Source organism: Scyliorhinus torazame, chromosome 25, assembly GCF_047496885.1.
Source record: "Scyliorhinus torazame isolate Kashiwa2021f chromosome 25, sScyTor2.1, whole genome shotgun sequence".
In the NCBI taxonomy this organism is placed as follows: domain Eukaryota; kingdom Metazoa; phylum Chordata; class Chondrichthyes; order Carcharhiniformes; family Scyliorhinidae; genus Scyliorhinus; species Scyliorhinus torazame.
Window position 1 is genome coordinate 16,669,399 of NC_092731.1, and position 143,280 is coordinate 16,812,678.

At 51.5% G+C, this 143,280-nt stretch overlaps 3 protein-coding genes and 1 pseudogene across 4 annotated transcripts; 2 read left to right on the top strand and 2 right to left on the bottom strand.

Moving 5' to 3' along the window:
* Positions 1-818: 818 nt before the first annotated feature.
* On the bottom strand, positions 819-15,004 carry LOC140402362 (sphingolipid delta(4)-desaturase/C4-monooxygenase DES2-like). Of its 2 annotated transcripts, none has more exons than XM_072490092.1 (3): positions 14,791-15,004; positions 3,863-4,605; positions 819-1,975 (listed from the first exon to the last, which is right to left on the bottom strand). In XM_072490092.1, the coding sequence occupies exons 1-3, from the start codon at positions 14,984-14,986 to the stop codon at positions 1,832-1,834; spliced, it is 1,083 nt and encodes a 360-aa protein (XP_072346193.1). In that variant the 5' UTR covers positions 14,987-15,004; the 3' UTR covers positions 819-1,831. The 2 variants fall into 2 exon arrangements, with proteins under 2 accessions (XP_072346193.1, XP_072346194.1); XM_072490093.1 differs by having other exon boundaries at positions 14,740-14,895.
* Positions 15,005-26,886: 11,882 nt separating this feature from the next.
* Positions 26,887-57,135, top strand: polr2i (RNA polymerase II subunit I). Its single transcript, XM_072490107.1, has 6 exons — positions 26,887-27,032; positions 32,851-32,905; positions 49,985-50,058; positions 53,503-53,577; positions 55,791-55,842; positions 56,882-57,135. Exons 1-6 carry the CDS (start codon positions 26,929-26,931, stop codon positions 56,942-56,944), a joined length of 423 nt encoding a protein of 140 aa, XP_072346208.1. The 5' UTR covers positions 26,887-26,928; the 3' UTR covers positions 56,945-57,135.
* Positions 57,136-57,281: 146 nt separating this feature from the next.
* Positions 57,282-62,604, bottom strand: LOC140402370 (putative transcription factor Ovo-like 1). Its single transcript, XM_072490106.1, has 3 exons — positions 62,241-62,604; positions 59,803-59,986; positions 57,282-58,849 (listed from the first exon to the last, which is right to left on the bottom strand). The coding sequence occupies exons 1-3, from the start codon at positions 62,343-62,345 to the stop codon at positions 58,557-58,559; spliced, it is 582 nt and encodes a 193-aa protein (XP_072346207.1). The 5' UTR covers positions 62,346-62,604; the 3' UTR covers positions 57,282-58,556.
* A 35,650-nt stretch (positions 62,605-98,254) lies between these two features.
* LOC140402521 (adenosine receptor A1 pseudogene) lies at positions 98,255-100,672 on the top strand (annotated as a pseudogene).
* The last annotated feature ends 42,608 nt before the right edge of the window (positions 100,673-143,280 follow it).

Here is a 143,280-nt window from a genome sequence, read left to right on the forward strand (position 1 = left end):
GGCATCGCCAGCTGTGCCAGCATTTATTGACCAGCCCAATGTCCCTCGAGGGAGCAGTTAAGAGTCAGCCACAGTGCTGTGGGTCTGGAGTCACGTGTAGGCCAGACCAGGTAAGGAAGACAGATTTCCTTCCCTAAAGGGGACATTAATGAACCAGATGGTTTTTTTTTTTTTTTTTTAAATTAAAACAACAATTGTTTCATGGTCACCATTAGACTTTTTCAATTCAATTCCACTATCTGCAGTGGTGGGGTTCGAACTGAGTCCCAAGAGCATTACTCTGGGTCTCTGGTTTACTAGTCCAGTCGTGTTAGGTACACTGGTCAAACACTGGCTGCAACTGAATGCAGCTTAGATCAGAAAGATACTCCAGACCTTGAACTTAGTTCAATCAGGTTTATTGAACTAATAGCACAGTTCTGAGTTCAACTCTCTGCTAACTTGTGTGGTTACTCTGTCTGACTAAACCAGACTAGCTCTTAGCCACGTGGTGGAGGTGTGAGATTGTAACAACACCCTTGACTGACTCTAGATGTTCATCAGTGGAAAGAAGCGGAGTGTGAGTGCCTCGTGTCTGATCCCAGCCCTGAATGTCCTGCCTGCTTATTGGTCATGTCCTGTTCTCTGTGTCCATTAGCTGCATGTCTGTATATTATTATGTGTGTATACACATCATGACAAGTCCAGTGACGATACCACTAGTAAGAAGGCAGAGGGGGAGTCCCAGTGATGAAGTGATTAAAGTCTCTGGACACAAGGATTGGAGGAACGCTGAAGTTCACGCACCCCAACACAGTCAATTGATTCATCTGGCAAAGTTATTCAAGAGTTCAATTTTTTATTACAAACATTACCACAGAAAAGTTGTGAAATTACTCACTTCATTGTTTATTCCTTCCCCCATCACATTCAAAACTTCAGTGGCGAGGGTTAGAATCCATCCCCGATCAGCCACAACACTGCACTAACAATCCACCTACTTGTTAAACAAAGGATAGACTGAAGTAGGGGGGGGGGAAATTAAGATAAAATTGTGATCACTTCCTTCACCCTGCCAAACCCAAGTCCTTCTGACAGCGCAGGAACAGCTCCCCCAGCCTGCACCAAAGGGGGCACAGATACAGGGTCCGTACGTGATTTGCCCCATGCCTAATTGATGGAAAGTGTATTTCAGTCTTCCACTTTAGCACATCACAAGTCGCTCGTCTCTCGCTGGACAGTGACTCACATTGTCCACAGTTGAAGGGATCCAGTCACACAACACCAGGAATTTACACAATTCTGATGCTCGTAAGCACTCTGGAGTGGCCTCGTAAACTTTGAACTGCTGATCTGAACCGCCTGTCCCTTTGAGGCCGTATTGTCCGTGGAGTCACGATTTGAGTGAGCAAATCCTGAGGGGCTACTCCCAAATGTCTCGACCATTCCTTCGCCTTGGGGCGAAGCTGCGGGTCTAAAGACTAGACACAAGTCAATGCAAGATGGAAGTATAGGAGCGCAAGTGTGACCCTCGACCTACCCCATCAACCCCCCTCAGGAACAGATCAGTCCTGTTCCCTCCCCCCCAGTGACAGACCCATCAATATGTTGCACACCTTAAAAAATACATTGTCCAGTTTGGAAGGGAGTCGAGAGCGAGTGTTCAAATGGTCAAAATATTCCACACCCACCATTATGCTGGACTAAAATGCAGGCGTCGACACCCACAAGAGAACGGAGCTCGGCATCAGGCATCAGTTCGTGGAAAGTAATCAAATAATTTACCAAAGCTATTTTCTTACAGGGGAAAAGAGCGTGGGAGCAAACGGCAAAAAGGTTAAGACTCCTGCGCTCACTGCTCCTTCACCAGTTTACAGACTCGCTTGACCCGAGAGAAGGGCCCGATGGAATCACAGAACACAAAATCCCAGAGGACCCGCACCCAGGAGCTGTGCTGAGGCAAATTGTCGTAAAACTCTGGTGCCATCTTCTTAACCTAAAAGCATTTAAAAAAAGGGAGAGAGCACAAGTTACAAATAGGAAAAACAATTATTTCCCACTCGTTGGATGTGGTACACATACATGGTCCGATTCAACGCCTTAACCGGCTGAATCACAGCCTGGCAGACTCTACCCACCTCACCCAGGCAATTTTTCCAATTCGCAGTAGAATCCAACTTTGCTCTGCCCATAGTTACCCTTCTTCCTGGGCGATACTGGTTTTGGCAGACTGGTTAACAATACCAGACGATCCTCACCCAAAATGTCAAAGGCGTTGATGCCACCCTCCCTTCCTGGGGTGGGGAGGAGAGCAGGGGGAACCAAGGTCTGTTGGACCACCCTTGGGTGGCGCACTGACCAAAATGCGCTAATTCAGCACCATCACAAATTTAATCATTGTTACAGCACAGGAGGAGGCCATTCGGCCCATCGTGTCTGCGCTAGTTCTCCAAACAAGCATCGCGACTTCCTGCCATTCCCCTGCCTTTTCTCCCTACACATTATCCAATGCCCTCTGGAACACCTCAACTGAACCTGCCTCTACCACACTTCCAGGCCGCACATTCCAGAGCCCAACCAGCACTCGCCAGGTGAAAATGTTCTTGCTCACATTTGCAAATCACAACTTGTGCCCCTTTTCGTTCTCAATCCTTGTACGAGCAGGAAATCTATCCCCACCCCCCATATCATAGGGGTCGGCAGCCCAGAAAAGGCCCTTTGGCCCATCGCATCTGCACTAGTCAAAAACAACCCAAGTGTTCTAATCCCATTTCCCAGTATTTGGCCCATTGCCTGGTCTACTTTGGCATCGCAGGTGCACATTTTAAAAAAAAAAAAAAGAGTATCCGATTATTGGTTTTCCAATTGAAAAATCACTTGTCAGAAGTAGGCTTCAAATGAAGTTACTGTGAAAAGCCCCTAGTCACCACATTCCGGCACCTGTTCAGGGAGGCTGGTACGGGAATTGAACCGTGCTGCTGGCCTGCCTTGGTCTGCTTTCAAAGCCAGCGATTTAGCCCCGTGCTAAACAGCCCCTGCTGTTAAGCAGCAATTTAGCGTGGCCAATCCACCTACCCTGCACATCTTTGGGTTGTGGGGGTGAAACCCACGCAGACACGGGGAGAATGTGCAAACTCCACACGGACAGTGACCCGGGGCCGGGATCGAACCGGAGACCTCGGCGCAGTGAGGCAGCAGTGCTAACCACTGCACCGCCGTGCCGCCCTGCAGGTGCACATCTTAAATGTTGTGAGGGTTCCCGCCTCCACCACCCTTTCAGGCAGCGAGTTGCAGACTCCCACCCCCCTCTGGGTGAAAGGGTTTTTCCTCACATCCCCTCTAAACCTCCTGCTCCTTACCGCAAATCTATGCCCCCTATTCACGGATCCCTCCGCCAAGGGGAAAGGTTTCTTCCTGTCTACTCTATCCCTGCCCCTCAGAATCTTATACATCTCAATCATGTGCCTGCGCCCCCCCCCCCCCCCCCCCCCCCACTTCAGTCTCCTCTGCTCCAAGGAAAACAACCCCAGGGCAACACGGTAGCACAGTGGTTAGCACAATTGCTTTACAGCTCCAGGGTCCCAGGTACGATTCCTGGCTGGATCACTGTCTCGGAGTCTGCACGTTCTCCCTGTGTGTGCATGGGTTTCCTCCGGGTGCTCCGGTTTCCTCCCACAGTCCAAGGATGAGGGTTAGGTGGATTGGCCGTGATAAATTGCTCCTTAGTGTCCAAAAGGTTAGGTGGGGTTACGGGGATAGGGCGGGGGAGTGGACCTAGCTAGGGGGCTCTTTCAGGGGGCCAGTGCGGACCCAACAGGCCGAATTACCTCTTGTGCACGGTGGGGATTCTATGGGAAAACATACTTGGGAAAGTGCCGGTTACCTGAGGTAGCTTGCTCCCCGGGATGCTGGGGAAGTCGTGATGTTCCATGTGATATCCCACGTTGAAGGTTAAACAGTTAAGGGGCCCGTAATAAGAGTAGGTTTCATAGCCCTTCAGAAACATGTAGTGTTCAGCAATGAAGTGTCCGGAGAATGGGTGAAGGCCCATACCCAACATGGAGCCGGCCAACATGTAGAAAACCGGCTTCAGGCCCCAGGCGTAGTAAATCAAGAGGTCATATCCCAACTGGATCACGGCATTGACCAACTCCATTTGCGTGATGGGTTTGGGGTTGACGTACAGCGGCCGCAGAACGTAGAAGAGCGGCTGCAGGAAGAGCCAGACGGTCTTGCGGACGGGTGTGCAGAAGAAGCGGCCTTCGAACTCGGTGGGCACGTCGACATCCAGGCCGTCGCCCCCCAGGTACCGGTGGTGGTCTATGTGGTACTTCTTGAAGGAGGCGGAGTAGGGCATCCCGATGGGCAGGTTGGCAAATACGGCAAACCAGCGGTTCCACTTGGCATTCTTATTGCCGAACGCCACGTTGTGAGAGATGTCATGGATGGCGAGAGTGAGGGAGTGATTGACGCAGCCGCCCAGAGCGTAGGCCCAGAAGACAAGCCACCCCCAGGACAGGTCCTTCACCAAGTAACAAGAGAGGAACTGGAAGAGAACCATCATGCTTACAATCCATTTTAAATGAGGATCTGGGGTCATGAGAGATTTAATCTCTGGATACTTCGCTGTAAGGGAGAGAAGGAGAGAAACAATTATTGTCAAGTCTAGAGTGTAAAAGCTTACATTTCTTTTTATTCATTCTTCCAGGGGATGTCAGGGCCAGCGTTTGTTACCCAGCCATAATTGCCCCTTGAACTGAGTGCCTTGCTCGGCCGTTTCAGAGGGGCAGTTAAGAGTCGAACCACATTGCCGTGGGTCTGGAGTCACATGTAGGCCAGACCAGGTAAGGGCGGCAGATTTCCTTCCCTAAAAAAGGAGCCAAGTGTCCAAAAAGGTCAAGTGAGGTTACGGGTGGAGGCTTGAGCTGGAGTAGGGTTCTCTTCCCAAGGGCCGGTGCAGACTCGATGGGCCGAATGGCCTCCTTCAGCACTGTAAATTCTACGATTCTATGATTAGTGAACCAGATGGGTTTTTACAACAATCGATGATAGCTGTCACGGTCGCCGTTAGGATAAGGAAAGGGGTGGCACGGTGGTTAGCACTGCTGCCTCACAGCGCCAGGGGCCCAGGTCCGATTCCAGCCTCGGGTGACTGCCTGTGCAGAGTTTGCACGTTCTCCCCATGTCTGCGTGGGTTTCCTCCCACAGTCCAAAGGTGTGGCGGTTATGTGGGATTACAGGGGTAGGGAGAGGGCCTGGGGAGGGCGCTCTTTCCGAGGGTCGGCGCAGCCTCTACGAGCCGAATGGCCACCTTCTGCACTGTAGGGATTCTATGATTCATTCTGTGGTTCTATGGCAGGAATCTCGAGTGAAGCATCGACGTGCACGTGGACTGGATGGGCCGAATGGCTGGCTCCTGTGGAACGAGGACAAAAAAAGGTTCTATTCAATAATAAATAATAAATTGTAGTAACAAAAAAGAAAATGCTGGAAAATTTCAGCAGGTCAGGCAGCATCTGTAGGGAGAGAAAGTGGGAGATCTTTATACTGTGGAGTGAGAATGAAAGAGGAGTCATAGCCACGGAAATCCGGGTGCTAATGGCCACTGAAACCAAGGGGAAAGAGTGCTAATGGCAGTCCCCAGAGAGAACAAAAAGGTGCGAGGCGCCAAACTGCAGAGAAACTGTCAGAGGGTAAACCGTGACAGATGCAAGATGCACCTCAGGTGCTTACTGGCCTCCAGCAGATATCAGGACAAGTTTTGGAGCCTCTCAAAGAGAAGGGAACGATTTAGGAGAGAGGGAGGAAATTCTAGAGCTTCGGGGCCCCAGCCAGCCTAAGGCACGGCCGCCATGCGCAGAGCGCTGTCGGCGGCCATCTTGTCAGCAGGGGGGGGGGGGGGGGGGGAAGAGACAGCGCATTAGTTGAGGGATGAGTATTAGCTGGGTCGACTGTGTGGTGGTGGGGGGGGGGGAGGGGGAAAAAGAGAGAAGAGACACTCCTGCTCTTGTCCCATGGGGTCTTTTACACCAAACTAAGTGCAGTGGGGCCTCAGTTTAATATCTCAACCAAAAAATGGCACCTTCTTGACCATGCAGCACACCTACCCCTATTTCTAGGTAGGAGGCCAGATGTGTGTGGGGGGGGGGGTTTGCAGGTTGTAGGGGCTGGAAGAGGAGGACAAATGGGGAACGGTAAGAGGCCAATGGGGTGGGGATGAGAATTGAAAAGGACGAGAATTTCACCTCAAACCAATAATCAGGAGGGAGGGCAACCGGGCAGCAAAATGACACTGTTTCAATATCTTTTGAGATGCCAGCATATCAGGAGGCACCCACACGCACGGACTTAGACCACATTCCTGGTTAGTGTGAGATCAGGAGTGGAGCCAGCCCTCTGTTCATACAATCTTGCTGGACAGGTTTGGCAACAAAAGCCCAGCATGAGTCACGTCCAGGGCAGAAACCTTTAACAGAATGGGAAGGTGCAATTTAACCCTTTCAGTACCAGTACAGGAACACCCGAGAGAGAGTGCACCACACAGACACGATCGCCTTGTTTTCATGATACATTCCAGCCATCTATTCTCTTCAGTCCCACCTTCAGGACTTGTAGGAATAGGGGTCAGGTGCAGGGCGTGGTCAGAGGCAGCATAGAACTGTTACTGTTCTAGGCAACATCTTTCAGATGCGAGAGGGGGCAATCTTTGCGATTCTGTGACAAGCGAGTTAAAATGGTGGTCCGCCCGCTGTGTTGCAACACAAAGTCATCCATATCCCTCATCGCGTGGCTTCTGAAGGGAATCGGACCCGGTGAAATCTCCCCTACCCAACGCGGGATCGGTGGGGAAGAATTACTGGGTGCGGCCTTCAGTCTCTTCACTGCCCCGCCCTTCTCTCCCCCTCCCCGCCAAACCCCTCCCTCACAAACTTTTAATCATTTTCATTGTACTCGCATCTCCCAAAATGACTTATAACCACACCAGGGAGTCACGGTCTGAGGATACGGAGTAGACCGTTTCGGAACAGCGATGAGGAGAAATTTCTTCACCCAGTGAGTGGTCGGCCTGTGGAATTAGTCACCACAGGAAGTAGTAGAGGCCAAAATATTGTAGGGTTTCAAGAAGGACTTAGATACAGCGCTTAGAGCGAAGGGAATCAAAGGATATGGGGGGGGGGGGGGGAAAGAGAAGATTTGGCTATGGAGTTGGATGATCAACCATGATCAACAATGCACGGTAGCACAGTGGTTAGCACAATTGCTTCACAGCTCCAGGGTCCCAGGTTCGATTCCCGGCTTGGGTCACTGTCTGTGCGGAGTCTGCACATCCTCCCAGTGTGTGCGTGGGTTTCCTCCGGGTGCCTCCCACGGTCCAAAGATGTGCAGATTAGGTGGATTGGCCATGATAAATTACCCTTAGTGTCCAAAATTGCCCTTCGTGTTGGGTGGGGTTACTGGGTTATGGGGATAGGGTGGACGTGTTGACCTTGGGTAGGGTGCTCTTTCCGAGAGCCGGTGCAGACTCGATGGGATGAATGACCTCCTTCTGCACTGTAAATTCTATGATAATGAATGGCGGAGCAGGTTAGAAGGGCCGAATGGCCTCCTCCTGCTCCTATTTTCTAAGTTATGAAAATAAATATATAAAATGAAAATAAATATATAAAATGCAACCAGATGGACACCCATCTGAACCAATTCAAACGGCTGGTCAGAAATCTCAAACAAGTCCACCCTTCCCGGGTCGTGTGGTGCCAAGCACTCCCAGCACCGCTTCCCTCTCCCACCCCCAGCCACATTTCCGATATTTCATCGTCTTTTCATTTTCAAGAATAAACCAACATGATGCCCCATTTTAATGGGGGTGGCAGTGGTGATGATGGGCAGAGTGGCCCCACTTGCTCTTTCTAGCCCTGTCCGATGGGGTTTGGGCGGAGATGCAGACAGAGGGCATTCAAAAAAAAAAAAAAAGTCATCAACATTTGGGTACGATACAGATCAAAGATTTTTCGGGTGGTTTCCAGGACAGTTCTAAGAACAATCTGGGTTTCACTGGTAGAACACAACAGCGCAGTACAGGCCCTTCGGCCCTCGATGTTGCGCCGACCTGTGAAACCACTCTAAAGCCCATCTACACTATTCCCTTATCGTCCATATGTCTATCCAATGACCATTTGAATACCCTTAGTGTTGGCGAGTCCACTACTGTTGCAGGCAGGGCATTCCACGCCCTTACTACTCTGAGTAAAGAACCTACCTCAGACATCTGTCCTATATCTATCTCCCTTCAATTTAAAGCTATGTCCCCTCGTGCTAGACATCACCATCCGATAAAAGAACTGGTCATTGTCCAGCACCCTTCACATGACCGACTCGAGGAGCTGAACGGCCTAATCCTGTACCCGACAGTGTTGCAAGTTCTGACCATTGACGGCAGCAAACACAAAATATAATATACAGCGGGGACCCGGCCTTGGGTCACTGTCTGTGCGGAGTCTGCACGTTCTCCCAGTGTCTGCGTGGGTTTCCTCCGGGTGCTCCGGTTTCCTCCCACAGTCCAAAGACGTGCAGGTTAGGTGGATTGACCGTGATCAATGCGCGGTGGGTTAAGGGGACTGGGCAGGAGGGTGGGCCTAGGTAGGATGCTCTTTCGGAGGGGCAGTGCAGGCTCGACGGGCCAAATGGCCTCCTTCCGCACTGTAGGGATTCTAAAGGTCTGACAGCATCGAGAAACAAGTTAACGGGGGCATGATTTACCGAGCCACCTGCCAACATCACTACTGCCCCATCGATTTGACTCCAAACATCAATTTGGGTTACTCTCTCCACAGAGGCTGCCAGACCTGTTGAGAATTCCCAGAATTTCATATTTACATTTCATAGAATTCACAGTGCAGAAGGAAGCCATTCGGCCCATCCGAGTCTGCACCAGCTCTTGGAAGGAGCAACCTACCCAAGGTCAACACCTCCACCCTATCCCCATAACCCAGTAACCCCACCCAACACTAAGGGCAATTTTGGACACTAAGGGCAATTTATCACGGCCAATCCACCTAACCTGCACATCTTTGGACTGTGGGAGGAAACCGGGAGCACCCGGAGGAAACCCACGCACACACGGGGAGGATGTGCAGACTCCGCACAGACAGTGACCCAAGCCAAAATCGAACCTGGGACCCTGGAGCTGTGAAACAATTGTGCTACCCACAATGCTATCGTGCTGCCCCAATTTCAGATTCGATATTTTGCTCACAACATGCAGTTGCCAAAAATCGGCAACGTCGTCGAGGACTGGTGACTGACCCAGTGCCAGAGGGCACAGGTTTTAACTCTTTTTGCAAACGAACCTAAACCAACGCGAAAATGCTCTCACAACAACGTGGATAGGGTTTGGAATCCGCAGCCCAAAAGGGATCGGATAGAAAACTTGGGAAGGATGGCCGGGACAAGGAGAAGGAGCGGGGGGGGGGGGGGGGGGGGGGGCGGAGGGGGGTGCAGCTGGGCATTGATTGCTCTTCGAGAGCCAGTTCGGACTCGATGGGTCGAATGGTCATTCCTGGTAGCACCTCCATCCTCGGAGAGGGTTTTGATGCTCGCAGGGGCTGGAAGAGGGGGGAGTACCTCGGGGAATGTGCGGAGAATATGGCGTTCCTGGAGGAAATCAAGGCCAAGTGGGAGGAGGGGCTTAGGGTGGCATTAGAGGGGTGGGGTATGGTGTGAGGCCTTGCGTAGGGGTGAACGCCACTTTTTTGTGCACAAGACAGGGGCTGATACAGATGAAGGTGGTACTCCGGGAACACTTAACTGGGGCTGAGTCGAGGGGGTGGAAGATAAAAGTGCGAGCGCTGTGGGGGGTGGAAATCATGTGCACATGTTCTGGGAATGTCCTGGATTCTGGGTCTCCTTCAGCACCATGTCGGTGATTTTACAGATGGATTTGGAGCCCAGTCTCCTGGCGGCCAGAGCTGGGATGTCAGTCCTGACGGAGGTGCAGACAGGAGCAGGGGGGGGGGGGGGGGGGGTGGTGTTGTCTCAGCCTTCGCCTCATTGATCGTTCGCAGGGGGGTGTGCTGCAGGAGCGGAGGCCTCATTCTCCACCCAGTGCATCGGTGCAGCTGGGGACATATAACAGGCCCTTCAGCCCACGATGTTGTGCCGACCATCTATCCTAATCCAAGATCAACGTCACCTACACCCCTCCAATTTACTGCTGGCCATGTGTCTAAGAGTCGCTTAAATGTCCCTAATGACTGACTCCACCACCTCTGCTGGCAGTGCATTCCACACACCCACCACTGTGTAAAGAACCGACCTCTGACATCTCCCCTATACCCTCCTCCAATCACACCTTAAAATTATGTCCCCTCGTGACCCTGGGGAAGAGTCTCTGGCTATCCACTCTATCCATGACTCTCATCACCTTGTACACCTCTATCAAGTCACCCCTCTGGACCTCATGGGAGTTTTCGCAACTTAAGTTAAATGCGCGTCAAGGGTCCGCAATCGAGGGGCCTTTAATCAGGTTCTTGAAGAGCTAGTCACCATCAGCTATTAAGGCGAGCCGGGGGGGGGGGGGGGGTTGATGTTGCTGTGTTTGGCTGTTGGGTTAGTTTTTTTTTTTTTGTAAATATAAAAGTGTTCAAAGGATAGCACAGTGGCACAGTCGCGCCGGGTTCGATCCCGACTCACTGTCCGTGTGGAGTTTGCACATTCTCCCCGGTGTCTGCGTGGGTTTCGCCCCCACAACCCAAAGTTGTACAGGTTAGGTGGATTGGCCATGCTAATTTCTTCCCTTTTTTTTTTTATAAAATAAATGAATTTAGAGTACCCAATTCATTATTTCCAATTAAGGGGCAATTTAGCGTGGCTAAATTTGGATTGAGGGGGCAAAACCCACAGACACTGGGAGAATGTGCAAACTCCCACGGACAGTGACCCAGAGCCGGGATCGAACCTGGGACCTTGGCGCCGTGAGGGGCAGCAGGGCTAACCACTGCGCCGCCGTGCTGCCCCTAAATTGTAAAAAAATTAATTTTGAATAGTAAATTTTTTTTAATTTTTTTTTATATAAAAGAGTGTTCAATAAAAATATATTTTTAAAAATATTTCCCATGTTTCTCCCTCTCGAGTGTGGAATTAATTGGATTCTGGCTGCTCCCAGCCGATGTGGCAACTAAAACGGCAGCACCTCGCGTTAGTAATTGTCTGAATCATCTTCAACTCTTCTCCCCCTCCCCACACATGACCCTAGATGACACGCGTTGGCAATGATGGAGAAACCAGAGCTATAGACTCCGATTTCCTCTTCATCATACACACCCTCCCAGACTTAATAACCGGCCCCCATCCCTTCAATCTTCTGAAAGCAAGCGCGCAGGAGGAGCAGCAGGCAGGCAGGAGCAGCAGGCAGGCAGGAGCAGCAGGCAGGCAGGAGCAGCAGGCAGGCAGGAGCAGCAGGCAGGCAGGAGCAGCAGGCAGGCAGGAGCAGCAGGCAGGCAGGAGCAGCAGGCAGGCAGGAGCAGCCAGGCAGGCAGGAAGGCAAATGGCACATTGACCTCCATTACAAGAGGACAGTAGCACGGGTGTCTGACTGCAGCTTTACAGGGCCCTTGGTGAGACCACACCTGGAGTATTGTGGACAGTTTTGGTCTCCTTACCCGAGAAAGGATATATTTCCCACACCACAGAGACAGTTCAGCGAAGGTTCACCAGACCGATTCCTGGGATGGCAGGATCTCGGGCGGGCCATTTAGGATTGAGGTGTGGAGAAACCGCTTCACTCAGAGGGTGGTCACCCTGTGGAATTCTCCACAACAGAAGGCTATGGAGGCCGAGTCACTGAATATTTTTGAGGAAAGAGACATTTCTAGACTAAAACCCGTTAATAAATGATATTTATTACCCGACCATTGGTATTCCAAGCTCTGAAACTCCCTCTCCCCTGCTTCAAGATGTCCTTCACTTTGACTATGATTTTGGTCACCCAGAATGATAGAATCCCGAGGGTCAGTCAGAAAGAGGCCATTCGGCCCAGCGAGTCTGTGCCGACCCTCTGAAAGAGCACTGGGGCCACTTCCCCACCCGGTGCCCGTAACCCCACCTAACCTGCACATCTCTGGGCTGTGGGAGGAAACCGGAGCACCCGGGGGGAAACCCACGCAGACACAGGGGAGAACGTGCAGACTCCGCACAGTCACCCGAGGCTGGAATTGAACCTGCGACCCTGCCGCTGAGAGGCAGCAGTGCTAACCACCATACACACCCCCCCCCACCACACTGCCATAATATTGTGTGACAGTGTCAAATCTTGTCTGATAATACGCTTAAGGCACCTTGGGATATTTGACTATGCAAATCAGCCTTCTTGTTGGGCAGCTTTCCAGAGCTGGGATTCTCGTCAGCTTTTCCCCCTCCTATATTTATCGAAACAGTCAGCTCGCACCCAACCCGGTTTAAAAATCAGCACCACCCAGAGTTTTTCATTGTGTTATCCACAGCGCTGTAACCAAATATCAGGATGACGACTGTTGACATGGTTGCAATGAGAAAGCATTTGCAAATGTGCTGACTAACGATCAGAATTACAAACCACAAAAATATGGCACAGAGGAGGCAGAACATTCAAATCCCACTCAACAGACTGGAGCACAAGATTGTTGGCTGAAGCTCCCAGCGTAGGATGGTTGGAGCTCCTGGGTCTGAAGGTCTAACCAGCAATGCCGGATGCAGCACTCCTATTTTCCCGTTTCAATCTGACGAATGAATGAATTTGAAAAGAGTAGAACTTGGGGAGAAAGGAGAGGTTAAGGAGAGGTTAATGGTCGCAAGAACGAGAAGGCAGACTTATCTGAATGGCCATAAATTAGGAGGGGGGAAATGAGCAATGAGACCTGGGTGTCCTTGTGCACCAGTCACTGAAGGCAAGCATGCAGGTGGTGAAGAAAGCAAATGGTATGTTGGCCTTCATAGCGAGAGGATTAGAGTACGGAGCAGGGATGTCTTGCTGCAATTATACAGGGTCTTGGTGAGGTCACACCTGGAATATGGAGTGCAGTTTGGCGTCCTTATCGGAGGAAGGATGTTCCTGTTATCAAAAGGTTTACCAGACTGATTCCTGGGATGGACATTGAGGAGAGATTGACTAAGTTAGGATTATATTTGCTGGAGTTAAGAAGAATGAGGAGGGGAGGAGGGGGGGGGGGGGGGGGGTGGTGGTGAGGAGATGGGGGGGGGGGGGGGGGAAAAGAGAGAGAGAATCTCATTGAAGCTTATAACATTCTATTAGGATTAGACAGGGTAGATGCAGGAGGATGCTGCCGATAGTGGGCATGTCCAGAACCAAGGGCCACAGTCTGAAGATACAGGGTAGACCATTTAGGACAGGAGGAGGAGAAATCTCTTACCCAGAGTGTGGTCGGCCTGTGAAATTCACAGGAACTAGTGGAGGCCAAATCATTGTAACAAGCAGTTAGATATAGCACTCAGGGCAGAGTTGGATGATCAGCCATGATTATAATGAAATGAAATGAAAAATCACTCATCACAAGTAGGCTTCAAATGAAGTTACTGTGAAAAGTCCCTCGTCGCCGCATTCCAGTACCTGTTCGGAGAGGCTGGTACGGGAATGAATGGTGGAGCAGGCTCGAAGGGCCGAATGGCCTCCTCCTGCTCTTATATTCTATGTTTCTAGAACAGGCAGACAGTAAATTTCCTATAGTATCTCGAGTGTAGGAGGCTATTTGGCCCATCGAGTCTTCACCGACCCTCCAAAACAGCACGCCCACCAAAGCAGGTGTCCATGGGCCCATCCACCTAACCTGCACGTCTTTGGACGGTGGGAGGAAACCGGAGCACCCGGAGGAAACCCACACAGACACGGGGGACAACGTGCAGACTCCTCACAGTCAGTTACCCAAGCCGGGATTCGAACCCAGGTCCCTGGCACGGTGAGGCAGCAGCGCTAACCACTGTGCTACCCCCTTGAAAAAAATCCCACAGCATTTTTGCAAGAGAGATCTGTGCTCACCAGGCAATCAACCATATACAAAAAAGGAGAAACTGATCATCCATTCGTATTGCTGTGTGTGATCTTGCTTTGCAATGGGATCTCATACTGAGGAAATTCCACAGGTCACACAATCCGGAGGTCTCTTAATATCGGCATGGAAAAAAAAAAGTTACATGGGGGGGGGGGAAGGCCAACTTTTTTACACCCAGAATCAACACATTTCTGAAACATGCACCCGACCCGACCTGATCCCAATAGTTCAACTAAAATACCTCCCATTAAACACTCGGTCTCGCCTCCCCATCCAGGTAATTTGCAAATTCCTCTAACAAATCTCACATTCGTCAGGTAGCTCAGTAGCAAACAGCCAAACCCATTAAAGGCACTTTTATCTGTCGGCCCAAGGGGCGAGGTTCACCTTTAAACACTTGTACCACCAGCATTTCGATTTAAACCCCCCACCCCCAATAAAATACACCCCCCCCGGGTGAGAACTTTAGTATATTTGTCCTGGGAGAACTCAAACACAAAGTCTTCATTAATGGCTGCAAATGATCCCAAATTCAGTTTTGTTCCTTCAAACACTTGCAAACTTTCAGGGCAGGTATCGCGCGGTGGGATAAGGTAGAAACATTTTTGTTCCCTGCCCCTTTGCTAAATGCATAACTGCAATAAACATTTCAACCTCTTTTCTGGAATTATGCATGGAAAAGTTTTAACAAGTTTAGCAAGAATGAACAATTTGTCCAAACCTTAAGAGGAAGAAAAGTTTGGAGAACTTTTTTGCAAGTCACTTTCTTTACCTAGGATTTGTTTCCTCCTGTCGGTGTGGGGCTGTTCTGTGTAGACCCACTCAAAATCCCCACTTGGAGCCTGATTACCCATCTTCTGTTGCCACTTCAGGGTCCTGAACGCTGTGAAACTTATTGCATTGCAGATTTCCTCCTTCACCTGTGAGCAACGCCCCCTAAACCTCTGCCTTCCCACTTTACGATCCATTTAGAGTAATTCTCGAGCTCCTCCTCCGTCCCTGAAACTTGTTAAAGCGGCTTGCAACTCCTCCAGGACTGCCCTGGAGCTCCTCCTCCCCCCCCCCCCCCCCCCCCCCGCCCAAAAAAACCCACCGCCAGCATTGATAATTCAACTCCAGCGAGAGGAAAGTCAACACTTTTATTTCATAGAATCATAGAATCCCTACAGTGCAGCAGGAGGCCATTCGGCCTATCGAATTTGTACCGACCCTCCAAAGAGCCCTATGTCCAGGTCCACTCCACACCCCCGCCCATCTCCGTAACCCATAACCTACACACCCCTGGACATCAAGTGGCAATTTAACGTGGCCAATCCACCTAACCCGCACATCTTTGGACTGCGGGAGGAAACCGGAGCACTCGGAGAAAACCCACGCAGACACGGGGGAGGACGTGCAGACTCCGCACAGACAGTCACCTGAGGCCGGAATCGAACCTCGAGCTGCGAAGCAACAGTGCTAACCACTGTGCCGCCCTTGCTGAAGGGGAAAAGACATGGGGGCGTTTAGAGGTGATTCATTGTGAGAGTATTCCAGGAATGCATCCCATTTTCTGTGTTTCTATCCACCGTTGAGATGGGGAACCACCTGTTATCTTGTTGAAGGATAGAGAAGGTTCGAAGGGCCGAATGGCCAATTCCTGCCCCTATTTTCTAATTTCTATACGGCATCCAACCAGAATTGGCAGCCCCCCTCCCCCGTTCTTGTTGGGAGCTGAAGGGAGCGAGACACACATTTGAATCAGTCTCTTCACTCTGCGGGCGTTTTGGGAAAGGGGGCTCTATGCCCCAGGCAAGAGGGGTCTATCAAGGGTGATGTTTATAGAGAAAAGACGTTCCACATCAAAGAGAACAGATGAACACTGAGCTGGAAAAGGCCATTCAGCCCCTCAAGCCTGTCCCATTATTTGATAAGATCACGGCTGATTTGATAGTAATCTCAAATCTGCACCCCCGAGAGCCTTTCACCCTTCTTGGTTACCAAGAATGTACGCGCCTTCGTGCGCGAGGCTCAGCCTCATACAGTTTAAGGTGCTGCACAGGGCACACATGACCGGGACAAGGATGAGCCGGTTCTTTGGGGGTGAGGACAGGTGTGTTAGGTGCTCAGGGAGCCCAGCAAATCACACCCATATGTTCTGGGCATGCCCAGCGCTGGAGGAATTTTGGAGGGGTATAGCGAGGACGGTGGCGAGGGTGGTAGGATCCAGGGTCAAACCGGGCTGGGGGCTCGCAATATTTGGGGTGGCAGAGGAGCCGGGAGTGCAGGAGGTGAAAGAGGCCGGAATTCTGGCCTTTGCGTCTCTGGTAGCCCGGCGAAGGATTCTCCTTCAGTGGAAAGATGCGAGGCCCCAAGCGTGGAATCCTGGATCAGCAATATGGCAGGGTTCATTAAATTGGAGAGGGTGAAATTTGCCTTGAGAGGGTCGGTACAAGGGTTCTTTAGGCGGTGGCAACCGTTCTTAGACTTTCTGGCAGAACGATAGACATTGGTCAATGGCAGCAGCAGCTCGGGGGGGGGGGGGTTTACTTTATTTTTGTTTATGTTATTTACACTGGAGGGTCTGAGGGGGTGTATACACCTGTTGTGTTAAGTCGGGGTGTTAATGTTAATTTATTATTTAGGTACGGGGGGGGGGGGGGGTTTGGGTGGCTTGCTTTTTTAGATTGTGGTTTGTACTTAACCCTGTTGGGTTCTTTTTTCTTTCTCATTTTGTTATTGATATTTTATGAAAACCTTTAATAAAAATTATTTTTCAAAAAAATAATGTATGCGCCTCTGCTTCCAACACCCACATCAGTATATAGATAGATCGGTTGGAGACTTGGGCGGAGAGGTGGCAGATGAAGTTTAATCCAGACAAATGTGGGGTAATTCATTTTGGAAGGTCCAATACAGGTGGGAAATGTACAGTAAATGACAGAACCCTTAAGAGTATTGACAGGCAGAGGGATCTGGGTGGACAGGTCCATAGGTCACTGAAAGCCTACTTGTGACAATAATAAAGATTATTATTATTATCAATAGCTGAGATGTCGAACTTGCAGCCTGCATCAGGGAGCCAGGGAACAGTGAGCACTGCTGCCTCACGGCGCCGAGGACCCGTGTTCGATCTCAGCCCCGGGTCACTATCCGTGTGGAGTTTGCACATTCTCCCCTGTCTGCGTGGGTCTCACCCCCACAACCCAAAGATGTGCAGGGTAGGCGGATTGGCCACACTAAATTGCCCCTTAATAAAAAAAATACTTTAAAAAAATAAATGGATGGACAATAATCCATCCATGGATGGTCTTGCCAGTGATACCCACATCGCCATGTTAGAATTTTCTAAAAAAACTCATGGTTTGGAGGAAGAAGTTCGAGCAACTAAATGACCACTTCTTGTTCCCTTTCAAACATGTATCCAATATACTTTAGTGGGCGTGATTCAAGAAAATTGCTGATTGCTCATCAAAACAAATGAAGTGTTGCCCAATAAATGAATACTTTGTTTCAACCCAAATCCAACCCACATTCCTGGCTGATTACTCTTGCTAATGTCAACTTGCACCAAACCAACATTTCCCTCCGAATGCACTGATGTGCCATGTGTGGTTTCGGGAGATGATATAGAGGAAAGGAATGCGAGGCACAGGGTCCCAGCCAAGAGCAGATAGACATAGACATAGAATTTACAGTGCAGAAGGAGACCATTCGGCCCATCGAGTCTGCACCAGCTCTTGGAAAGAGCACCCTACCTAAGCCCACACCCCCACCCTATCCCTGTAACCGGGTAACCCCACCCAACCCAACCGTTTTGGACACAAAGGGCAATTTAGCATGGCCAATCCACCTAACCTGCACATTTTTGGACTGTGGGAGGAAACCTTAGCACCCGGAGGAAACCCACGCACACACGGGGAGGACGTGCAGACTCCGCACAGACAGTGACCCAAGCCGGGAATCGAACCTGGGACCCTGGAGCTGTGAAGCAACAGTGCTAACCACTGCGCTACCGGCCCCTACGTACTAAAGCGGCGATGGCGTTGGCCACTCCCAATTGGCTGTTTTCTTCGAGATCGCATTGCATGATCTTCCCCGCTTGTGATGAATATAATAAATGATCCCATTTTATAATTCGTATTCATGTCAATCCAGGAAACGGAGAAGGCGGCTAAATAGGTTTATTTTGATAAAGTGCTCCCACGGCATACAACACAAATGACCCAGCCCGGGATTATCAGAATTCTCCCTCCCCCCACCCCCCCCCACCAATTCTGTCCTCTCTCTCTCTCCTCCTTCCCACCAACCCAAGTCAAGTTAATTTCCCCCCCCACCCCCCAGTCCCATGACAATGGGACCTCCTTCGCTTCTTGGCGCACGTCCCCGGGTCAACTATCAATGGAGCCGGATTGGGGGGGGGGTTGTTGGCATGACGCGGACAGGGGACTGTCGCTTCCTGACAAAGGTTCTACGGACCACCTCTTCGTCGCCGACCTCCGACTGAGGGTCAGTCATCTTGTTCTCCATTTCTGACCCCGTGTTTCTGTCCTCGAAGGGATTGACCCCCGAATTTCCTGTGGAATGAGTCTCCTGCCCGGAGGTGAGCGCAAAGGACGATGAGGGCGTCATCCTGTCCAGAGTGGTTTCAACGAGGGAGGTCTCCCTGCTCCTAAGATGGTCCACGTGGCTCCTTACCTCCTTCTCTTTAGTCTTGACCTTGTACGAAACGAGGCACGTCTTTTACACTACAACTCCTGAGATCCAAGGAGATCCGCCTCCATAGTTACGTACATCGGCTGTGTCTCCAGTCTTTACGGTCCTGTCGGGCTTTTGGGTATCAAAATTTCTTCCCTGGGCCTCTTGACTTGACTCCACTTTTCCCCCCTCGATTGGGAAACGCCCGGGAGTAAGGTCCAGAGTCCAAGACCCATGAGCAGCTCCACCAGCACGACTCCCGTTGCAGTGTGTGTCCTGGTCCTCTAACCGAAGAGGAACTGGGCCAATTTGGTGTCCAGAGAACCCGACATGTACGCCAAGGCGGTGCATGAAGGGCCAGATTGTCCCTTCATGTCCTTTTTAAACGTTTGGACCGCCCGTTCGGCCAGGCCGTTGGAGGATGGATGGTACGGCGCTGTTCGGATATGTTCTCTGTGGTCCTATTGGAAGTCGTGGAGGACATCCATGTATGTCCATCCATTTAGAATGGACCTCAACAAGGGGCGGCTCGGCGGCGCAGTGGTTAGCACTGCTGCCTCACGGTGCCGAGGACCCAGGTTCGATTCTGGCCCCAGATCACTGTCCGTGTGAAATTTGTACATTCTCCCCGTGCCACACCCCCACAACCCAAAGATGTGCAGGGTTAGGTGGATTGACCACGCTAAATTGCCCCCTTAATTGGAAAAAAAAAAAGGAATGGACACAACCAAGATTGAGAATATTGATCCCATAAATGGCCTGGTGAAGTCCGCATGTACCCGTACCCAAGCTCTCCCCGGCCATTCCCACGGGAGCAGCGAGGCTGAAGGTGGGAGATTCTGGTTCTCCAGACACAAGGGGTGCTGTTTCACTAAGTTCCCAATCTCAGCCTGGCCGCCAGACGTGGCTCCTTATGAGCATCTACATCTTGGAGACCCCTGGTTGTGTAGCCCCATCAAGATTGGACGCTGAACTGGGCGGGAGTCGACCACTCGGTCTCCCGATAGGATGATGCCATCTTCCACACACAACTCGTGCAGTAGGGTGGGAAAGGGCTTCATATCCTCTGTGGCGTGTCCTCGAACTCCGTTGCTGAGGATCGTGTGATACAGCTTTGCCAACGCGGGATCCTGGACGAGTTTCGGGGAGACAGGCGGAGTACCCAGGAAATTTAGTGTCATTATGACTTTTGTCACTTCTGGCGGAGGGGCCAACCTTGTGGGCAGCGGTAGGCATCTCAGGGCATCAGCGTTGGCGACGTGTGCACCAAGGCGGTGCTCAAAGGTGCACTCATAAGCCACCAACAATAGCCCAACCCGGGATCCAAGGCGATGGGAGGAGCACCTTGTCCCTCTCAACAAGGCCCAACAGGGGTCCGTGATTATTGGAAAGTGCCGGCTGTAGACGTAAGGATGGAATTTCTTTAGTCCGAGTATCACGGCCAATCCCTCTTTTCCACTTTGGCAAAGTGTCGTTCCCCCATCGTGATGAATATGCAATTGGTTGCTCGGTGTCATCACCCCAGCGATGGGCGAGGCCTGCCCCCGCTCCACACAGAGAGACATTGCACGTTAGTACCAGCTGCCTTGTGGGATCGAAGTGTGCCAAGATGTTGCACGATAGCAGCTGTTGCTTTATTTTCATGAATGCTTCGACCGGCGGTGCCAGCCACGGCCACTTCTGGTGCTTCATCAACAGTGCGCTTCGGGGTGCCAATCAAGTAGCCAAGTTGGGGATGAATTTCCTGTAATCTGAGGCCTAGGAACGACTAGCTGGGTCATGTTTTGTGGGGTCAGTGCTCCTTTTATGGCCTTCCCATGTCCTCTGCAGGGTGCAGGCTGGCTTGATCGATGTGGTACCCAAGGTATGTTACCTCGCCCACCTGAAACCTGGACCTTTCCCCCTTGAGACAGACGCCCACATTAGACAATTGTCAGAGGACCTCCTCCTCATTTGCTAGATGTTCTTTTTGGTGGCTCCTGTGCTTAACACATCATCCAGGCACACTGCCACTTTAGACAGCCCTTGAAGGATATTTTCCATATCCTGCTGGAAAATGGCGCATGCCGACCAGACTCCGAAAGGCAGGTGAGTGTATTCAGACAAGCCCTTTTGGGTATTGATAGTTACGGATTTTCTGGATGCCATATTGCGCTCTAGCTGGAGGTATGCATGGCTCATATCAAGCTTGGTAAAAGTGTGGCCTCCTGCCAGTTTTGCATAGAGGTTCTCGATGCGGGGCATGAGGTACCAATCTAGATGGGAGGCTCTGTTAACAGTTAGTTTATAATCCGCACAAAGACGGATCAACTTGTCAGGCTTGAGGACCGGAACTACTGGTGTAATCCATTCCGCAAATTGCACTAGGCGTATGATGCCAAGATTCTCCGATCGCTCGAGTTCAGTTTCTATCTTGGCAAGCAAGGCTTAGGGGACGTGCCCTGAAATACTTAGGTAGGGCATTGGGGGTCAACATAGATTCTTGCTCTTACTCCCTTGATTTTACCGAGGCCTTCCGGAAATGCCTCGAGGTATTTTCCGATGATCTTGTATAGGCTGACGGTTCCCATTTTCAAAATTTGATGCTGATTCATATGAATCCGTCGGAACCAGTCTCTGCCCAGGAGACTAGGCCCTGGTCCTCGTACAACTATCAGAGGAGGTTGGACCGTCTGCTACCCATGTGTAACCAAAGTCACGGTGATTCCTACAATCCGTAGAGGTTCCCCCCCCCCCGTATACATAGCCTATCTGGCCCTGGTGTCTCGCTGGCCCAGGGGCACGGTACCCGTTCAGAGGTGCCTGAAGGTCTGTTCTCGTTTTTGGGAGTGAATGTTGACCTGGAGTTTGATTTTAATCGGGGCAATCTTGGGTACAGTGATACAAGTTCAACGGTTCGGGCTGGTGGATTTGTAAGGCCGGGGCCTGAGGTGACTTTGGCATCCGGCCTGGGTGGCACGCGTAATGTCGATTCAGGAAGCCTTGCCTTGGGCTTGTCCTTCGACCACAGGTAAAGCAGGCTTGCGACTGTTACCTGAAGTCCCCTTGGGGAAACTTCCCTATTATTTCCGGGATTTCTCGGCCATCCATCCATATTCTTCAGTGCCGTGACTGAGTGGCAAGCAGGTGGTGGGTGGGACACATGAGTGTTCTTGACGGGGGAACTGGTCTTTCTATATGGGGGTCGCCCTGTCATGTGAGAGTACCTTTAGGAAATGGGTGTTTAGAAATGGGTGTGTATATAAGTATCTGTAGTGAGAGTACCTTAAGAAATGGGTGTTTATTACTGCAGTGATGTCAGAGAGTGGGTGGAGCTGAGCTATCTGTCGGCTTTTTACTTTCGCTTTAGGTTTTTTGCTGCAGGGTGGGTTTGGTTTCATTTTAGTTTGGAGAAGCTGCAATCACAGCAGGATGTGTGTGAATCTCTGCAAGCTTATGAATGTTCATTTGCTGATTTCAACGTGGTAACTGTTCTCAGTCGTGAATTTAAACCTGATGTCTTTCTGTAAAAAGGTGTTTTTAAGTCTTATGGAGGTTAAAAGGAAAGTAAGAATTACTTAGTGTTGTATTCTTTGGGGGTTGTATTTGAAATGATGGTTGCTAAGATGTTCACTGTATGTTTTAAAAAGGTTAACTTGAGTTCATAGAATAAACATTGTTTCGCTTTAAAAAAATACTTTTCAGGGCAGCACGGTGGCGCAGTGGGTTAGCACTGCGGCCTCACGGAGCTGAGGTCCCAGGTTCGATCCTGGCTCTGGGTCACTGTCTGTGTGGAGTTTGCACATTCTCCCCGTGTTTGCGTGGGTTTCGCCCCCACTACCCAAAGATGTGCAGGGTAGGTGGATTGGCCACGCTAAATTGCCCCTTAATTGGAGAAAATGAATTGGGTACTCTGAAATTAAAATAAATAAATAAAAATACTTTTCCATTTCTGCTGTACCACACCTGTAGAGTGGGCCGTGTGCTCCCCATACCACAATCTATTAAAAGTTGTGGGTCAGGTGAACTCCATGATACACTTTGGGGTTCTCTAAATCCTGGCCCATAACAGTCCCTACACTGAGCACACTATCCATCCATTAACCAATGCAGTTCCTGGGTCCCTTTCCTGACATTCTGACAGAATTAAATTAAACTAAAATATTGGTGTTTCTGTCCAATATTTGAGCCACTCTGGGGGTCTGGTCCGAGATTGTAACACATTTCCTCACAGTTATCCCAAATACAAATAGTTGGGGTCGGATCCAGGATCTTAACCAAAATTGGGGTTCTGTTCTGGACCCATAACACCGCCACCATTCCCTCCCCTACCCCCCCCCCCCCCACATGCCTCCCTCAGCACCTCTTGGACTGCCCCACCCGGTTGAACAGCCATCGTCCCTTCCCCCCATATCCAATAAACAGGAATATTTTCCGTGGATGTCCCGCATTCCTTCCTTTATTTCTCCACCCGGGTTTTGCCTGGGGTTTCCTAACAGGCAAGACCCCGGAAAGAATGAAGGAAGCAATTGCGCTGAAACAGCATCTTTGCATCGCAAATGCAGCTCAGAACCTGATCCTCGGGCTACTTTGTTCCAGTGTTTATGCTCGACCTTTGATGTTCTAATCTCTCTCACGTGTATCAGCCACCCCTTTAGCATTGATGCTATTTTGGCAACTTACTTCCTCAAGTAGCAAGCCCATCAATCTCACCATTCTTTGTGTAACGACACCTCTTACGAATTCCCTTATTTCTTGGCAACTATCTAAGGTTTGGCCTGTTCCCAAACCTTAATAAAGCAGCTTAATTTCCCAATTAAGGGGCAATTTAGCGTGGCCAATCCACCTACCCTGCACATCTTTGGGTTGTTGGGGGGTGAGACCCATGTAGACACAAGGAGAATGTGCAAACTCCACACGGACAGTGACCCGGGCTGGGATCGAACCCGGGTCCTCGGTGCCGTAACAAACGTGTGGGAGCTGGCAGGAGCTGTCCAACCACACCCCCTCACTGTAACACTCTGATATACCCCACACCCCTCACTGTAACTCTGGTACACCCCACACCCCTCACTGAAACACTGATATACCCCACACCCCCTCACTGTAACTCTGGTACACCCCACACTGTAACACTGATATACCCCACACCCCCTCACTGTAACACTCTGATATACCCCCCTCACTGTAACACTCTGATATACCCCACATCCCTCACTGTAACACTCTGATATACCCCACCCCCCCTCACTGTAACACTCTGATATACCCCACACCCCTCACTGTAACACTCTGATTTCCCCCACACCACCTCACTGTAACACTCTGATATACCCCACACCCCTCACTGTAACACACTGATATACCCCACACTCCCTCACTGTAACACTCTGATATACCCCACACCCCTCACTGTAACACTCTGATATACCCCACACCCCTCACTGTAACTCTGGTACACCCCACACCCCTCACTGAAACACTCTGATATACCCCACACCCCTCAGTGTAACACTCTGATATACCCCACACCCCCCTCACTGTAACACTGATATACCCCACACCCCTTCACTGTAACACTCTGATATGCCCCACACCCCCTCACTGTAACACTCTGATATACCCCACACCCCCTCACTGTAACACTCTGATATACCCCCCCTCACTGTAACACTCCGATATACCCCACCCCCCCCTCACTGTAACACTCTGATATACCCCACCCCCACTAACTGTAACACTCTGATTTCCCCCACATCCCCTCACTGTAACACTCTGATATACCCCACACCCCCTCACTGTAACACTCTGATATACCCCACACCCCCTCACTGTAACACTCTGATATACCCCACACCCCCTCACTGTAACACTCTGATATACCCCACACCCCCTCACTGTAACACTCTGATGTACCCCACACACCCTCACTGTAACACTGATATACCCCACACCCCCTCACTGTAACTCTGGTACACCCCACACCCCTCACTGTAACACTCTGATATACCAGCACACACCCTCACTGTAACACTGATATACCCCACACCCCTCACTGTAACACTCTGGTACACCCCACACCCCTCATTGTAACGCTCTGATATACACCACACCCCTCATTGTAACACTCTGATATAGCGCCCCCCTCACTGTAACACTCTGATATAGCCCCCCTCACTGTAACACTCTGATATACCTCCCCCCTCACTGTAACACTCTGATTTCCCCCACACCCCCTCACTGTAACACTTTGATATACCCCACAAGACCCCTCACTGTAACACTCTGATACACCCCACACCCCTCACTGTAACACTCTGATATATCCCACACCCCTCACTATAACACTCTGATATACCCCAAACCCCTCACTGTAACACTGATATACCCCACACCCCCTCACTGTAACTCTGATACACCCCACACCCCTCACTGAAACACTCTGATATACCATACACCCCTCAGTGTAACACAATGAAATATCCCACACACCCTCACTGTAACACTCTGATATACCCCACACCCCCTCACTGTAACACTGATATACCCCCACACCCTCACTGTAACACTGATATACCCACACCCCCTCACTGTAACACTCTGATATACCAGCACACACCCTCACTGTAACACTGATATACCCCACACCCCCTCACTGTAACACACTGGTACACCCCACACCCCTCACTGTAACGCTCTGATATACACCACACCCCTCACTGTAACACTCTGATATAGCGCCCCCTCACTGTAACACTCTGATATAGCCCCCCCTCACTGTAACACTCTGATATACCTTCCCCTCACTGTAACACTCTGATTTCCCCCACACCCCCTCACTGTAACACTTTGATATACCCCACACGACCCCTCACTGTAACACTCTGATACACCCCACACCCCTCACTGTAACACTCTGATGTATCCCACACCCCTCACTATAACACTCTGATATACCCCAAACCCCTCACTGTAACACTCTGATATACCCCCACACCCCTCACTGTAACACTCTGATATACACAACACCCCTCACCGTAACACTCTGATATACCCCACACCCCCTCACTGTAACTGTCTGATATACCCCACACCCCTCACTGTAACACTCTGATATACCCCACACCCCCTCACTGTAACTGTCTGATATACCCCACACCCCTCACTGTAACACTCTGATATACCCCACACCCCCTCACTGTAACACTCTGATATACCCCACGCCCCCTCACTGTAACACTCTGATACACCCCACACCCCTCACTGTAACACTCTGATATACCCCACACCCCCTCTCTGTAACACTCTGACATACCAGCACACACCCTCACTGTAACACTGATATACCCCACACCCCCTCACTGTAACACTCTGGTACACCCCCACACCCCTCACTGTAACGCTCTGATATACACCACACCCCTCACTGTAACACTCTGATATACCCCACACCCCTCACTGTAACACTCTGATATACCCCACACCCCTCACTGTAACACTCTGATATACCCCACACCCCTCATTGTAACACTCTGATATACCCCACACCCCTCACTGTAACACTCTGATATACCCCACACCCCTCACTGTAACACTCTGATATACCCCACACCCCTCACTGTAACATTCTGATATACCCCACACCCCTCATTGTAACACTCTGATATACCCCACACCACTCACTGTAACACTCTGATATACCCCACACCCCTCACTGTAACACTCTGATATACCCCACACCCCTCACTGTAACACTCTGATATACCCCACACCCCTCATTGTAACACTCTGATATACCCCACACCCCTCACTGTAACACTCTGATATACCCCACACCCCTCACTGTAACACTCTGATATACCCCACACCCCTCACTGTAACACTCTGATATACCCCACACCCCTCACTGTAACACTCTGATATACCCCACACCCCTCATTGTAACACTCTGATATACCCCACACCCCTCACTGTAACACTCTGATATACCTCACTGTAACACTCTGATATACCCCACACCCCTCACTGTAACACTCTGATATACCCCACACACCCTCACTGTAACACTCTGATATACCCCACACCCCTCACTGTAACACTCTGATATACCCCACACCCCCTCACTGTCACACTCTGATACACCCCACACTCTGGAGGCGTGGCTTTGTCCCTGGGGGCGGGGCACTTTCTGCCGGCGCGGCACTGGGGGCGTGGCTCCGTTGGCGCCTGCGCGTTCCACCCTCCCGAGCAGCGCATGCGCGGTGGTGCCGGGCCGTCGCTTTCTGGAAGGTTCCGAATGGATTTCGAGGCGGGAACCGGGGGCCCGGGATTCGTGGGCATCCGATTTTGTCAGGAATGGTGAGGAAATAAAATACCCCCCGGGGCGGGGGACCACCGTAACCCCTAGCCAATCCCCACCCCCAACTCCCTCCCCCCCCCCCCCCCAACTCCCCCCCCCCCCCCCCCCAACTCCCCCCCCCCCCCCCACTCCCTCCCCCCCACTCCCTCCCCCCCACTCCCTCCCCCCCCCCCAACTCCCTCCCCCCCCCCCCAACTCCCTCCCCCCCCCCCAACTCCCCCCCCCCCCCCCCCCAACTCCCTCCCCCCCCAACTCCCTCACCCCCCCCCAACTCCCTCACCCCCCCCCCCCCAACTCCCTCACCCCCCCCCCCAACTCCCTCACCCCCCCCCCCCAACTCCCTCACCCCCCCCACCCCAACTCCCTCACCCCCCCCCACCCCAACCCCCTCACCCCCCCCCACCCCTCCCCCCCCCAACTCCCTCCCCCCCCCCCCAACTCCCTCCCCCCCCCCCCCAACCCTCACCCCCCCCCCCCAACTCCCTCACCCCCCCCCCAACTCCCTCACCCCCCCCCCCCAACACCCTCACCCCCCCCCCACCTCCCTCACCCCCCCCCACCTCCCTCACCCCCCCCACCTCCCACCCCCCCCCCACCTCCCTCACCCCCCCCCCCACCTCCCTCACCCCCCCCCCCCACCTCCCTCACCCCCCCCCCCCACCCCAACTCCCTCACCCCCCCCACCCCAACTCCCTCACCCCCCCCACCCCAACTCCCCACCCCCCCCCACTCCCTCCCCCCCCCACTCCCTCCCCCCCCCACTCCCTCCCCCCCCCAACTCCCTCCCCCCCCCAACTCCCTCACCCCCCCCCCCCAACTCCCTCACCCCCCCCCCCCAACTCCCTCACCCCCCCCCCCAACTCCCTCACCCCCCCCCCCCAACCCCTCACCCCCCCCCCAACTCCCTCACCCCCCCCCCAACTCCCTCACCCCCCCCCCCAACTCCCTCACCCCCCCCCCCAACTCCCTCACCCCCCCCCCCAACTCCCTCACCCCCCCCCCCAACTCCCTCACCCCCCCCCCCCAACTCCCTCACCCCCCCCCCCTCACCCCCCAACTCCCCACCCCCCCCCCCCAACTCCCTCACCCCCCCCCCCAACTCCCTCACCCCCCCCCAACTCCCTCACCCCCCCCCAACTCCCTCACCCCCCCCAACTCCCTCACCCCCCCCAACTCCCTCACCCCCCCCCAACTCCCTCACCCCCCCCCAACTCCCTCACCCCCCCCAACTCCCTCACCCCCCCCCAACTCCCTCACCCCCCCCCCCCAACTCCTCACACCCCCCCCCAACTCCCTCACCCCCCCCCAACTCCCTCACCCCCCCCCCAACTCCCTCACCCCCCCCCCAACTCCCTCACCCCCCCCCAACTCCCTCACCCCCCCCCCAACACCCTCCCCCCCCCCAACATCCCTCACCCCCCCCAACTCCCTCACCCCCCCCCAACTCCCTCACCCCCCCCTCCCTCCCCCCCAACTCCCTCACCCCCCCCCAACTCCCTCACCCCCCCCAACTCCCTCACCCCCCCAACTCCCTCACCCCCCCCCAACTCCCTCACCCCCCCCCAACTCCCTCACCCCCCCCCAACTCCCTCACCCCCCCCCAACTCCCTCACCCCCCCCCAACTCCCTCACCCCCCCCAACTCCCTCACCCCCCCCCAACTCCCTCACCCCCCCCCAACTCCCTCAACCCCCCCCCAACTCCCTCACCCCCCCCCCAACTCCCTCAACCCCCCCCAACTCCCTCAACCCCCCCCAACTCCCTCAACCCCCCCCCCCACCCCAACTCCCTCACCCCCCCCACCCCAACTCCCTCACCCCCCCCCCACTCCCTCCCCCCCCCAACTCCCTCCCCCCCCCAACTCCCTCCCCCCCCCAACTCCCTCACCCCCCCCCCAACTCCCTCACCCCCCCCCAACTCCTCACCCCCCCCAACTCCCTCACAACTCCCTCACCCCCCCCTCCCTCCCCCCCCCCAACTCCCTCACCCCCCCCCAACTCCCTCACCCCCCCCCAACCTCCCTCACCCCCCCCAACTCCCTCACCCCCCCCCCAACTCCCTCACCCCCCCCCCAACTCCCTCACCCCCCCCCCAACTCCCTCACCCCCCCCCCAACTCCCTCACCCCCCCCCCCAACTCCCTCACCCCCCCCCAACTCCCTCACCCCCCCCCCCAACTCCCTCACCCCCCCCCCCAACTCCCTCACCCCCCCCCAACTCCCTCACCCCCCCCAACTCCCTCACCCCCCCCCCCCCAACTCCCTCACCCCCCCCAACTCCCTCACCCCCCCCTCCCTCCCCCCCCAACTCCCTCACCCCCCCAACTCCCTCACCCCCCCCTCCCTCCCCCCCCAACTCCCTCACCCCCCCCCCTCCCCCCCAACTCCCTCACCCCCCCCCCCCAACTCCCTCACCCCCCCCCAACTCCCTCACCCCCCCCCAACTCCCTCACCCCCCCCCAACTCCTCACCCCCCCCAACTCCCTCACCCCCCCCCAACTCCCTCAACCCCCCCCAACTCCCTCAACCCCCCCCAACTCCCTCAACCCCCCCCCAACTCCCTCAACCCCCCCCCCAACTCCCTCAACCCCCCCCCAACTCCCTCAACCCCCCCCAACTCCCTCAACCCCCCCCAACTCCTCAACCCCCCCCAACTCCCTCAACCCCCCCCCAACTCCCTCACCCCCCCCAACTCCCTCATCCCCCCCAACTCCCTCATCCCCCCCCCAACTCCCTCACCCCCCCCCCAACTCCCTCACCCCCCCCAACTCCCTCACCCCCCCCCAACTCCCTCACCCCCCCCCCAACTCCCTCACCCCCCCCAACTCCCTCACCCCCCCCCAACTCCCTCACCCCCCCCCCAACTCCCTCACCCCCCCCAACTCCCTCACCCCCCCCCAACTCCCTCACCCCCCCCAACTCCCTCACCCCCCCCCAACTCCCTCACCCCCCCCCAACTCCCTCAACCCCCCCCAACTCCCTCAACCCCCCCCCCCAACTCCCTCCCTCCCCCCCCCCCAACTCCCTCCCTCCCCCCCCCAACTCCCTCCCTCCCCCCCCCCCACTCCCTCACCCCCTCCCAACTCCCTCCCCCCCCCAACTCCCTCCCCCCCAACTCCCTCCAACCCCCCAACTCCCTCCAACCCCCCCAACTCCCTCCAACCCCCCCAACTCCCTCCACCCCCCCAACTCCCTCGCCCTCCCCCAACTCCCTCGCCCTCCCCCCCAACTCCCTCGCCCTCCCCCCAACTCCCTCGCCCTCCCCCCCAACTCCCTCGCCCTCCCCCCAACTCCCTCGCCCTCCCCCCCAACTCCCTCGCCCTCCCCCCCCAACTCCCTCGCCCTCCCCCCCCAACTCCCTCGCCCTCCCCCCCAACTCCCTCGCCCTCCCCCCAAATCCCTCGCCCTCCCCTCCAACTCCCTCGCCCTCCCCTCCAACTCCCTCGCCCTCCCTCCAACTCCCTCGCCCTCCCCTCCAACTCCCTCGCCCTCCCCTCCAACTCCCTCGCCCTCCCCTCCAACTCCCTCGCCCTCCCCTCCAACTCCCTCGCCCTCCCTCCAACTCCCTCGCCCTCCCCTCCAACTCCCTCGCCCTCCCCTCCAACTCCCTCGCCCTCCCCTCCAACTCCCTCGCCCTCCCCTCCAACTCCCTCGCCCTCCCCTCCAACTCCCTCGCCCTCCCCTCCAACTCCCTCGCCCTCCCCTCCAACTCCCTCGCCCTCCCCTCCAACTCCCTCGCCCTCCCCTCCAACTCCCTCGCCCTCCCCTCCAACTCCCTCGCCCTCCCCTCCAACTCCCTCGCCCTCCCCTCCAACTCCCTCGCCCTCCCCTCCAACTCCCTCGCCCTCCCCTCCAACTCCCTCGCCCTCCCCTCCAACTCCCTCGCCCTCCCCTCCAACTCCCTCGCCCTCCCCTCCAACTCCCTCGCCCTCCCCTCCAACTCCCTCGCCCTCCCCTCCAACTCCCTCGCCCTCCCCTCCAACTCCCTCGCCCTCCCCTCCAACTCCCTCGCCCTCCCCTCCAACTCCCTCGCCCTCCCCTCCAACTCCCTCGCCCTCCCCTCCAACTCCCTCGCCCTCCCCTCCAACTCCCTCGCCCTCCCCTCCAACTCCCTCGCCCTCCCCTCCAACTCCCTCGCCCTCCCCTCCAACTCCCTCGCCCTCCCCTCCAACTCCCTCGCCCTCCCCTCCAACTCCCTCGCCCTCCCCTCCAACTCCCTCGCCCTCCCCTCCAACTCCCTCGCCCTCCCCTCCAACTCCCTCGCCCTCCCCTCCAACTCCCTCGCCCTCCCCTCCAACTCCCTCGCCCTCCCCTCCAACTCCCTCGCCCTCCCCTCCAACTCCCTCGCCCTCCCCTCCAACTCCCTCGCCCTCCCCTCCAACTCCCTCGCCCTCCCCTCCAACTCCCTCGCCCTCCCCTCCAACTCCCTCGCCCTCCCCTCCAACTCCCTCGCCCTCCCCTCCAACTCCCTCGCCCTCCCCTCCAACTCCCTCGCCCTCCCCTCCAACCCCCTCGCCCTCCCCTCCAACCCCCTCGCCCTCCCCTCCAACCCCCTCGCCGCCCCCCCCTCCAGCCCCCTCGCCGCCCCCCCTCCAAACCCCCTCGCCGCCCCCCCCTCCAAACCCCCTCGCCGCCCCCCCCTCCAAACCCCCTCGCCGCCCCCCCCTCAAACCCCCTCGCCGCCCCCCCCTCAAACCCCCTCGCCGCCCCCCCCTCCAAACCCCCTCGCCGCCCCCCCCTCCAAACCCCCTCGCCGCCCCCCCCTCCAAACCCCCTCGCCGCCCCCCCCTCCAAACCCCCTCGCCGCCCCCCCCTCCAAACCCCCTCGCCGCCCCCCCCCTCCAAACCCCCTCGCCGCCCCCCCCCTCCAAACCCCCTCGCCGCCCCCCCCTCCAAACCCCCTCGCCGCCCCCCCCTCCAAACCCCCTCGCCGCCCCCCCCTCCAAACCCCCTCGCCGCCCCCCCCTCCAAACCCCCTCGCCGCCCCCCCCTCCAAACCCCCTCGCCGCCCCCCCTCCAAACCCCCTCGCCGCCCCCCCCTCCAAACCCCCTCGCCGCCCCCCCCTCCAAACCCCCTCGCCGCCCCCCCCTCCAAACCCCCTCGCCGCCCCCCCCTCCAAACCCCCTCGCCGCCCCCCCCTCCAAACCCCCTCGCCGCCCCCCCCCTCCAAACCCCCTCGCCGCCCCCCCCCTCCAAACCCCCTCGCCGCCCCCCCCCTCCAAACCCCCTCGCCGCCCCCCCTCCAAACCCCCTCGCCGCCCCCCCCTCCAACCCCCTCGCCGCCCCCCCCTCCAACCCCCTCGCCGCCCCCCCCTCCAACCCCCTCGCCGCCCCCCCTCCAACCCCCTCGCGCCCCCCCCTCCAACCCCCTCGCCGCCCCCCCCTCAAACCCCCTCGCCGCCCCCCCCCTCCAATCCCCTCGCCGCCCCCCCTCCAACCCCCTCGCCGCCCCTCCCCTCGCCGCCCCCCTTGCCAGCCGCCTCTTCCACTTCTGGCAACTCTTTCTTTCCACACAAACCCCCCCCCCCCCCCCCCCCCAACTTCTTATTCCTGCTTGAAAACAAGGGTGAGAATTTTTGCGATCCCGGCATTCTGTGGCTGGCCGCCATTGTAGGTCAGTGAGCCCAGGATTAATGGGAGAATGAGACATGCTGTGAGCTGGAACACAGGCACAGGTTTGGGATTGCAAAATACTTCAGATGCTGGAAATCACACCCAGCAGACAAGCAGTGTCCGCAGAGAAAGGAGGGGGGATAATGTTTATGGCTGTAACCCTTGTAATTTGAACATTATTGACACATTTTTATTCTTTGCGTCAGTAATAACATGCTGTACCCGAAGGAAGATAAAGAGAATCGGATCCTGCTTTATGCGGTGAGTTTAAGCATAATTTACGCAGGCTTTGGTGGATAGTGATGTGAGGCCAGTGAATGATCCTCCTTCATATGTTAGAACTGTCATCAACTTCAAATGGTAAAAACAAAATAAATATTTACACTTTGGACACAGAGGGAGCGCACGGCTCTCACAGTCAATGTGAGCAATCAGCTCGCCCCTCGCTTCACTCGCCCCTCGCTTTACGTGTGAATCACTTCAGCCATACCGGCAGGAAAAAAATGCAAATCAGCAGAATGTGAGAGCTGTATGTGGGCCACACTCTGAACCCTAATGGCCCGCATCCGCCGCCCCACCCCAATGGCCGCATGTTGCCCACCACTGGTCTGAAGAGTTACAATATTGGAGTCGAGGGGGTGAAAGTATTTACAGGATCTAGCCAGGTAACGGATATCTGACAGATTGAACAACAAAATGGATGATGGTGTAAGGCGAACGAGGGTGGTGCTGAAGGGGGGGGGGCGGGAGGTGAGTAGTTTAATCGCCACCATCCAAAAACAAATGAGGGCAGAGGCGATGATCTGAAATTGTTGAACTCGCTGCTGGGGAAGGTGAAGTCAGATGCTGTTCCTCGAGCGTAGGGGAGTAAGGGCAGAGGTTGGCAGGTGATGTACTCTGTGTTGTGTGCATTTCTTGAGTGGGGTAATGCAGAGGTAAAGGTGGCCTCTTCTGGGTTCCCGGTTCTTCCGACACTCCGAAAATCGCCACCTCTGGACTCGGTGCCACCCTTGTTTTTAACACCATGGACATGACATCCTCAAACCCCTGCCAGAATCCCCTAAGCTTCGGGTATGCCCAGAACATATGAACATGGTTTGCTGGTTCTCCCGCGTACCTTCCACACCTGTCTTCTATCCCAAAGAACCTGCTCAGTGGCCCGATGAACGACCTTAAATTGAATCAGGCTCAGCCTGGCGCATGATGTGGAAGCGTTGTCTCGACTCAACGCATCCGCCCAGAGACCATCCTCTATCCCTCCTCCTAACTCCTCTTCCCATTTGTGTTTCAGCTCCTCGGTCTGCGTTTCCTCTGCCCCATGAGTTCTTCATAGATGTCCGAAACCCACCCCTCTCCCACCCATACTCTGGAAACTACCCTGTCCTGTATCCCCCTTGGTGGTAGGGGCGGGATGGTTGAGACCTGCCTGCGTAGGAAGTCCCGCGCCTGCAGGTACCTAAACTCATTCCCACCCGTCTATTCAAATTTCGCCTCCAACTCCCTCCGTCTGGGAAAGCTCCCCTCTCGGAACATCCTCTCGATCCCTGCACTATGCCATCTCTGAAACCCTCCATCCAGCCTCCCCGGGGCAAACCGATGATTATTTCAGATTGGAGTCCAAACCAATGCTCCCTCTGCTCCCACATGTTTCCTCCATTGCCCCCAGACTCTCAGGGCCGCCACCACCACGGGGCTGGTGGAGTACTGTGCTGGCTGGAACGGCAGAGGTGCCGTTACCAATGCCCCCAAATGCGTGCCCTTACATGATGCCGCCTCTACTCGCTCCCATACTGACACCACCCACTTCCTAATCATGGCTATATTTGCCGCCCAATAGTAATTGCTAAAGTTAGGCAGCGCCACCTGCCCTCCCCCGGCTACGCTCCAGCATCAACTTTTTTACTCGCCGTGTCTTGCCCGCCCATACAAAGCCCGAGATCACCTTGTTTACCTATTTAAAAAAGGCCCGTGGAATGAAAATGGGGAGGACTGAAAAACAAACAGGAATCTCGGGGGGACTGTCATTTTCACTGTCTGTACCCTCCCAGCCAATGATAGCGGGAGCACGTTCCACCTTCGGAAGTCTTCCTTCCTGTGGTCCACCGGTCGGGTCAAATTTAGCTTGTGTAGCCATTCCCGTGCCTGGATGGCTAAATACCGAAAGCTTCCCCCTATCAGAGCATTAGTAATTGGGGACTCGATAGACAGGGGCACAGATAGGAGATTTTGTGGGAGCGTGAGAGACTCACGTTTGGTATGTTGCCTCCCAGGTGCAAGGGTACGTGATGTCTCGGATCGTGTTTTCCGGGTCCTTAAGGGGGAGGGGGAGCAGCCCCAAGTCGTGGTCCACATTGGCACTAACGACATAGGTAGGAAAGGGGACAAGGATGTCAGGCAGGCTTTCAGGGAGCTAGGATGGAAGCTCAGAACTAGAACAAACAGAGTTGTTATCCCTGGGTTGTTGCCCGTGCCACGTGATAATGAGATGAGGAATAGGGAGAGAGAGCAATTAAACACGTGGCTACAGGGATAGTGCAGGCGGGAGGGATTCAGATTTCTGGATAACTGGGGCTCTTTCTGGGGAAGGTGGGACCTCTACAGACGGGATGGTCTACATCTGAACCTGAGGGGCACAAATATCCTGGGGGAGAGATTTGTTAGTGCTCTTTGGGGGGGGTTTAAACTAATGCAGCAGGGGCATGGGAACCTGGATTGTAGTTTTAGGGTACGGGAGAATGAGAGTATAGAGGTCAGGAGCACAGATTTGACGTCGCAGGAGGGGGCCAGTGTGCAGGTAGGTGGTTTGAAGTTTGTCTACTTCAATGCCAGGAGTATACGAAATAAGGTAGGGGAACTGGCAGCATGGGTTGGTACCTGGGACTTCGATGTTGTGGCCATTTCGGAGACATGGATAGAGCAGGGTCAGGAATGGATGTTGCAGGTTCCGGGGTTTAGGTGTTTTAATAAGCTCAGAGAAGGAGGCAAAAGAGGGGGAGGTGTGGCGCTGCTAGTCAAGAGCAGTATTACGGTGGCGGAGAGGATGCTAGATGGGGACTCATCATCCGAGGTAGTATGGGCTGAGGTTAGAAACAGGAAAGGAGAGGTCACCCTGTTGGGAGTTTTCTATAGGCCTCCAAATAGTTCTAGGGATGTAGAGGAAAGGATGGCGAGGATGATCCTGGATAAGAGCGAAAGTAACAGGGTAGTTATTATGGGAGACTTTAACTTTCCAAATATTGACTGGAAAAGATATAGTTCGAGTACATTAGATGGGTCGTTTTTTGTACAGTGTGTGCAGGAGGGTTTCCTGACACAATATGTTGACAGGCCAACAAGAGGCGAGGCCAAGTTGGATTTGGTTTTGGGTAATGAACCTGGCCAGGTGTTGGATTTGGAGGTAGGAGAGCACTTTGGGGACAGTGACCACAATTCGGTGACGTTTACGCTAGTGATGGAAAGGGATAAGTATACACCGCAGGGCAAGAGTTATAGCTGGGGGAAGGGCAATTATGATGCCATTAGACGTGACTTGGGGGGGGTGGGGGGATAGGTTGGAGACGTAGACTGCAAGTGTTGGGCACGCTGGATAAGTGGAGCTTGTTCAAGGATCAGCTACTGCGTGTTCTTGATAAGTACGTACCGGTCAGGCAGGGAGGAAGGCTTAGAGCGAGGGAACCGTGGTTTACCAAAGAAGTGGAATCTCTTGTTAAGAGGAAGAAGGAGGCCGATGTGAAGATGAGGTGTGAAGTTTCAGTTGGGGCGATGGATAGTTACAAGGTAGCGAGGAAGGATCTAAAGAGAGAGGTAAGACGAGCAAAGAGGGGACATGAGAAGTATTTGGCAGGTAGGATCAAGGAAAACCCAAAAGCTTTCTATAGGTATGTCAGGAATAAGCGAATGGCCAGGGTAAGAGTAGGACCAGTCAAGGACAGGGATGGGAAGTTGTGTGTGGAGTCTGAAGAGATAGGCGAGATACTAAATGAATATTTTTCGTCAGTATTCACTCAGGAAAAAGATAATGTTGTGGAGGAGAATGCTGAGACCCAGGCTATTAGGATAGATGGCATTGAGGTACGTAGGGAAGAGGTGTTGGCAATTCTGGACAGGCTGAAAATAGATAAGTCCCCGGGGCCTGATGGGATTTATCCTAGGATTCTCTGGGAGGCCAGGGAAGAGATTGCTGAGCCTTTGGCTTTGATTTTTATGTCATCATTGGCTACAGGAATAGTGCCAGAGGACTGGAGGATAGCAAATGTGGTCCCTTTGTTCAAAAAGGGGAGCAGAGACAACCCCGGCAACTATAGACCGGTGAGCCTCACGTCTGTAGTGGGTAAAGTCTTGGAGGGGATTATAAGAGACAAGATTTATAATCATCTAGATAGGAATAATATGATCTGGGATAGTCAGCATGGCTTTGTAAAGAGTAGGTCATGCCTCACAAACCTTATCGAGTTCTTTGAGAAGGTGACTGAACAGGTAGACGAGGGTAGAGCAGTTGATGTGTATATGGATTTCAGTAAAGCGTTTGATAAGGTTCCCCACGGTAGGCTATTGCAGAAAATATGGAGGCTGGGGATTGAGGGTGATTTAGAGATGTGGATCAGAAATTGGCTAGCTGAAAGAAGACAGAGGGTGGTGGTTGATGGGAAATGTTCAGAATGGAGTTCAGTTACAAGTGGCGTACCACAAGGATCTGTTCTGGGGCCGTTGCTGTTTGTCATTTTTATCAATGACCTAGAGGAAGGCGCAGAAGGGTGGGTGAGTAAATTTGCAGACGACACTAAAGTCGGTGGTGTTGTCGACAGTGAGGAAGGATGTAGCAGGTTACAGAGGGACATAGATAAGCTGCAGAGCTGGGCTGAGAGGTGGCAAATGGAGTTTAATGTAGAGAAGTGTGGTGATTCACTTTGGAAGGAATAACAGGAATGCAGAATATTTGGCTAATGGTAAAGTTCTTGGAAGTGTGGATGAGCAGAGGGATCTAGGTGTCCATGTACATAGATCCCTGAAAGTTGCCACCCAGGTTGATAGGGTTGTGAAGAAGGCCTATGGAGTGTTGGCCTTTATTGGTAGAGGGATTGAGTTCCGGAGTCAGGAGGTCATGTTGCAGCTGTACAAAACTCTGGTACGGCCACATTTGGAGTATTGCGTACAGTTCTGGTCACCGCATTATAGGAAGGACGTGGAGGCTTTGGAGCGGGTGCAGAGGAGATTTACCAGGATGTTGCCTGGTATGGAGGGAAAATCTTATGAGGAAAGGCTGATGGACTTGAGGTTGTTTTCGTTGGAGAGAAGAAGGTTAAGAGGAGACTTAATAGAGGCATACAAAATGATCAGGGGGTTAGATAGGGTGGACAGTGAGAGCCTTCTCCCGCGGATGGAAATGGCTGGCACGAGGGGACATAGGTTTAAACTGAGGGGTAATAGATATAGGACAGAGGTCAGAGGTAGGTTCTTTACGCAAAGAGTGGTGAGGCCGTGGAATGCCCAACCGGCAACAGTAGTGAACTCGCCAACATTGAGGGCATTTAAAAGTTTATTGGATAAGCATATGGATGATAATGGCATAGTGCAGGTTAGATGGCTTTTGTTTCGGTGCAACATCGTGGGCCGAAGGGCCTGTACTGCGCTGTATCGTTCTATGTTCTATCACTCTAAACGGCAACTCCCCCAGTAGCCTCTCCTGCCCCCTTGCCTGGATCGCGAACATCTCACTTCCCCCATGTTCAATTTATAACCCGAAAACCGGCCAAATTCTCCTAGAATCCTCATAATCTCTCCCATCCCCTCTAGTGGGTCAGAAATATATTGGAGCAGTTCATCTGCATATAGCGAGACTCTATATTTCACCCCCCCCCCCCCCCCCCCCCCCCCCCCCCCCCCCCCCGAACCAGCCCCTTCCAGCTCTTGAGGCTCTCAACGCAATTGCCAGCGGCGAACGGCAGTGGGGAGAGGGGGCATCCCTGTCTCGTTCCCCGGTGCAGCCTATAATAGCCCGATGTCAACCTGTTTGCCAGTACACTCGCCACAGGCGCCTGATACAGCAGCCTAACCCAGTCGATGAAGCCCCGTCGAAACCCAAACCTCCCCACCACCTCCCACAGATGGGTCCATTCCACCTGGTCCAAGGCCTTCTCTGTCCATTGCGACCACTACCTCGAAGTCCCTACCCTCTGAGGGCACCATGATCACATCCAACAGTCTTCTGATGTTGGCCGCCAACTGCCTGCCCTTAACAAATCCCTCCCCAATCACATCCGGAACGCAGTCTTTGATCCTTGAGGACAAGATTTTGGCCAGCAGTTTGGGGTCAACATTTAGTAAGGAGATCGACCTGTCGGACCCAGATAGCTTCGGGTCCTTCTCCCGCTTCAAATCAAAATCAGTGAGATGGTGGCCTGTGACATCGTTGGGGGAAGCACCCCTTGCTCCCTTGTCTCATTAAATGTCCTCGTCAGCAGCGACCTCAGCATCCCAGAGAACCTTTAATAAAAACTCCACTGGGTACCCGTCCGGTCCCGGGGCTTTACCCGACTGCATGGCCTTCAGCCCTTCCGCTATTTCTTCAATCCCTATCGGGGCCCCCAGCCCTTCTACCAATCCTTCGTCCACCTTTGGGAACTCCAGCCCTCCCAGAAATTGCCTCATTCCTTCCGGCCCAGCTGGGGGTTACAACTCATATAGCCTGCTATAAAACTCCTTGAACGCCCTGTTAACCACTGCTGAATCTCCGACCAAGTTCCCGTCTCTGTCCTTCACTTTCCCAATCTCCCTGGCTGCCTCCCTCTTTCTGAGCTGCTGCGCAAGCATTCTGCTGGCCTTCTCGCCATACTCATATATCGCCCCCCTCGCCTTCCTCAGCTGCTCCACCGCCTTCCCTGTAGTTAGCAAGCCAAACTCCGCCTGTAGCCTCTGTTGTTCCCTTAGAAGCCCTGCCGACCTGAAGTATTTCCCTTATCAGTCGATCCGTCTCTGCTCTATCTACCTTCTCCCTGTGGGCCCGTATCGAAATCAGCTCCCCTCTGACCACTGCCTTCAGCGCCTCCCAGACCATCGCTGCCGAGACTTCCCCGTGTCATTAACTTCCAGATTGTCCTGGATGCATTTCCTCACCCGCCCGCACACCACCTCATCTGCGAACAGTCTGACATCCAATCTCCAATGCGGATGCTGGCCACCCTCCTTGCTCACCTGTAAGTCCACCCTGTGCGGGGCATGATCCGAGACCGTGATCGCTGAGTACTGTGTCCACCAGTAAAGCCCTGTTCAAGATGAAAAAGTTGATCCGGGTGTACACTTTATGTATGTGTGAGTAGAAGGAGAACTCCTTCACTCTCGGTCGCCCAAACCTCCATGGGTCCACTCCCCTCATCTGCTCCATAAACCCCTTTAGCTCCTTTGCCATTGCTGGCACCCTGCCTGTCCTTGAGCTCGACTGGTCTAGCCTTGGGTCAATGACTGTTGAAGTCCTCCCCCCATGACCAGCTTATGCGAGTCCAGGTCCGGGATCTTCCCCAACATCTCCTTATAAACTCCACATCGTCCCAGTTTGGCGGGGAGACAGTCACAAGCACCACCAGCAGCCCTTCTAGTTTCCCACTAGCCATGATGTACCGACCACCCACATCCGCAATTATTCTTCCCGCCTCGAATGACACTCGCTTATTAATCAGGATCGGGATCCCTCTAGTCTTAGTCCAGCCCCGGGTGAAATACCTGCCCAACCCATCCCTTCGTCTAGTCTGATCGATTACCCTAAGATGCGTCTCCTGTAACATTGCCACGTCCGCCTTCAATCCTCAAATGAGTGAACATGCGTGTCCTCTTAACCGGCCCATTTAGCCCTCTAACGTTCCACATGAGCAGCCTGGTCTGGGGGCTTCTCTCTCTCTCTCTTCTCCTCCCCCCCCCCCCCCGCTGATCAACCATCACCATTCTCAGGCCCGCCCCCAGGCAGCCTCCGTCCCCGACCTCCCTTTTGTCTCCCAGCAACAGTCGGGCCCCCCGTCAGCAGAGCAATCCCCCCCCCCCACATCGAAAATTCACACCTCCATCCCCCACCAGTACAAATGGAAACTTATTTACAAAAATACGCGGCAGCTGCAATATAGTGCAAAAACAAAAGTATTTTTAATGTGAACACTGCAGCAAAGTTCAATCACCTCAGTCCCTTGCCAGCCCTTCTGGCAAAGTCCATCGCTTCCTCGGGCGACTCAAAATAGAAGTGGTGCTCCTTGTAGGTAACCCAAAGACGGGCCGGATATAGCAGTCCAAACTTCACCTTCTTCTTGAAGAAGGTCGACTTTACTTGGTTAAATCCCGCTCTTCTCCTGGCCACATCCGCGCTCAGGTCTTGGTAAATGCGCAGGTTGCTGTGATCCCACTTGCAGCTCCGTGTCTGCTTGTCCCATCGTAGAATACGCTCCTTAGCCAGGAACCTGTGTAGTCTCACCGCCATCGCCCTCAGGGGGCCGCCTACATGCGGCTTCTTCGCTCGTGTTCTGTGCGCCCTGTCCACCTCCAAAGGGCGAGTGAACGCCCATCCCCCATTAGCTTCTCGAGCATGTCCGCTATATATGCCCCTGCAGCCGCTCCTTTGGACCCCTCCGGGAGACCAACGATCCTCATGTTCTGCCGGCGGAACCTAATCTCTAGATCCTCCACCTTCTCCTGGAGCCTTTTCTGTTGGTCTCTCAGCATCCTCATCTCCACCTCCATTGTTTGGTGTTCCTCGTGCTCGGTCAGTGTCTTCTCCACTTTCTGGGTCGCCCGATCTTGAGCATCCAATCTCTGTTCCAGCCGAGCAATTGATTCCTTAATCAGTTCCAAGCATTCCTGTTTCTGCTTGGCGAAGCCCTTTTGGATAAACTTCATCAACTGCTCCGTCAACTGCTGGGTCGTCGAGCCAGAACTCCCGCTCGTCCGCCATGCTTTTCTCCGCTGCAGCTTCAACCCAGGCTTTCTCTGTTCGCCTATTTCTTCCTTTGCGAGCACTCCTGGTCCGCCTCTCCGTGCACTGGTGTGGGACTCCTCCTCACAGTCACGTCCACTATCGATTTTTCAAATAAGATCCGGGAACAATTCGGGGAAAAGGTCCAAAGGTCCATCCTGAGCGGGAGCCACCAAATGTGCGACCTACTTCTTCATGGCCGCCACTGGAAGTCCCAGGTCAATGCATTACATTAAAAATTCGACATCCTGACGGACAATCAGGACAATCACACGTTGGTGTGTTCTATTGAAGCGAGAGATCCTGCAAATTAAACCATGGAAAATCTGGACTGGTGTGTTAAATACTCTCTGATTTCTGTGTACATCCATCACTGTGACAAAGACTGTGATCCTGACCAGCTATCTCTCTGTCTCTTTCTTGATCAAATATACACCTGGGCAGTTTGATTTAGCTCAGTTGGCTGGACATCTGATTCGTGATGCAGAGCGAGGCCAACAGTGTGGGTTTGATTCTGTACCGGCTGAGGTTATTCTTGAAGGCCCTGCCTTCTGAACCTTGCCCCTCGCCTGTGGTGTGGTGACCCCCTGGTTAAATCACCACCAGTCAGCTCTCCTTCCCAAAGGGGAAAGCCGCCTGTAGTCATCTGGGACTATGGCGATTTTACTGTTTCTTTTTTAAAAAAAATATATTTTATTGAAATTTTTTTCCAAACAACAACTTTTTCCCTCTTACAAAGCAAACGTAACAGTAAAGAAATTTTTAACAATACACAAATAACTAAACCCCATAATCTTTTGACATAAACTAAACTAACCCCCCCCTCCCCCCTGGGTTGCTGCTGCTGGTCATCTGTCTTCCCTCTAACGTTCCCCTAGGTAGTCGAGAAATGGCTGCCACCGCCTGGTGAACCCTTGAGCCGATCCTCTCCGGGCAAACTTTATCTGCTCCAGTTTAATGAACCCCGCCATATCGTTTACCCAGGCCTCCAGTCCGGGGGGTTTCGCCTCCTTCCACATGAGTAGGATCCTGCGCCGGGCTACTAGGGACGCAAAGGCCACAACGTCGTCCTCTTTCGCCTCCTGCACTCCCGGCTCATCCGCAACTCCAAATAGAGCTAGCCCCCAGCCTGGTTTGACCCGGGCCTTCACCACCTTCGAAGTCACTCCCTTCCAATACCCTTCCAGTGCCGGGCACGCCCAAAACATATGTGCGTGGTTTGCCAGGCTCCCGCCGCACCTCCCACATTTGTCCTCCACTCCAAAGAACCTGCTCAATCTTGCTCCCGTTATGTGTGCTCTATGTAGCACCTTAAATTGAATCAGGCTAAGCCTGGCGCATGAGGAAGAGGAATTTACCCTGCTTAGGGCATCAGCCCACATACCCTCCTCTATCTCCTCCCCTAGTTCTTCTTCCCACTTTCCTTTTAGTTCGCCCACCAACTCCTCCCCCTCTTCCCTCATCTCTCGGTATATCTCTGACACCTTGCCCTCTCCGACCCATACCCCTGAAAGCACTCTGTCCTGAATCCCCTGTGTCGGGAGCAGTGGAAATTCCCTCACCTGTTGTCTGGTAAACGCCCTCACCTGCATATATCTCAGGAAGCTTCCCCGGGGCAACTTATACTTTCCCTCCAATGCTCCCAAGCTCGCAAAAGTCCCATCCATAAATAAATCTCCCACCCTCCTAATTCCCAACTGGTGCCAGCTCTGAAATCCTCCATCCATTCTTCCTGGGGCGAACCTATGGTTGTTCCTAATTGGGGACCCCACCAGGGCGCCCTGCACCCCTCTCTGTCGCCTCCACTGTCCCCAGATATTCTATGTTGCCGCCACCACCGGGTTCGTGGTAAACATTTTTGGCGAGAACAGTAGCGGCGCCGTCACCAGCGCCTCTAAACTCGTCCCTTTACAGGACTTTCTCTCCAGTCTTTTCCACGCCGCTCCCTCACCCTCCATCATCCATTTACGTATCATTGCCACATTGGCGGCCCAATAGTAATCGCCCAAGTTCGGTAGTGCCAGTCCACCTCTGTCCCTACTACGCTGAAGGAACCCCCTCCTTACTCTCGGAACTTTCCCTGCCCACACTAAGCTCGTGATGCTCCTGTCTATTTTATTGAAAAAGGTCTTGGTGATTAGTATAGGGAGACATTGAAATACAAATAAGAACCTCGGGAGGACCATCATCTTAATTGCCTGCACCCTGCCCGCCAGCGACAGAGGCTGCATGTCCCACCTCTTGAAGTCCTCCTCCATTTGTTCTACCAGCCGTGTCAGATTAAGTCTGTGCAAGGTTCCCCAGCTCCTAGCGATCTGAATCCCCAGGTATCGGAAGTTTCTTTCCACTTTCCTTAGAGGCAGGCCTTCTATCTCTCTACTCTGGTCCCCTGGATGTATCACAAATAATTCACTCTTCCCCATGTTTAGCCTATACCCCGAGAAATCCCCAAACTCCCTCAACATTCGCATAACCTCTATCATCCCCCCCCCGCTGGGTCCGACACGTATAACAATAGGTCATCCGCATATAACGAGACTCGATGTTCTTCTCCCCCTCAAATCACCCCTCTCCATTTCCTGGAGTCTCTCAACGCCATGGCCAGAGGTTCAATTGCCAACACGAACAACAATGGGGACAGCGGGCATCCCTGTCTTGTTCCCCTATATAGTCGGAAATACTCCGATCTTTGTCGACCCGTAACTACACTTGCCATTGGAGCCCCATACAGAAGTTTGACCCAGCTAATAAACCCGTTCCCGAACCCAAACCTCCTTAACACTTCCCATAAATACTCCCACTCCACCCTATCAAATGCCTTCTCTGCATCCATTGCCGCCACTATCTCTGCCTCCCCCTCCACTGGGGGCATCATTATCACCCCTAATAGTCGTCGCACGTTAACATTCAGTTGTCTCCCTTTTACGAACCCTGTCTGGTCTTCGTGCACTACCCCCGGGACACAGTCCTCTATCCTCGATGCCAGTACCTTTGCCAACAATTTGGCGTCCACGTTCAATAATGAAATAGGTCTATAGAACCCGCACTGCAACAGATCTTTATCCCTCTTCAAAATTAGCGATATCGTCGCCTCCGACATCGTCGGGGGTAAAGTCCCTCCTTCCCTGGCCTCATTGAACGTCCTCACCATCAACGGGGCCAACAAGTCCACATATTTTCTGTAATATTCCACCGGGAACCCGTCTGGTCCCGGAGCCTTCCCTGCTTGCATGCTTCCCAGTCCCTTAATAACCTCGTCCACCCCAATCGGTGCCCCCAGGCCTACCACCTCCTGCTCCTCCACTTTCGGGAACCTCAATTGATCCAGGAACTGCCGCATCCCCTCCTCTCCCTCTGGGGGTTGAGACCTATACAGTCCCTCATAGAAGGTCTTGAACACCTCATTTATCTTTCCTGCTCTTCGCACCGTGACTCCCTTTTCGTCTCTAATTCCTCCTATCTCCCTCGCTGCTGTCCTCTTTCGCAATTGATGAGCCAACAGGCGACTAGCCTTTTCCCCATATTCATACCTCCTCCCCTGTGCCTTCCTCCACAGCACCTCCGCCTTTCTGGTGGTCAGAAGGTCAAACTCCGTCTGGAGTCGTCTCCTCTCCCTGTACAGTCCCTCCTCCGGGGTCTCTGCAAATTCCCTATCCACCCTTAAAATCTCCCCCAGTAATCTTTCCCTTTCCTTGGCCTCTGTTTTCCTTTTGTGGGCCCCAACGGAGATCAGCTCTCCTCTGACCACCGCTTTTAGTGCTTCCCATACCACTCCCACAGGGACCTCGCCGTCGTCATTGACATCCAGGTATCTCTCAATACACCCTCGCACTCTTGCACACACTCCCTCATCCGCCATCAATCCCACATCTAATCGCCAGAGTGCTCTCTGCTCCCTTTCCTCTCCTAATTCCAGGTCCACCCAATGTGGGGCATGGTCCGAAACCGCTATGGCTGAATACTCAGCTTCTTCCACCCTAGACATCAACGACCTTCCCAAAACAAAAAAATCTATCCGGGAGTATACTTTATGGACATGGGAGAAGAAGGAGCACTCCCTGGCCCTAGGTCTAAGAAATCGCCATGGATCCACTCCCCCCATTTGGTCCATAAACCCCTTAAGCACCTTGGCCGCTGCCGGCCTTCTTCCGGTCCTTGAGCTGGATCTATCTAGCCCCGGGTCCAGCACAGTATTAAAGTCCCCTCCTAAAATCAAGTTTCCTACCTCCAGGTCCGGTATACAACCCCAGCATCCGTCTCATAAATCCCGCATCGTCCCAATTCGGGGCATACACATTAACCAACACGACCTCCATTCCCTCCAGCCTGCCACTCACCATTACATATCTACCTCCGCTATCTGCTACGATGTTCTTTGCTTCAAATGCTACCCGTTTCCCCACCAAAATGGCCACCCCTCTGTTCTTTGCGTCTAGTCCTGAGTGGAACACCTGTCCCACCCATCCTTTCCTTAACCTAACTTGATCCGCCACCTTTAGGTGCGTCTCTTGGAGCATAACCACGTCTGCCCTTAGTCCTTTCAAATGCGCGAGCACTCGGGCCCTTTTTATCGGTCCGTTCAGGCCTCTTTCTAGCGTGATTGCTCCCCCCATATTACTTCCGTAAGTCAGCTGACTTCAACTGACCCCGGCTACTCCTGCTCACTCCTCGACCCCCCCGTGTGGGGAACTCCCATCTGCCTTGCGCCTGTCTTCCCGCCATATTCTTTCTGGCGCGGGAACATTCCTTTACCTGACCCCCCTCTTGTGGCGCAGCTCCCTTTCCCCTCCCCCTCCCCTTCCTCATTCTCCATCTATGTCCCGTCTTTCCCCCCTCACCAGCGCCCACATTTCCCAATGTCTCCCCCCTTCCCAATTTACTTCTCAATTAACTTCAACCATAACATTAACAATAACATTTCCTGCAGCATCAGTCCCTCAGTTCCGATCCAATTTCTCCTCTTTGATAAAGGTCCATGCTTCCTCCGCCGTCTCAAAATAATGGTGTCTCTCCTGATACGTGACCCATAGTCTTGCCGGCTGCAGCATCCCGAACTTCACCTTTTTATGCAACACCTCCTTGGCTCGGTTAAAGCTCGCCCTCCTTCTCGCCACCTCTGCACTCCAATCCTGGTACACCCGTACCACTGCATTCTCCCATCTGCTACTCCGCACCTTTTTAGCCCATCTCAGGACCTCTTCTCTATCCTTAAGGCGGTGAAATCGCACGATTATCGCCCTGGGTGGTTCTCCCGCTTTTGGTCTTCTCGCCGGGATCCGATGTGCCCACTCCACCTCCAAGGGGCCCGTAGGGGCCTCAGCACCCATCAGTGAGCTCAGCATCGTACTTGCATAAGCTCCACAGTCCACTCCTTCCACATCCTCAGGGAGACCCAGTATCCGAAGGTTCTTCCTTCGCGCTCCGTTTTCTAGGGCCTCGATCCTTTCAGTACACTTTTTATGAAGTGCCTTGTGCGTTTGTGTCTTAACCGCCAGGCCCAGGATCTCGTCCTCATTATCCGTCACCTTATGCTCCACCACGCGGAGCTCTGTCTCCTGGGTCTTTTGTGTCTCCTTGAGCCCCTCAATTGCCTGTAGCATCGGGGTCAGCACCTCCCTCTTCAGCAGCTCCACGCACCGTCTCAAAAATTCATCCTGCTCGGGCCCCCATGTCGCCTGTGCTTTCTCCGCCGCCATCTTGTGCTTCTCCCTTTCTGACCCTTTGGTCGATGATTCCTCGCGCTGCAGCCGTCGCCGCCGGTTTTTTCCTCCTTCGTTGGGGGGGGACTCCCTTCTCACTCACCCCACACCGGGTTGCGTCGCCCAAAAATTTCCCGTTGGGGCTCTTAAAAGAGCCCGAAGGTCCGTCGGAGCTGGAGCCGCCGAAACGTGCGGCTAGCAAGGCATCACCGCAACCGGAAGTCGGTTTTACTGTTTCTAAAAGCAAAATACACACAGCTGAGGCAATTGGATCAGTCTGGAGTGTCCCGTCCAGAAAGGTTTCTATTCCACTTCTCATACATGCAGAGACTAGGCTTGCATTCCCCTTGAGTGTAGAAGATTATGGGGTGATTCAAGTGTTTGAGATGATTGGGCAGTACTGCTGTCTCACAGCGCCAGGGATCCAGGTTCAATCCCGGCGTCGGGTCACTGTCTGTGCGGAGTCTGCACGTTCTCCTCGTGTCTGCGTGGGTTTCCTCTGGGTGCTCCGGTTTCCTCCCACAATCCAAAGATGTGCAGGTTAGGTGGATTGGCTATGCTAAATTGCCCTTGTGTCCAAAAGGTTAGATGGGGTTACTGGGTTACGGGGATAAATTATATAGATGGCCTTAACATGTTTCCTGGTCCGGGCTTATTTCACAAGCAGTCTTGGCCGCTTCTAGCTCCCCGCAGCTGTGTTTTTATGTTGAGGAATGTAAAGCAGGAATGGGAGAGCTGAAGTTTACAACCCGAGATGTGAAATCACGCTGAGTGATACCATAGGCAAGGTTGTTGCTGTGAAACCGGTCTAACACCATCTTAAGGCTGTGCGTAGGGCGGTGTGAAAGTAGCAGAGCTGGTCACTTAAATCAAGAACAAGTTTGAAGAAAAGCTGAATGTTTTCGACAGAGAAAGAAACACGTCTTGATTGTAAGTGAAACAAAATAAGTGTTGAATGGTTTCCAATGTCTTGTGGCTCCCATTGGAATGGAGGCAAGCTTTTAAAAAATAAATTTAGACCACCTAATTGTTTTTCCAATTAAGGGGCAATTTAGTGTGGCCAATTCAATTACCCTGCACATCTTTGGGTGTGACCCACGTTTATATTGTTTCACTTACAATAGACACGTGTTTCTCTTTCGAAAACATTCAGCTTTTCTCCAGGCTTGTTCTTAATTTAAGTGAGCAGCACTGCTACTTTCACACACACCTAGGCACAGCCTCAGGATAGTGCTAGACAGGTTTCACAGGAATAACCTTATCTATGTTAGCACTCACAGGGAGAATGTGCAAACTCCACATGGATAGTGACCCGGGAACGGGATCCAACCCAGGCCCTCTGTGTCGCGAGGCAGCAACGCTAACCACTGCGTCACCCCAAGGAATGGAGACAAGCTGATTAAATCTAGCGACAGTCAAGTGTAATAAGAAATAGGAGCAGGAGTCGGCCATTCAGCCCCTCAAACCCACTCCAACATTCAATACTATCAACTCCACTTTCCTGCCCGTTCTCCAGAACCCTTCAACCCATTACCAGTTAAAACTCTGTCTATCACCTCAAATTTACTAATGTCCCAGTATCCACCGCATTCTGGGGTAGCGAATTCCACAGATTCACCACCCTTTAAGAGAAATAATTTCTCCTCGTCTCTGTTTTAAATCTGCTCCCCCTTATCCGAAAACTAGGACCTCGTTTTAGAATGCCCCACAAGAGGAAACATCCGTTCTACGTCTACTTTACCTTTTATCATCTTGTATATCTCAATTCGATGAACTCTCATTCTTCTAAACTCGAGAGTGGATAGGCCTAAACTGCTCAATCTCTCTTCATAAGACAAACGCCTCATTGTTAGCTACAATGCTGAATGAATGGATAAGATTGCTTTCAGTGTACTGCTGCAGTTTATGACACCATGGAGGCTAAAAACCTTTTGAGTTGGCAACGTTGCAGATGTTTCAAATTGCTGACTGAAATCGGATCGAGGGGCTCTATCCATTGATCCAGACGATAGCGACACTACCCAGTATAACGCTCGCCCACAAATTGCAGATCCTTTTGAGTTTAATTCCATAGCATGCTCTAGATTGTCTGATCTGCTTGGTGCTGCAATTGGCATCAGTGCCTCTACAGCCCTGACTCCCCAGTCTGTGAGAGTGCGAGCCCTCGGGAATGAAGGGGTAATTGAAGGGATAAAATTCACCAGCTGTTGCACTGCTAATTTGTCAGACCGCCCTCGTGCATTGTCTCCCAGGACAGCAAAACTGTAACTGCTTTTCCTTCTGTATATCCATCATCTACGCATTTAGAACTGATGTTCTCATCTAATCACTGCCTGAAAACACAAAATGCTGGACATATCCAGGAGGCTTGGCGGCATTTGTGGGGGAGAGTTACAGAGCTAATGTTTTGGGACGACAACCTTTTGTTAGAGCTGCTTGATCCATTTTATCATCATTATCACCATTTTTCAAGCCTGCTGGTGTCTGACCTGTCGCCCGACTCTTTCAATCCTAAAGATAATTTGTCCATTGCTGAGCTATTAGTAGATGGCTGCTGGATAGATTTGGAAGGAGGCCTGTTAATGTTTCCCAATCCACTCATACTTTCCACATGTTCCTGAGAAAAAAAGTTGAAGTTGTAACTTTGTGAACAGTCTTGTGTAATTCAAATACTTTATGTTTGCATTCTAGTGTCGAAACTGTGACTACCAACAAGAAGCCGACAATAGCTGTATCTATGTCAACAAAATCACACACGAAGTGGAGTAAGTAGCATTCATGTCCGCTATGTGCGGGTCATGTCCGCTGTGTGCGGGTTTAAGCAGAACACCAATGTAACTGCGGCTGGCAGTACATTGTAGCCACAACTCCCAGTGAGATTCCAGCTAAACCCCAAGATTCGTGCCGCGTGTGTGTGTGTGCGTGTAAGCGCACAATCGGGAGTCGGTCGATACCACCTGCTTCACTGTTTCTGACCTTTGGCCATGGCCGCACTGAGGCCTGTGAGCCCGTGTCCAAAGACAAATCTGTCGATCACTGTCTTGAAAGATTCACAAATCTCTGTGTAAAGACATTTCTCTCCATCAAAGTCACAGATTGCTGAGCCTTACCCTGAGACTATGCTCCTGACATCTAGACTCCCTCCCTCGCAGCCCCCAGGAAACAATCTTCATTGACTCCCCTCTTCAGACAACTATATCCTTCCTTGGGTCTGGAGATACAAACTGCGCGCAGTACCCGAGGTGTGGTCACAATAACATCTCTGTGCATCAGGTCAGGCTGGAATCGGTTGGCATGGTGATGGCACCCGATTTGGAAGCACTACAGCAAAGGCTCACTAAATTGGTGCCTGGAATGAGGGGTGCTGTCCTACGATGAGAGGCTGAGTAAACTGGGCTTCTCATCTCTGGAGTTTAGAAGAATGAGAGGCGATCTCATTGAAACACAGATGGGACTTGATAGGGCGGATACAGGGATTGTTTCCGCAGGTTTTTTTTGGGGGGGGGGCACAGTCTCTCGATAAGGGGGGCGAACATTTAATGCAAACATTTAGGACTAAGATGAGGAGGAATTTCTTCACTCAGAATTGTGAATATTTGGAATTCTCTGCCCCAGGTGCTGCACCGTTCAATACATTTGAGGCGGGGTTAGCCCGATTATTGTTCTCTGGGGGTAATGAAGGCATGTGAGGAAAGTGGAGTTGAAGCGTATTGAATGGCAGAGCAGGCTCAACGGGCCAAATGGTCTACTCCTGTTCTCTATGTGCGCCTGACGCAGCAGCACCGCCTGACGCAGCAGCACCGCCTGACGCAGCAGCACCGCCTGACGCAGCAGCACCGCCTGACGCAGCAGCACCGCCTGACGCAGCAGCACCGCCTGACGCAGCAGCACCGCCTGACGCAGCAGCACCGCCTGACGCAGCAGCACCGCCTGACGCAGCAGCACCGCCTGACGCAGCAGCACCGCCCTTACGATCCATACTTGCAAAGGGAGAAAGGCAACTTTTGGTGAGGTTCTGGAGGATTGGGAAGATCCGTATACCTGGGAACTCCACCTTGAGAGGAAATGGGGGTAAAAGGATGTTTCTCTGACTGAATCTGAACAATCCGTGGAATATTTTAAACTTGATTAGGCCATCAAAGGATTTGTGTTTGTAACAAGTGTTATTCCACCAGCTTCTCAAGGGGCAATTAGGGATGGGAAATAAATGCTGGCCCTGCCAGCGATGCGCATGTCCCATGAATGAATAAAAACAATTACACAATCTACACGGGATCAGGGGTGAACTGGCAAGGTGGATACAGAACTGGCTAGGCCATAGAAGGCAGAGGGTAGCAATGGAGGGATGCTTTTCTAATTGGAGGGCTGTGACCAGTGGTGTTCCACAGGGATCAGTGCTGGGACCTTTGCTCTTTGTAGTATATATAAATGATTTGGAGGAAAATGTAACTGGTCTGATTAGTAAGTTTGCAGACGACACAAAGGTTGGTGGAATTGCGGATAGCGATGAGGACTGTCTGAGGATACAGCAGGATTTAGATTGTCTGGAGACTTGGGCGGAGAGATGGCAGATGGAGTTTAACCTGGACAAATGTGAGGTAATGCATTTTGGAAGGGCTAATGCAGGTAGGGAATATACAGTGAATGGTAGAACCCTCAAGAGTATTGAAAGTCAAAGAGATCTAGGAGTACAGGTCCACAGATCACTGAAAGGGGCTACACAGGTGGAGAAGGTAGTCAAGAAGGCATACGGCATGCTTGCCTTCATTGGCCGGGGCATTGAGTATAAGAATTGGCAAGTCATGTTGCAGCTGTATAGAACCTTAGTTAGGCCACACTTGGAGTATAGTGTTCAATTCTGGTCGCCACACTACCAGAAGGATGTGGAGGCTTTAGAGAGGGTGCAGAAGAGATTTACCAGAATGTTGCCTGGTATGGAGGGCATAAGCTATGAGGAGCGATTGAATAAACTCGGTTTGTTCTCACTGGAACGAAGGAGGTTGAGGGGCGACCTGATAGAGGTATACAAAATTATGAGGGGCATAGACAGAGTGGATAGTCAGAGGCTTTTCCCCAGGGTAGAGGGGTCAATTACTAGGGGGCATAGGTTTAAGGTGAGAGGGGCAAAGTTTAGAGTAGATGTACGAGGCAAGTTTTTTACGCAGAGGGTAGTGGGTGCCTGGAACTCACTACCGGAGGAGGTAGTGGAGGCAGGGACGATAGGGACATTTAAGGGGCATCTTGACAAATATATGAATAGGATGGGAATAGAAGGATACGGACCCAGGAAGTGTAGAAGATTGTAGTTTAGTCGGGCAGTATGGTCGGCACGGGCTTGGAGGGCCGAAGGGCCTGTTCCTGTGCTGTACATTTCTTTGTTCTTTGTTCTTTGTACGCTCCCAGTACTTTTGCAGTGACCCATTCGGTAGAATATTGTAATGCTGTGTCTGTGTCATAAGGAGTCCTCGGTGAGCTGTGCTGAGTTGTTGGGCTGTATTCTGCAGGCTGCAGTGAAGAAATAGAACCTGCGGCTGACTTCAGAGGAAGCTGCCCACCACCTACCGAGGTGTTGTGTTCCCCTTTTCCCAAATGGCACTTTTAAGTCTGACGCCAAGTCAAGAGGATCTCCAGACATCCAGCATCAACGTAAAATTATCTTTTCGGGGCCAGTGGGGGTGTTTAGCAGTAATTAAAACTCAGCATGTCTATAAAATCCCAGTTAAACCTCAGTCAGCAGGCAGTGTTGCCCAGAGTTTGTAACACTTGAGATTGAGAGTGCAGGAGTGTAAATTCTCATCAGTTCAATGATTTCCAATTGATTGCAGTCTGGGAGAGCTTCAACAGTGCATCCTCTACAGGAGACCTCACTGGCAGCAGCAGCCGCCTCTCCATTACTCTGTTCATGTACAGACTGCAGGGGTGGCTGCCTGTCCAAGCGGAGTAGCGACAGAGAACGCTGACTGTCTTGCTGTCGTTACCGCCATAAAATCTGTGTCAGACACTCCGGTGCTATAAAACTGACCAGTTAATACTGACTCGACAGGCCCTGTATCCTTGGTGTTGATTTTAAATTTGGCGCTCAGCTGTGTCGAATATCTGGTGCTGGGCTTTGCGAGGTTGCACTTTGCAGTAATGGTTATTGCACTGTTTTGTCAAGAACATCTGCATGGTCTTCACAAAGGTGATTTTTTTTTTTCTCTCTGTAACAGTGAATTGACCCAAATCATAGCTGATGTGGCACAGGACCCAACACTGCCTCGAACAGAAGACCACCCGTGCCCAAAGTAAGTAGCACCGCTGCACTGTTTTAACAGCCTCATCCTTCTCAGATAGCCTAAATCTCGTGAAAATTCAATCTTGATGTACTGAGGGGTAGTGAATCTGTGGAATTAATTCTTTACTGCAGAGAGCTGTAGAGGCTGGGCTATTAAGTATGTGCCAGGCTGTGAGAGACCGATTTTTAATCAGTGAGGGAATCGAGGATTATGTGGATGAAGCGGGAAAGTGGAGTTGGAGATTATCACATCAGATCAGTCATAATTCCATTGAATGGCAGAGCAGACTCAATGGGCCGAATGGCCGATTTGTGCTCCTGCGTGTTATGGTGCTATGAAGGGAAGAAACGGGATGCGTGTAACTGTTGAAGTCTTTGGTATCTCTGAGTCACACCACACTGTTAAGCACGCCTGCTCTTATTTACCGATCATTGGCAACCTTAATCACCAATCTTGTAGAAGCTCGGGGATTTTCCTGGCTGCAATAGATTCTTGTCAGATGTCAGATTGCTATCTGACGTTATTGTGATGAAGCCTTTCTCCAACTCACTAAAGGCTTAGCTGTCCTATTGGATCCTGTCCCAAACAAACGAGTACTGTATCCCAAATCTTTACACTCTGCTGCAGCCCTCCCCATCCACACGCACCCTATGTGATGCTGCACCTATTCACAGCTCTCTTCGACACAGTCCCACTTTAAACCCCACAATACTCTCCATGGTGCCAACTACACGATGCAGATTGTCTTTTGCCTCCTGATCTTCTCCTGTCTTCCATCAGCGCGCTCGCCTAGTAGTGACGTTTATTTCCCAACCTATGTACGCTTGCTGTATTGTGGTTGCTGTTTTTCCTCTTCCAAGACACGCACATTCCAGCCAGAGAAGGTTGGATGTGATCCTGAGGCTTGGTGCAGAGGCGGCTCAGAGGATTGCAGAGTGGGCCTGCTGCCTGGAAGCACGTCAGCAGATGCGTCACCGAGCGAAAGAACTTGCGATGCTGCACTTTGAGGTGTTAGAGCCGGCAACGAGATTGGAGGCTGAAGGAGGGAATCTGCGGCCTTCAAGCAGTGAGCTGGGAAGGCTGGGGGTTGTGAAGTAGCGCAAACTAGAAATGTGGGGTGTTCTTACGCCCGGCTTTGGGGAGGTGGGGTGGGAAGGACATATAATTCCCACAAACTCATTTTAACATGGATACATATACCGGCTTTTTGTTAGAGTGTCCAATTAATCCCTCTCTTCGATTTGTTCCCGTAGCTCTCTATTCTCTTTCCCTTCAAGTAACCGTCCAGTCAACTGTTTAAAATTGCTGCTGAATCTACTTCACAGGCGGTGCATTCGGAACTTGTGCAGCATTCTCTTTCTCGTGTCACCCGTTGCCAATTGATTAAATCTTTGTCCCCTGCTTACTGACCCTTCTGCCACTGGAAACCCTTTCTCCTTAATTACCCCCATCAGAACCCTTTGGAGTTTTGAGCACCTGGGGTCACGTCTCCTCTTAAACCTCTCTATGCTCAGGAGAGCAACACCTCCAGTCTTGCTGCATGACTGAAGCCCCTCGCCCCTGGAGCCAATCTAGTCAATCCCTCTCCTCTAAGGCAGCACCAGCCTTCCTTACAGCGTGGTGCCTGGAATTGGGTGCTCTGCCCCCGCTGAGCAATAACACATGGTTTGTAAAGGTTTAGCATAACTTGCTTTGATGCTCTGTGCCTCTACGAATAAAGCTAAGGACCCTTCTGCTTTTTTAGCATCTTTCTCAACAGATCGAGCACCCCCCCCAGCAAAATGTATCACTTCATGTCAGGTGTGGCACGGTGGGCAGTGGTTAGCAATGCTGCCTCACAGCTCCAAGGACCTGGATTCAATTCCGGCCTTGGGTCACTGTCTGTGTGAAGTTGCACGTTCTCTCCGTGTCTGCGTGCGTTTCCTCCATGTGCTCCGGTTTCCTCCCAAATATGTGCAGGTTAGGTGGATTGGCCGTGCTAAAATTGTCCCTTACTGCTCAAACGTTAGATGGGGTGACGGGTTTACGGGGGAGTGAGCCTCTTTGCACCTCAAAGGTGCTCTTCCAGAGAGTCGGTGCAGACTCGATGGGCTGAATGGCCTCCTTCTGCACTGTAGGGATTCATATGTTGCTCTGTATTAAATTTTGTCTGCTAAACGCGTGCCTATTTCACCAGTCCGTGTCCTGTAACAGGTTACAGCTGTTTCTGAATGTTGTTGCAGGTGTGGCCACAAGGAAGCTGTCTTTTTCCAGTCACACAGTGCAAGAGCTGAGGTACAGTATTGGAACCCTTTGTCGAAACATGCAACAGTTAAAAGTATATATTCAAACCATTTACGCCAATGAGCATTATAAGTTAGGTGGATGTGAGTTGCTCCCTATTAGAGGCCAAGCAAGTTATTTTGTTTTCAGTATTTGTCCTTCTGTCAAGAAAGCTGAATGCAAATTTTCTCTTCCATTTTAAGACGGGAGAGGAGGGTGTGTTAAACTTTGAAAGTAGGCGCCGGCGCCGCTTGTTTGCTGCCGATATCGTTTTGCACGAATGATTTCTCACAGCACTCCCTGCCAACCCCACCATCGAGCCGTTCGCACAAGCCCAAACGGCCATTATAGCCACTGCTTAAACCCTCGGCTGCCTAGCCCAGGATGTGCACGTAGCTGTCGCTTTTCTCTTGCCTTTGTGACCGTTTCTGAGTCTGAATGTGCAGCCAGAGAGAATAGGAGAAATGAATATCACTCCGGGTGTAAATGTGTGTTTTGTTGTGTGTAAGCTGCGAGACTATGAAAGGTAGCCTGGGTGATGAAAAGCTTAAGCTTGACCCTTGGTTGCAGTGTAGTGGGAATCTGGCAACACGGCATATTGGTTACACGCTATCTGGAGAGCTTTAACTGTTGAAAAATTATTGTTCCAAGGATAACTAGGGTCTCACTGAGCAAAGGACAAAACATTGTGAGAATGTAGTAAAAAAATTTTCACAATTAGCTGTATATGGAAAGTAAATTGTTTACACATAACAAATGTTCTTCCATGGTTAGAAAGCAGAAAGTTTCTCTCTGAATTATAGACCGTGCAGCTGCCTTTGAGCACATGCCTATTAAGATCTAGATCAGGACTGTCTGACCTCATTTTGCGGACGCTGGGGTTTTTAATGGCCTTTAGCAAAGATTGTGGTTTTAAAAGGGGCCAGAAAAATGTTGGCATGTTTTCTTATGAGTGAACTGAATGGTCGTAGCGTTTGTGACCATCGTTGGCCACAAAGGATTTTGAGTTCAAAGTGTGTACTTAACGGAGTCGTCTCCCTCCCTGCTGCAGGATGCAATGAGGCTGTACTACGTGTGCACAGCGCCACACTGCGGCCATCGCTGGACTGAGTGAGGACACGTGGTGCTGTCCCTGGCTCTGTCGATGTCGGAGCCCCTGTCAGTGGGCATATCAGTTCAAAGATAATGTATAATTGAGACAAAGAAATCAACAGTGTGGTAATAATGTTTATTTTTTAAAGCCATGCTTGTACTAATCTTTTTCTAATTTTGTAAATAAACTAATAAAAATATTTTTTAAAAGAACAGTTGGAATAATATTCTGTGCATTGATTTAACTGACTTTTCACAACAGGAAATATTAACTCACAACAGGAAATATTAACTTCCACAAGAACCTCGACAGTTGGATGCCAGGATGTTGTTTCCTCTGGCTGGGGAGCATTTAGAACAGGGAACAGTCTACAGAACACAGGGTGGTGAACCTGTGGAATTCTCCACCACAGAAGGCTGTGGAGACCGAGTCACTGAATATATCTAAGAAGGAAATAGATTTTTAAACTCCCAACGGTGTCAAGAGGACTGGGGAGGAGCATGGGAGGTCTGGCGTTGAGATAGAGGATCAGCCATGACACATTGAATGGTGGAGCAGGCTCAAAGGGCCGAATGGCCTCCTACTGTTCCTGTTTTCTATGTTTCTCGGTAAGCTGGCTGGTATCTCAGGCGGATCACAGACCAGAACCCCAAAGACCCCGAGTCTTGCCATCGCGTACTCAACTGGAATACTGCGCCTCAGCGTGGCACCATCTGCCCACACGTAGAATAGAATTCCAACAGTGCAGAAGGAGGCCCATCGAGTCTGTGCCAACTCTGAAAGAGCGCCCAACCCCACCTAACCTGCACATCTTTGGACTGGGAGGAAACCAGAGTACCCGGAGGAAACCCATGCAGACAGGAGGGCAGAACGTGCAAACTCCGCACAGTCACCCGAGGCTGGAATTGAACCTGGGTCCCTGGTGCTGTGAGGCGGCAGCGCTGACCACTGTGCCGCCCACCAGGCATATTGATGTGCAACTCAACAACCTGCATCATCGCAGGATACCCTCCCACCAACTAATCTCCATGACTCCCAGTCCTCCGCAACATTGACCGCCCCACAACACCAGGCTACTTGCAACAGGCACGCCCGCCCTTCATCAATGACCTCTTTATAACCCACCACAAATGTACATCCCCTCGTGCCACAAGGTAGGGTTAAACCCACCGTGTCGAGGAATAACAACCGAGTTCCCCAAGGCAGGAGGAAAGAGGCAGCAGAGGTCGCTCTCTCACCGCAGACCCCATAGCTCTGTCCGCCTGGCTTTGGTCTCCCACAGCGACAATGGGCCGTTTTGAAGCGTTTCAGGACTGATCAAGGCCTTGCAGCTGCCTGAGATCATTGGGATCACCAAGACCACAGTGTTGAACAGTCCAAACGGTGATTCACATCGTCAAGGAGTGTCCGCTGACTAAAACTGAAGGTGGACTTGGAGGACCTCATCCAGGCACTGCCGAGGCTCCGACCATGAAGAGTAATAAACGAATATATCAAAATCCCATGTAGTCTCATGTAGGCCAGACTGGGTAAGGACGGCAGATTTCCTTCCCTAAAGTCAGCCAGATGGATTTTTTACAACAATCAATGAAAGGCATTTTTATGAATGCCAACTTTCTGTCTTAGCTAGTTGCTAGTCAAAGTGTGGGAAGAACAGCATGCTCAATCTGTTCTGAAATGATGCGCTTTGCTTCCGCAGGTACCTGCGTAGTAAGGGGCTGGTGGGGTGATGGCCCCTGAGGTGCAGGAAGTACGTCTCCCCCTGACTGGATGTAAAGCCGCAGTCCTCGCACACAAAAATCTTGGACCGCCGTTCCCTGTAGGCGTAGGTTTGGTGCACGCTGTGAATCTTCTTCAGGTGCGATTCCAAGGAGCAGCGCTGTGTGAATGCCTTCTCGCACCGGTCGCACTTGTAAGGGCGAATGCCTGCTCAAAACAAAGGCGGGGGTGATAAAGTGAGGATGTGCCGTGAAAAAAGACAAAGAACCGAGGAAAGAACTTGCATTTATATAGCGCCTTTCGCAACCTCTCGTGACCCAAGGCGACTTGAAGCCAATTAAATTGTTCCAATGCGTCCTCGCTGTTAATGTTGGAAACACAGCAGCCAATTTGTGCACCGCAAGCTCCCACTGATGGCCATGAAATAAATTGACCCGTTCGTCCATGTCAAGGGGATGTAAGAACAAAGAACAAAGAAAAGTACAGCACAGGAACAGGCCGTTTGGCCCTCCAAGCCTGTGCCGACCATGCTGCCCGACTAAACTAAAATCTACACTTCCGGGGTCGGTATCCCTCTATTCCCATCCTATTCATGTATTCAGTGATGGGCACTGGCAGAACTGCCCTGCCTCACTTTGGACCACTTTGAGTTCAACTAATTAAACTAAATTAAGCAAACTGGGGGATGAATTAAAAGTGCCCCTTAAAAGGGCACTGACCTGAAAAAAAACAACGGGCAAATGAAACTTAAATTCTTAAACCAAAAGGTGATCAAAAGGGTTGATAAAGCACTCCAGACCCTGCGGTGCCCACCGAGCATGCAAGGCTGCTTTAAATAACGCGGCGGGATCTTGGACATTCACCCGAGGGAACTCATTCAAAAGGCAGCACCTCTGACAGCGCAGTGTTCACTCAGTACCGTCAGTCCTGATAAAGCACTCTGGTCCCGGCCTCCGCAACGTTCTGACGCAGGCAACAGCGCTGACCGTGGGTTCAAATACCAGCCTGCTGATCCCAAGTCTAGGCTGACACTCCCAACGCGGTACTGAGGGCGGGCGGCACTGTCGGAGGTGCCATGTCGTGGATGAGACTTAACTGAATGTCGCCCATCTCTAACCCTGATGTAACTCTTCCCCCCCTCCCCGCCACCTCCCCCATACCTGTGTGCGTTCGCATGTGCCTCTTCAGATCAAAGGTGTCGTTGAAGCCTTTACTGCAGAACCTGCAGATGTGTTTCTTCAGTGAGCTGTGGCACTTGAGGTGCCGGGTCAGCATGCGCTGTAACGGGAAGACTTTGTTGCAGGAGTAACAGAGGAAATTACCCTGGGTGTCGGCCGATCTCACCTTCACAACAAAAGAAATTTGAAGATCAGAATTCATTCTCGCAAGAGAGAACTTTCTACATAGCACGTACTGCACAGGAACAGGCCCAACTAGCCTGTGAAGATGTCCCACTTGAACTTCCATGTGTCATCGTATCCCCTCATTTTGGTTTGCCGTGTGTGGCCGATTTTTTTTTTTAACCAGTCCCTGGACTCTTTAAAAACATTTTTGCAGCTGTGGTAACTTAAAGAGACCAACCTATACGTGGCCTCCATGAGAACCCATCTAGTCTACCCCAACCCTCTAAAAGAGCACCCTACCCAGGCCACCAACCTATCCCCGCAACCCCATCTAACCTGCACAACCCCGGACTCTTAAGGGGCAATTTATCATGGCCAATCCACCTAACCTGAACATCGTTGGACTGTGGGAGGAAACCGGAGCAAGTGCAGACGTACAGTCACCTGAGGTTGGAATTGAACTGGGTCCCTGGCGCTATGAGGGAGGCAGCAGTGCTAACGTCGACCAGATACTGAACTGGACCAACCATATAATTGCAGTGGCTACAAGAGTAGATCAGATGTTGGGAATTCTACGGCTTCTCCACTTGCCAAGATGAGTGCAGCTCCAAGAACACTCCAGGAACTCGACACCATCCAGGACAAAGCAGCCCCGCTTGATCAGCACCTCATCCACCACCTTAAACATTCACTCCCTCTACCACTGACACACTGGCAGCTGTGTGTACTATCTACACCAGTGTTCTTCAGACTTTTTTTCTGGGGACCCATTTCTACCAACCTTCGGGACCCACGCCGGCCGACCTTCGCGACCCACACCGGCCGACCTTCGCGACCTTCCGGTGTCGGATAGTATGGAGTCTCCATATGTCCAAAGTTCTGAATTTTTTTCCTGTAAAATTTTATCAGATAAACCCCCCCCCCCCCCCCCCCTGAACTTAGAGGACTCGCCAACACTAAGGGCATTCAAATGGTCATTGGATAGACATATGGATGATAAGGGAATAGTGTAGATGGGCTTTAGAGTGGTTTCACAGGTCAGCGCAACATCGAGGGCCGAAGGGCCTGTACTGTGCTGTAATGTTCTATGAGTGAAAAAAATGAATAAACCCCCCCCCCCGAACTTGTAAAAAAGAAAATGAATAAAATAAATGAAAAAAAAAATTAAAGGAATAAAAACCACTACCGAACTTGTAAAACAGAAAGCTGCAACCGTTTAAAAAAAAATAGCGGCGGCACGCTGATCACCGCATGCGCAATGCAGCCAAATTTGTTTTTTTTAACATTTTCGCGGCCGCTTGCAGCCGGTATTATGAAAAGCCAGCTGCTGCGTGGGCATTTGCGCAGCGGACAATGGCTCCACGACCCTCCCGACACCCGCCCGCGGGTTGCGCCCCCGACTTTGAAGAACACTGATCTACACGCTGCACTGCATGGGCAGCACTGTGGCACAATGGTTAGCATTGCTGCCTACAGCGCTGAGGACCCGGGTTCGAATCCCGGCCCCAGGTCACTATCCGTGTGGAGTTTGCACATTCTCCCCGTGTCTGCGTGGATCTCACCCCCACAGCCCAAAGATGTGCAGGGTAGCTGGATTGGCCACGTTAATTGCCCCTTAATTGGAAAAAATAATTGGGTACACTAAATTTTAAAAAAAAAAGATGCATTGCAGTAACTCGCCAAGGCCCCTTAGGCAGCACCTTCTAAACCCACAACCATCTAGAAGGCCAAGGGCAGCAGTCACGCGGGAACACCACCACCTGCAAATTCCCCTCCGGGCCACTCATCACCCGGACTTGGAAATATATCGGCCGTTTCTTCACCGTCATTAGATCAAAATCCTTCCCTAACTGCACTGTGGGTGTACTTACACCACAGGGACTGCGGCGGGTTCAAGAAGGCAGCTCACCACCACCTTCTCAAGAGGCAATTAGGGATGGGCAATAAATGCTGAGCCAATCCAGTGCCACCCACCTCGCATGAACAAAGTTTTTAAAATCCTCCAATGTACTCGGGTAAAGTGGCCGTTTGTCACGCCTGGGCCTCAACACTGAGGGTCCACCTGAGGGTAAGGGTTTCTCACAGTACAGCTCCACCTTGTCCAACATTCATCCCAGCCCTCTCAGTGGTAAGAGCCCCCGGCTGTGCTTCCTTTCCTTATATCTTTCAGGACGTGGAACTCTTGTAAAAACACTACGGCGGGGGTTGGTTGGGTGGGGGAGCGATGGCTGATCGTTGATGCAATAAAGACATACCTTAGCTTTGCCGAGCTCTGGCTGTTCTTCAGCGTGAGCTATTCCATACAATCCTTTAGCAAACGATTCCACCCAGGGGCTTTGCATTTTGTCCTTTCCACTCATCGGCGTATTTGGGTGAGGTAAAGGCTGATGCTTGTCCAGGGCACAGGTATCCAAGCATTCTGTGGATGGAATTAAAGGATATTCACGGCAGATCTAAAATAGGTGGGAAAGTCTTTTCCAATGAGGAAATAAGAACCTTACAAAGGGATATAGATAGGGTATGTGAGTGGGCCAAAATTGGGCAGCTGGGGTTTAATGACGTGTGAGGTCACCCATTTTGGTCGGGCAAAATGGAGAGACACTTATTCTCTAAATGGAGAGGAACATCAGAGTGCTCAAGTGCAGAGGGATCTGGGTGTCCTCGTGCATGAATTGTGGAAAACTAGCATGCGGGTGCAGCACGTAATAAGGAAAGCAAATGGAATTTTGGCATCTATGGCTAAAGAAAGGGTATAAAGGTGTTGCAGCAACTGTACAAGGTATTGGTGAGACCACATCTGGAGTATTGTGCAAAGTTTTGGTCCCCTTATTTGAGGAAAGATGTAGTGGCATTGGAGGCAGTTCAGAGGAGGGTCACTAGATCGATTCCAGAGATCAGGGGTTTGTCGTGTGAGGAGAGAATGAACAGTTTAGGCCGATACTCTCGCGAGTTTAGCAGAATGAGGGGAGATCAAATTGAGGTATACAAGATGATAAAGATATTGATAAAGTAGACGTGGAGTGGATGCTTCCTATTGTGGGGCATTCTAGAACGAGGGGTAATAGTTTTAGGAGGAGGGGGAGCAGATTTAAAACAGAGATGAGGAAAAATTACTTCTCCTAAAGGGTGGTGAATCTGTGGTATTCGCTGCCTCAGAGTGCGGGGGATGCTGGGGCAGCGAGTAAATTTAAGGAGGGGTTAGACAGATTTTTAATTGGTAATGGGCTGGAGGGTTACAGAGAACGGGCAGGACGGTGGAGTTGAGGTCGAGAGGAGATCAGCCATGATTGTATTGCCTGTGACCTGAGTGGCTCGTGAATTGCTGTTCCCTAAAGGGGCATTAGTGACAATCAACAATGATTCCATGGTCGTCCTTAGACTTTCTAACTCCAGATTTGTTGCAGCTGTACAAAACTCTAGTGCGGCCGCATTTGGAGTATTGCGTGCAGTTCTGGTCGCCACATTATAGGAAGGATGTGGAAGCATTGGAAAGGGTGCAGAAGAGATTTACCAGGATGTTGCCTGGTATGGAGAGAAGATCTTATGAGGAAAGGCTGAGGGACTTGAGGCAGTTTTCGTTAGAGAGAAGAAGGTTAAGAGGTGACTTAATTGAGGCATCCAAGATGATCAGAGGATTGGATAGGGTGGACAGTGAGAGCCTTTTCCCTCGGATGGTGATGTCTAGCACGAGGGGACATAGCTTTAAATTGAGGGGAGATAGATATAGGACAGATGTCAGAGGTAGGTTCTTTACTCAGAGAGTAGTAAGGGCGTGGAATGCCCTGCCTGCAACAGTAGTGGACTCGCCAACATTAGGGGCATTTAAATGGTCATTGGGTAAACATATGGATGACAATTGGAATAGTGTAGATGGGCTTTAGATTGGTTTCACAGGTCGGCGCAACATCGAGGGCTGAAGGGCCTGTATTGCTCCTATTCTATTGTATTGAATTTCAATTTTAATACCTGTCGCAGTGGGATTCGTACCCCGATCCCCAGAGGATTACTTTTCGTCTCAGGATTATGCGTCCAGTGAAAATACTACGAGGGAAAATGACACACGCTTTGCACACAGCAAGATCCCACGGATAGCAATGTCACAATGACTAGATCACTTCTCTCTTTTTGTCTTCGCAATTATGTTAGTTGAGGGATTGATATTGGCCCCAGGGAAAATGCTCCTGTTCTTTTTCCTTATATAAATTTAGAGTGCCCAATTTTTTCTCAATTAAGGGGCAATTTAGCATGGCCAATCCGCCTACCCAGCACATCTTTGGGTTGTGGGGGCGAAACCCACGCAAACACGGGAGAATGTGCAAACTCCTCACGGACAGTGACACAGGTCCGGGATCGAACCTGGGACCTCTGCGCCACATGCAACAATGCTAACCACTGCGCCACTGTGCTGCCATCTCCTATTCTTCTGCGAAGTAGAACAATGGGATCTTCTACATTCACCAAAGAGGCCAGGCGGAACCTGGGTTTAAAATCCCACCCAAAATATGTCACCTCAGTATTAGAGTTATCGTTCATACATTGGGGAATGGAAGATGCTGAAGCCAGTCTTTTCCGTATAATAATAATCTTTATTGTCACAAGTAGATTTACATTAACACTGCAATGAAGTTACTGTGCAAAGCCCCTAGTCGCTACTCCAGCACCTGATTGGGTACACGGAGGGAGAATTCAGAATGTCCAATTCACCTAACAAGCAAGTCTTTTGCTACTCGTGGGAGGAAACGCCAGAGCACCCGGAGGAAACCCACGCAGACACGGGGAGAACGTGCAGACTCCGCACAGACAGTGACCCAAGCCGGGAATCGAACCTGGGACCCTGGCGTGTGAAGCAACAGTGCTAACCACTGTGCTACTGTACCATCCATAATGAAACATTGGCGAGGATGGGATTCAAACCCACGCGCGCAGAGCACAATGGATTACTGGCCATTCGCCTTACCCACTCCGTCACCTTAATCCAGGTTTATTCCTGAGATTACAGAGTGAACTGGGTTTTATACACCTGTAATAATTCCCTGATCTTTCCACAATTTCCAGCAGCTTCTCCTCAATACAAATTTAAAGTAGGTGCTATATTACAGCAGAATTCCAAAATTAAGACTCGGGAAATGCCGTAATCTATTGATCCATCTCTTTCCATCTATCTCTCCCTTTACCTCTATCCCTAACTCTCTCTTTGTCTCCAGCTATCTTTCTCTATCCATCTCTCTTTCCAACTGCACACCAATCTATCATGCGCTCATCAGTAAGAAGGCTCCTCCTTAGGCAGCACCTCCCAAATCCATGACTGCCAGAAGGACCAGGGCAGCAGATGCACGGATATATCACCACCTGGAAGTTCTCCTCCAAGTCACTCACCATCCTGACTTGGAAGGTCTCGAGGGTTTTGGGTATGAGGAGAGGTTGAATAAATGAGGATTGTTTTCTCTGGAAACACAGAGGCTGAGGGGAGACCTGATAGTGGCTTTTTCCAAGAGTGGAAGTGCCAATTGCAAGGGGCCTCAGGTTCAAGGTGAGAGGTGGAATGTTTAAGGGAGATGTGCGGGGTAAGATTTTCACGCAGAGAGTGGTGGGTGCCTGGAACGCGCTGCCAGAGGATGTGGTGGAAGCAGGCACATTAGCAACATTTAAGAGGCATCTGGATGGGTACGTGAATAGGGAGGAAATAGAGGCATACGGACCGAGTCAGGGCAGAAGGTTTTTTTTTAGGTAGGGCATCATGATCGGCACAGGCTTGGAGGGCTGAAGGGCCTGCTCCTGTGCTGTAGTTTTCATATATCGGCTGTTCCTTCACTGTCGCTGGATCAAAATCCTGGAACTCCCTCCCTAACAGCACAGTGGGTGTACCTACACCCCATGGACTGCAGCGGCTCAAGAAGGCAGCTTACCCACCACCTTCACAAGGGGCAATTATTGATGGGCAACAAATGCTGGCCAAGCCAGCGACGCCCACATCCCATAAATTAATGAAAAAAATAAACTAATTAACAAATCTGGTATATATAAAGCTAGTCTCAGTGATAGTGACCATGACAACTATCATTGATTGTTGCAAAAGATCTGGTTTCCTTTAGGGAAGGAAATCTGCCGTCCTTACCCGGTCTGGCCTACACGTGACTCCAGACCCCACAGCGATGTGGTTGACTCTTAACTGTCCCTCTGGAATGGTCGAGCGAGACACTCAGTTCGAGGGGCAATTAGGGATGGGCGACAAATGCTGGGCCTGGCCCAGCGACGCCTACATCCCGTGGAAGAATTTTAAAAAATGTTTGTCGGGTTGTCACCAGGAATGCGGGACTTCAGTTCCGAGGCGGGTTTGGAAAGGTTGAGACTATTCTTCAATCGGAGATGGATGAGGAGGATTCTAAACTCTTGACAGAGATCGCCCAAGACAGCGAGCGATTCCGAGATAATAGATTCACTGCCAAAGATCTAGAAGAGAGACGAGAAATGTTTTCACTCTCGTGATTCTGGAATGTTCCACCTGAAAAGGTGGCGGAAACTGATTACAAAATCCTTTTAAAAGAGGGTTGGACAGATGGTCGAGGATGAGGAATTTACAGCTTACAATAAGGATGTGGGACTAAATGACTGCCATTGAAAGTCTCTGGGTTGGGGCTTAAAGTCATGACCTTCGAACTCGGAGGCAAGAGGGCCACACGCTCAGCCTCCCCATAATTGCCCCCGCTTTGCTTCTGAATTCGGTCATTACAGATCATCCTGTGAGGGGTCTACAACCCAGATACCAAACTGATCTGTGGGCACTCTTACAGATTGAGCTGATTTGAAGAGGGGGCATCATTGTGGGAATGAGGGGGGGGGTAAAACCTTCCTCAGCGACACTTGGCCAAGGATGGGATCAATAGGAACCAGCCTGGATTCCTACTCCTGATCGCAAGTTAGCCGGGGACCACAAATGTGTTGAATAAGAAGAAGTGCAGTACTCAATCTATCCATCCATACCCCTCCTTCTTTACCTCTTCCTCTGGCCATCTTTCCCTCCAGCTAGCTGTCTATCTCTCCATCCACCCTGCACCTCAATCTTTCTCTCCGTCTCTCACTCCAGCTCCCCTTCCATCCTGGGAAAGACGGGGGCTGTTTCGTGCAGGGAACCCACCTGGAATGTAGAAATCCCCTCGCTGATCATCCGATATGCTGCCCCAATGGCGCCTGTCGCACTTACGGTGACGTTTCTTGACCAGAAAGGACCGCGGCATCGCGGGGCAACTCGGACGCAGAAAAACAGCAGCAGAAATCCCCGGCACTGACTAACGGTCGACCTGGAATGTCGAACCCTTAACGCTAAACTCCATCCACCTGCCAAATGGTCAGCAATTCTCTCAAAATATAACATCATCTACACCGCTTAAATATACCTTGTGGAGCGTAATTTACCTAACCAACCTAACAAAACCAATGGAAATTGAAAACGCTTTGGATAAAATATATTTAAATTTCCATGAATCGTTTCAAAGGCTTCTTCCGTTTGTAAACAGACGGATCGTGTAATGAGTTTTGCAAATCTGATCAGCACCCGACGCTTCCGTCCTTTTTATGCAAATCATTTTGCTTCCGAGTGAATGCTATGGTTGCTCGGTTGGCAGCTATGTGGCCTCTGGGTCTTGACAGTTGTGGATTCAAATCCCACTCCAGGACCTGGACCAGAAGAGATGGCAGCTGACACTTCTGGTGCGGTACTGAGGGGGGCGCTGCACTGCCAGAGGCGCCGGCTTTCAGAAGAGCTCTTCACCTGAGGCTCCGTCTGTCATCTCGGGTGGATCTCTACCCCCTCCCCCATGGCACTCTTTCGAAGAAGGGCATGGGGAGGGGTGGAGGGGGGGGTGGGAGTTCGCCCCGGTGTCCTGGCCGATGTTCATCCCTCAGTCAACGTCACAAAAAACAGATTATCTGCTCGTGATCACGGTTGCTGCTTCTGGGATCTTGCTGTGTGCAGAGTGGCCGCCGCGTTTCCGACATTATAACAGCGCCTGTACTTCAAAAATTACTTTGCTGGGGCAGCACGGTGGCGCAGTGGGATAGCACTGCGGCCTCACGGTGCTGAGGTCCCAGGTTCGATCCCGGCTCTGGGCCACTGTCCGTGTGGAGTTTGCACATTCTCCCCGTGTCTGCGTGGGTTTCGCCCCCACGACCCAAAGATGTGCAGGGTAGGTGGATTGGCCACACTAAATTGCCCCTTAATTGGAAAAAAATGAATTGGGTACTCTAAATATATATTTTTTAAATGAAAGAAATTACTCCGCTGACTGTAAGGTGCATTGGTGGTGGTGGTGGTGGGTGGGTGGGTGGGTGGGGGGGGGGGGGGTCCTGCAGTCAGGCATAAGACCCCAGGCCCTGTTCATCCATTACCCACCCCCCCACACACACACACACCCCTTTTGTGCTCACTGGCCTACACTGGCTCCTGACTAAGCAATGCCTCATTCAAATTTATTTTCAGATCTCTCCACTGCCTCGCCCACTCCTTTTGGCCATGATCTCCACCAGATCCCACAAACCTCCGAGATCTTCCCAAACCCCGACCTCTGGCGCATCCCGCCCCCCGAGTTTAATGGCCCCGCCTCGGCGGCCGGGCCTTCAGCTGCCTGGGGCCTCGAGTTCTGGAATTCCCTCCCCGAAACCCCTCCCGACCTCGCTTTCCACCTCCAGGGCAGTCCTCAGAAACGACCCCGCTGCGCCCAGCATTGACTGCACATCGCTGATTGCCCTCGAGAAGGTGGCGGTGAGCCGCCTTCTTGAACCCCCCTCAAGAGCAATTAGGGCTGGGCAATAAACGGTGACCCTTGCCAGTGACACCCCCCCCCCCCCCCCCCCCCCCCCCCCCAAGGCGAATGAGCAAGAAAAAGGAAATGACCATTGCTCAATCCCCAGGAGAAGATGGTTGTCACAGCTTTGCAGGCACCAACTCAGCTCAGTGGCACACGCGAGGTATCAGCGGAGATATCAGTCTCCATGGTGACCACCAACACCATGTCAGCTGCAATGTGCAGTGTGTCATGTACACTGTAAATTCGGAATGGGAAATGTATTGGTGTTTTGTAATCAGATGATGATTGCTATTAATGATAAAATGCAGTCACAAAGGAGGAAGGATGCTTATGGGGACAGGCTGATTGCATTAATCATTGAGATGCCAGTGTTGGCAGAGGGCACAACAATCAAACTAACTCCTGGAGTCACCACAACCAGGCCTTGTTCAGCTAACACGACACAAGGGGGCAGCAGACTCCCTTTTCCAGCCAGCTAGAAAGACTCTTCAAGTCGCACCGAGCTCTCGCACGCCCGAGTTCCCAATACAATCACCAAACTCAAACCCACTTTGATTTCTGTCATCCCCTGTTTGCTTCCTGATCCTCAATTTTCTCCCGTCACTCATCTCTGATCAACGTGCTGTCCCGTGTGAGGTTACAGATCCAGGCGCTATCTAACCCCGTGTTGTACTTGTCCTGGGAGTGTTTGATGGGGACAGTGTAGAGGAAGCTTTACTCTGTATCTAACCCCGTGCTGTACCTGTCCTAGGAGTGTTTGATGGGGACAGTGTAGAGGGAGCTTTGCTCTGTATCTAACCCCGTGCTGTACCTGTCCTGGGAGTGTTTGATGGGGACAGTGTAGAGGGAGCTTCACTCTGTATCTAACCCCGTGCTGTACCTGTCCTGGGAGTGTTTGATGGGGACAGTGTAGAGGGAGCTTTGCTCTGTATCTAACCCCGTGCTGTACCTGTCCTGGGAGTGTTTGATGGGGACAGTGTAGAGGGAGCTTCACTCTGTATCTAACCCCGTGCTGTAACTGTCCTGGGAGTGTTTGATGGGGGCAGTGTAGAGGGAGCTTTACTCTGTATCTAACCCCGTGCTGTACCTGTCCTGGGAGTGTTTGATGGGGACAGTGTAGAGGGAGCTTTGCTCTGTATCTAACCTCGTGCTGTACCTGTCCTGGGAGTGTTTGATGGGGACAGTGGAGAGCAAGCTTTACTCTGTATCTAACCCTGTGCTGTACCTGTCCTGGGAGTGTTTGATGGGGACAGTGTAGAGGGAGCTTTACTCTGTATCTAACCCCGTGCTGTACCTGTCCTGGGAGTGTTTGATGGGGACAGTGTAGAGGGAGCTTCACTCTGTATCTAACCCCGTGCTGTAACTGTCCTGGGAGTGTTTGATGGGGACAGTGTAGAGGGAGCTTTACTCTGTATCTAACCCCGTGCTGTACCTGACCTGGGAGTGTTTGATGGGGACAGTGTAGAGGGAGCTTTACTCTGTATCTAACCCCGTGCTGTACCTGTCCTGGGAGTGTTTGATGGGGACAGTGCAGAGGGAGCTTTACTCTGTATCTAACCCCGTGCTGTACCTGTCCTGGGAGTGTTTGATGGGGACAGTGTAGAGCAAGCTTTACTCTGTATCTAACCCTGTGCTGTACCTGTCCTGGGAGTGTTTGATGGGGACAGTGTAGAGGGAGCTTTACTCTGTATCTAACCCCGTGCTGTACCTGTCCTGGGAGTGTTTGATGGGGCAGTGTAGAGGAAACTTTACTCTGTATCTAACCCCGAGCTGTACCTGTCCTGGGAGTGTTTGATGGGGACAGTGTAGAGGGAGCTTTACTCTGTATCTAACCCCATGCTGTACCTGTCCTGGGAGTGTTTGATGGGGACAGTGTAGAGGGAGCTTTACTTTGTATCTAACCCTGTGCTGTACCTGTCCTGGGAGTGTTTGATGGGGACAGTGTAGAGGGAGCTTTACTCTGTATCTAACCCCGTGCTGTACCTGTCCTGGGAGTGTTTGATGGGGACAGTGTAGAGGCAGCTTTACTCTGTATCTAACCCCGTGCTGTACCTGTCCTGGGACTGGATGGCCTGGTCCTGTATATATTCTTGGGGAGTCGTGGGAAAGATAATCCAATGGTCGATTTTATCTATTAATTATTTCATTTACATGTTGAAGATTTATAATTGGCCTCAAAGTTTTACAAATCTGTGGAGATTTGTTGTATTTAGTTCAACAGGTACCAATGGGAGCAGGTAATATTGTAATGACCTCCACAGGACCCCTGGGGATGACCCAATTGACCACCCCATGGTGGTTGTGGAGTACCAGCTCCCCCACTGAGGGGTGGAGGCCTAACAGCGGGATTCATTAAACCCCCCCCCCCCGACAAAAGCCGGCCATGATGGGGACCGGCATCTTCGGATGGTCCTGGCTGGGAGTAGGTGCAGTTACTTGTGCAATTACCAATCTGTTTGAATCCTTCTTGGGACTCCTGTGATTGTAATAGATGTGCAAATCCTGCAATCAATGAACCCCCCCCTCTTAGATTCAGTTGCCCAGCAACTATCCAGTCTAACTGCATTTAACCTAGATCACGTTTTGTTCTGGGTTGTGTACATCGCACTGGTTTGTAGTAATGGAGTACGCCCTCCGCATCTGGCTTTTGAGCCTGCCCGGAATGTCTCAATGCAGAGCCAGATCGGCCACCGTCTCGGAACCCAATTTCCATTGGGCCGTAACCCGTTCATCCTGACCGAGTGGCGGACACTATTCAGCAACCGTCCAAAGTTGAAAAGGAAAACCCAACCCTCGGCATCTTCCACTCAATCCAAACGAAGTTTGGGATCTTGGGCTTCAGGATCGTCACGGACCATCCCAAAAGTAACAGACTGGAACGCCGCATGGCCATCGTACTCGGGCAATGCGAACGTCAACATCGCTGCCCTTAGTAAGCTCATCCGGGAAGATGCCGAGCACATTGATAGACTTGGTCAGGAACGTGCAGAGGTGAGGTCGAGGCGCAGGGTACAAACCCCTCAAACACCCCCCCTCCCCCCCGGGCACCATCCTCCCCACTTGTGGCAGGGTCTGCGGGTTGTTCAACCATCACAGAGCCCACCGCACGGCAGTGCGAGTAAGTCATCCTGCATCCTGCATCCCCGCAGAACAAGAGAAGCTGCAATTTACCTGCCTGAAAGTGGCTTTTCATCCATTAAAAAAATATATATATATTTATTCAAATTTTTCAACAAACCCCCCCCCCCGCAACAAAAAGAAAGAAACAAGAACACAACAATCAGAAATTATCCAGAATACCGGCCTCTTTCGCTTCCTGCACTCCCAGCTCGTCCGATACCCCAAATAACGCTAATCCCCAGCTCGGCTTGACCCGGGCGTTCACCACCTTGGACATAGTCCTCGCAAAACCCCTCCAAAACCCATCCAGCGCCGGGCACGACCAGAACATATGGATGTGATTTGTCGAGCTCCCCGAGCACCTCCCACATCTGTCCTCCACCCCAAAGAACCTACTTAACCTCGCCCCTGTCATATGCGCTCTGTGAGTAACTTTGAACTGTATTAGGCTGAGCCTGGCGCAAGAGGAGGAAGAATTAACCCTACTCAGGGCATCAGCCCACAGACCCTCATCTATCTCCTCCCCAAGCTCTTCCTTCCACTTGCCCTTTAACTCCTCCACCGAGGCCTCCTCCTCTTCAGCTCCTGGTAAATCGGCAAAACCTTGCCTTCTCCAACCCATACACCTGAAACCATCCTGTCCTGAATCCCACGTGCCGGAAGCAGTGGGAATTCCCTCACCTGCCGCCTCACAAATGCCCTCACTTGCATGTACCTGAAAGCGTTTCCCGGGGGTAGCCCAAACTTCTCCTCCAGCGCCCCTAGGCTCGCAAATGTCCCATCGATGAACAGGTCCCCCAATCTTCTAATTCCTGCCTGATGCGAGCTCCAAAACCCCCCATCCATCCTTCCCAGGACGAACCGATGATTCTCCCGAATCGGGGAACAAACCGAGGCTCCCACCTCGCCCCTGTGTCGCCTCCACTGCCCCCAGATCTTCAACGTCGCCGCCACCACCGGACTCGTGGTGTACCTTGTCGGCGAGAGCGGCAGCAGTGCCGTCACCAGCGCCCTCAGGCTCGTGCCCACACAGGACGCCATCTCTAGCCTCTTCCACGCCACCCCCTCTCCCTCCATTACCCACTTCCGGATCATCGCCACATTGGCTGCCCAATAATAGCCACACAGATTTGGCACGCCAGCGCCCCCCTGTCCCTGCTACGATCCAGAAACACTCTCTTCACCCTCGGGGTCTTATTCACCCACACAAATCCCATGATGCTTCTGCTTACCCGTTTGAAAAAGGCCTTGGGGATCATAATGGGAAGGCACTGGAACACAACGAGAAACCTCGGGAGGACCGTCATTTTGACCGACTGCACCCTACCCGCTAGTGAGAGTGGCAGCATATCCCATCTTTTAAAATCCTCCTCCATCTGCTCCATCAACCGCGTCAAATTGAGCTTGTGCAGGGCCCCCAACTCCTAGCTACTTGGATCCCTTTCCGGCCTCTTCAGTGGTAGCTTGTCTATCCCCCTTCCCTGGTCCCCTGAATGCACCACAAGGAGCTCACTCTTCCCTATGTTGAGCTTATACCCCAAAAAGTCCCCAAACTCCCGAAGGATCCGCATGACCTCCGCCATCCCCTCCACTGGATCCGCCACACACAACAACGGGTTGTCGGCATACAACGACACCCGGTGTGTTCCCCCCCCCCCCCCGGACCAGTCCCCTCCATTTCCTGGATTCCCTCAGTGCCATGGCCAACGGCTCAATTGCAAGTGCAAACAACAAGGGGGATAAGGGGCACCCCTGCCTCGTCCCCCGGTACAGCCAAAAGTACTCCGACCTCCACTGGTTCGTAGCCTCACTCGCCACTGGGGCTCTATATAGCAGCCTGACCCAACTGATGAACCCGTCCCCGAACCCAAACCTCCGCAACACTTCCCAAAGATACTCCCACTCCACCCGATCAAAGGCCTTCTCCGCGTCCATAGCTGCCACTACCTCCGCTTCCCCCTTCACCGAGGGCATCATAATCACATTGAGGAGCCTCCGCACATTTGTGTTTAGCTGCCTACCCTTTACAAATCCCGTCTGGTCCTCATGAATCACCCCCGGGACACAGTCCTCAATTCTCATAGCCAGCAACTTAGCGTCAACATTGAGGAGCGAGATCGGTCAATACGACCCACATTGCAATGGACCCTTGTTCTGCTTCAAGATCAAAGAAAACAGCGCCCTGGACATTGTCGGGGGCAAGGTCCCCCACCTCCCTCGCCTTATTAAAAGTCCTCACTAGCAACGGGCCCAGCAGGTCCACGTATTTCCTGTAGAATTCAACCGGGAACCCATCCGGCCCCAGGGGCTTCCCCGCCTGCATGCTCCCCAATCCTTTAACCAGCTCCTCCAGCCCAATCGGCGCCCCCAAACCAGCCACGCTCCTCCACACTCGGGAACCTCAGCTGATCTAGGAATCGTTGCATCCCCTCCTCCCCGCTGGGGGCTCAGACCTGTACAGATCCCCATAGAAGTCCCTAAATACCTCATTTATTCTCACCGCACTCCGCACCGTATTCACCCCTCTATCCTTAACTCCACCAATCTCCCTCGCTGCCTCCCTCTTACGAAGCTGATGTGCCAGCATCCGACTTGCCTTCTCCCCATACTCATACGTCGCCCCCTGCGCTTTCCTCCACTGTGCCTCTGCTTTCCCCGTGGTCAACAGGTTGAATTCCGTCTGGAGGTTCCGTCGCTCCCTAAGTAGCCCCTCCTCGAGGGCCTCTGCATACCTCCTGTCTACCCTTAGAATCTCCCCCACCAACCTCTCCCTCTCCCTCCCCTCTCTCTTCTCCCTGTGGCCCTAATGGAGATAGCTCTCCCCTGACCACCGCCTTCAACGCCTCCCAGACTACCCCCACCTGCACCTCCCCGTTGTAGTTGGCCTCCAAATATCTGTCAATACACCCCCGCACCCGCCCGCACACCCCCTCATCCGCCAACAGTCCCACATCGAGGCGCAACAGCGGGCGCTGGTCCCTCTCCTCCCCCAACTCCAGCTCCACCCAATACGGGGTGTGGCCCGAGATGGCTATGGCCGAATATTCCGTTCCCTCCACTTTCGGGATTAGCGCCCTACTCAGAATGAAAAAATCTATCCGGGAGTAGGCTCTATGGACGTGGGAAAAGAAGGAAAATTCCCTGGCCAGCGGCCAGGCAAACCTCCATGGATCCACTCACCCCATCTGGTCCATAAACCCCCTGAGCACCTTGGCCGCAGCCGGCCTCTTACCCGTCCTGGACTTAGAATGGTCCAGTGCTGGGTCCAGCACCGTGTTGAAGTCCCCCCCCTCCCCCATTATCAAGCTTCCTATCTCCAGATCCGGAATCCGACCCAGCATGCGTTTCATAAATCTGACATCATCCCAATTCGGGGCAGATACGTTCACCAGTACCACCCGCACCCCCTGCAACCTACCATTCACCATCACGTATCGACCTCCATTATCCACTACACCATTCAGTGCCTCGAACGACCCCCGCTTCCCCACCAGTATTGCCACCCCTCTGTTCTTCGCAACCAGCCCTGAATGAAAGACCTGCCCGACCCATCCCTTTCTCAGCCTAACCTGATCTGCCACCTTCAGATGTGTCTCCTGGAGCATAACCATGCCTGCCTTCAGCCCCTTTAAGTGCGCGAACACCCGGGCCCTCTTGACCGGACGTTCAGGCCCCTCACTGTGGTAGTATGTATTGGGGGTCATGTGGGACTGGAAGCCCTAATGTCATTGGCTGACAGATCCCGGGTCCTGGTTGGCCGTTGACCTCATACTCCGCCCTGAAGGCGAAGTATAAGAAGCCGGTGCCTTCACCCACAGGCCAGTTTACTATCGGGCTGCTGGGGAACAGACACGCTTAATAAAGCCTCATCGACTTCACTCTTTTCGTCTCATGGAGTCTTTGTGCGCTACACTCACATTCCAAGTTATCAGCCGGATCGGGGGGGGGGGCTAATCCCTCCCCCCCCCCCACCGACTAGCCATCTCCTTTTCTAGGCCAGCCATGTGCCCGCGCCTTCCGCACCCTCCAGTCCCCCAGGCGGCGGACGCCCGCCCTGACTACCTCTCGTACTTCCAGCTCCCTTCCCCCCCCCCCCAATCTAGCCATTTTGCTCCCCCCATTACACTCCCGTAAGTCACCTGACTCCTGCTGACCCCAGCCTCTCCCGCCATTCCATCGACCCCCCAGTGTGAGAATCCCCCCCCGCCTTGGCAGTCAGTGTGCGCTCCTCTCCAGCACCGCCCTGGCTTTTCATCCATGACTGGAATGGAATCAAAAGATTGTCAGTGCTTTTGTGTAGAAAACAAATTACAAGGCAACTGTCAAAGATCGCCCAAAACATTATGTACCCGCATTGAAACAGCCAGTCTCACTGGTGGGTCGTATTTCTGAGCCATTGTTTAAGTTGTACGAGTGTGCTATAACTTGTACATTGTGTACCATTTAGTGCATTGAAAGGCTTAAAATATTAAAGGGGACAGCTGGTGGATCTGGAAGGTTATCTGTAATGAGTAAAGTTTAGGAACCTCTGGTGTAGAGGGAGCTTTACTCTGTATCTAACCCCACGCTGTACCTGTCCTGGAGTGTTTGATGGGGATAGTGTAGAGGGAGCTTTACTCTGTATCTAACCCCGTGCTGTACCTGTCCTGGGAGTGTTTGATGGGGACAGTGTAGAGGGAGCTTTACTCTATATCTCACCCCGTGCTGTACCTGTCCTGGAGTGTTTGATGGGGACAGTGTAGAGGGAGCTTTACTCTGTATCTAACCCCGTGCTGTACCTGTCCTGGGAGTGTTTGATGGGGACAGTGTAGAGGGAACTTTACTCTGTATCTAACCCCGTGCTGTACCTGTCCTGGAGTGTTTGATGGGGACAGTGTAGAGGGAGCTTTACTCTGTATCTAACCCCGTGCTGTACCTGTCCTGGGAGTGTTTGATGGGGACAGTGTAGAGGGAGCTTTACTCTGTATCTAACCCCGTGCTGTACCTGTCCTGGGAGTGTTTGATGGGGACAGTGCAGAGGGAGCTTTACTCTGTATCTAACCCCGTGCTGTACCTGTCCTGGGAGTGTTTGATGGGGACAGTGTAGAGGGAACTTTACTCTGTATCTAACCCCGTGGTGCACCTGTCCTGGGAGTGTTTGATGGGGGCAGTGCAGAGGGAGCTTTACTCTGTATCTAACCCCACGCTGTACCTGTCCTGGAGTGTTTGATGGGGATAGTGTAGAGGGAGCTTTACTCTGTATCTAACCCCGTGCTGTACCTGTCCTGGAGTGTTTGATGGGGACAGTGTAGAGGGAGCTTTACTCTGTATCTAACCCCGTGCTGTACCTGTCCTGGGAGTGTTTGATGGGGACAGTGTAGAGGGAACTTTACTCTGTATCTAACCCCGTGCTGTACCTGTCCTGGAGTGTTTGATGGGGACAGTGTAGAGGGAGCTTTACTCTGTATCTAACCCCGTGCTGTACCTGTCCTGGGAGTGTTTGATGGGGACAGTGTAGAGGGAGCTTTACTCTGTATCTAACCCCGTGCTGTACCTGTCCTGGGAGTGTTTGATGGGGACAGTGCAGAGGGAGCTTTACTTTGTATCTAACCCCGTGCTGTACCTGTCCTGGGAGTGTTTGATGGGGACAGTGTAGAGGGAACTTTACTCTGTATCTAACCCCGTGGTGCACCTGTCCTGGGAGTGTTTGATGGGGGCAGTGCAGAGGGAGCTTTACTCTGTATCTAACCCCGTGCTGTACCTGTCCTGGGAGTGTTTGATGGGGACAGTGTAGAGGGAGCTTTACTCTGTATCTAACCCCGTGCTGGACCTGTCCTGGGAGTGTTTGATGGAGACAGTGTAGAGGGAGCTTTACTCGGTATCTAACCCCGTGCTGCACCTGTCCTGGGAGTGTTTGATGGAGACAGTGTAGAGGGAGCTTTACTCTGTATCTAACCCCATGCTGTACCTGTCCTGGGAGTGTTTGATGGGGATAGTGTGGAGGGAGCTTTACTCTGTATCTAATCCCGTGCTGTACCTGTCCTGGGAGTGTTTGATGGGGACAATGTAGAGGGAGCATTACTCTGTATCTTACCCCATGCTGTACCTGACCTGGGAGTATTTGATGGGGACAGTGTAGAGGGAGCTTTACTCTGTATCTAACCCCGTGCTGTACCTGCCCTGGGAGTGTTTGATGGGGTCAGTGGGTAGAGGGAGCTTTACTCTGTATCTAACCCCGTGCTGTACCTGTCCTGGGAGTGTTTGATGGGGACAGTGTAGAGGGAGCTTTACTCTGTATCTAACCCCGTGCTGTACCTGCCCTGGGAGTGTTTGATGGGGTCAGTGGGTAGAGGGAGCTTTACTCTGTATATGACCCCGTGTTGTTCCTGTCCTGGGAGTGTTCGTTTCTGACACTAAGAGAAGAATAAGTTGTGTTTCAACAGTATAAAAAAAACACAGCTGGGCAGCACGGTGGCGCAGTGGTTAGCATTGCTGCCTCTTGGCGCCGAGGTCCCAGGTTCGATCCCGGCTCTGAGTCACTGTCCGTGTGGAGTTTGCACATTCTCCCCGTGTTTGCGCTGGTTTCGCCCCCACAACCCAAAAGATGTGCAGGGTAGGTGGATTGGCCACGCTAAATTGCCCCTTAATTGGAAAAAAATGAATTGGGTACTCTAAATTTTTTAAAAAAATAAGCAATGAAGATTAAGAAGGACGATACAGGGCACTACACTTGAGGGGAAAAGTGAAAAGTGTGTTTGTCACCACAGACAGAACTAAAAAGAAAGGATTTGGTGTGAGATTATAAGGGGCAGGGGATTGGTAGAAAGGGCACAGAGGACGTAGGTGAGCAAGCATTGGTGGGTGAACATTTGAGTAAGCCAGAGTTGGACGCATGGCGGATGTTTATTGGATTTCCCTGAGCTCGGAGAGGAGATCGCGGAGAGAAAGTCAGGGTGAGGTCATATGTGGGATTTCAGAATGTGGAACACAACCCTGAAGTAGGGTTATGGGTTTATAGGATGCCCGGGGAGACGAGAGAGGCCTGGGAGCTGGAAGCAAACCCATTGGTAAGAAGTCCACACCCAACCATGAATGTCCCTCGCCCTGATGATCCTGGGAGGCTTTGCTCCTTATCGATATCTAGTGACGCCCTGCTCGTAACTGTGGCCACGTTGGAGTTAGTGAGCATCGGTTCAGGATCAGCGTGATGCTTTCCCTGGTGGAATATCCAATTGCGGCTGCCCGTCAGAGCTCACCTTGGAAAGGAACCTGAGGTTCCTCTGGAAAAGGGAAGACAGTGGGGTGACCTGATAGAGGGTTTTGAAATTACAAAGGAGTTCTTTTTTTCATTCTTGCATGTGTGTGGGTGTCGCTGGGTTGGGCCAGCATTTGTTGTCCATCCCTATTTGCCCTTGACCTGAGTGTCTTGCTCGGCTGTTTCAGAGGGGGGCAGTTAAGAGTCAATCACATTAATCTGGCCCGGCCAGTAGACCAAATTAAGGATGATTTTCGGAGATGGGACGCGCTTCCGTTGTCACTGGCCGGGAGGGTGCATGCGGTGAAGATGACGATCCTCCCAAGATTCCTGTTACTGTTTCAATGTCTCCCCATCTTTATTCCGCGGTCCTTTTTTAGACGGGTCAACAAAGCGATCACTGGCTTCGTTTGGGTGGGCAAGACCCCGCGGGTAAGGAAGGTCATGCTTGAGCGGAGTCAGGGAGAGGGCCGGCTGGTGCTGCCAAATTTGAGTAGCTATTACTGGGCGGCGAATATAGCCATGATCAGGAAGTGGGTGGTGGGGGAGGGGTCGGCATGGGAGCGTATGGAGGCGGCTTCATGCAAGGGCATCAGTTTGGGGGCGTTGGTAACTGCGCCTCTGCCATTCCCGCCGGCACAGTACTCCACCAGCCCCGTGGTGGTGGCGGCCCTGAGAGTTTGGGGCCAGTGGAGGAGACATGTGGGAGCAGAGGGAGCATCGGTCTGGTCCCCAATCTGTAATAATCACCGGTTTGCCCCAGGAAGTATGGATGGGGGGTTCCGGATATGGCGGAGAGCAGGGACTGAGAGGATGGGGGATATGTTTATAGAGGGAGCTTTCCGAGTATGAGGACGAGGGAGGAGAAGTTTGGGTTGGCGAGGGGAAACAAATTCAGGTATCTGCAGGTGCGGGACTTCCTACGTAAACAGGTGTCAACCTTCCCGCTCCTACCGCTAAGGGGGATTCAGGACAGGGTAGTTTCCAGAGGGTGGGTAGGAGAAGGGAGCGTCTCGGACATTTACAAGGAACTTATGGGGTCAGAGAAGACGCAGACCGAGGAGCTGAAGCGCAAGTGGGAGGAGGAGCTGGGAGACGAGATAGAGGATGGTCTATGGGCGGACGCGTTTAGAGTCTACCCGTCCGCAACATGTGCCAGGCTCAGCCTGATACAATTCAAGGTCGTTCACTGGGCCCACATGACAGTGGCCCTTTTGAGCAGATTCTTTGGGGTGGAAGACAGGTGAGCAAAATGTGCGGGAGGACCAGCGAACCATGTCCACATGTTCTGGGCATGTCCGAAGCTTAGGGGATTCTGGGAGGGGTTTGCAGATGTCATGTCCACGGTGTTAAAAACAAGGGTGGCGCTGAGTCCAGAGGTGGTGATTTTCGGGGTGTCGGAAGACCCGGGAATCCAGGAGGAGAAAGAGGCAGACGTTCTGGCCTTTGCTTCCCTGGTAGCCCGGAGACAGATACTATTAGCACGGAGGGACTCAAAGCCCCCGAAGTCGGAGATCTGGCTATCGGTCATGGCTAGCTTTCTCTGTTTGGAGAAAATCAAGTTCGCCTTGAGAGGGTCACTGTTAGGGTTCGCCTGGAGGTGGCAACCGTTCGTCGACTTCTTCGCGGAAAATTTATCATCAGCAGAGGGGGGGGGGGGTTATCATAGAATTTACAGTGCAGAAGGAGGCCAATCGGCCCATCGAGTCTGCACCGGCTCTTGGAAAGAGCACCCTACCCAAGGTCAACACCGCCACCCTATCCCCATAACCCAGTAATCCCACCCAACACTAAGGGCAATTTTGGACACTAAGGGCAATTTATCATGGCCAATCCACCTAACCTGCACATCTTTGGACTGTGGGAGGAAACCGGAGCACCCGGAGGAAACCCACGCACACACGGGGAGGATGTGCAGACTCCGCACAGACAGTGACCCAAGCCGGAATCGAACCTGGGACCCTGGAGCTGTGAAGCAATTGTGCTATCCACAAGGCTACCGTGCTGCCCTTAGTTTAGCTTAGAGTAAGGGGTTAATAAAGGTGGGACCTGTAAGGGAGGGAGACGGATTTTGCACTATGTTTATAGTTTCATGTACATTGTTTATTGTGTTGTTACAATACCAAAAAATACCTCAAACAAATGTTTATTTTAAAAAAAGAGTCAACCACATTGCTGTGGGTCTGGAGTCACATGTAGGCCAGACAGGGTAAGGACGACAGATTTCCTTCCTTCATCATAATAATAATCTCTATTATTGTCACAAGTAGGCTTACATTAACACTGCAATGAAGTTACTGTGAAAATCCCCTAGTCGCTAAATTCTGGCGCCTGTTCGGGTACACAGAGGGAGAATTCAGAATGTCCAAATTACCTAGCAGCACGTCTTTTGGGACTTGTGGGAGGAAACCGGAGCACCCAGAGGAAACCCACGCAGACACGGGGAGAATGTGCAGACTCCGCACAGACAGTGACCCAAGCAGGAATCGAACCTGGGACCCTGGTGCTGTGAAGCAACTGCTAACCACCGTGCTACTGCGCCATCCAAGGTCCATAAGACCATAAGACATAGGAGCAGAATTAGGCCACACGGCCCATTGAGTCTGCTCCGCCATTCAATCATGGCTGAGATTTTCTCATCCCCATTCTCCTACCTTCTCCCCATAAGCCCTGATTCCCTTATCCCCTTAATGGGTCACAATTACTGAGAGTGGCTTCACATCCCAGATTTATTAATCAAATCTATATTCCACCAGATGCCATGGTGGGGTTCAAACCCATTTCCTAACGATTACTAATCCCCTGAAATATAACAAAATGTCTCGAGATGTACAGAAGGATCAAACGCCACACCTGAGAGGGGAGGAGGGTCTGTAGGGGGTCGGTTTGGAGACATTTGACAAAGAAATTTGAGACAGAAAGCAGCAAGTGTTTGGAAAAGATAATTTCACTTGTGGGAAATTCCAGAAGGGGGGGGGGGGGGAGGCATTAGTATAAGATAATCGTTAATAAACTGAGTTGGGAATTCAGGAGAAGGTTCTTTGCCCAGAGGGTGCTGGGAATTCTAGCAGAGGGAGTGGTTGAGGTGAATAACGGAGGTATTCAAGGGGAGGGGAGGCAAACGGACGAAGACGTAGGCGTGTGGATGAGTGGGGGGGGGCGGTGACAGGAGGCCCACCATCGCTGTGGGTTGAAAGGCCTGTTTCTGTGCTGTACATTCCCTGATCGTGGAGGGCAGAATGGCCCCCCCCCCCGGAGACCACCTGTGCCCGGTGGGTACCACAGGGTCTGAGGTGCCTTCTTGACCCCTCGAATCACATTATGGTTTGGTGTTTTAAGTCTCATTTGCGATTCGCCTTTTGTTTAAGGCAGTTTCCCTTTAAGGGACTGTCCCTTTAATTGGCCCCTCAGCTTATTGGGATTGAGTTTATTGGTTGTCTGTGTTGATGAAAATAGTTGAAGCGAGTCAGTTGTTTCAGCCGGAGTCGTACGAATTAAAGAGCCCCGATTGTTTGTTTGAATGGGATTTTGAGTGTCATAAATGGAGCTCCATTCGTCTGCTGGCCGCAGTACAAACCGCTTTTACCTGAGCTGTTAATGAGACCAAACTGTTGTCCGCGTGCTGAACTCCCTTTGACTCACATCTCTTACAGGTTTGCAGGCAAATTGGAAGAGAAAGAGGATCCGTATTCCGAGCTCTGCAATTGGCTTTGCAAACACAGTGGCTTTAAGAACCGTGACAGAGTGTTTCCGCTCACTTACCCAGGGCTTTTTTTTTTTGTTCCATTTTCAGTTGAGTCCCCCCCCCCCCCCCACCTTAGTTAAACAAATCAACAAACTGTGGACGCAAATGAAGGGGTCTTGACATCCCATAAACGACCCAGATTATGGGATCGGGCGGGAGTCCTAAGAGCGGCGGGGACATTGCGAGGTGCACCACTCCGTTGAGGTGCAACCCTGATGGGTTTGGGAGGGAGAGAGGTTGGGCGAATGAGCACAGTTGGCGCCGCACCAGAATAGTGCGGAACAGCAGGAGTCCGTTCTGCCCTTCCTCCCCGTGCTGCCTCTCCATTGGATCCTACGCACTTTTCCTCTTCAAGGATTTGTCCAATTCTCTTTCGAAAGTTACTATTGAATCACCTTGAGGGCAGCACGGTGGTGCAGTGGTTAGCACTGCTGCCTCACCGTGCCAAGGTCCCAGGTTCGATCCCGGCCCTGGGTCACTGTCCCTGTGGAGTTTGCACATTCTCCCCGTGTCTGCGTGGGTTTCACCCCCACAACCCAAAGATGTGCAAGGTAGGTGGATTGAACACGCTAAATTGCTCCTTAATTGGAAAAAATGAATTGGGTCCTCTAAACTTATTTTTTTAAATGATTAAATCCCTTTCCCCCGCACTTTCAGGCAGCACCTTCCAGACCACAGCAACTCGCAGCATTATTTTTGTTTTAGCAGCACTGGCTGAACAATCCTGAGTGTGCTGAGAATTACGCGCACAAACCAACTTACGATTATCAGTCAGGATCGCAATGTAGCTCACTTACGCTTGCTGGAAACTACATGTATTCATGAGCGGGACCCTGTCCTCTTCAGGCAAAAGGAACATGTCCAGGCATTGCGTCTTTTTTGCAGTAAACTAAAGGGTGGGGGACTACAGTTCCCTGGTTAATTCTGCAAGGCAACAGCTCAACCAATCAGAGCTGACTTGCCAGCCAATCAGCACCCTTTACTCATGCAGTATAAATTGTTGCTCCTCTTTGAAATTTGGTGTTCTTGCATCTGTCCTGACGAGTGCTAATTGAAAAGCTTCACCAGCATGTTTGTTTTTTCATCAGTACGCAAGTTACCGTGTGATAAATATTGAGCTCCTCACGTCACCTCAGGATTTGCCAGCAATTTAAATCTGTGTTCTTTGGCCGCTGACCTTTCTTCCATTGGAGATAGTCATCATTCAATCTCAAGATTCATCGCGATTCTGAACACTTCAGTCAAATCTCCCTTTAAAACGTCTCTGCCCAAAGAAGAACAATGCCGGCTTCTCCGGCATCTCTGGTATTGTCCCAGGAAATCTCCGAACCCTCTGTGAGCGGTACAGCCCTATGCCAGGAAACCCCTGCCGGGACTGGTGCGATGCCCCTTTAAGACGAGGGCCTGCGAGGTGAAGGCGTGGAGCGGTTTTGCATGGAGCAGCAATGAGGATGCGAGAGCGTGTCAACAGGTGAACCATCCACTGAGCTGCTTATTAAAAGTGGAGTGCCGAGTTTGGACGAGCTGACTTGAGGCAGCTGTGTCTACAACACCGGGGACCTATGCAAATTTAGATTCATTCAGTCACCTATTGCTGCAGATTCCAGTTATTGTTGCTCTGTTGCCTGCGATCGCAAACAAAAGAACAAAGTGAATTTATTAAGAGCAGATTAACCTCCAGCGCGCTGCTGCAAAGGAAATCAAAAGCGCAACAACAACCTACATTGATACAATAATAATCTTTTATTATTATCATAAGTAGGCTTACATTAACCCTGCAATAAAGTTACTGTGAAAATCCCCTAATCGCCACATTCCGACGCCTGTTCGGGTACACAGAGGGAGAATTCAGAATGTCCAATTCACCTAACAAGCACGTCTTTCGGGATTTGTGAAAGGAAACCGGAGCACCTGGAGGAAACCCACGCAGATACGGGGAGAACGTGCAAACTCCGCACAGACAGTGACCCAAGGCGGGAATCGAACCCGGGACCCTGGCGCTGTGAAGCAACAATGCTAACAAGATGGTTATCAAAGAAAGTCTGGCACTGTGATAATCTGCCCGGGGTCCTATGGCTGGGGACAATTGGTTACCCCATATTCCTTGAGGGCGGGGGGGGGGGGTTGCGGGGCAATCATTAGCAGTGCAGCTGTATAAATAGAGCTGTCCAGTGTGGTACTGACTAGAGAGAGAACCAGTAGTGACGGCTGGTACCGTATAAATATTGTTGTAAATAAAGTTACTTTATGTTTGATTCTACTAACCGGTGCTGGATTCTTCATGGCCCTTACAAAATGCACCCAGCCCCATGAGGAGATATTAGGACAGGTGGACCCAAACCTTGGTCAAAGAGGCCAGTTTTGAGGACCGTCTTACAAGAGGAGCGAGAGAGTGGGAGAGGTTTAAGGAGGGATTTTTCAAGCTCGCACGGAGGAGATTTTAGAGATAGGGTGGGGGGGGGGGGGGGTGGGGGGGGAGGGGGGGGGAACTAAGGCCATGGAGGGATTTGAAGACAAGGAGGGTCGGGATTTTCCTGTCCCACCCATGGTGGGAATCGTGTGGGGTGGGAAGGAAAATTTGACGGACCAGCCAAAGGTCTGTTGACCTCTGGGACCAGAAAGCCCTGGCCAAGGTGAATTTTAAAATCAAATGTCCCACTTATAGTATATGTTTTATTGTTGCTCATGATCATTAAGTGTTTGATGTGTGACGATAGTGTGCTTTCTTACCCTCGGGGCAATTTGACTCAATTAAACAATTTCTAGCAGCAAGCTTTTGTGAATTTAAATGCAAAGAAGAGTATTTATTAATGCGCACCTGCCCGGTCATTTAAACGCAACATGCTACACACACTATCCCACATACAAAGATTAAAGACTGGTGAAGAGAAAAAATACACTTACAATTATTTCAGTCTCGTTCGCAGCAGGTCTTTAGTTTCTTAGATGAATGATGCTTTAGCTGGAGTGGAGGTCTTGTAAAAGCAAAGAATTCCAGTAAGCTGAAGTCTTCATTGAGTTGAACTGCTAGGAGGTCAGCTCTCAAGTGAACTTGAAGTTAGAAGAGATATGGGGGAAGGGGCTTTTGCTTAGTTTCAAGGTATGTCTGTATATAAACTTGGCTAAGTGGCTGTTTTGCTGCTGATTCGGTGGCTTAGAAGAAACTTTTGATGGTATCTGTTTTAGAACAGTTTCTGCTGCTAAATTTTAAAAGCAAAGGCAAAGGTGGCTGCCTATCCATGTGATCTAAGGCAAGTCGAACGTCCATTTCCAAATAAAATGGTGTGTTGGACCAGTCTTGTGGCTTCGCGCACCTTGAGAGTTTCAGACAGCTGTGATCGAAGCGTTTCAATGTGTGAGGCTGGTGTGTTTTCTTACCATTGGAGTGACTTGTCTCAATTTAAATGAATTCCAGCAGCATGCCTTTGTGATTTTAAAAAATAAAGAAGATTATTCGCAAGCCTATTATGAGAAAGCCGATTTATGCTCCTGTCTGTAAGGTCATTTATTGGTGCTTGAGGTGAGCAGCCTTCACAATACAATAAAAGGTTGATGAGAGCCACTTCATATTTCTCTAACATCCATTGGGTTTCGAGTCTCTCTTAGGAACATAGGAATTAGGTGCAGAAGGAGGCAATTCAGCCTTCCGAGGCCTATCCGCCGCCATTCAATCAGATCATGGCTGATCTCCACCACCTCAAATCCACCTCCCTACCTGTTCCCCATATCCCTTTAACCGTTTTATTAAAAATCAGAAATATATCTAACTCCCTCTTGAAACCATTTAATGATTCAGATTCCACCGCACTATGGGGCAGTTCCACAAATTTGCCACCCTCTACGAGAAGTAGTTCCTCCTCATCTCAGTTTTAAATCTACCGCCGCTCAATCTATATCTGTGACCTCTCGTTCCAGGTGGCCCACATGGGGGAACATTTGGTCCACATTTATATTATCAAAAATGTACCTGATCGGAAAATCAAATACTCATTAAAGAAATTGGGTCTAGATGCACCCATTCATAAGTTTAAAAATAAACTTGTGTATATTAATTATATCCATTCAGGAACCAAGAGGTGAAGATTAAAACCTCCCACAATTGTTTCATTATCTTTCTTACGGGCAACCCATGATTTCTTCATTTATACTCTGTCTTACAGTGAAGCTACTGCCAGGGGAGTTATAAATCATTCCCCCCCCCCCCCATTGCCTTCTTTCCTGTGCAATTTCTTACATCGTCTCATACTGATTCTACATTTTGATCCTCTGAGCCAAGATCATTTCTCACTATGGCGCCGATCTCAACCTCTATTAACAGAGCCACCCCACCTCCTTTTTCTTTCTTTTGAAATGTCTAACACTTTATATTCAAGAGCCGGTCATTGGCCCTTTGCAACTGTGTCCCTCTTGTGGCTATCGTATCATATTCAAATTATTTCCATTTGCTATCAACTTGTCTATCATTCTGCATGCGTTCAAGTTGAGAACATTTAAGTCTGCCTTTTACCATTTTCCCTGCTGGTGCATACCTACGTTCGTTTGCTCTGTCCCTTCCTGTCACACTCCAGTTATCATCACCTGCATCACTACCCTGCACTTTAACTGTCCAAATCTCCCCTTATGTGAGCCGTGCTCTCCCCTCTCCCCGCGACCACAGCTATTTAGGTTAAACCCAGCATGGTTCAGGTGAAGACCACTCCCACTTTCCGCAGTACTGGTGACATTGCCCCATGAACCTAAACTCATTTCTCCAAGACATACCTGACGTATTCAACTCTCCCAGCTTATGTCCAGTGGCTCCCACATACTATAGCTGCGTACACAGCACCCGCCCTCGCATCTTTATTGTCTTAATTTAAAGAATTAGGTTCCAAGTCTCGAAATACCGCTCAACCCTTGTCTGTAGCTACAACAATTGTGTATGGCAGGGGGGGGGGGGGGGGGGATGGGGGTGCGGGGGCAAACTAGGGGCCATAAATATAAAATGGTCAGCAATAAATCCAATCGGGAATTGAAAAGAAATGTCTTTAGCCCACAGAGCGCTGAGAAAGCGGAACTCACTCCCATGAGGAGGAGATACATTTATGGGGAGCTGGATGAACACATGAGGGAGGACGGAAGGGGGGATATGCCAAGGGTGAGATGGGAAGGAGTGGGAGACGGCTCCTGTGGGGCAGCAGCACCACCAGTTGGGCTGAGTGGCCTGATTCTGGGTTGTAAAGTCTGTGGGAAACCCAGGACTTGCGTTCACGTCATCCCCGGCCCAAAATAAAAGAGACCCTGGAGGCCCCAATAATGTACTTTTTTGAAGTGCAGTCACTGTTGGCGCATAGGAATCTCCGCAGTCACCCTCAGGTGCGGGACTTTGTACGGAGGGTGGTTCCAAGCTTTCCTCGCATCCCCTTGAGGGGACTACAGGATGAAGTGCTGTCAAAAACAGGGGTTGGAGATGGGAGGGTTTTGGAGGTAGACAGGGAATTGTTAGAGTGGGCAGGGGCCCCTATCGGAGAGGTGAAGAGGAAGTGGGAAGAGGAGCAAGGAGGGGAGCTGGAAACTGAACTGTGGGAAAAAGCCTTGAAAAGGGTAAATGGATCCTCGTCCTGAGCTGGACTCAGCTTGATTCAGGTCAAGGTAGTCCACAGTCCCACGTGACGGTAGCTCGGATGAGCAGGTTCTTCGAAGAGGTGGAGGACAGATGTGTGGGGGTAGCCCGGCCAACCACGTTCATATGTTTTGGGCATGTCCGAAACTGAGGGGATTCTGGCAGGGATTTGCGGATGTTATGTCGGAAGTCCTGGAAGGTAGGGTAACTCCGGGTCCAGATTAGCAATATTTGGGGTGTCGGAGGATCTGGGGCAAAGGGGGGAGGGAGGCCGATATTCTGGCCTTCTCCTCCCTGGTGGCCCGGAGACGGATCTTGCTGAGATGGAGGGACTCGGAGCCCCCGAAATCAGGAGTGTGGGTCAGCGATATGACAGGGTTCCTCAGTCTGGAGAAAATCAAGTTTGCATTAAGAGGATCAATACAGGGATTCGCCCGGAATCGGCAGCCGTTCATCAATTTCTTTTAACAAAAATTGAACGTCAGCAGTAAGGGGGGAAAGGGAAAAGCGGGGGGGGGGGGGAAAACAGGAGGCCTAGCGATGTTAGATAAGGACAGGGGACTCAGTATAGGGGTAATTGGGGACAGGGCGGGACGTAGTTTACTTTTTGTTGTTCTACCAGGGGGTTTTGTGTGCGTCGACCCGCGCAGTTTCAGAAATGTCAACATGTTAAACTGTGAAAATTACAAATGCTTCAATAAAATATTTTCTAGAAAAAAAAAGGAACCCCCGCAGCCAATCTATGCACAGCAAGATCCCAATAGCCAGCACTGTGGTGAATGGCTGAGGTGTCGATTCAATGATAAACGTTGACCAGGAGACCAGAGATACCTCCCCGTGTCTTCTTCGAAATAGTGCCGTGGGATACGAACAATACGAGCGTAAGGATGAGGAGCGAAAGTGGGCCATTCGGCCCATCGAGGCTGCTCCGTCGACCAATAAGATCTGTGTTTCTGATTGTGACCTCAACCCCACATTCCTGCCGACCCCGCCGATAACCTTTGGACTCGCTTGTAGGTCAAGAGTCCATCTACCTCAGACTTAAAAATATTATTATTTTTCTTAAGGTCCATCCACGGGCAGTGTGCGTCGCTGGGCTGGGCCAGCATGTATTGCCTGCCCCGAAATGCCCTTGAAGGGAGCGGCATTTCATTTCAGAGGGGCATCCGGGGAAGAGGGTTCCAAAGGTTCATGACCACTGAGAGTCAAAAAATCCTCCATCTTAAATGGGAGAGGCCTCGGATTCTCTGTTTTGGAGGCCAAGTCCCCACGGCGGCGTGAAAACGGTGGTGTTTTACGCCAGGAAAACTGCCGCACAACGACCACCGAGGGGTGGGGGCTGGGGGTTGGGGGGGAGGGGGTCAAGGCAGGGAGGCAGCGTAGATCCCCTAGCTCTAGCTGCTGATACAGCCCGGAGCATTGCCGGGACCGTGGCCGCGCACGGCGACGGCCTACAGCGGCCGCACCATGCTTCACGGCGGACGCAGCCCGCGGACCCAGACGGTAAAAATAGTCCCCCTCCTTTAGCCGCTCGCGTGCCCCGGACCGCCCCTCCCCACAGTGCCCCCAGCCCCAAATGAAGCCCCCCCCCCCCCCCCCACCCCATGCCCGTGGATCGGCCCTCCCCCGACTGTGGCTGCGCCGGACTGAGCTCGCAGCCGCCACGTTGAGTTCAGGACAGGCGAGACCACACGTGTCTCAGGCCGTCGGGAACTCAGCCGGTCGGGGGCGGAGCATCGCGGTTGGGGGGGGGGGGGGGTGCTCAGGCAATGGCCTGTAGCCGTGGATACATATGTGGCGTACTCCTACAGTCCGCCGCTTTTCAGGCGCATCGTGAAATCGGCACCACCCCTTTTTGGTGTCTTCGGGGATTCTCCGGCCCCCTCGCCAAACGCGATTCCGGCATCGGGGAGCGGAGAATCCAGCCCCTTATTTTCAAACTGTCTCCCCCCCCCGCAGTTCTAAACTCCCACAAGACTTAACATCCTTCCAGCATCCACCCCGGCAAGACCCCTCAGCCTCTGACATGTTTTTTAAAAAAATCTTTGACATTCACCAGACTAGAGCAGGGAGATAGGCCCCATCCCACCTGACAGGTGGCACCAGCCGAGGGGAGTGCAGCACTCCCTCGGCGCTGCACCTCTTCTCAAGGAGCGTCAGCCTTGATCTTAGCACTCAAACCCAGGAGTGGGGCTTGAACCCCAGGTTGTGAGTCCGAGGCGAGGGCGCCACCAACCCAAGCGCAGCTGGCACTTGCCGTTGCGCGATTCGCGGGTCACTCTGGGCGCCATGTTACCCAGGAGTCAACAAGGGAGCGCGAAGGACACGTTGTTAGGACTTTGGAAACAGCACTGGAAGACCATGACTAGCGTCCCCTCCAGTGTGTGACCCTTGGCCATAAGCCGGGATGCTGGAACGTTCTGTCACTCTTATTAACACGGAGTCTAGCGCGAGCACGCAAACCTCATTTTAATACCACACCTCAATTTGACTATCAAATGACAGGTGTCGATGTGAAAAACAGAAAGGAACGAACTGTCAACATCACCGCACTGCGGAGGACACCCGGCGAAGACACACTCTGTGTGTGGGTGAGGGGGGGGGTAAGGGGTGCAGATGGAGGCAAGTCCAGCAGGTAAGACATTTGATAAAATATATATTGCACCGACCACTGATGGTCCCAGAACGTCTGTGCAAATGCTTTAGGGAATCCAGGAAGCGAATCATTCATTGAGTGGAATCTATTGACCAGGATCGCTTGTTAGCGTCCCTGTCTCTGAGCCAAAAGCTCCGGGTTCGAGTCCTACCCCAGGACTTGACGGCCAAGAAAGGTGCGTTCGTAACTCGGCCAAACAGGTTGATTATCAACTTGCAAAATCCTTCCAAACACGGCAATGTCTGGCGGTATTAGCGGGAGGGACTCCTGATCAGCCACACTTGATATGGAATGGCTCCCCCCCCTCAAGCTGTAAACCTCTGGCGACAGACCAGCGACATGTTCCGGGAATAACCCATTGTGGAAGCAAATGAAAGTTTGGCTTAATGCGTCACTCGGGGCTGGAGGAGAATTGGAATTTTATTTATTTATTTAATTTAGAGGACACGATTATTTTTTTCCAATTAAGGGGCAATTTAGCGCGGCCAATCCACCTAACCTGCAACATCTTTGGGTTGTGGGGGCGAGACCCACGCAGACACGGGGAGAATGTGCAAACTCCACATGGACAGTGACCCGGGGCCGGGATCGAACCCGGGTCCTCGGCGCCGTGAGGCAGCAGTGCCGCCCGAGAATTGGAACTTATTGACCAAAGCTGAATCTCGCGTCGCGCAGAATGGCCGTTAGTCACGCCGACGTGCAAGGAGATGAATGTTGGACATGCCGTTCTCTGATTAAGGATGTTGGATTTTACAAGTGGAACACAGAATGAGCGCATTTGGACTAAGTGGGATTGACACGGGCTGAGGGCCCTGTCAACAATGGAGTGAAACGGTTCCACGCCACCGAGGAAAAGGAAGGCCTGTGGAAGGTGACATTGTCAAAATGGAGGTGGCAGAGATGGAGGGTGTGAGGGAATTGAGTAAGACCCTCACAGGAGGCGGGGTGGCTGAAAGTGTAATCACGGTCACCATGGGGATCACAGTTTCTGGAGGGCAATTGGTTGACATTTAGACCCCAGGAATTGAGCCACGTCTCTCTCCTTCCCTTGACTTCTGTCCCCATTCTCCCAATGCCTGTGCTCCCGTCCCACCTGTTCTGGTTAGGGTACCGTACCTGCTGGAGCAAGTCACACATAAAAAACACAAACACTGTCAAAGTGACAAATGGGTTCATTTGGTGTTTCGAGCATCATTAATAGCCAGAGGCTCACTCAATTACAGATTTATGTTATTAGCGCTACTAATCCAGACGCAGTCCGGACTATGATCCATTAAGTGCTGATTTACTTTGAATATCGCTGCAGGATTTGACCATCAATGGGCTACAGGAACTAATACACTTCTGACATGTTATTCTGCACTGTGTAGAGCAAATATGTAATCAAATGGTCGAGAATATTTTTTATACAGCAAATCGGGAGTGAGTTACAGACTGAAATCTAATCGAGGGGGTCGGGGTGGTTTATATATAGAATAACAGATACCCGGGAGTGAGTTACAGACTGGAATCTAATTGAGGGGTTCGGGATGGTTTATATATAGAATAACAGATACCCAGGAGAGAGTTACAGACTGGAATCTAATCGAGGGGTTCGGGATGGTTTATATATAGAATAACAGATACCCGGGAGGGAGTTACAGACTGGAATCTAATCGAGGGGTTCGGGGTGGTTTATATATAGAATAACAGATACCCGGGAGTGAGTTACAGACTGGAATCTAATCGAAGGGTTCGGGATGGTTTATATATAGAATAACAGATACCCAGGAGAGAGTTACAGACTGGAATCTAATCGAGGGGTTCGGGGTGGTTTATATATAGAATAACAGATACCCGGGAGTGAGTTACAGACTGGAATCTAATCGAGGGGTTTGGGATGGTTTATATATAGAATAACAGATACCCGTGAGTGTGATACAGACTGGAATCTAATCAAGGGGTTCGGGGTGGTTTATATATAGAATAACAGATACCCGGGAGTGAGTTGCACACTGGAATCTAATCGAGGAGTTCGGGATGGTTTATATATAGAATAACAGATATCCGGGAGTGAGTTACAGACTGGAATCTAATCGAGGGGTTCGGTGTGGTTTATATATAGAATAACAGATATCCGGGAGAGAGTTACAGACTGGAATCTAATCGAGGGGTTTGGGGTGGTTTATATATAGAATAACAGATACCCGGGAGTGAGTTACAGACTGGAATCTAATCGAGGGGTTTGGGATGGTTTATATATAGAATAACAGATATCCGGGAGAGAGTTACAGACTGGAATCTAATCGAGGGGTTTGGGGTGGTTTATATATAGAATAACAGATACCCGGGAGTGAGTTACAGACTGGAATCTAATCGAGGGGTTCGGGATGGTTTATATATAGAATAACAGATACCCGGGAGTGAGTTACAGACTGGAATCTAATCGAGGGGTTCGGCGTGGTTTATATATAGAATAACAGATACCCGGGATTGAGTTACAGACTGGAATCTAATCGAGGGGTTCGGGGTGGTTTATATATAGAATAACAGATATCCGGGAGAGAGTTACAGACTGGAATCTAATCGAGGGGTTCGGGGTGGTTTATATATAGAATAACAGATACCCGGGAGTGAGTTACAGACTGGAATCTAATCGAGGGGTTTGGGGTGGTTTATATATAGAATAACAGATACCCGGGAGTGAGTTACAGACTGGAATCTAATCGAGGGGTTCGGGATGGTTTATATATAGAATAACAGATACCCGGGAGTGAGTTACAGACTGGAATCTAATCGAGGGCTCGGGGTGGTTTATATATCGAATAACAGATACCTGGGAGTGAGTTACAGACTGGAATCTAATCGAGGGGTTCGGGGTGGTTTATATATAGAATAACAGATACCCGGGAGTGAGTTACAGACTGGAATCTAATCGAGGGGTTCGGGGTGGTTTATATATAGAATAACAGATACCCGGGAATGAGTTACAGACTGGAATCTAATCGAGGGGTTCGGGGTGGTTTATATATAGAATAACAGATACCCGGGAGTGAGTTATAGACTGGAATCTAATCGAGGGGTTCGGAGTGGTTTATATATAGAATAAGAGATACCCGGGAGTGAGTTACAGACTGGAATCTAATCGAGGGGTTCGGGGTGGTTTATATATAGAATAACAGATACTGAGCAATAATTTACACATTCAAGCTTATTTAAGGGGCTGGTTTATATATCGAACATGCTTGAAATTCTGAGAAGGGCTGAGTTCGATTTGTTATATTTGGGTTATTGATATGGAACAATGGATCCCGGGATTGCTTTCAAAGGGAATGGCATCGAGATGCACCGCTGTCGTCACCACTCTTGTCGATCGGAGCTGGTATTGTTTCTGATTGTCGGTGAAGCAGTCTGATTAGATTGTAGTATCCCCTATCCCCATTACATAGTAACAGGCCTTTGATGCCATTTGTGCAGGGTTTTTTCACAGAGTAATCACTAGTTAATTAGAAGGAAGTTATGTCTGGAGTGACGTATCGCTGGATTGGTCTGTGTTTTGTCAGCTCTGCCGCGGAGGGCAATTGCGATTCAGAGATACCCTCGGTTTAAGGGCGTGTTCCCTCTGAACCCGGGAATTGGAGCCAACTTGGCAATCTCAAATGAACTGAAATGGCCTCTAAACTGCTGTGGTTACCATGCCAGGATGGTAGGTATAATGCAGGATGTGAGTTGCCCTCAATTGACCGTGAGTGAGAAACTCGACGAAGGTATCCTCCGATTCAGGTGGGGGTCACCAGACTAGTCGTGTCTTTTACTTGTCTCTTGGCTGACCTGAGAGGTCACAGGCGCACAGTAACCTGGATACCAGTGGGAGGCGCTCTCACCTCGGAGTCCGCAGGTTGTGGTCTCAAGTCCAGCACCTGAGGCCTGAGCAGAGGAATCAGCCTGGCGCTGTGGGGCAGTACTTGAGGGGAGTGCTGGAGTGTCAGTGGTGCCATCTGTCGGGTGGGATGTTACACTGAGGTCCCACCTGCCCTCTCGCGGGGTGTAATAGATGCTGTGGGCCGGCTATTTCAAAGAGCAAGGCTTTAATAGGAGGGGCAGAGAGCAGAAGAGCAAGGACGTCATGTTGAACTTGTTCAAGACACCAGTTCGGACTCAGCGGGAATCCAGTCCCGGTCCCTGGACCTCAGGAAGGACGTGGAGGCGTTGGCAGGAGTGCAGAAAAGATTCACGAGAATGGTCCCAGGGATGAGGGACTTTGAAGATGGATTGGGGAAGAATGGCCCACTCCTGCTCTCCTTCTCGATCCCTTCCTTGCAGAGAGGAGATCTGATGAGAGTTATTCAAACTGACCGAGGGTCTGCACAGAGTAGACCGGGAGATGTCTCGACATGGGGAGAAATGTCTTCACGTTAGCGAGCGGTTGGCGAATGCGCTGCCTGGCAGTGTGGTGGAGCCAGGTTCAATTTCAAGAGAGAATTGAGGTCGCTGGACAGGGGGCGCGTGCCGTGTTACGGGGAGAAAGGGGCGGATGGCACTCAGCGAGTTACTCCTTTGGGGAGCCGGGGCAGGCACGATGGGCCGAGCAGCCTCCTTCCGCGCTGTGGCAGTTCTGGGATTCCGTGAGTTAACCCTCGTGCCCTAGGCAATGTTCGCTCTTCCTGTTGGGCCACCAAGGATAGGCCACCCGGTCATTATCATGCTGCGGTTGCTGGGAGCTTGCAGAGCACCTTCTGAGCTTGTGGAAGGTGCTATATAAATGCACATTCTGTCTTCCTTTACAGTTGCCTCTCGCCTGGACTGCATGTCTGGATTGATTTTTCTTTGCCCTTCCGCAGGATGTGGCGGTCCCTGGGCCGGGCCCAGCATTTGTTGCCCATCCCTAATTGCCCTTGAACTGAGTGTCTCGCTCGGCCATTTCAGAGGAGCACATTGCTGTGGGCCTGGAGTCACATGTAGGCCAGACCGGGTAAGAACGGCAGATTTCCTTCCCTAAAGGGGGGCATCAGTGAACCAGATGGGTTTTTTACGACAATCGATGATCGTTGTCACGGGCGCCGTTACTGAGACCAGCTTTCTATCCCAGATTTTATTCATTTAATTTAAATTCCACCAGCTGCCGGAGTGGGATTCAAACCCATGTCCCTCAGAGTCAGTGGCATCACCCCGACGCCACAGTCTCCCACTGCTGTTCCTGCTCCAAGGAGCAGGCTTGAAGGGCCGAATGGCCTACAGCTGCCCCTGTTTTTCTATTGTTTTTCTGTTAAGCTTTTGTTAAAGAGGGAATCAGTGGTAACATCATGTCTGGGACATATTTTCCCCTGCCCCGCTCCTCGTCTGGAAATGCTGGGTGCTGTCTGTCACGTTGTTATGTGGTTAGCTGCAGATCTACATTCCCCATCATGTGGTTTAACTGGCGATAACGGTCTCCTTTCTCCCTGCATCGCACCTCAGAGTGCCTGGCGACTTCCTCCGTGCTAACCTTCTGAACCAGCACCAGCTCGACCCTCAGAACAAAGAACGTACAGTGCAGAAGGAGGCCATTCGGCCCATCGAGTCTGCACCGACCCACATAAGCTCCCACTTCCACACTATCCCCGAACCCACTCACTAAGGGCAATTTATCACGGCCAATCCACCTAACCTGCACGTCTTTGGACTGTGGGAGGAAACCAGAGCACCCGGAGGAAACCCACGCAGACATGGGGAGAATGTGAAAACTCCGTACAGACAGTGACCCAAGCCGGGAATTGAACCTGGCATCCTGGCGCTGTGAAGCCGCAGTGCTAACCACTGTGCTACCGTGCTGCCCGTTTCGCTTTCTTCGATTTCAAAATTTGTCGCTCACTTTGGCTTGTTATTTATCATGATGTGTGCGCGAGAGAGAGAGAGTGAGTGAGAAAGGGTGAGAAAGATCGGGGCCGACAGAACAACGAGCGATACATGTGGTGAAAGAGAAAGAGAAAGAGAGAGAGCGGGGGTAGAAACATGAATGCATTAGATTACACAGAATTAACAGCACGAAAACACGCCACCTCCTCCTCCCCCACCCTGTCCCTGTTGGTGTTTTTGTTCCTCTCGAGTCTGCTCCCATTTTCCCTGATCTAAATCTACCATCGTTCCCTCCTCGCTCATACCCTTGTCTAGTTTCCCATCCGATCGCATACTCTTCACCTCAACCACTCGCTCTGGGAGCGAGTTCCACCTTCTCACCGCACTCACCTGGTGAAGAAGTTTCTCCCGAATTCCCAATTGGATTTTCTTGGGGACCTACCTTATTTTGGGGGCTTCTAGTTTTATGCCCCCCCCCCCCCCTCCTCCTCCACCCACGAGAGGAAACATTCTCTATATCCTCTCGATCAGAAATTGTAACGGCCTCGTTTCGGCCACACCCTCGGCCTTCTGAGAAAAGAGGCCCCCGTTTGTCAACCCCCCCCCACACACATTTCTGGGATCATCCTGGTAAATCTGCTCTGCACCCTCTCCCGTGTCTCCGTCTCCTTTCGATAACATAGCCACCGGGGCTGAACACAGTGCTCTGAGGTCTAGCCAAAGTACCGTACAGATTTGGCAAAACTTCCCTACTTCTCAAATCTCAGCTGTTCATCTGGAACCTTTCAGGAAATGTGCGCGCGCTCAATGTAGATAGCACTGGGCACATGGGAAAGGGGCACCTTGATAGATGATATTCCCAGTAACCCGTTTCGCGATAAAAGACCGGTCTCGGAGTGGATATTTAGCCGGTGCTTCCCGGTCTTGAACCCACTGAGAATTCAAAATTCTGCGGAGAAAGGGATTGAAATGGGGAAGAACTAATGGCAGGGGGTGGGAGGTGGAGGGGCAAATATTGTCAAAAGGCAAGTGAGTGGAATGATTGCCTCCTTATATAAAAATACGAAACTTCTTACAGTCTTACTGTATCGGTTGACCAATAATTTAGGATCAAAGTATTTAAGAAGTATTTTGGATGTCCACATGAGGAGCGGTGACGTGTCAAAAGGTGACATTAGGTCAGCTGGCGTCACGTCAACCGACGTGGATACGATGGGCCTTGTGTGAATGTTTCTGAAGCGAGTGAAAGTGTTGACCCTTCTAAAATTACCCCTTTTCTTCTGAAGGAGAAAGGGCTGACGCTCCCTGCTGAGAATTTGTGCATGGCGCATCGCGGAACCATCCAGGAGCCGAATGGGGAGAAGGAAGGAGCCGGCGGGAGATGAAGAGAAGGATTGAAGGAGCAGAGGAGCGGGCGCTTTCTCATTTTCACTATGGACGTATTTGGAAGCTTTGGCAATAGCGTGGCAAACCGGTACCACGGCAAGGCCAACTGTACCAGTTCTTCCTTCCACATCAACGTCGGTTACTTTGTCACGGAAGTGCTAACGGCGTTCTTTGCTGTCCTCGGGAATATCTTTGTCTGCCTTGCCGTCGCCAGGAACCGGAAGCTGCGCACCGTCAACAATTACTTCCTGGTGTCGCTGGCTGTGGCGGACATATTGGTCGGGGCCGTGGCCATCCCGTGCTCCCTGCTGTCGTACCTGGGCCTGCCCTGGCGCAGTTACTCCCTCTGCGTCCTGATGCTCTGCGTCCTGCTCGTCCTGACCCAAGCTTCCATCCTTGGGCTGTTTGCCGTTGCCGTGGAACGCTACGTCGCCATCCTGAAGCCTCTCCGTTACCAGGCCTGGGTGACGCCCAGGAAGGCCGGCCTGACGATCATCGCGTCCTGGGCGCTGGCGGTGGCCATTGGGCTGGTGCCTCTGATGGGGTGGCGCAGAGGGCCCGTCGCTGGCCAGGGCTGCAGCTTTGACAATGTGATCGACGGGAGCTACATGGTCTACTTCAATTTCATTGGCTGCATGCTGCTGCCTCCGCTCGTCATGTTCGTCATCTACGCCAAGATATTCCTCGAGGTCAAAAAGCAGATCCGCAGGATAGCCGAGAGGCACATTGGCATCAGTGCCGAGGAAAGGCGGCAGCAGGTAGTTCATAAGGAGATCCAGACGGCAATGTTGCTCCGCATTGTCCTGTCCTGTTTCACCTTGTGCTGGATTCCCATCCACATCCTGCACGGCGTCAAACTTTACTGCCCAAGCTGTGAAATCCCGACTTCTGTCACGCTTTCCCTGATCCTGCTGTCTCACATCAACTCGGTCATCAACCCCATAATCTATGTCTTCAGGATGAAGAGCTTCTGCGAGGCTTTCAAAGATGCCTTCTCGTGGGTCCCCACCGTCTTTGCAAAATGTTCTAATTCGGATTTCACAGGAATGATCAAGGCCGAACCATGGGGGAACAAGAAGGTTCCTTTGCCGGGGATATAGGACCGGTGGGACGGCCCTTCGTCAGATTGTTGATGTCCCAGTCGTGGTCTAATCTCACTCTCTATTTATAGACTTGCCGTTTTGTCAATTGCATTTTTATTTCTGATAAGGCACTCTCACCAGATCTTGACTCGCAAACAGTGGCATTATGTGCAGGGAAGATTCTGGATTGGGGCCAGATATGTTATTAAATATGACGGCTGTCTCTGAGTTGCCATTCGTAGCACAATGGTTAACACTGTTGCTTCAGGGTCCCGGGTTCTATTCCCGGCTCGGGTGACTGTCTGTGCGGAGTCTGCACGTTCTCCCCGTGTCTGCGCGGGTTTCCTCCGGGCGCTCCGGTTTCCTCCCACAAGTCCCGAAAGACGTGCTGTTAGGTGAATTGGACATTCTGAATTCTCCCTCTGTGTACCCGAACAGGCGCCGGAATGTGGCGACGAGGGGATTTTCACAGTAACTTCATTGCAGTGTTAATGTAAGCCGACTTGTGACAATAATAAAGATTATTATTATAAGATTTTTTAAAAATTCTATTACAGAATGTGGGCACATTCCACAAATGGTGGAAACATTCCTCCCGTCATCCATTTCAGGTCAGCGGGTCAGTGTTCCAGGCCAGAAACAGGCCACTCGGCCCATCTGGTTGACGCTGGTGTTCAGACACCGCACAAGGCTCCTCCCACCCCCTCTTCAGCCCACCCATCCACAAATCCTTACATTGCTCTCTCCCTCGTGTACCTATCCAGGCCCCCCCCCCCCAACACTTTGACGCTGTTCACCTCAACCACTCTACCTGTTAGCCGAGTCTACTCTTCTGGTAAAGAAGTTGCTCTTGAATGCCTTAAGGGATTTATTAGTGACATATATTGATAGTTCGAGATGAACTATTCCTTATCCCGCTGTTCATCATTGTACAAGCTCTCCATTAGGCCGCCACTCAGATCAGGCGGGCCTTTTCCAGAGAGATGGAGCCCAGGCTGTTCGTCCTCTCCTGGAGACCAGGCCTACTATTTTATCTCTCCACAAGTATGAAGTTACTGTGAAAAGCCCCTAGTCGCCACATTCCGGCGCCTGTTCGGGTAAGCTGGTACGGGAATTGAACCCGTGCTGCTGACCTTGTTCTGCATCACAAACCAGCTGTCTAGCCCACTGAGCTAAACCACCTCTAACACCCCCAGTGGTCTAAATCGTCGGGTAGGGGGAACAATTCTATCCAGGCCAGTCACATACCCCCTCTGATCCTGCGGCCCATGCCCAGTGAGCGGGGAGTCTACCCACAGGTGGTGGGGTCTCTCTGAAATGAAATGAAAATCGCTTATTGCCACAAGTAGGCTTCAATGAAGTTACTGTGAAAAGCCCCTAGTCGCCACATTCTGGCACCTGTTCGGGGAGGCTGGTACGGGAATCGAACCCGCGCTGCTGGCCTGCCTTGGTCTGCTTTAAAAGCCAGCGATTTAGCCCAGTGTGCTAAACCAGCCCCTCGTGGAGGTCAGGTTCCCCAGGCCTCGGGAAGCCCAGCAGATGAATGGAGGCCAGGAAGGACCTCTCTTGACTGGGGATAGACTTCTGGGCTCCGATCGGACCTGGATGTGCTCTTTAAGTCTGACATCTGCCTGAGGTGCGGCATCAACAACAACAACAAAGAGTCTGGAGGAGCTAAGGGAGAGGGTAGAGTTGCCGTGGGGGAGGGAGTTGGGAGGGGAAATCAATTGGGGAGTATGGAGTGAGGCACTGCGTAGGGTAAACGGGACCTCCTCTTGTGCAAGGATGAGCCTGATACAGTTTAAGGTGGTGCACAGGGTGCATATGACTCGGGCGAGAATGAGTGGGTTCTTTCAGGGGGTATGAGAGGTGTGGGCGGGGGCCAGCGAATCACGCGCACACGTTTTGGGGTTGTGAAAAATTGGGAAATTCTGGGCGTGAGTGTTCGTGGTCTTAGCCAGGATAGCGGAGGAGGAGGTGGACCCGGACCCTTTGGTGGCGATATTTGGGGTTTCGGAGAAGCCGGAGCTCAGGGAGAGGAGGAAGGCCGATGTCGTGGCCTTCGCCTCTCTGATTGCACGGCGGCGAATTTTGCTGGAGTGGCGGTCGGCATCACCAACAGGGGTAACGGCTTGGATGGGTGACCTTTACGACTTCCTGCGGTTGGAGGAGATAAAGTATGAGTTGAGGGGCGCAGCAGAGGAGTTTGCTATAAGGTGGGGGGTGTTTGTAACTGTGTTTGAGGAGCTGTTCGTCGCGGGAGAGGTGGGGGTGAAAAAGGAGAAAACATTTGTACAGACTGTATAGTTGACTGCTGGGAAGTATGTTTCCCGGGCTGTTTATTTGTTGTAACCTGTTTTGATACATGTTTGTAATAAAATACATTTTTAAAAAAATATCAAAAGCAACAACCGCTCCTGATGTTTGCATAGCGCCCCTAACAATACAAACCAACCAAGGTGCTTTAACAGGTGTGTTAGCAAATAGAATATGACACCAAACCCCATAGAGATATCAGTTCAGAGGACCAAACATTTGGTCAATGGTGTAGATTTTAAGGAGTGTCTTAAAGGTGGAGAGACAGAGGGAGTTGGACAGGTTTAAAGAGGGCGTTCCAGAGCTCAGCGCCCTGAGAAGTTGAAGGCACGACCGCCAATGGCGGAGCGATTATAATCGGGGCACGCTCGAGAGGCCAGTATTAGAGGAGCTTGGAGATCTCTCGGGTTGTGGGGCTGGGGGAGATCCCAGAGAGACCGAGGGACGAGTCCCCTGGGTGGCTTGAAGACAAGGATGAGAGGTTGAAGGAGAAACAGTGGTGGTTTCCCCAGTCGGCCAGTCCTGTTGTGGGGGAGTGGTGGGTGGGTGTGGGGGGTGTGGGAGTGCATGGCGGTGGTTAATCAGGAGTTGGAGTGTTCATCCTAATCTCACAAGGAAGCCTTAGGCCTCACTTTTTTTTAATTTTAAATTTTTTGTTCTCCTTTTTCACATTTTCTCCCACATTTACATCCATCAACAATAAACAATAATCAGCAAGATATGTCAGTCCCCATAATAACATCGATCCCATCTACCCACCAACCCCCAAACCTCAACCCGCATGTTTACATAAACAAATGACAAAAAGGAATCAGGGATTACCCCTAGTCACCCTTAATCTTACACAGCTCCCCCCCACCCCCACCCCCCCCTCCCCCCCCCCCCGCCCACCCGAGGTCTCCAGCTCCTCCCGTCCACTGCCTCTTGTAAAACTCCTCCTCCCAACCTCGGTTCCTTCCCCCCAACTTTCCACCCCCGGCTAGAACTCTCGGACCCTGTTCTGCCAGGCTCCGATGGCCGCAGCCCCTCCCCCCACCTCACTCCCGTTCACTGGCCGGCTTAAACCGGCCAGCGTGGAGTCCTTAGGCCTCACTTAACCGACGCGTATCGCCCCCCCCACCCCCAACCAAATTGTCTGAGACCCCGTACCCTCCACTCGCTGCAAACTCCCGCCTCAGATCCACCTCTCCCCATCCCGGTTAATTTGAGTTGGAGAATATTTATTCAAATGAGGCCCAGTGGCTGAGATTGGTTGAGAGGTACACAATCGAGGCCTGCACTCCAGTGCCGTACCGAGCGGGCACCACCGCGCTGGGTGCGTCAGACGGAATGTTAAACCAAGGCCTCCCTCAGGTGGATGTAAAAGAGCCCGTGGCTTTATTTCGACGGCGAACAGGAGAGTTCTCCCTGGGTTGCTATTCATTCCTCGATACCTCGAAACGGGTAATCTGGGTCACTGATCACATTGCTGTCTCTGGGAGCTTGCTGCGAGCAAATTGATTGCCTGTTTTCCCACAACAACAGGGGCCATGTTTCAATAAGTACTGCGTGGGCCGCAAACTGCTTTGGATCATCTAGAGGGTGTGAAGGGCGCTATGTAAATGCAGAGACTTTCTTCCGTCCCCCATCTATGAAACGACACTTCGGAGGAGGGGATTGAAAGAGCGGTGAACTCTTCCAGTTTCTTTGATGATGATTTGATTGCTGCCGTGGCTTTTAGTGTTTCAATAAATAACTCTGTGGCTTTTCTGATGACGTCCACCTTAACTTAGGCTCTTTCATTGTAATGGTTTGTACCGCAGGGTGAAAGCGTTCAGCCCATCATCTCTCGTCTGCAACAATCTTCCCGCGGTCACGTGACTTTCTTCGCCATGGACAGCGTTGCTTCCTGTGAGCCTCTCTTCCATCTTGGTGTTCAGCTCTGGGCCCAGCTTCGTCTGGGCGTGGCTCGGGAGCCGCTCTCCGGCATTGGCTGCAGGGGGGTGGGGGCGAGAAGGTGCGCGATTCGCCAGCCCCCCGTTTTCCTCTGAGCCTCTTCTCGCCCAGTTGAGTTCACCGTTTCTTCACTCTTCTCCTCTTCCAATGCCCCTCCAGACAGTCAGCCTCCCGAGGACACCGCCTTCAGCTGCTGCCTCCCAGTGTCAATGCCGCCACCTTCATAGCCCCCTGGCAAAAAGTGTCCTATTAGCGGAGGCGTGGGCATCCAGCAGGTCGCGATTCAGTGACCAGTTCACCGTACAGAAAGTCTTTGGTTCCATTGCCTTCATCTAGCCAATGATCATGGCTGAAGTGGCACTGACGTCGCTGGTTTAGCAATGAGCGGATGCTGATAGGACGAGCACACTCCACTCTAAGTGTTCTGCCAGGAGATGGTGTCATAGAATTTTACAGCACAGAAAGAGGCCCTTCAGCCCAGCGTGTCTGCGCCGGCCATCGAGCGCCTATCCCATTTTCCAAAACTTGTTCCGTAGCTTTGTGTGCAATACCGAGGATACATCTGAGACAGTGCAGGAGGCCCTACATCTCCCTGAAAGGATGGGTAATCTCGGCCTCAACCTATCCTTTTCGCAAAGCATTCGAGCAGAGACAGGGCAGGCCGAATGGCCTCCTTCTGTGCAGTGTGTGTTCCAACAACCCATTGTGTGGAGAACTTTCTTCCACTCGCTCTCCACACCCTCCTGTTGCCAGTTTTAACCTCGTCACTCAAACATTTAATAATTCCGTATTCGCACTAACATCGACTAACCCCATCCATTAACCTGGTTTCAATCCCATAATTGAGTGGAAATAGCCCCAACGTCTCAATTATTTCCTTATAAACTGCAGCATCTCACCTGGAGATTAACCTCAATATGACACATCCCCTCAATGTTGTATCGTTCTACCAACAATGTGCTGTCCAAATATACTCACTGGGCAGAATCTTGCGCCCTCCCCTTTGGTGGGTTTGGTGGCAAAGGGGCAATTAATTCAGGTGGGGGGGGGGGGGGGATGTGGGGACCCCTTCCCGCCTCTCATCCTAACCCTGATTAAATATGCGGTGGGAAAGCCCATGGTTGGACTTTGAGCCCTCCCCCACATCAATTAAGGCCCTTAAGTGGGAAATGAATGCCCACATAAAGGCTTCAACCCTCTGTCATTGGTAGAAGCCAGTGGCAGGTGGGAGGGGACTTACCATGCAGAGAACACGACAAGCTGAGCCCCGGTATATTCCCCTGAGAGCTCCCACTGGGGCCCATTGTTCAAAGGAACTTGATGCCTGATTGAGGGACAGGGGTTGTCCCACTGAGAGCCACCCATTGCCCTTGCTTCCAACCCCCTCTCGCCTTGCCAACCCCTTCCCATCCAAACCCCCTCTCACCCTGCCACCCCCTTCCCAACTCCAAACCCCCTCTCGCCCTGCCACCCCCTTCCCAACTCCAAACCCCCTCTCGCCCAGCCACCCCCTTCCCAACCCCAAACCCCCTCTCGCCCTGCCATCCCCTTCCCAACTCCAAACCCCCTCTCGCCCTGCCATCCCCTTCCCAACTCCAAACCCCCTCTCGCCCTGCCACCCCCTTCCCAACTCCAAACCCCGTCTCGCCCTGCCACCCCTTCCCAACTCCAAACCCCGTCTCGCCCTGCCAACCCCTTCCCATCCAAACCCCCTCTCGCCCTGCCACCCCTTCCTAACTCCAAACCCCGTCTCGCCCTGCCACCCCTTCCCAACTCCAAACCCCCTCTCGCCCTGCCACCCCTTCCCAACTCCAAACCCCCTCGCGCCCTGCCACCCCCTTCCCAACTTCAAACCCCCTCTCGCCCTGCCACCCCCTTCCCAACTCCAAACCCCGTCTCGCCCTGCCACCCCTTCCCAACTCCAAACCCCCTCTCGCCCTGCCATCCCCTTCCCAACTCCAAACCCCCTCTCGCCCTGCCACCCCCTTCCCAACTCCAAACCCCCTCTCGCCCTGCCACCCACTTCCCAACTCCAAACCCCCTCTCGCCCTGCCACCCACTTCCCAACTCCAAACCCCCTCTCGCCCTGCCACCCCCTTCCCAACTCCAAACCCCCTCTCGCCCTGCCACCCCCTTCCCAACTCCAAACCCCCTCTCGCCCTGCCACCCCCTTCCCAACTCCAAACCCCCTCTCGCCCTGCCACCCCCTTCGCGCCATCATCCACCTGTGGCCCGGGACCCTCCTCGATCTGAGGCCTTGGCTGGTTGCAGTACCGGCAGCGGCCACCACCTCCCTGGCGGCGGCGCCGAGTACAGAAGAGCTGCTAGATCCTGATTGGTCGGCATCTCTCGGTGAGCGGGGCTTCCACCCTCCCTGCCTTGACCACCGTTTTAGCCAATGGGTTTGAGACTCTCGCGGTGGAAACCTGGGGGGTATTCTTCAATCCCTCAACCACGTGCAGCTCGCCATTCGCTGGTGGCGGCATTCTTTCTGCCCGTTGCTTATCGATGGGTTTTCGCATTGAAGCCCCAAATCTACTTGCATCCATTAATAACCCACTTCACCAAATATCGCCCAGTTGAACCATGTGGCTGCCTGCAGGTCTTACGTAATTACCATGTTTACCTTCATCGCTCTGTGTTTCCCTTTCTCACAGAGATGCAATCATTTTCACTTTTAAATTTCATTGATGCCAAATTTAAGATTGTCAGTCAGGCTCGCAGAGTGGTGCCCTTGCATGTACTCAAAGCTACGTATCTTAATACACAGGGACCTGTTTGCTGCAGACAGAAAGAACATGTACACACATTGCGCTTGTTTCAGCTAAACAAAATAAGTGTCAACCATTCGCTGGTATATTCCTCAGGGCAATGCCCTGACCAATCAGAGTCGGGCTGCCTGGTTTAAGTTTTCAAACAATGCTTGGCAGTTAACTGTCAGTCATCATCAACTGGTGCATTCTCCGTGGCAATGCTTCTACCAATCAGAGTCCACTTGGCAACCACTCAGAACTCTCTTCCCATGTAGTTGCTTCCCCTGATGTTGGTATTCTTGCGAATTATCCTGATGGGTGCAAGGTGGAAAGCTTCGACAACACGTCTTTTTCCAGCCAATACTCAATTTTCACTCTCCGGGTTCCCCTCGTACGGAAAGGCAAAGGGAGTCAGGCAATAAATCTCAAAACTACTTTCGTTGAGCCAGACATTTTGACCTGCTATCGGCACAGATCCGAAGGGCCTTTCCTATGTGGTAGACCTCTATGACGCTATCTACCAGCCCTGTAAATATGGCTTGCACAGAGCAGACGGAATGCAAGCCTTTGATATGTCACCACGGAGGAGGTGAGTAGCTTTGTTGGAGGTTTTAGCTTGGTTTCAGCAACATCAAACTTCCTGTTATTGGTGCTTTTGTTCACTGCTGTGTACACGCGGTCTATTTATAGCTGACGTTGTTCTGTTGACTTGTGACGCGATTGCTGCGGATGCTTTGCAACGTCGGGTTCGAGACCAGGTTGCGCCCTTCCCGCAAACTCTCAGTCCGCCCACGAGTGGCCTGGAAAGCAAAACAAAGAACTTGCATTTATGTAGCACCTTTCACAAGGCCCGCGCCTTGTTCTACAGCCTATTCAGTCCTTTCAAAGTGCGATCATGGTTTTCTTTCACGCCAGGGAGCTGAAGTTAAAGAGAGGATTGGGGAGCTATGCCTGGAGAGAAATCAGCATAAAGAGCAGAAATAGAAAGATGGCGTGGGAGATAAGGCAGCGGATAGAGAGAGAAATGGAGAGAGGGTGAGAAAGAGAAATGAACAGAGAGTGAGAAAGAGGCCTTTCGGCCCATCGGGTCTGTACGGCCGTCAAGCACCTATCCCATTCTACTCCCATTTCCCAGCACTTGGTCTGTCGCCTTGTGTGCTAGGGCGTTCCAAGTGCTCATCGAAATGCTTCTTTTTAAAAAATAAATTGAGAGTACCCAATTAATTTTTTTCCCAATTAAGGGGCAATTTAGCGTGGCCAATCCACCTACCCTGCACATCTTTGGGTTGTGGGGGCGAAACCCACGCAGACACGGGGAGAATGTGCAAACTCCACACGGACAGTGACCCGGAGCCGGGATCGAACCTGGGACCTCGGCGCCGTGAGGCAGCAGGGCTAACCCACTGCGCCACCGTGCTGCCCTTCTAAATGCTTCTTACATGTTGTGCGACTTCCCGCCTCTACCACCCTGCCAGGCAGCGAGTTCCAGATTCCCACCACCCTCTGGGGGAAAAGGTTCCGCCCTCCCCCCCCAATCCCATCCCACCTCTTCATTCCTTTGTAGATCACATTGCCTTGACATACATTCTGGACTCCCAGAACTGCCTTTTCCGATGACTGGATAAATTGGCAAGGTTCTACAATATCCTGACCATACCCGACGCTCCTGGATTAGTGACAAATATCCTTCGATTCAAAACTGGCAGAGGCTAATTATGGAACGCATCCCTCTGGAATTCCTGATCTCCCTGACCTGCTCTAAGTCTGCTGCATTCCACAGCCTGTCTTGGCTGACCATAGGATCCCTACAGCACAGAAGGAGGACATTCGGCCCACTGAGGCTGCACCAACTCTCCGAGCAATGTAACCTAGGCCTACTCCCACCGTCCTATCCCCGTAACCTCGGAAAAATAGAAAGGCAATTTATTATCGAAATGGGGTGAGACTTTGGGGAGCTCCGTGCAGAGGGATCTGGGGTCCTCGTTCATGAGTCACAGAAAACTAGCATGCGGGTACAGCAGATAATAAAGAAAGTGAATGGAGTGTTGGCATTTATAGCAAAAGGAATTGAGAATAAAAGTAGGGAGGTGTTGCTGCAACTGTACAAGGCAGTGGTAAGACTGCACCTGGAGTATTGTGCACAGTTTTGGTCCCCTTATTTGAGGAAAGATGTAGTGACATTGGAGGCAGTTCAGAGGAGGTTCATCAGATTGATTCCAGAGATGAGGGGTTTGTCGTATGCGGAGAGATTGAACAGTTTAGGCCGATACTCTCTGGAGTTTAGAGGAATGAGGGGAGATCAAATAGAGGTTATACACAGTGGCGGACCTACATTTTTGGGGCCCTGAAGCTTGAACTGTTATGGGGGCCCCTTCGCAACCAGCAACGAGGTCTGGGTAACCACGGTTATCTTCTTCAATGGGGTTGTTCCACGACAGATCACCACAAATTTTTTAAAAATGAAACCACTACATCTCAGATTTTGATTAAAATAGCTGTACTGGATTATCTCACATGTCAAAGTCACTGGTGTAAATAAAAAATTCCTATGCCTTATAGTTTTCGAGTTATGGTGGGATGAAAATGAGGGAAATGGTATATACATGCATGATGCATCATAGAATGGTGAAATAAAACATAGAAAAGACCACAGTCAATATAATCTTTTATTTTAGACACCTATGAGAATACATACTACATGAAGCACATTTTACAAAATACTCTTTTTTCTGTTTTTTCTAGCAACATATTCACGTACAATTTTGTCATATGAGAGCTTCCTTGCAATGTCATTTTCTAGAGACCATATGCATTAAGAATTTAAGCGCCCTTCAGTCCTGGTAGACCAAGATTTGTTCTTTATAAAGGATAGCTTTGAAAAATTCCTTTCTGCTTCACAGCTCGTGATAGGCATTGTCAAGTACAGCTTAAGCGCAGTAGTAATATTGGGGAACACTTCAATTAGGTGTTGCTCACAAATAAGCCGAAGAACCTCTGCACATTGCATTTTAGATGGCGTGTTTTCTTCTGTGTTCTGGGATTTCCTAAGGTGCAAATATTCTTTGAACTGATAACACTCGTTTACTAATTTGTAGTCAATATCATCTTTGTAATACAATATTATAAGTTTAATACTGTCCTCATCAATTTCAGAATTGTTCACCAATTCTGAGAGGAACTTGAACCTTTTCGCAATCTGCTCATATGGGTCAATCCTCTTGCGTAACTGGATTATCATAGAGTTGATATAGAACTTCTATCCTAAATTTGTCAGCTTCTCTCAAAGAAGCAATACCACTTGTTTCATCTGAAAATTTCCTTGTAACAATGCGTTTGGAAGCATCAGAATAACTTGAGGTGATATCTTCACACAAACCTTTTGCTTCTGATTCATAGTGTGCAATCCTATCGGCTGAATTTTCTCTGAGTTCTTTAACAAACAAAAGTAAAGATGATAGCAGAAGATAAACTTCAAATACCAGGGGTTTGGAGTTTCTTACTTGTTTTGTTGAAATGCTCCAGCACTTCTTCCCAAACGACTGTTAAAATAGCATATTCCAGCTTTACCAACTTGTGGTATAAATTCTTTGCGTCTCGTTTACATTCAGGCTTCTCTTCTGAGTCTTCAAAAATATGTTTGAGAGTTTGTAAAATACCCATATATCCATTTTTAATTGCCCGGACTGCTTCATAGTGTGCAGACCATCTAGTTACACTTAAGCTCTTTAGAGAAAAATGTAGATTGCCCTGTGTGTTTAAAATCCCCCATCTTCGTGGAGATCCAGAAAAGAAAACATACAGCTCCTGCAAAATGCCAAAATAGTCAACAACTTCAGGTATAATAGACACTGCCTTTTCTCCAACAAGGTTAAGTGAATGAGCTGCACATGGTACATAGTCTGCGTACCTGTTAATGTTTTTAAAGAGTGCTTGCAGTCCTTTCTCCGAGCCCTTCATGTTAGATGCATTATCGTAGGACTGACCACGGATATTTTCAAGTGAAAGCTTATGTTCACCCAGGACTTCTAAATATAACATTTATTTTTGAGTAGGGGTAATTAAAATATTGTATCCTCATGAACACTTTATTGAGAAAAAATTCTTGTTGAGATCGCGATCACGAGTGCTATCACGTTGAAAATTCACGTTAGCATTGTGATTGCCTTTTCAACGGCTCCCCTTTGTTGTTACAGCGCGTCATCTACTGTTTGTATTTCTGTCATAAATGTTAATAGTGTTTTAAATTATTTATAATTATTTTATATTAAATATATTTAGAATGAAACATCCTTAATTTGAACGTTTTTTAATTTACGGCTAGCCTACATGATACTTTAATAACCTTTTAATTTTAACTATTATTTTGTATTGAATTACACTATATTATCAATATTATTATTATTTTTTTAAACCCTTCTCATACAGTAGACCCAACATTTTTAAGCAATGTGGACTAAAGTCGCTTCTGGGGCCCCTCCGGGATTAGGAGCCCTGAAGCTTAACCTTCATTAGTTTCATAGTAGATCCACCTCTGGATACACGATGATAAAAGGTGTGGATAAAGTAGACGTGGAGCGGTTGCTTCCTCTTTTGGAACATTCTAGAACGAGGGGTCATAGTCTCAGGATGAGAGGGAGCAAATTTAAAACCGAGTTGAGGAGAAACTACTTCTCCCAAAGGGTGGTGAATCTGTGGAATTCGCTGCCCCAGAGTGCGGTGCATGCTGGCACAGTGAGTACATTTAACGAGGAGGTAGACAGATTTTTAATTGGTAATGGGGTTGAATTTTAATTGGGAATGGGAAGGACGGTGGAGTTAAGGCCAGGATGGGATCAGCCATGATAGAATGGCGGAGCAGACTCGATGGACCAAATGGCCTAATTCTGCCCCTATATCTTATGAATTTATGAACTCCGTAACCTAACCTGCACATCCCTGGACACAAAGGGGCAATTTTAGCATGGCCAATCCACCTAACCTGCACATCTTTGGACTGTGGGAGGAAACTGGAGCACCCGGAGGAAACTCACGCAGACACGGGGAGAACGGGCAGACTCCACACAGACAGTCACCCGAGGCCGGAATCGAACCCGGATCCCGTGCGCTGTGAGGCAGCAGTGCTGACCACATCTGTCTCACCTAAGCGGATTAAATTCCCCAGAAATCCTCCTGCACATTGGATGTGTGCTTTACTTTTAAAATCCAGTCTCTCTCGTCCTTTCTTTCTCCATCGCGACGATCTCCCCACTTTTTTCTTCTTTCTCTCTCTCCCTCTGTCCTTGATAAGTATGTACCTGTCAGGCAGGGAGGAAGTGGTCGAGCAAGGGAACCGTGGTTTACTAAAGCAGTCAAAACACTTGTCAAGAGGAAGAAGGAGGCTTATATAAAGATGAGACATGAAGGTTCAGTTAGGGCGCTCGAGAGTTACAAGTTAGCTAGGAAGGACCTAAAGAGAGAGCTAAGATGAGCCAGTAGGGGACATGAGAAGCCTTTGGCAGGTAGGATCAAGGATAACCCTAAAGCTTTCTATCGATATGTCAGGAATAAAAGAATGACTATGGTAAGAGTAGGGCCAGTCAAGGACAGCCATTAGGGCAGCACGGTAGCACAAGTGGATAGCACTGTGGCTTCACAGCGCCAGGGTCCCAGGTTTGATTCCCCGCTGGGTCACTGTCTGTGCGGAGTCTGCACGTTCTCCCCGTGTCTGCATGGGTTTCCTCCGGGTGCTCCGGTTTCCTTCCACAGTCCAAAGACGTGCAGGTTAGGTGGATTGGCCATGATAAATTGCCCTTAGTGACCAAAAAGGTTAGGAGGGGTTATTGGGTTAAGGGGATAGGGTGGAAGTGAGGGCTTAAGTGGGTCGGTGCAGACTTGATGGGCCGAATGGCCTCCTTCTGCACTGAATGTTCTATGTTCTTGTTCTAGTAGTGGGAAGTTGTGCGTGGAGTCCGAGGAGATAGGAGAGGTGCTAAATGAATATTTTTCGTCAGTATTCACACAGGAAAAAGACAGTGTTGTCGAGGAGAATACTGAGATTCAGGCTACTAGACTAGAAGGGCTTGAGGTTCATAAGGAGGAGGGATTGGTTGATGGGAAATGTTCAGACTGGAGTCCAGTTACTAGTGGTGTACCACAAGGATCTGTTTTGGGGCCACAGCTGTTTGTCATTTTTATAAATGACCTGGAGGAGGGCGTAGAAGGATGGGTGAGTAAATTTGCAGATGACACTAAAGTCGGTGGAGTTGTGGACAGTGCGGAAGGATGTTACAAGTTACAGAGGGACATAGATAAGCTGCAGCGCTGGGCTGAGAGGTGGCAAATGGAGTTTAATGCAGAAAAGTGTGAGGTGATTCATTTTGGAAGGAATAACAGGAAGACAGAGTACGGGGCTAATGGTAAGATTCTTGGCAGTGTGGATGAGCAGAGAGATCTCGGTGTCCATGTACATAGATCCCTGAAAGTTGCCACCCAGGTTGAGAGGGTTGTTAAGAAGGCGTACGGTGTGTTAGCTTTTATTGGTAGAGGGATTGGGTTTCGGAGCCATGAGGTCATGTTGCAGCTGTACAAAACTCAATGCGGCCGCATTTGGAGTATTGCGTGCAATTCTGGTCACCGCATTATAGGAAGGATGTGGAAGCATTGGAAAAGGTGCAGAGGAGATTTACCAGAATGTTGCCTGGTATGGAGGGAAGATCTTATGAGGAAAGGCTGAGGGACTTGAGGCTGTTTTCATTAGAGAGAAGAAGGTTAAGAGATGACTTAATTGAGGCATACAAGATGATCAGAGGATTGGATAGGGTGGACAGTGAGAGCCTTTTTCCTCGGATGGTGATGTCTAGCACGAGGGGACATAGCTTTAAATTGAGGTGAGATAGATATAGGACAGATGTCAGAGGTAGGTTCTTTACTCAGAGAGTAGTAAGGGCGTGGAATGCCCTGCCTGCAACAGTAGTGGCCTCACCAACACTAAGGGCATTCAAATGGTCATTGGATAGATATATGGGCGATAAGGGAATAGTGTAGATGGGCTTTAGAGTGGTTTCACAGGTCGGCGCAACATCGAGGGCCGAAGGGCCTGTACTGCGCTGTAATGTTCTATGTTCTATGTTCTCTTTCCATTTATCCTTTATCCGTCATTTCTCTCCGTTAGTAACTCCCTGTTTCTTTTTGTGAAACTTGGCTTTTGGTCAGTTTTTTTTAAATCTTTCACATTCTTTCACTCTCTTGGTCTCTTCCTGTTTTCCTTTCTTTTATAATTCTTTCTGGGGATGTGGCGTCTCTCACCAGTCCAGCATTTGATGCCATGCTCAGATTGCCCTTAAATAACTTGCAACGGTCATTTTGCTCTCTCTCTCTTTGTCTTCCTCGCTCCATTTTGCTCTCTCTCTCTCTCTTTGTCCCCTCTCTCTGTTTCTGTCACTCTCTCTCTCCCTCTTTCTCTCTTTGTCTCCTTCTCTCCATTTTGCTCTCTCTCTCTGTCCCTTTCTGTCTCTCTCTCTCTCTTTGTCTCCCTCTCTCCATTTTGCCCTCTCTCTTTCTGTCCCTCTCTCCATTTTGCTCTCTCTCCCCCTCTCTCCATTTTGCTCTCTCTCCACCTCTCTCCATTTTGCTCTCTCTCTTTGTCTCCTTCTCTCCATCTCTCTCTCTCTCTCTTTGTCTCCATCTCTCTGTCTCTCTCTTTGTCCCCCTCTTTCCATTTTGCTCTCTCTCTCTCTGTCACCCTCTCTCTATCTCTCTCTTTGTCTCCATCTCTCTATCTCTCTCTTTCTCTCCCTCTCTCCATTTTGCTCTCTCTCTCTATGTCTCCCTCTCTCCATTTTGCTCTCTCTCTACCTCTCTCCATTTTGCTCTCTCTATGTCTCCCTCTCTCCATTTTGCTCTCTCTCCCCCTCTCTCCATTTTGCTCTCTCTCTCTCTTTGTCTCCCTCCCTCCAACACTCTATCTCTCTCTATGTCTCCCTCTCTCCATTTTGCTCTCCCTCTGCTGCCTTTCTTTCTTTTCTTTTTCTCACCGCTCCCTCACAGCACCGCGTTTCTAAGTAAAGGTGTCTTTAATTCCATCCTATCAGATCTTAAACTAACAGGTTGAAGCGTGTGGGTGGCTGAGGACAATATATATAGAACATAGTGGTTTGGGGCCGGTAATTGTCAGTGCCCTTTCTGCGCTTCACCCATTCTATGACTCTAAGTTCAGACACGTTAGCTGAGGTAACACCAGATCTGGTGATCTCAGTCATATGCTAAAGGGGTGGTTGCCAATTTCCATTCATCATTACACCCATGACATTCTGGCAAAAATACTGGGTGTACCGGGTCGCCCATGGACCAGGGTCCAAGTTGACTACGCGGGATCTTTCGTGGGCAGGATATTTTTAGCTTTGACGGATGCGCACTCCAATACAGGGCTGTCAATACAGGAAAATGGGGACGACGTCCTGGGCAGCTATGGAGGACGCCTTGAACACCGAGTGTTCGCTGTACATGGCCAAACCTTTTATCAGACAGCGGCGGCCATTTAAAAAGGGACGGTTTCCATTTTTTGTCTTTTGTTTCTGTTTTTAATTTTTGTCCGAGCCAACGGCATCTGCCACGCCGGGACGGCCCCGTAAACCCCCCCCCCCCGCCCCCCTCCCCACCTTGCGTCCAATAGGTTGGCCGAGAGGCTGGTACAAAACTTTAAAACTGGTGAGACCAATTCCCCTAGCGGGGGAGGCCGTACAGTTTGAACCATCTCCGTCCGTGTAGTTTTTCTTTCCTGCCGGTATGGCTGAAGTGATTCACCTGTAAAGCGAGGGCGAGTGAAGTGAGGGGCGAGTGAAGTGAGGGGCGAGTTAAGCGAGGGGCAAGCTGATTGCTGACATTGACTGTGAGAGCCGGGCACTCCCTCTGCGTCCAAAGTCTAAATATTTATTTTGTTTTTCCCATTTGAAGTTGCTGAAAGTTCTATTAATAAATCAATGATGAAGCATTTTCTATAACTGGTTATGAAATATTTGGCGTGGATTAAATGTATTTAATCTTATCCATGGGGTCGTGGTGAGTGAACAAGGCCGATTTCAATCTTGCGGCTCCCTGAGATGAAGGAGGGACACTCTTGCGGTCAACTCGCTAGCCTAGGTTGCCCATCACTGCCTGGGTTACTACTGAACCCCCACCCTCCCCCACTACCTCTCCCCCCACCCCACCCACCCCCAACTACCCACGAGACCTCGCGACCAACTTCTGAATTCTTGACTACTTGCCCATCTTAACCATGGCACCCGGACGGTCTTCCAACCACGCGACTATCCGACAACACCCCAACTACCAACCCCCCCACCCCCCCGACTGCCTTCCCAAAATGTCCTGCGCCCCCCCCCCCCCCCCCCCCCCCCCCCCCCCCCCCCGGCAATCCTAGGTACGCTCCAGGTTTCTCAAGAGCTCCAATGTGGAAGACTGGACAAGAAGCCCCGGTGGAAAGAGCGAAAGGGACAATCCGACACTGACTGCCCCTCGCAGGAGAGTGCGGTCCAAAAGGGACCACGGTTATGGAGATAGAGCAAAGAAGGTTTACCGGGATATTGCCTGGTCTGGAGGGCGTTAGCTATGAGGAGAGATTGGATAAACTCGGATTGTTTTTGTTGGATAGTCGAAGGCTGAGGGGAGGCCTGATTGTGGTCTACAAAATTACGGGAGGTACAGACAGGGTGGATAGTCAGAAGCTTTTTCCCAGGGTGGAAGACTCAATTGCAAGGGGGCACAGGTTCAGGGTGAGAGGGGGATCGTTTTGGGAGATGTGCGGGGAAAGTTTTCCAGTGGAGGTGGTGGAGGCAGTCACGATAGCGACGTTGAAGATGTATCTTGATAAGACACATGAACGGGCGGGGAATGGAGGGGTGCAGATCGTTTGTGCGATAAGTAGTAGGTCTAAATAAGGGATCTGGATCGGCGCGGGCTTGGTGGGCCGAAGGGCCTGTTCCTGTGCTGGTATGCTCATTGTTATGGGGCAGAAGGCAGGAGAGTTTAAATGACAAAATGGCTGATGGTGCAAAGGGGTCAAAGGGCGTGGCAATGGGACAAGCAAAGAAACAAAAAGTGCACCTGAAGGAGGAGGTGTGAATGGCAGAAGGATGAACGACTGCCCCGTCTGGAATCTGAGGTTAAATCCCCATCGGCAGTGGAAGGAGCTGGAGACGGTGGCGGAGAGAGGGGTGGGGGTGAGGTCATGGAGGGACTTACACAGCAGAGGGAAGCTGAGGGAAGGAGCTATAACACGGCCTTACATTCTGTTAGCTTCCAGTCCCCAGCAATGGACATGGACAGCACTGACACATTGCAAGCACAATCAGAGAAAGGGGGAACATGGCCGCCACATCACCATAGACCTTTCACTGACCTCTGAGGCGTTTAAAAGGTCCTGGACCCAGGAACCGCTGCCCAAGGTTACGTCGGGTCAAAATGGAGTGTCGAGATTTTCCACTTACTGTTCAGGGGGAATCCCGCCAATTTGGGAAGTCTGCCGTTTTAACACCCTCAGACAGGGAAAGTCCCAGAGGAGAAAACCTCTGAGATTTGTGTGAAGTAGCAAAGTTGTAAAAAAAAAAAATAGTGGTTTTACAGGGAATTGAATGATGCTGTTGTCCGATTTTGAAAAATGTATTCTTCCACGGGATGTGGCTGTCGCAGGCTGGGCCCAGCATTTGTTGCCCATCCCTACTTGCCCCTTGAGAAGGTGAGGGTGAGCAACGTTCTTGAGCCGCTGCAGTCCGTGTGGTGTAGGTACACCCACAGTGCTGTTGGGGAGGGAGTTCCAGGATTTTGACCCAGCGATATGGGTGTTGCGGACAAGGCCGACGTTACTTGGGTGGCTTGCTAGGGTGGGGCGATGGTATTGTCACTGGACCCACAATCCAGAGATCCGGGGTAATGCCCTGGAATCGGGATTCAAATCCCACCTCGGCAGACAATGACATTTGAAAGCAATCAAAATCATCATGGTGGCCATTGACGATTGGTCTACATGCGACTCTACATCCACAGCAAGGCGGCTGACTCTTGACAGCCCTCTGAAATGGCTGAGCAAGTCACTCAGTTGTGTCCAACCCCTACACCAGCAATAAAAAGGAATAAAACCAGATGGACCACCCAGCATCGGCCTAGGCCTCGGAAATGTTAACAGCCAACCCAGCTCTGCCAATCCTGCAAAGTCCTCCTTACTAATACTTGGGGACTAGTACCACAATTGGGAGAGCTGTCCCGACGACTCGTCAAGCAACATCCTGACATAGTCCTACTCATTGAATCTTAACTTACACATAATGCCCCAGACACCGCTGTCACCATCCCTGGATATGACCTGGAGGACATGACTGGGAATCCTACCACCTGTAGGTTCCTCTCCGAGCCCCACACCATTCTGCCTTGGAAACTTATCGGCCGTTCCTTCACCGGAGTTGGGTCAAAATCCTGGAATTTCTTCCCTGCCAGTCACTGCGGGTGTTACCCACACCACCCCTTCTCGAGGGATGGGCAAGCCGGTCACTGCGGGTGTTACCTACACCCCCCCTTCTCGAGGGATGGGCAAGCCAGTCACTGCGGGTGTTACCTACACCCCCCCCCTTCTCGAGGGATGGGCAATGAATGCCGAGCCTGACCAGCGACATTCACAATCCGTAAATGAATATAAGGGCGGCACGGTGGCGCAGTGGTTAGCACTGCTGCATCACAGCACCGGGGACCCGGGGTCGATCCCGGCCCTGGGTTACTGCCCGTGCACATTCTCCCCATGTCTGTGTGGGCCCCCACAACCCAAAGATGTGCAGGGTAGATGGATTGGCCACGCTAAATTGCCCCTTAATAAAAAAAGTAAATGAATATAAAATAAAAATTTCAGAGGGGCAGTTAAGAGTCGCATCGCGAGGGTGAAATTCGCCTTGAGAGGGTCGGTACAAGGGTTCTTTAGGCGGTGGCAACCGTTCTTAGACTTCCTGGCAGAACGGTAGACATTGGTCAATGGCAGCAGCAACTCGGGGGGGGGGGGGGGGTTACTTTATTATTATTTTTGTTTTTGTTACTTACACTGGGGGGTCTGAGGGGGTGTATATACCTGTTGCGTTAACTCGGGGTGTTAATTTATTATTTATGTACAGAGGGGAGGGGGGTATGGAGGGTTGCTTTTCTAGACTGTGTTTTGTACTTAACCCTGTTGGGTTCCTTTTTCATTTTGTTATTGATATTTTATGAAAACCTTAATAAAAATTATTTTTAAAAAAAAGAGTCACATCGCTGTGGGGTCTGGAGTCACATGTAGGCCAGACCGGGTAAGGGCGGCAGATTTCCTTCCCTAAAGGGGGACATCATTATGGGCAGCACGGTAGCATTGTGGGTAGCACAATTGCTTCACAGCTCCAGGGTCCCAGGTTCGATTCCCGGCTTGGGTCACTGTCTGTGCGGAGTCAGCACGTTCTCCCCGTGTGTGCGTGGGTTTCCTCTGGGTGCTCCGGTTTCCTCCCACAGTCCAAAGATGTGCAGGTTAGGTGGATTGGCCACGCTAAATTGCCCATAGTGTCCAAATTGCCCTTAATGTTGGGTGGGGTTACTGGGTTGTGGGGATAAGGTGGAGGTGTGGACCTTGGGTGGGGTGCTCTTTCTAAGAGCCGGTGCAGACTCGATGGGCCGAATGGCCTCCTTCTGCACTGTAAATTCTATGATGATCAGTGAACCAGATGGGTTTTTACAACAATCGATGATCGTTGTCACGGTCGCCGTTACTGAGGCCTGCTTTCAATTCCAGATTTTATTCATTGAATTTAAATTGCACTAGTTGCCCTGGTGGGGTTTGAACCTGGGTCACTGGAGCTTTAACCTGGGGCCTCTGGATTACGAGGCCTGTGACATTACCACAACACCACTGTCAAACACACCATACATCAGAGGTGACAAAACATCCATTTCACCCAATGTGGAAAGTCGCTTTTCTTTACAAGGCAAGTTCACAGAAGATTAAACTTTTTGAAGCTATTTTATTTTTTAGGACTGGCTTTTACACAGTAAATCGAGGTGTAGCCTCCACGTAATCCTCCCTCCAGACTGTAGCTTCCTCTGGCCAAGTGGCTGCCATTCACGTGGGAGTTAACAACAATGTTCAGGCGGGCTGTTTGGCCATGGGGTGAAGCACCTCCAGGCCATCTCCACACGGCAGAGGTCATTGCTACTGATCAGGCAGGGACAGGAGCCCTGAAGGAGTTTTCTTTCAGCCCATGAGGATTATAAAGCAAAGTTTGACAGCAAGCTACCACGTGGGGATGTTACACATGGAGAGTGGCGCTGTTTCTTTGGGAGGGGGGGTAGGAGGTGGATGAGAAATAGGAGAGGTCGTAGGGGCGACACAGTGGTTAGCACTGCTGCCTCACGGCAACAGGGACCCGGGTTCGATTCCAGCCTCGGGTCACTGTCTGTGTGGAGTTTGCACGTTCTCCCCGTGTGTGCATGGGTTTCCTCCAGGTGCTCCGGTTTCCTCCCACAATCCAGAGGTGTGCAGGTTAGGTGGATTGGCCGCAATAAATTGTCCCCGAGTGTCCAAAGATGTGCAGGTTAGGTGGGGTTACGGGGATAGGGCGGGGCAGTGGGCCTAGGTCGGGTGCTCTTTCAGAGAGTCGGTGCAGACTCGATGGGCCAAATAGCCTCGTTCTGTACTGTGCGGCAGGGTGGCACAGTGGTTAGCACCACTGTTCACAGCGCCAGGCACCTGGGTTCGATTCCCGGCTTGGGTCACCGTCTGTGAGGAGTCTGCACGTTCTCCCCGTGTCTGTGTGGGTTTCCTCCGGGTGCTCCGGTTTCCTTCCAAAAGTCCCGAAAGACGTGCTTGTTAGGTGAATTGGACATTCTGAATTCTCCCTCTGTGTACCCGAACAGGCGCCGGAGTGTGGCGACTAGGGGATTTTCACAGTAACTTCACTGCAGTGTTAATGTAAGCCTACTTGTGACAATAAAGATTATTGGTATTATTGAAGGTATCCTTGGGGGTTGCCAGAGGTAATAGTGCAGGATGCTGTAGGGTGGGATTTGCCAGTCCCGCCCATCCTGGGACCGGACCTTCCTGCCTGAGACCGATGGTCCGTCACGTTATCCGTCCCACCTGCGGCGGCGATTCCTGCGGCCGGGCGGACTGACAGATTTCGGCCTCTGGGTGGGATGTGATGGTTAAGAATGGAATCAGACGAGGGTTCCGGTTGTGGCGATGACCAGCTAAGCCACACGTTTCGGCGGCTCCAGCTCGAACAGACCTTCGGGCTCTTTTAAGAGCCCCAACGGGGAATTTTTTCGGGACGAAACCCGGTGTGGGGTGAGACAACAGGGAGTCCCCCCAACGAAAAAGAAAAATATCGGCGGCGGCGGCCAGATCGCGAAGAATCCTCGAGGACAGGGGCAGAAGGAAAAAGGAGCAAGATGGCGGCGGAGGGAGCCCAGGCGACATGGGGGCCGGACCAAGACGAATTTTTGAGACGGTGTGTGGAGCTGCTTAAGAAGGAGGTGCTGGCCCCGATGCTACAAGCAATTGAGGGGCTTAAGGAGGCACAAAAGACCCAGGAGATGGAGCTCCGCGTGGTGGAGCAGAAGGTGACGGACAACGAGGACGAGATCCTGGGCCTGGTGGTCAAAATGCAGACGCACGAGGCGCTCCACAAAAAGTGCATTGAAAGGATTGAAGTCCTAGAAAACAATCACGGAGAAAGAACCTTTGGATCCTGGGTCTCCCCGAGGGAGTGGAAGGAGCGGACGGCGGGGCTTACGTGAGCACGATGCTACCCTCGCTATTGGGAGCTGAGGCCCCCTCAGGCCCCTTGGAAGTGGAAGGGGCCCATCGGGTCCCTGCGAGGAGACCAAAGGCGGGAGAACCACCTAGGGCGACGATCGTGCGATTTCATCGCTTCAATGACAGAGAGGTGGTTCTGAGATGGGCCAAAAAGGTACGAAGATGGGAGAATGCGGTGGTACGGGTGTACCAGGATTGGAGTGCGGAGGTGGCGAGAAGGAGGGCGAGTTTTAATCGAGTCAAGGAGGTGCTACACAAGAAGAAGGTGAAGTTCGGGATGTTGCAGCCGGCGCGACTGTGGGTCACGCACCAGGAGAGGCATCACTACTTCGAAACGGCGGAAGAAGCATGGACCTTCATTAAAAACGAGAAACTGGATCAGAACTGAGGGACTGATGTTGGAGGGGAAACGACAATGCTGATGTATATAGAGATGTAAATTGGGGAGGGGGGAGACACTAAGAAATGTGGGCGCGGTGGGGGGGAAGAAGACACATAGGCGGGGGATGGGGAATGGGAGTGGGGCGGCAGAGGGAGCTGCGCCACGATGATGGCGGGAAGATAGGCGCAAGGTAGATGGGAGTTCCCCACACGGGGGGGGGGGGGTCAAGGAGAGAGCGGGAGAAGCCGGGGTCAGTTGAATTCAACTGACTTTCGGAAGCAATATGGGGGGAGTAATCATGCTAGATGGGGATCTAGCGGGGGGGGGGGGGGGATAACTGGGTTGCTGCTGCAGAGATCGAAGAGGAACTGGTAAAAGAAAAGGTGGGCGGGGCGGGAATGCGCCGCCTGGGGAACGGATGGGTGCGCGGAACCGGGACGTGGGACTGGCCTAGAGAGGGTGATGGCTAGTCGACAGGGGAGGGGGACAGGCAGCCCCCCAGTTCGGCTGATCACGTGGAACGTGAGAGGCCTAAATGGGCCGATTAAAAGGGCCCGAGTGTTCGCGCACTTGAAAGGACTGAGGGCAGACGTGAGGAGACGCACCTGAAGGTGGCGGACCAAGTTAGGTTAAGGAAAGGATGGGTGGGACAGGTGTTCCACTCAGGGCTGGATGCAAAGAACAGAGGGGTGGCCATACTGGTGGGGAAACGGGTGTCATTCGAAGCTAGGAACATTGCAGCAGACAGCGGAGGCAGATATGTGATGGTGAGTGGCAGACTGGAGGGAATGGAGGTCGTGTTGGTTAACGTATATGCCCCGAATTGGGAAGATGCGGGATTTATGAAGCGGATGCTGGGACGTATCCCGGACCTGGAGGTAGGAAACCTGATAATGGGGGGGGACTTCAACACCGTGTTGGACCCAGGGTTAGATAGATCTAGATCTAGGACCGGAAGAAGGCCGGCAGCAGCCAAGGTGCTTAGGGGGTTTATGGACCAAATGGGGGGAGTGGATCCGTGGCGATTTGTTAGGCCGATGGCCAAAGAGTTCTCCTTCTTCTCCCATGTTCAGAACGTGTACTCCCGGATAGATTTCTTTGTTTTGGGAAGGTCACTGATCTCGAGAGTGGAAGGAACTGAGTACTCAGCCATAGTGGAGGACGGCACAGGGGATGAGATATGAATATGGGGAAAAGGCGAGTCGCCTGTTGGCCCATCAGCTGCGAAAGAAGACAGCGGCGAGGGAGATAGGGGGAATTAGGGATGAAATGGGAGCTACGGTGCGGAGAGCAGGGAAGATAAACGAGGTGTTTAAGACCTTTTATGAGAGATTATAACCCCCGGAGGGAAAAGAGGAGATGCGGCAGTTTTTGGACCAATTAAGGTTCCCGAGGGTGGAGGAGCAGGAGGTGGAAGGCCTGGGGGCGCCAATTGGGGTGGACGAGGTTACCAAGGGGCTGGGGAACATGCAGGCAGGGAACGCCCCGGGACCAGATGGATTCCCGGTGGAATTCTATAGAAAATATGTGGACTTGTTGGCCCCGCTGCTGGTAAGGACCTTTAACGAGGCCAGAGAAGGGGGGACCCTACCCCCGACAATGTCGGAGGCGACGATATCGCTAATCTTGAAGCGGGATAAAGATCCGCTGCAGTGCGGGTCCTATAGGCCTATCTCACTGCTAAATGTGGACGCCAAGTTGCTAGCAAAGGTGCTGGCAACGAGGATAGAGGATTGTGTCCCGGGGTGGTGCACGAAGACCAGACAGGGTTCGTAAAGGGGAGACAACTAAATGTCAACGTGCGACGGCTATTCGGGGTGATAATGATGCCCCCAGCAGAGGGGGAGGCAGAGATAGTGGCGGCAATGGATGCAGAGAAGGCATTTGATAGGGTGGAGTGGGAGTATCTATGGGAGGTGCTGAGGAGGTTCGGGTTCGGGGACGGGTGTGTCAGCTGGGTTAAACTCCTCTATGGGGCCCCAACGGCAAGTGTGGTCACAGGTCGGCAAAGGTCGGAGTATTTTCGACTACACAGGGGAACAAGACAGGGATGCCCGTTGTCCCCATTACTGTTCGCACTGGCAATTGAACCACTGGCCATAGCGCTGAGAGACTCCAGAAAATGGAGAGGGGTGATTAGAGGGGGAGAGGAACACCGAGTGTCACTCTACGCGGATGACCTACTGCTGTATGTGACGGACCCAGTGGGGGGGATGACAGAGGTCATGCAGATATTGAGGGAGTTTGGAGATTTCTCAGGATATAGGCTTAACATGGGAAAGAGTGAGCTTTTTGTGATACACCCTGGGGACCAGAGTAGAGGGATAGATGGCCTACCGCTAAGGAGAGTGGAAAGTACCTTCTGATACCTGGGGATTCAGATAGCCAGGAGCTGGGGAACCTTACACAGACTCAATCTGACACGGCTGGTGGAACAAATGGAAGAGGATTTCAAAAGGTGGGACATGCAGCCGCTGTCACTGGCGGGCAGAGTGCAGGCAATTAAGATGATGGTCCTCCCGAGGTTCCTATTTGTGTTCCAATGTCTCCCTATACTGATCACTAAGGCCTTCTTTTAAAAAATAGATAGGAGCATCACGAGCTTCTTGTGGGCAGGGAAGGCCCCGAGAGTAAGGAGGGGGTTCCTACAACGTAGCAGAGACAGAGGGGGACTGGCGTTGCCGAATTTGGGCGACTACTACTGGGCCGCCAACGTGGCGATGATTCGTAAATGGATGATAGAGGGAGAGGGAGCGGCGTGGAAAAGGTTGGAGATGAAGTCCTGCAAAGGGACGAGTTTAAAAGCGCTGGTGACGGCGCCACTACCGCTCTCCCCAAAAAAATTTACCACAATCCCAGTGGTGGCGGCAACATTAAGTATCTGGGGGCAATGGAGGCGACAGAGGGGTGTGCTGGGAGCCTCGGTGTGGTCCCCGATCAGGAACAACCATAAGTTTGCCCCAGGGAGGCTGGACGGAGGATTCCAGAGCTGGCACCGGGTAGGAATCAGGAGAATGGGAGATTTATTTATAGACGGGACGTTTGCGAGCTTGGGAGCGCTTGAGGAAAAGTATGAGCTGCCCCGGGGAAATTTCTTCAGATATATGCAGGTATATATCTTTATATGTTTACGAAACAACTGGTGAGGGAATTTCCGCTGCTCCCGACACAAGGGATCCAGGACAGGGTGCTTTCGGGGGTGTGGGTCGGGGAGGGCAAAGTGTCCGAAATATACCGGGAGATGAGAGAAGGGGGAGGAGTTGGTGGGCGAACTGAAGGTAAAATGGGAAGAAGAGCTCGGGGAGGAGATTGAGGAGGGTTTGTGGGCTGATGCCCTAAGCAGCGTAAATTCCTCTTCCTTGTGTGCCAGGCTTAGCCTGATCCAATTTAAGGTGCTGCATAGAGCACACATAACGGGAGCAAGGTTGAGCAGGTTCTTCGGAGTGGAGGACAAGTGTGGGAGGTGCGGGGGAAGCCCGGCGAACCACACACATATGTTTTGGTTGTGTCCGGCACTGGAGGGGTATTGGAGGGGAGTGACGGGAATGATCTCGAAGGTGGTGAAGGTCCGGGTCAAGCCAGGCTGGGGGTTAGCTATATTTGGAGTAGCGGATGAGCCGGGAGTGCAGGAGGCGAAAGAGGCCGATGTCGTGGCCTTTGCGTCCCTAGTAGCCCGGCATAGGATTTTACTCATGTGGAAGGAAGCGAAACCCCCCGGACTGGAGGCCTGGATAAACGATATGGCGGGGTTCATAAAACTAGAGCAGATGAAGTTTGCGCTGAGAGGATCGGCTCAAGGGTTCACCAGACGGTGGCAAACGTTCCTCGACTACCTAGCGGAACGTTAGAGGCAAGATAGATGGCCAGCAGCAGCAACCCGGGGGGGGGGGGTAAATTGTTTGGGTTTTTGGAGGGGGAGAGGGGGCGGGGGGGAGTATTACTTTGTGTTATTTGGTTAGTTTACCATGTTAGTTAAACAATGTTATATTGCAGTTATCATGTTACCTTTTTTTTTTCTTTGATTTGTAAGGGAAAAAATTGTGTTTGAAAACTTTAATAAAATATATTTTTTTTTAAAAAGAATGGAATCAGACAAGGGCAGTCACTCAGCTGGCCAATAGTGGAGAGGTGTTGGAGGCGGAAGGTGTGGCTCAAGTGTGCCAATGGCTGTCGACGAGTTGAGTTTACCTTTGCCACAGTCACGTAAGAGGGGAATGTGAGCACTTGTACATCACAGTCAGGAGGTGTTTAGCTTGACACGCCTGCCTAGCTGCCTGGGAACCTGTCACAGGGAGGGGCGGGTGGGGAACGCCTTCGGCGGGACGGGAATATCCCCCCGACGGGAAGGGCCAGAGAGCGTGTCATGTGTAGACAATCAGATGGCACCTACTTAACACAATTGCACAAAGTCGCCATGATCTCTTTGAATGGTGGCGCAGACTCGATGGGCCGAATGGCCTACTTCTGCTCCTACGTCTTATGGTGTTGACTAGAATTATCCACATCATCTTTAAACTAGTCATAACTTACACTGGAACCTTGATGCTTCTTAAATTGCATTGACTTAACTCTGCCTGATTATTGGCTCCACAACAGTGCGCAGTCTCATAGCATAACCAAACGCCCCAAAGCGCTTCACAGGAATTCGCTCGAGTGAAACTTGACGGCGAACTGCAAACTGAGATATTGGGGCCGAGAGGTGGGTATCTAAGGGAAGGTAGATAAGGGGGTGGGGAGGGACAGTTGAGGGAGGGAGGCCAGAGGTTGGGGGCCCGGCAGCTGAAGGCACGGCCCCCAATGGCGGAGCAATGGAAACTGGGGGGGTGGCCAGAATTGGAAGAGCGGATCGACGTGGGTCAGCAAGCACGGGAATGGCTCGCTTGGGCCAAGCGTCGATAAGTGGGTGAATGGGCCAGTTCCAGGGTAACTGGGTCGGTTTGATGGTGAACAGGTCAGCAAGAGATCTCCAGCTGCAGTATGGACTGCAGTTTGAAACGTGCATCTTGGAAGGACGTGAGATATCGAGGACACTATAGGTCGCGTGCAAACTGAAAAGATTCACCAGTCAGCTGAAACCGTTCTCACGCAGGGGCGGATGTAGATTGAAAAACTCAGCATCAGGAAACAAGCTGACCCAGGGTACGACTATTCATAGATTAAAATGAGGAATTAGGTAAAAAAGAAATTCTATATATGCGCAAAATTGAAAGGGGAAGGGGTGAGGTCTGGAGCACTAGAATCATAGAATCCCTACAGTGGCGAAGGAGACCATTCAGCCCATCGAGTCTGCACTGACCATCCTGCCAAGGCCCACTCCCTTCCCTATCCCGTAACCCCACTTAATCTTTTGGAAAATGTTATGGGCCAGGGTTTAGAGAACCCCAAAGTGTATCATGGAGTTCACCTGACCCATCTAGAATCCATTGTTAAGGGTGATTTCTAAATTCTTGGAAGTGCAGGGTCGGATTAGGACAAGTCAGCATGGATTTAGTACGGGGAGGTCGTGCCTGACAAACCTGTTAGAGTTCTTTGAAGAGATAACAAATAGGTTAGACCAAGGAGAGCCAATGGATGTTATCTATCTTGACTTCCAAAAGGCCTTTGATAAGGTGCCTCACGGGAGACTGCTGAGTAAAATAAGGGTCCATGGTATTCGAGGCAAGGTACTAACATGGATTGACGATTGGCTGTCAGGCAGAAGGCAGAGAGTTGGGATAAAAGGTTCTTTTTCGGAAGGCAACCGGTGACGAGTGGTGTCCCACAGGGTTCAGTGTTGGGGCCACAGCTGTTCTCTTTATATATTAACGATCTAGATGACGGGACTGGGGGCATTCTGGCTAAGTTTGCCGATGATACAAAGATAGGTGGAGGGGCAGGTAGTATGGAGGAGGTGGGGAGGCTGCAGAAAGATTTAGACCGTTTAGGAGAGTGGTCCAAGAAATGACTGATGAAATTCAACGTGGGCAAGTGCGAGGTCTTGCACTTTGGAAAAAAGAATAGAGGCATGGACTATTTTCTAAACGGTGACAAAATTCATAATGCTGAAGTGCAAAGGGACTTGGGAGTCCTAGTCCAGGATTCTCTAAAGGTAAACTTGCAGGTTGAGTCCGTAATTAAGAAAGCAAATGCAATGTTGTCATTCATCTCAAGAGGCTTGTAATATAAAAGCAGGGATGTACTTCTGAAGCTTTATAAAGCATTAGTTAGGCCCCATTTAGAATACTGTGAGCAATTTTGGGCCCCACACCTCAGGAAGGACATACTGGCACTGGAGCGGGTCCAGCGGAGATTTACACGGATGATCCCAGGAATGGTAGGCCTATCATACGATGAACGTCTGAGGATCCTGGGATTATATTCATTGGAGTTTAGGAGGTTGAGGGGAGATCTAATAGAAACTTACAAGATAATGAATGGCTTAGGTAGGGTGGATGTAGGGAGGTTGTTTCCATTAGCAGGGGAGACTAGGACCCGGGGGCACAGCCTTAGAATAAAAGGGAGTCACTTTAGAACAGAGATGAGGAGAAATTTCTTCAGCCAGAGAGTGGTGGGTCTGTGGAATTCATTGCCACAGAGGGCGGTGGAGGCCGGGACGTTGAGTGTCTTTAAGACAGAAGTTGATAAATTCTTGATTTCTCGAGGAATTAAGGGCTATGGAGAGAGAGCGGGTAAATGGAGTTGAAATCAGCCATGATTGAATGGTGGAGTGGACTCGATGGGCCAAATGGCCTTACTTCCACTCCTATGTCTTATGGTCTTATGACCCACAACTTTTACTAGATTGTGGTATGGGGATGTAGCCACCTGAGTTGGCCAAGTCCTGATTTAAAATGGCGAACGGCAAAGGCTGAAGGGAAATTCAGCCAACACAGGCAGAAATCAGCAGGTGCAGGTTTGCTGTGTATTTAACTCTGCAAAAGCCCAGACAGCATCGATACCAGCGACCATCAGCATAATAATGTAGCAGCCATCTACATACTGATGAGAATCCCCGGGAACAATAGCAACATTTGGGACACACAAAACTAAGCCAGACTCCCCGGCGCCAGCAAGAGCCAACACAAAAGAGGTTAACGAACACCTCAAGACTGCCCATCGATCAGGGAACCGCTCTAGTATTGGAGAAATCGAACCAAGCGATTGGAACGAAGTCCAATCACCTAGAACCAGGTACAGGGTCCGCTCTGAAAAGGGGGAAGCCCCTGGGGACTATAAAAGTTAAGCCCCAAGTTCAAATCGTTCTTCTTGACCGGGTCACTCAGCAACGCAAACCAACCCTTGACAGTGACCGGTGCAGCTGCCGCCGAGAGACCGTAAGTCTTAAGTCAATGCTCGCTACGAGATAGGCGCTCCTAGCTACCAATCCGTACCAACTTCGAATCCCGCAGACTCAGGACCCGAACGAAAGGCCATTTGTTCCCCTGACCTGGTGGGCCAGTCCGAAGCTAAGTATAGGCCTGTTAGTTGTAGAAGTAGCTTAGACGTAGAATTTGTGCATGAGTAGCGATTACTGTGTACAATAAATGTGCTTTGATTTCAATCTTACTAATCGGTGTATTGAGTTATTGATCATTACTTGGACTTGACCCTCGTGGCGGTATCATAAAGATACCTGGCGACTCGAGAGCAAAGGTTATAAAACAGAGCCAATTGAACCAACAAAAAGTTAGCAACAGGGAGCACACGGCCCACTCTACAGGTGTGGTACAGCAGAAATGGAAAAGTATTTTTTAAAGAAAAACAATGTTTATTCCACGAACTCAAGTTAACCTTTTTAAAACATACAGTGAACATCTTAGCAACCATTAATTCAAATACAACCCCCAAAGAATACAACACTAAGTAATTCTTAATAACTTCCCAAACAACATCCAGAAGACAGAAGAAGCACCTTTTAACAGAAGCACATTAGGTTTACATTCACAACTGAGAACATTTATAATTCTGAATTCACCAAATGATCAAGAGATAGCCTTTTGATGGCAGAGAGAACAGCAGTACACCTGCTCTGTCTGGCTTCAGCTCCAACACTGAAAACGAAACTAAAACACACCCTGCAGCCTGCTCAAAAACGAAAGTAAAAAGCTGACGGACAGCCCAGCTCCACCCACACTCTGACATCACTGATAATACCAATTTCTTAAAGGTACATTTCTTAAACACCCATTTCTTAAAGGTACTCTCACATGACAAAAACTAAGGGGAAACTTAGCACGGCCAACCCACCTATGTCACATCATTGTGACATATTTAAGGATATATTTCCAATTGTTGAAGAACAGATTTAAACTCTTGGAGTACTTGCATTTCGCCCTTCAGTGTGTGATGTATAGATGTGCGTTATATCATTGAGTTGAAACAAAATGCTTTGAGGAGTGACTCACCTGAGGAAGGAGCTGCGCTCCGAAAGCTAGTGATTCGAAACAAACCCTGGTATTGTAAGACTTCTTACTGTATACAGTGAGTGGAGAATCTTTGGAATTCTTTATCCCAGGAAGAGCTGGAGACCAAGTCCTTGGAAAATTTTCCAGGCTGAGGTTTTTAATCTGGGGGAATTTTATTTTCAAAAAAATACATTTATTCAAATTTTTCAACAAACCACCCCCCCCCAACAAGAAAAAGAAACAAAAACACAACAAGCAGAAATTGTACATTGGATTTCCCCCAAATACAATAATCCCCCATATAACAGTAGAAAACACAAAGAGGGAAACCCCCCACCTTAATCCGAACGCCACCCCAAAAGAACCCCACCCCCCCTCCCTCCCCGCCCCTGGGCTGCTGCTGCTGACCTCCTCCTAACGCACCGCGAGATAGTCTAGGAACGGTTGCCACCGCCTGAGGAACCCCTGCACAGACCCTCGCAAGGCAAACTTTATCCTCTCCAGCTTGATGAACCCAGCCATGTCGCTGATCCAGGCTTCCACACTAGGGGGCTTCGCATCTTTCCACAGTAACAAAATCCTCCGCCGGGCTACCAGGGACGCAAAGGCCAGAATACCGGCCTCGTTCGCCTCCTGCACTCCCGGCTCGTCCGAATCAGTGGGGGAATTAAGGGTTACGGAGAAAATGCGGGAACGTGGACTTTGTGAGTGTTCGATCTTATTAAATAGCGGAGCAAACTCGAGGGGCAGAATGGCCTCCTCCTGATCCTATTTCCTGTGGTCTTATGGAGTGGAATGTGCGGGAAGGAAGGTCAGTTGGCCGGTGGGTAGGGAGTGGACAGAGGGAATGAGCACAGGACTGGATAATCATGACAGGACCACCTGAGTTTTTCTCGCAGAGAGCCAGCCCGCGGGGATGGAACGGACCAAATGGCTCTCGCGGTGACCATTCCCCAATTCTGTGGCTCCCGGAGGCCCTGGGGGAGAGCGGGGGGGGGGGGGGTCTTTTCTCTTTATTATTTCCTTCCTACCCAGTCCTCCCTGCTCCTCTCCGCCCTTCTCCCCTTCCCCCCCCCCCCCCCCCAAAGAACATTAAGAAACAGGAGCTGTTGTAGGCCATTCGGCCCCTCGATCCTGTTCTGTCACTCAATACGATCACGGCTAATCTGACTGTCAGTTTTAACTCCACTTTCCCGCCTGTCCCCTTGGCTCAATTGTCTGTCCAAATTCTGTCAACCCCAACCCGGAATATATTCAGTGACCGAGGCCCCCACCACTCTCTGGTTGGGTGGTGCAGGGTGGGGGGGGGGGGGTGGAACTCCAGAGACTAATGACTTTCTGGGGGAATAAATTCACCCTCATCTCCGTCTTTAATGGGAGACCCCTTATTCCGAGTTCTAGATTCCCACGTGAGGGGGAAAATCTTTTCAGCACCCACCCTGTCGAAGCCCCCCCCCCACCCCAGAATCTTATATGTTTCAATAAGATCACCTCTCATTCTTCTGTACTAAAAAAAAAAGAGTTCATATGCAGAGGGAGCTGGATGTAAATGTGCACAGATCATTGAAGGTGTCAGGGCAGGTGGAGAGAGCAGTGAATAAATTATGCAGTATCCTGGGCTTTATTAACAGCGACATTGAGTACAAGAGCAAGGAGGTTATGCTGAATTTATACAAGACACGTTAGCCCTCAGCTGGAATATTCTGCACAGTTCTGGGCACCGCACTATAGGAGGGATGTGAACGCATTGGAGAGAGTTTGGAAGACGTTAACAGGGTTAAAGGCAGGATTCTTGGAAGCGTGGGGGAACAGAGGGATCTTGGGGTCCACTTACATAGATCCCTTAATGTTGCCACCCAGCTTGATAGAGTTGTTAAGAAGGCGTATGGTGTGTTGTCTTTCATTAACAAGGGATTGAGTTGAAGAGCCGCGAGGTTTTGCTGCAGCTTTATCAAACCCTAGTTAGACCACACTTGGAAGATTGTGTCCAGTTCTGCTCACCGCATTATAGGAAGAATGTGGATGCTTTGGAGAGGGTGCAGAGGAGAGTTACCAGGATGCTGCCTGGACTGGAGGGCATGTCGTATGAAGAAAGGTTGAGGGAGCCAGGGCTTTTCTCACTGGAGCAAAGAAGGCAGAGAGGTGACTTGATAGAGGTGTACAAGGTGATGAGAGGCATGGATAGAGTGGATAGCCAGAGACTTTCCCCCAGGTGGAAATGGCTGTCACGAGGGGACATCATTTTAAGGTGATTGGAGGAAGGTATATGGAGATGTCAGAGGAAGGTTCTTTACACAGAGAGTGGTGGGTGTGTGGAATGCACTGCCAGCAGAGGTGGTGGAGTCAGAGTCATTAGGGACATTTAAGCGACTCTTAGACAGGCACATGGACAGCAGTAAATTGAAGGGGTGTAGGTTAGGTTGACCTTAGATGAAGATAAATGGTCGGCACAACATCGTGGGCCGAAGGGCCTGTACTGTGCTGTACTGTTCTATGTTGTATGGTCTAAGATTGGTTTCCAGGGGTGAGAAACTTCAGTGATGAGGATAGATTGGAGAGGTTGGGTTTGTTAGAGGAGAAGGCTTTGATAGAGGTTTTCAAAATCATGAGGGCGAGGGACGGAGAAACTGTTCCCCCTCGTCAAAGGATCGAGGAGGAGAGGGGCACAGATTTGAAGTGATTTGAGAAAGAAGCAAAGGCTGGTCTTGAATCCGCTGGAGTTTAGAAGAGTGAGAGGCGACGCGATCGAAACCTTTCAGATCCTGAGGCGTATCAATAATAATAATAATCTTTACTCGTGTCACAAGTAGGCTTACATTAACACTGCAATGAAGTGACTGTGAAAAGCCCCTTGTTGCCACACTCCGGCGCCTGTTCGGGTACACAGAGGGAGAATTCAGAGTGTCCAATTCACCCAACAAGCACGTCTTCCGGGACTAGTGGGAGGAAACCGGAGCGCCCGGAGGAAACCCACGCAGACACGTGGAGAACGTTCAGGCTCCGCGCAGGCAGTGACCCAGCGCGGAATCGAAACCTGGAGCTGTGAAGCAGCAGTGCTAATCACTGCGCTCAACCACTCAACAGGGTGGATATGGAAGAGGATCTTCCCTCCTGTGGGAGAATCTAGAACTGGGGGGGGGGGGTCACCGTTTAAAAATAAGAGGGCACCGTTTAAAAGTGAGAGAAATGTTTTCTCTCAGAGGGTGGCGCGTCTCTGGAACTCTTCCTCAAAAGACGGTGGAAGCAGAGTCTTTGAATATTTTATTTTAATACATTTAGAGTACCCGATTAATGTTTTTTCCAATTAAGGGGAAATTTAGCGTGGCCAATCCACCTAGCCTGCACATCTTTGGGTTGTGGGGGCGAAACCTGCCCTGATATGCAAACATGCAGCTAATGAACACATAGAATAAGACACGACCAATGAGCAGTCAGGACACTCAGGGGTGGTATCTCACTATAAAAGGGATGAGGCACTCACACCCCGCCTCTTTCCACAGACCAACATCTACAGAGTGAGACAGGGTGTATCCTCAGCATCGCACCCCAGCACGTGGCTTAGAGCAAGGCTGGTTCAGTCAGACTGAGATTAGCAGAGAGTCGAACTCATTGACAACTGAGCTAATAGTTCAATAAAACACATTGAACTCACTTCGAAATCTGGAGCATCTTTTACTCAAAACTGCGTCAAGTGGCAGCTTGTGTTATTCCAAGTTACATAACACAACAAAACCCACGCAGACAGGGGGAGAATGTGCAAACTCCACACGGACAGTGACCCAGAGCCGGGATCGAACCTGGGACCTCGGCGCCGTGAGGCAGCAGTGCTAACCACTGCGCCGCCGTGCTGCCGTCTTTGAATATTTTTAAGGCAGAGCGGGATAGATTATTGGTAAGCGGGGGGGGGGGGGGGGGTTGAGTGGGCGGGGCGGGGGGGGGGGGGTTCTTCCGTGGGCCCAAAGAGCTTTTTAAAATTACATTTCAATAATGCCTTCTCGAGGGGAATTAGAGACGGGGAAATAAAATGGTGGGGTGGGTGACAGCAAGGATTCTCACATCTGGATGGAATGGTAAAACTTTTCATTCAGGAAAAATGGGAAGGAAAAAAGCCACTTTCCGACATGAGGGGAGCTCTACTTCCATGCAGGGGCCCGACATGCAAATTAAATGAATAAAATAAAAGAGCACCAACTTACACACAGCAAGTGTTGGCTGATTCATTAACGCCTCACCACAGTTCTCAAAGAAGCCGAGAGTGAAACTCATTTGAATTCTGGCAACAAGGAGGCTAGCTCGCTACAGATGGCCTGTCAGTCCTGACACTTCCCGTTAGGTAACGTCACAACCCCTGCAATGAATGAGCAAGCTAGAGTTAACTCATGTTCTTTTTCAGCCTGTGAGGAACCGGTTTTAAAATGAGTTTTTAGACCAGAGGCGACAGAAAGTTGACTGATTACCAGAAGCTCTAGGGAAACCAGAAGTTCAGAAATAAGAGGAGGCCAGGGTAATTTCTCCGAATTACTGGATTTGGGGCTATTAATAAAAGGGGAGTTGGTGTTTGATTGGAGCCTTCCGCAGTCAGGTCATGCCTCCAAGAACCAATGCAGTCATTCTGACGCGTTGTCACTGTTGAAGTAGAACACCTGTTTCTACAGAGCAAGATCCCACGAGGAGCCATTCGTTGAATGGTCAGATCAGCTACTTTCGGTGGTGTTGGGAGGTTTACCAGGATTGATGGCAAATGTATTGTGACTAGTTAACCAACAAGATTGTTTAAGGTTCTTATGCGAGGGGTGGCATGTGACACAGTGGTTAGCACTGGGATTGCGGCGCTGAGGACCCGGGTTCGAATCCCGGCTCTGGGTCACTGTCCGTGTGGAGTTTGCACATTCTCCCCGTGTCTGCGTGGGTCTCGCCCCCACAACCCAAAGATGTGCAGGGTAGGTGGATTGGCCGCGCTACATTGCCCCTTAATTGGAAAAAGAAATAATTGGGTACTCTAAATTTAAAAAAAAAAGATTGTTATGCCTCTTGCTTGCATCCGTAAAGGTGAGAAAATTAGCCATTCGGACCATCGAGTCTGCACTGGCCCTCTGAAAGAGCACCTCTAGCCAGGTCCACTCCCCCACTCTAGCCCCGTAACCCCACCTAACCCGCACATCTTTTGGACTGTGGGAGGAAACCGGAGCACCCGGAGGAAACCCATGCAAACACAGGGGAGAACGTGCAGACTCCGCACAGACAGTGACCCAGTGGGGAATCGAACCCAGGACCCTGGCGTTGTGAAGCAACAGTGCTACTGTGCCATCAATTGAATGCTCAGCGTAGAACCAGACCATACGGCCCAGCTGGTCAACAGGAATGGAAGGACATAGGAATAGGATGGGGCCATTGAGCCCCTCGAGCCTATCCCACTATCTGACGAGATCTGTGACCCAACTCCATTTGCTCACCTCTGTCCCTTAACAGCTTCGGTTAATGACAACTTATTACCCGCAAGTTCAAAGTTAACATCGGGTCCTGTTTGTGGAGGTGGGTTTCGGCCACCCTTTGCGGGTGGAGATTTTTTTTTCTCATTCCACCCCTGAAAGATCTGGCTCAAAATTTTAGATTCTGCCTCCCAGTCCCAGACTACTACCCCCCCCTCCCCCCCCCCCCCCCCCCCCAACCCCCCGCAACCCACGGGGATAGCCTCTCTCTAGCTACCTTGTCTATTCCCCTAGATATCTTGAAACCCTCCATTAGATTGCCCCTTTAACCTTCTAAATTCCGGGTAATACCACCCGAGTTAGACATTGGAGAATGAATCGGCCATTCGGCCCATCGAGTCTGTTCCGCCATTCAATGAGATCATGACCGATCTGATGTGATAATCCCCAACTCCACTTTCTCGCCCTATTCCCATAACCCTCGATTCTCTCACTGATTAAAAATCTGTCTCAACCTTGCGCATACGTTTTTTTTAAAAAAAGATCCTTATTGTAAGTTTTTGTTTATGACAGACAGCTATATCAAACGCACAATCCCTGTTGGCCATTGTATCTCCAACAATAACAGATATAAATAAAGACCTTCCTTGAACTGAACATATCAGAAATGTTATAAACAATTTACATCTCTTGCTAAGCGGGTGGTGAACGTTTGCATTAGTTTTATCAAGCGTAGAAGAGAACATTGTATTAACTGGTGATAGTATAAAGGTAGACAGGCGGATGGCTTCCTTTTCTGAGCCCCTTTTGTCTCTTTGCACTTCTTCAGGTTCTATACGATTTCTACTTTACTCCAGACTTCCGTGGGTGGGCACCTTCGCCCCTTAATGTGTTGGGCTGATTTCCCTTTTTCCTCTCTGTGGTATGGGTGATTCCCCCTCCCCCTCTCATTCCCTGGTTGTTCCTCCCGTCCCGTCTGTTATAACGTGCCTACTTACCATTGGCTGGGGACTAATGACAATCCCACAATCCTGTGGGAGTATGAGCTTCCCCAATGAGGGGGGCGGAGAAACCATTAGTAAACTCCAAGTATAAATAAAGCTGGCCAGTTTGGAAACAGCAGGAAGGAGTGTGCAGCAACGGAACATAGAACATAGAACGATACAGTGCAGTACAGGCCCTTCGGCCCACGATGTTGCACCGACATGGGAAGTCAAAAAACAAAAGCCATCTAACCTACACTATGCCATTATCATCCATATGCTTATCCAATAAACTTTTAAATGCCCTCAATGTTGGCGAGTTCACTACTGTTGCTGCTATATATATATATATATGTTATTGTAAATAAATGTTATTACTTTGTATCCTTAAAACTCGTGCTGGATTCTTCGTGGCCCTCACAAAACTGGCGACGAAGGTTAAAGTGAATAGCTGTCTACACTGCTGAAGCCACCTAACAAAGAACAAAGAACAAAGAAATGTACAGCACAGGAACAGGCCCTTCGGCCCTCCAAGCCCGTGCCGACCATACTGCCCGACTAAACTACAATCTTCTACACTTCCTGGGTCCGTATCCTTCTATTCCCATCCTATTCATATATTTGTCAAGATGCCCCTTAAATGTCCCTATCGTCCCTGCCTCCACTACCTCCTCCGGTAGTGAGTTCCAGGCACCCACTACCCTCTGCGTAAAAAACTTGCCTCGTACATCTACTCTAAACTTTGCCCCTCTCACCTTAAACCTATGCCCCCTAGTAATTGACCCCTCTACCCTGGGGAAAAGCCTCTGACTATCCACTCTGTCTATGCCCCTCATAATTTTGTATACCTCTATCAGGTCGCCCCTCAACCTCCTTCGTTCCAGTGAGAACAAACCGAGTTTATTCAATCGCTCCTCATAGCTTATGCCCTCCATACCAGGCAACATTCTGGTAAATCTCTTCTGCACCCTCTCTAAAGCCTCCACATCCTTCTGGTAGTGTGGCGACCAGAATTGAACACTATACTCCAAGTGTGGCCTAACTAAGGTTCTATACAGCTGCAACATGACTTGCCAATTCTTATACTCAATGCCCCGGCCAATGAAGGCAAGCATGCCGTATGCCTTCTTGACTACCTTCTCCACCTGTGTAGCCCCTTTCAGTGATCTGTGGACCTGTACTCCTAGATCTCTTTGACTTTCAATACTCTTGAGGGTTCTACCATTCACTGTATATTCCCTACCTGCATTAGCCCTTCCAAAATGCATTACCTCACATTTGTCCAGGTTAAACTCCATCTGCCATCTCTCCGCCCAAGTCTCCAGACAATCTAAATCCTGCTGTATCCTCAGACAGTCCTCATCGCTATCCGCAATTCCACCAACCTTTGTGTCGTCTGCAAACTTACTAATCACCTGCCTGGATTTTTGTTGGAAGTTGTTTTCTATTATACCATGCCTCTGTACGGACGTTTGGATGTTTTTGATGCTGCGCTGGAAAGCTGGAACCAGTACACACAACGGATGCGTTACTATTTCCGGGCAAACAATATCACTGAAAACGAGCACCAGGTGATCATATTGCTCACCACCTGCGGCCCGCATATGTTTGGGGTGATTAGGAGCCTTACATACCCAGCTGCTCCGGACACCAAAACGTTTGATGAACTTGTGAATATAGTGGGGCAACATTTTAACCCAACCCCGTCCACGATAGTCCAGCGTTACCGGTTTAATACCGCTGAGAGGACCCCTTGCCGATTTTCTATCCAGGCTACGCAGGATTGCGGAGTACTGTGACTATGGTGAGACCTTGTCAGAAATGTTACGCGACCGTTTGGTTTGCGGTATTAACAATGCGGCCACCCAGAGAAAGTTGTTAGCTGAGCCAACATTGACTTTTCAACAGGCCATTCAAATAGTATTGTCCCGAGAGAGCGCAGAATGAGGAGTGCAGGAGCTACAGGGAATGGAAGTGCATGCCTCAACCCCTTCCGTCCGAAAACGTCCCCCCGCACTCCTGCGGTACTTTGGGCGAGGCAACATCCGGACCGACGCCAGTGGCCGTCGGACATTCCTCCCTGAAGGGAGCCTTCTCCAGAACCAATGGATAAGGAGCCATGTCCGTGTCAGACTTGTAGGTGCCGACCCCGTCACGGACGGCGGTCCTGGGGGCGCCAGAGGCGCCGTCGTTCCGACCAAAACTGGGACCAGCCCAGGGGCCGTAACTGGGACCAGCCCAGGGGCCGTACCTTCCATGTGGATGAACCTGCGGCGACTACTCCTGAGGACGTGGAGACGGAGGACGACTGCCTGCAGCTGCATTGTGTGGCAGCTCCCCGTGTGGCCCCCATTAAGGTGACAGTACGGGTCAATGGCCACCCGCATGAGACGGAGTTGGACACTGGCGCAGCAGTCTCCGTGATCGCCCAGAGGACATTCGACCGCATCAAGCAGGGTATACAGACCCTTACATTAACCGACTCACCGGCCAGGTTGGCCACCTACACGGGGGAACCACTGGACATTGCAGGAACTACAATGACCCCTGTTGTTTATGGACGCCAGGAGGGGCGTTTCCCACTTATCGTGGTGCGCGGCCATGGGCCCAGCCTGTTGAGTCGGGACTGGTTGCGCCATTTGCGGTTGCAATGGCAGCACATCCTCCAAACAGTTTCTGAAGGGTTGACTGAGGTGCTAGGACGATACCCAGATGTATTCCAGCCTGGTTTGGGGAAAATAAAAGGGGCCGTAGCCCGTATCCAAGTCGAACCAGGAGCCACGCCGTGCTATTTCCCGATGCGCCCGGTGCCTTACGCCTTGCTCGAGAAGGTAGAAGGGGAGCTCACTCATTTGGAGAGTTTGGGTATTATCAGGCCCGTCCGTTTTGCTGAATGGGCAGCACCAATTGTACCTGTAATGAAGCCAGATGCCACAGTTCGCTTGTGTGGCGACTATAAACTTACAGTGAATACGGCTTCCCAACTCAACCAATATCCAATGCCTCGCATAGAGGATCTCTACGCGAAGCTTGCAGGTGGACTCTCGTTCACAAAATTAGATATGAGTCACGCCTACCTGCAGTTGGAGCTGGACCCTGCCTCCCGACCATATGTAACGATTAATACGCACCGGGGCCTGTATGAATATACACGGTTGCCCTTTGGAGTATCCTCTGCCTGCGCAATTTTTCAATGTGTTATGGAGGGCATTTTGAGAGGTTTACCACGTGTTGCTGTCTACTTAGATGGCGTTTTGATTACAGGGACGTCGGAGCAGGAACATTTGGAAAATCTGGAGGCTGTCCTTAGATGCCTTTCGGAGGCTGGAGTCTGTTTACGTCGCACAAAGTGCGCATTTCAGGCAAAGGAAGTAGTCTACCTAGGTTATCGGGTGGACCGCGAAGGTTTGCACCCCGTCGCAGAGAAGGTGCGTGCGATTCAACAGGCCCCCGCCCCGACTGACACTTCGCATCTTTGTTCCTTTCTCGGTCTCGTTAACTACTACGGGAAGTTCCTCCCAAATCTGGCAACTACGCTGGCCCCTTTGCACCTTCTGCTAAAGAAAAATCACACCTGGGTTTGGGGTCAGCCGCAAGAAACCGCTTTCCGGCGGGTAAAGCAACAATTGTCGTTGTCTGGGTTACTAACCCACTATGATCCTGGAAAGCCTTTGCTCGTCACATGTGATGCATCCCCGTATGGTATTGGGGCCGTCCTGTCCCACAAGATGGAGAACGGGGCCGAGCGACTGATAGCTTTCGCCTCCCGCACATTGACTGTAGCGGAGAAAAAGTACGTGCAGATCGAGAAGGAGGGCCTGGCAGTGGTTTTTGCGGTGAAACGCTTCCACCAGTACGTGTATGGCCGCCATTTCACTATCGTGACTGATAATAAGCCTCTGCTGGGACTTTTCAGAGAGGATAAACCAATACCGCCCATTGCTTCCGCACGGATCCAGCGCTGGGCTTTGTTGCTCGCTGCATACGAGTATTCTCTGGAGCACAAACCAGTTATGCAGATAGCAAATGCCGACGCACTGAGCCGATTGCCTTTATCGACCGGCCCAATGTCGACCCCCACGACCGGTGAGGTGGTTGCAACCCTAAATTTTATGGATACCTTGCCTGTCACGGCATCACAGATCCGTGAGTGGACCCAGAGGGAGCCAGTCCTGTCAAAGGTTCGGCACATAGTCCTGTATGGTGGGCAGCACAGACAGCTCCCAGGCGAGTTGCGGGCATTTTCCTCCAAGCTGTCAGAATTCAGCGTGGAAGACGGCATCCTCTTGTGGGGGACGCGTGTGATTGTCCCGGAAAAAGGCCAGGAGCTGATACTAACAGACTTGCACAATGGGCATCCAGGTGTGACCAAAATGAAAATGTTGGCCCGGAGTTATGTCTGGTGGCCAGGCCTCGACACCGAAATTGAGAAGGTGGCCCAAAACCGCTCCATTTGCCAGGAGCATCAGAAGCTTCCGCCGGCCGCGCCCCTACATCACTGGGAATGGCCAGGGCGGCCTTGGGCACACTTGCATGCAGATTTCGCAGGCCCTTTTCAAGGATCCATGTTCCTTCTATTAATTGACGCCCGGTCTAAATGGCTAGAGGTGCATAAGATGCAGGGGACAACGTCCTGCGCAACAATTGAAAAGATGCGTTTGTCGTTTAGTACGCATGGCCTCCCCGAGGTGCTGGTCACGGATAACGGCACTCCATTCACGAGTGAGGAGTTTGCGAGGTTCACGAAGATGAACGGCATACGCCATATCCGCACTGCCCCTTACCACCCGGCTTCAAATGGGTTGGCAGAGCGCGCAGTGCAGACATTCAAAAGAGGCCTAAAGAAGCAGTCTTCCGGATCAATGGACATGAGACTGGCTCGCTTTTTGTTTATGTATAGGACCACCCCCCATGCGGTGACTGGGGTAGCTCCCGCAGAACTCCTAATGGGCCGGAGACTTCGCACCCGCCTTAGTATGGTTTTCCCGGACATTGGCGCAAAAGTACGCTGCACACATGAACGGCAGGGACAGGGATTTTCTCGGCATCGTCCGATTCGATAGTTTGCGCCTGGTGACCCAGTGTTCGTTCGGAATTTTGCTGGTGGTGCCCAGTGGGTTCCTGGTGTAATCTTTCGCCAAACGGGCCCTATATCTTACCAGGTGCAAGCCCAGGGTTGTCTCCAGCGCAAACATGTAGACCACGTTCGGTCCAGAAGACTATCCCCTCAAAAGATTCCCCGCCCCCGGAGCTCATTTTTACAGCCGCAGAGACCAGAGACAAGGGAAGGTACTCCTCACAATCTTCCTCTGGTGCCTCACTCAAAGCCTGCGCAGGTCGTTACAGAACCGAATGGAGATAGAGACGCTGACATGACGGAGGCAGCAGACTCTGACTCCGAGATGGAGACACAGGATGCATCAGAGGGGGTATCCTCGGGTCCACGGGCCGTGGATGTACAACCGTTGCGCCGTTCATCACGGAAGCGCCGGTCTCCGTCTCGTTACACGCCGCCTGATCCAGCACCGCGTGAAAATGGCGTCCGGCCTGCGGCCAAACGAGTCCGACGCCCTCCTTCGCCAGGGTCTTTGGTGGATTCCTTGGACTTTGGGGGGGAGGGATGTTATAACCTGCCTACCTACCATTGGCTGGGGATTAAAGACAATCCCACAATCCTGTGGGAGTATGAGCTTCCCCAATGAGGGGGGCGGAGACACCATTAGTAAATTCCTAGTATAAATAAAGCTGGCCAGTTTAGGAACCAGCAGGAAGCAGTGTGCAGCAAGGGAAGTTGCTGTTGCTGCTGTTATATATATATGTTATTGTAAATAAATGTTATTACTTTGTATCCTTAAAACTCGTGCTGGATTCTTTGTGGCCCTCACAAAACCGTCCCCCCGCTCCATCCTCCCACCCCCCCTCCCCTCGTTTCTGGTCACGAGCAGCTCTTCGAAGAGGCTGGCGAATTGTTTCCATGTAGGGGTGGAACCCTTCCTCTGGTCCCCCGATTGAGAATTTTTACCTTTTCTAACTTTGGGAACTCCGCTAGGTCGGAGAGCCAGTCTGAGGCTCTGGGTGGGCCTTGCCGATCTCCATCCGAGCGGAAGTCACCGCCGGGCAATCAGGGAGGCGAAGGCCAGGGCGTCGTCCCCCTCTCCCCAAAAGGAACTCTGGATGCTCCGATACCCCAAAGACCGCCACTAGTGGGCGTGGCTCCATCTTTATCACAACCACTCTGGACATGGCCTCGAGGAAGGCGGTCCAGAACACGGTGAGTGTGGGGAAGAACCAGAACACGTGGGTGTGGTTGGCTGGACCCCTCTGACACCGCTTGCACCTATCCTCCACCTCCGGGAAGAACCCGCTATTGTGTGCCCTGGTTAGGTGCGCCCTGTTTTAGCGGGTTAGGCTCAGCTCTGTGCATGAGGAGGTGGAGTTGACCCTGAATAGAGCTTCGATCCAGAGTCTTCCCCCATCTCCATGCCCAGCTCCCCTTCCCATTTCCTTCAGTGTCTCGTCCAGTGGGGTCCTTACCTCTTCTAACAGTCGTCCGTCTATGTCGCTGCCTTGAACAACACACTTAGCGGCCCAGTGTCTACAGCTCTCTGGGGTAAAGAATTCCACAGATTCACTCCCCTCTGAGAGAAGAAATTCCTCCTCATCTCTGTCTGAAATGGGTGACCCCTCACTCTGGATGACCAGTACTGAACGGCGATCGCCTGAAGTCACTGAGGTGAAGGGGTTAGATCTCCACGCTTCGGGGAGATCAGCCGAGCTGCACATTAGAGGGAGGCTAGCTACTCACTCCCAACATGCAGATTTTCCATGTACTGATCCCGCCCACAATGGATGGGATCCCGATCGCGATGTCTTGCG

Excerpts from the sequence above, each read along its gene's own strand:
- polr2i (XM_072490107.1), top strand. The coding sequence starts at position 26,929 with ATGCGCGGTGGTGCCGGGCCGTCGCTTTCTGGAAGGTTCCGAATGGAT. Across the intron at positions 50,059-53,502 it reads AAAATCACACACGAAGTGGA|TGAATTGACCCAAATCATAG; the intron begins GTAAGTAGCATT and ends TCTCTGTAACAG. Across the intron at positions 55,843-56,881 it reads CACACAGTGCAAGAGCTGAG|GATGCAATGAGGCTGTACTA; the intron begins GTACAGTATTGG and ends TCCCTGCTGCAG.
- LOC140402370 (XM_072490106.1), bottom strand. The coding sequence starts at position 62,345 with ATGAGTGGAAAGGACAAAATGCAAAGCCCCTGGGTGGAATCGTTTGCT. Across the intron at positions 59,987-62,240 it reads CAGAGCTCGGCAAAGCTAAG|GTGAGATCGGCCGACACCCA; the intron begins GTATGTCTTTAT and ends TTTGTTGTGAAG. Across the intron at positions 58,850-59,802 it reads GCACATGCGAACGCACACAG|GCATTCGCCCTTACAAGTGC; the intron begins GTATGGGGGAGG and ends TGTTTTGAGCAG.
- LOC140402362 (XM_072490092.1), bottom strand. The coding sequence starts at position 14,986 with ATGGATCGTAAAGTGGGAAGGCAGAGGTTTAGGGGGCGTTGCTCACAG. Across the intron at positions 4,606-14,790 it reads CAGGAGGAAACAAATCCTAG|CGAAGTATCCAGAGATTAAA; the intron begins GTAAAGAAAGTG and ends TCTCCCTTACAG. Across the intron at positions 1,976-3,862 it reads CGGGGAGCAAGCTACCTCAG|GTTAAGAAGATGGCACCAGA; the intron begins GTAACCGGCACT and ends AAATGCTTTTAG.